Raw genomic sequence first — 143,858 nt, forward strand, 5'->3', positions numbered from 1 at the left:
GGCGGTAAAGTTTACGGCAGGTTCGGGCCGTCTATTCGCCGGAGTTCAAAATCACGTAGAATGGGGCTAGTTGGTGATGCTCCATATTGAATTGCGCTACGTATACAGACACAGGACGCTAACAGAACTGGGACGAGGCGCAAACTGGACACTGTTTATTAAAGGGACCCTGCAGCACTTTTTTCGAATTTTTTTTTAAATCTTAAATGCTTGCAGAACGTAGTCACCCAACACATCCAGTACTTACATCAGGGGGTTGCAAAGCACCTCAGTCAAGAATTACTCAGTCAAGAATTACATCAGATAACTTAATAGTCTTTCTTGGGCTACTTAAACCCAGAAATCTTGGTCTGTCTGTCTGTCTGTCTGTCTGTCTGTCTGTCTGTCTGTCTGTATGTCTGTCTGTCTGTCTGTCTGTGACTCGAATCAGCCACCCGGCCAAAGTAAAATTGATATTGCGCAATAGTCTTATACTATACTCACAGCCAAATGTAAACGTCTAAGCCCGGTTTATATGTTCATACTCGTCAACTTTGTTGAACAAGAACAAGACATTACGCAAATATAATTCAGGAAATTAGTATACAAGGGATATTTACAGTGTTCCTTTAATAAAAAGTTCATGGATGCTTGGTCTTTCGATAGGTAATCATATTCTACATCTAGTTCAGAAAACCGCCGCCTCCTGGCGGCATATGAAAAATCACGCGGAAACAGCAACGAAAGGTTCCACTAGCTAGGTTCCACGTTCTGCTTGGAACGCACGTGGAGCACGTCCACGCGGTTCTATAAACCTTGTAGTCGGCTGCCTCTATTCACGCGCATCTCCGCCGTACAGCAGCGCTGGCATCGAGCAACCCGGCCTGTAGCAGTGGAACGCGGTAAATTCAAATCGCCTTGTGAAAACCTTTAGTGTGTTTACCTTGGGATGAGCGCGACGGTACAGGAACAGCATGAGAGGTGAGCGGGAAAGCAAAGGGGGTCATTTCATTGACAGATGTTTACAAAGACTATCACCTTTTGACGACATTTGCAACGAAAGGAGCAGATACGCGGCCAATTTTTTTATCTTGATGTCTTCGATGGCTCGGATTACGTCACTAAGGCCATGTGACGACTGTCGGCCGGTTTTCCTTCAGTTGCAGCAATGAACACGTTTCGATTGCAACTAAAAAAAACCACAAAAAAGCAGAAATGGAAGGCGTATCTGGTGCGACGAGCAAATCACGCACTGCCGCTCCGTGCTGGCGATAACTACAGCTTTCGCAGTGGTTCCAGACGCGAAGGAAAGAGCGAAAGCGCTTATCGAAAGTGTTGCAGGGTCCCTTTAAAGACGACCGATACGGGGGACACCTAAATATGCTCACAAGAGTGACACTCTGCGCTTGCGCGGTAATAGTAAGTAAGTAATAGTAATAGTTTATTTTTCATAAACTGTACAAGGTTATGGGGAAAGAAAGGGAAAAAGTTGCACATAAGCAACTTGACTGGCCCTTACAACCCGTAAAACCAATAAAACCTAAAACCATAACATGAAGGTGTAGAAACAGATCTACTCAGACGACAACAGTGCGCGAGAACACTGGCAGAAAAGTGTGGGCATCACTGCTTGCAATACGTTATCTTCCTCATCATGGTGGCTCTCTCTGTGTGTATTTTCGTTCCTCACCAGTAAGCAGGATTGACGGAGTGCTAACGTACCGTTCCGCTTAAGTGATTATAGGATATGCTTCTGTGGCACCTATATTTTAGTGTCCCCCGTTTCTGTCGTCGTTTTTAATAAACAGTTGTCAGTTTGCGCCTCGTCCCAGTCCTGTTAGCGTCACATCTGTCCGTATACGTAGATCAATTCAATGTGAATATTCACTGGAGGCCCGCAATTTTTCAAATCTTCGAAACTTTCCGCTTTCGTACCGTTCGCTCTCACCACGTGCTGAACTTAGTCAGCTGGTAACCGATCCGCATTCCTGAATGGCGCTTACGTCAAAAAAAGCGGGAAGGGTGCAGACAGGAAGGTATCAAACCGTGTTATATAAAATGAAATGAACAGAAATAAAATTTTCTCGTGTAGAGGCAAAACCTCCCATCTCCGGAGACAGCCCGCCTATCAACATCTTCCCCTCCTGTTATCTCGTAACTTCATTGACAGGCGTCACCTCAAGGTGGTGAGATTTCGTTAATCTGAGCCTGCAACAGCAGATAGATTCCTGTTGCTTGTCCGACGGTAACAACACAGTTCGGAGGCTTTCTGCTCATCTAGGAGGTGCGCTGTGGCGTACGCAGCTTGTTCGAGGGGCAACAGGAGGGCGTCGCTTGGCTCCGAGGAAACAGCTGTGCTCGCAAACTTGGGAGGTCTGTTCAGGGAGGACGTCACGGCTACGTCACGAGACACTTTTCTGAGCAGCTGTCGAGGGGAATGCATGGTGCGGGCGTCTCCTTTTTATCTCCCACGTCGCGCGCGTTGGAGAAGTTCTGCAAACAGCTGTTTCTCGCGTGAACGCGAGAGCAGAAGGCATTTTCTTCGTCGGGTGGAATGAATCAGGGCGCCGGGAGCATAGATCTGCGTCCAAAGACGTCGAGCGTCATATTTTTTGGCCGCGGCCTACGAATAGAACGATTCGTCTGACGCCAGGTTCAAACTTTCGTCGCGGCTGTCGTAGCGTTTTTAAACAATGGTCGCAGTTGACGCCTAGGCTAACCAGATTTCGGGAATCTCTGTTTCTTGCGCCTCCAGCTTAAAAGATAGGTCTGTTCCGGGAGTGGAAGGAACGTGCCATTGTGCGTTTTAGGACGAAAGCCCTGTTACTTCTGGTACAAACCCAAAAAGCACCTCGTTCCTCGTAGCGTCAGCTTGACCTTCAAGCTCGGCCAGGGTCAAGCCAGCGTCTCGTGCGGTTGCGCAGTGAAAGTGTGTAATCGCTCATTCATCCCAAAGGAAGAATTGAGAGGAGGGGTATGGGGAAAAGAGCAAGGACGCGTGCTTATAAAATGATACAAGAAGGAACTGGCGGCATCCAAGTGCACCGTGCGTTCGCACCGACAGCGCCGAACAGCATCTGGGTTTTCTTTTGCGGTGCAATTGGGCGCGCGTACACTCGGCGCGAAAACAGAGTTATCGCCCGACTAGCTTAGCTTAACCGCGTTCAACCGCGGCAATTTTTTCAAGCGAAGCTTTCAATGTCTCGCTGCAGGCGCATGTCGCGTCCATAACACAATGCAGGAAAATCAACTGTCTGTGTCGATGATTACGAATGATCGTAGGTGAAGTGAAAGAAAAACGCGCTCCTCGCGTTATGAACCCGAGGTCGTTCTGATAGCGCCATTACGGCGTGGTCGAAGCAGCTCGGATTTGGAGGGGGGTGCATGGACGTGCACAATTGGGCAGGAACACCATGAACCCCTCTAACGACGACGATGGTTGAACGCGAAGCTTTGTTCTGCGGAATCAAATGGCGAACCGTCAAAGCCGCTGCGATCAAAAGTCTAAGCCATACTCGGAGGACAACCAAGAAATTCCTCATCAAAAAGCTTTGCGTGCAACCGTCGCGTTCGCTAAACGGAGGGGTGCATCATTTATTCTATATATGCCCACACTTTGAAGATACGCTTCACGTGCGCATGAAGTCTATCAATGAAAGATCGCTGTCATAGGAAAGTGAATATGCCAGTACTTCCAGTCGTCGACAAGCGTTGGCGGCAGCCAACAAAAGAGCGGTACCAGGCAACGTCGTTAAGTCTGAGTGGGAAGATTCTCAATCAATAACAGCGGTACTGTTGACAGTCAGCTCGCTTTGGGCGTCACTGTAAACTGTACGTACTGTTCTTAGCATTCCATGCGTGCCAAGCAACTTTTAAGATCGCCCGCCTCTTCTGAAAGTTGGTTTCTGACCGCACTGAAAATGAGATGTAATACCAAGAAAATGGGCTGACACAGAGAAAAAAAGAGACGAACTTAACAATCCCTTCCCAGAGAACGTTTAGAGAACCGCGAAATCATTCTGGCACAAAAGCTTCATCGGCAGTGCGTCTAAACATTCGCTAAAAGTGCGTCCAATCGATCGTCAAACCTACGACGATCCAAATCGCGAACGGAGGACGAACCCATGCGACGATTTTTCGCGCACTAAGTAAACGCATCAACGAACGACCTAAATGTGTACCGATGCATAATTTAGGAGATAAAGGTAAACTACCGTGCTCCTTCTTCTTCCTCGATGCGTATGTTGTTCCTTTTCCGCGCGATTTTCAAGTAACCGTTTTGACGCAATGGAGGCCCGGTTCACGCATGCGCCGTGTGTCCAGAGATCTTATCGGAGCTTTTCGGTCGACCAACTGGTCTATGGGGAAATGCCTTAGTTTTTTGACGGGACGCCATCAGCCCCGCCAAGAAAGCTTTCGCTTTAAAAAAATATTTTGCGCATAAAGCTTACATGCATGAACCACAATTTTAGATTGATTGATTGATTGATTGATTGATTGATTGATTGATTGATTGATTGATTGATTGATTGATTGATTGATTGATTGATTGATTGTGGGGTTTAACGCGCCGACGCAACGCAGGCATTGTGGCGCGCCGTAGTGGAGGGCTCCGGATTAATTTTGACCACCTGGGGATCTTTATCGTGCGCCGAAATCTCGTACAAACGGGCGTTTTTGCTTTTCGCCTCCATCAGAAAAGCGGCCGCCGCGGCCGGGAATCGAACCGACGACCTCGTGCTCAGCAGCGCAACGCCTTAGCCACTGAGCCACCGCGGTTGGTGAATTTGAATTTTCACACCCGGCGAAATGAAGCCGCTTCGTTTCGGCACTCTGCGGACGTCGCGTGGGCAGGCCGCAAACCACTTTAAGAGGCTCAAGTACGGCAGCGCTCTGGGATCGATAACCACTAGGGAGCGCGTCGTAGGCCGCAACCTATTTTTGGGCACTGCGGTAATTTTAGGATCAAGGGGCTGTCATGCTGTTCCCAGCGGTGCTCGCCAGTGAAGCGACCTGTAGCATGGTTTATGAAACTGTGCGCTGCAACGGTAGAGAGTAGTTACTCTAGCTGTAACGGGGTTGCTCACTTTCCCACCAGGGCGCAGCATGTGCTTTAAGGACTGCCTGAGACAGCTGTTCCGTTAAACGTGTTGTATTTGGGCTCTTTGGCAAAAATTAGAGCGCGATTTAACAAGGACGACAGAAAGAATACAAACAGAAGCGCTCACTCGCAACTAGCTTTATTGGAGGCATCGTCTCATAGATATACACAATAATTCCCCGGAGCATTCGCACAAGAACACCGAAAAAAAAAAGACTCTAGGAATAAGGGAAAACACAATGGCCAGGGAGCTTTTAGAAGCCTTTGATATCAAGAAGAAAGGGGACCAGTGCATCAGTGAGACATCGGTGTTACAGCGTGCGAGTGAATTTCATTTTTCGGAAGGTGCTCTCTGATTGCAGCTATCTGACCAGTGTTTTTTTTTTTTTTGTGGTGTCTTATGTGTACATGCTCCGGGGAATTTTTGTGTAGATATATGAGACGATGCCTCCAATAAAACTAGTTGCGAGTGAGTGCTTGTGTTTGTCTTCTTTCTGTCGTCCTTGTGAAATCGCGCTGTATATAAGTTTTACGAAATATACACCAACTTGCGCAACCGTCTGTTCTACTGAAGTATTAGAGCTTGTATTGGTAAATGACACTGTATTTTTGATTGAATTTGGCAGTACAATAGACTCGTAATATTTGAAACTGGAAGGGAGGACCCCAGTATTTTGTTTGAATTACAGAAGTTGTCGTTATATGACTCTGGGAACATATCAACTCGTGCTGGAATAAAACATTCAGATATATTTAATAATGCAACCTTCACACACAATACTGCAGTGCTGTTCACACTTTGAAAAAAGAATTCCCGAAGGAATGACTGCTTTGTCCTGGCATGAGAGTTGAAAAAAAAAGGTTGTCGATGCCAGAAAAAAGCAGCCAGCTTATTACGAGAGTTTTCCGCACTGTTCAAGAACTTGCGGGTCCCAGAAATATGCTGAAAGGATCCAAATGTGGAGCTAGAAGTTGCAAATGGAGCAGATATGTTCCGGGAAGAACAAACAAAAAGTACGAGTTAACCGAATTTACGCAATTTAGCAGGTTGAATTACACGGCTTTAAAATACATTGAAAACATAGCGAGCTAACCAAAATTTTGAAGCTTGTTTGAATTACCCGAATGTTTGAATTATCCGAGTTTGAATTATCGCGAGTTTACATTATTTTATTTGCATCAAATTATCCACGAAATATGTACTAAGCTCGTTTTTCTCAGATAGGGCTGGGTACCAAAAGATAGTTATCTCTCATGCTACCTTAAGATACTGCTTGAATATTTTTTATTCGCATCAAAGGTTCATGAAAGGGATATTTGGCCGTTAGGCTAGCTTGCATATTACTCCTCAACATAATTTCTATACCGAAATAACTACAAGGAATACTTTTACAAACACGAGACACCTCAAAAAATTATACTGAAATTAGCCGCTAGTACCGCTCTAAATTACGTCGAGTTTCGTTTACTCGTCTCAATAAGTTATTTCGAAGTGGAGTTGTAAATGTTTAAGAATCCCGATATGCTATCAAGGTATGTCCACTTACCGAGGGGGTATCGCTACAGAAAACCGCCGTAACTATATTGTTTAATCGAAACTATCCCGAAAGAAATACTACGCCAATTAGCCGCTACGATTTCTGTAACGTCAGGCCTAATTCCACCTACTTTTCATGATTACGTAGTTCACAGCGAGGTTGTACATATTGTGCAGTTCCGGCCTGCACCAATACAGTTTCGTTGGTCTTCCATATCCACAGTAGCGGAAAGGCTGTAATTGCGTAGGTTGAGTAGTTTCGCCTAGCTCCTGGATAGCCGTGCTGCGCATGCGCGAGGAGCAGTGACGTCATGCGGCGCACAGAACGTTGCTCGCTGCCCGGCGTCTCTCACACACCCCACGCGCCCAGCGTCTTCGCCAACCTCCGTTCCCAACGTGGCGGCCCGGTCCATTTCATGATCATGCGAGGGGTGGCCGGGTGTGCAACCGATGGCTCGTGCGTCGCAGCAACGCCGGCGTGCGCCTGTGGAACCGGCTTAGCTTTGGGGCGATTGGTGACGCTGCGCCAGAGCCGCTTGATAAATATACAATAGTCTCATAATGCGTATACCGTGTGTGTGTCATTGAAGCAGCAGTAAGCATGGTAATCAAGCTAATTCTAGACAACTAGGAAAGCTAAGAATAGCCAGCTGAACTTTAACACACGCTACGTATATCCTGACATAGCCAAGCTCAGCCACTGCTAATTTTTTTTCTCGCATTTCGCAAATATCATAACGCCATCGCTCTCACTTTTTCGTGCATCAAGGACGTAATCCACCAAATGTACCAATAGACTGAGCATCGTGCACTTCTGAGTGGGTCCCTCGCCAAACTTGCTTTGAGATAGATATGCGGATAGCCATTCATTGCGACTGTGCTCACTTTCAAACGCTAAAGCGAGAGAAAAACACGTACGGCTTCGGCGAGGCCGACGCTGTGACGATAGCTCCAACCACTGAAACGCACCGAAAAGCGTTTCTGATCCCCTTTAAGCTCGCGGTGAAAGGTCACACTTCATTTTCGTGGTCCCTGTATGCCTATTTTTAAAGCGAACATCCGTTTTGACGCGTTGCCTCATAAATTATATATTCTATCCTCATCGGGTAACTAAACATATCCCATATTTTTAAACTTTACGTTACAGAGGTGACATATTTCGCTTTTGTTCTCACCCACGTGGACGTCATATGGTAATGAGCGCTGATAAAAAGTTTCTGCACGTCCGCTGATATTCCGGCATAAAGAGCTACAACGAACCAGCACATGTGCAGATAAAAATGCCCGTACACAGGCAGACCGCCATTGATATCGTATCAGCAAGCAACACAGCGCCTCGTTAAAATTCCAGCATGTGAAAACCCCAGAGCGATATGTCGTACTAGTTGCTTTGACGTATGAATTTAAACTGCAGCATTCCTGCGTGTCGTGTTTCTTTTTTTTTTTCTGTAGTGATACATTCGCGAGTTCTCAAAAGTTGAATTCGTTGTTCGTTCATGTTTGTGAAGCTCTCTTCCTATTAACTCGCTTGCGAACGTGAAGGATACGCCAAATACCATTGACATGTGTGGTTTTAAAGCGAAGCTTTACTGTTCGTACTGATGGCATCTGTAACGCAAAAACGCCCTACAGGAAAGCCAACTATTTGACGATGATGATGAATGACCGTGGGTAAGTGAAAAACAAAAAAATGGGCCCATCTCCCCGCGTGGGGGACTCGAGTAAATGCGTCGCATAGGGGGTGGGTGTATTGCGTTAACGTTTAGTGTTGGGGGGTTGGTGCTATCTCGTGTAGACCACGCAGCTATCACGCCGCTAGCACGCCGCTGAGTCGCCAAAGCACGCCACTGACGACGTAGTTTGAATGAGTCAAGGATATAAGGCGCGTTCGTAGCCTTTCATTCTGTGTCGGTTTTGTGGCGCAGTGGGAAGAACACCATGTACCTCGCGTTCCGCCCACAGGTAGTGAATGCGTTGTATCAGCAGCTTCTTGACGTAGTTTGAATGAGTCAAGGATATAAGGCGCGTTCGTAGCCTTTCATTCTGTGTCGGCTTTGTGGCGCAGTGGGTAGAGCACCATGTACTTTGCGTTCCGCCCGCAGGGTCGTGGGATCGAAACCAGGCGCCGGTAACTGTTATTTCTTTTTATAGTGTAGGGGGGGGGGGGGGGGGGGGGGCTGGCTGCTGCGGACGCCGACGCACGGGTGACATCGTGAGTTATACAAATGCTCTGCATTTAAAAAAACGCTTGCCGTAGCCGGAGTCGAACCTGGGTTTCCCGCGTTCTGAAGCCGTCGTCTGTCCGATTGATCCATTTTTTTAATTGATTCATTTTGACATTGTCGAAGTGGTTCGGAACTCTGACGACAACTAAGGAATCCCTCACCATCAAGTTTCCCGTTCAACTATCGTCGTCGTTAGACGGAGTGCTTCATGATTTTTTCTCCTGCCAAAGAGCAGATAAGTACGCGTCTTATGTCATTTAATCTTTTAAAATATAATAAGCCGGGGATTTACTTGCTGAACTATGACGCGGGCTGTGGTGGAGGTCTACGAAATCATTTAAATCACCTGAGGATCTTTAAGGATCCCCGAAATGTCAACATTTGGATGTTTTAAATGCAGAGCATTTCTTTAACTCACGATGTCACCCGTTCTTGGCGTCCGTAGTTGTCCGCATCGCTCGCCTCGACATGCCCGGCTCAGACGTTTCGCTATCGGCCCGATCAACATTCGATAGCGCGCCCAGGCACGTTTCAAGGACACTCTCTCCCCTCTCTTGGACTCAACGTGCGCCGAGGCTGCCAATTTTGCTGCTGACGAGCGCTCTCTCGTTAGCAGTTGCCACAAGTGCAACAACATTAACGTAACGCAAACTAGTTAACGTCGTGCGCCCCCGGAAATGCTCTGCATTTGATCGTGCCCCTCGCGAGGGGGATGTTTCACTGCGTCGCCATGCGAACAGTTTGCCACGCTTTAGTTTCAGGTCCGTATCTCCCCGCCGCGGCCGTGGAGGGAAGGCGGCCGGCCGCGACTCTCACCACCGCGGCGCTGCGGTTGCGAGTTGCGCTAGGAAAGCGAGCGTCGTCTGCTAGCGGGGAGCGGAACGCGTTCCGCTCGGCATCTCAGTTTGTAATTAATGTCCCTCCCGCGCACGCTTTCTCTGTCGCTGCCTGTTTTTTTCTTGTTTTGTTTTGTTTTGTTTCTCGCCTCCATCAGAAAAATGGCCGCCGGAATCGAACCTGCGTCCTCGTGCTCATCTTCACAACACCCCAGCCACTGAACCAACCCGCTAATCTTATTTTGAAGCAAAGCTTTCTCGGTATCATTTATGATGGTGTCGCTAGCAAAACTCACTGCAGGAAAGCCAACTTTACATAACGGAAGGGCACGTTATCACGATGATGATGATGAAACAAGAAAACGAAATGTTTTTTGCATGGTCGGAGTGGAACGCAGTGTCCCTCGCGTTATGAGGCCTACGTCTATCAGACTGCGCCATTCCGACAATCAATCAATCAATCAATCAAACAGCTTTATTTCCTTTGAAAAGGAGGAGTACAGGACTAAAAGCTCGAGCAGCTTGACGAGGTCCCGACCCCATTACAAGTCAGCAAACAGCAGCATGATGATCAAACAGGAACAATGAATGCAAATAAATTGACAAGTGTTACATAACATCGAGTAATACAAAACTTTTGTGACATAACGCAACAGCAGTACAGAAAAGTTCATAGGCATAGTCATGAAGTGACGTGAACACTAAAAGCAGCAATCTAAAAGAAAAGGGAATAAAGTTCAAGGCATGTACTATTCCCGGGATGAAATGAGCTGGGCGAAGCGTTTGATGAGATAGTTTGGATTATATGACGGACCAAAGTCTTCACGGTTTAATAAATTTAGCAAGGAAGGTAGTTTGTAAGACAGAGATTGTTCATCATAAGTTGTTCTATGTGTGGATACAGCAAACATTTCTTTGTGCCTTGTTATGCGAACACTTGTGTTGCCTTTTAGCTTAGATTTTGGCCTTTAGCTTGTGTTGCCTTTAGCTTAGAAGCTTGGATTTTGTAAGCATCTACTCAAATCAATTGCAAACGCCCACTTACTTAACTTCGCGCAGACTAAGCTTCGCATTTCAACCATCTTTCTTGTTAGATTGAAGGGGCTTTGATTCCTATTGTAAGCGTGATACGGAGAGGCACAAACATTGCGTAAAGGGAAAAAAGAGATACGTGACACTCAAGCTTAGAACGTATAATTTGTTGAGAAAACCGTGCTGAGGCGAGATAACCCAGGATCCACGAAATGACGTTTTATGTCTACAGATGTCCGCTTAAATTAACATCAACAAAAATTAAAATGTAACACAAAGTTGAGGGCCCATCATGTCCTACAGAAGTGAATAGCCAGCGATCTTTTTTGGTAATAACACCATTTGGTAATAATACGCTATTCACACATCAACAACGTTAAACAGCACGCACGAGTCTTGGCAACTAACACTTAGAGCTGGTCCACGAACCCCCATGAAATTTGCCCGTCATGGCAGATGACGGCCCGAGTGACCGGACTAGGGGTACCCAGTTGCTCTCTATATACCCTCTATATACCCTCGATGTACACGTGGTCTTCTCCCGGCTAGCCAGTGGAGACGCGCCCGCTTTTACCTTGAGCTGCACGTGAGCGGCTGTTTATTGTTCATTCTCTTCTTGTCTTGTTCTTCTTTTGTGCGTGTTTTCTTGCTCTCCGGGGGCGCGCGATGTCACTCTCCTCTTGGCTTTTCTTTTTGTTTGCTTGCTCTTCGCGTTTCGGCTCGCTTCTACCTTCCTTCTACTTTAGCCTTCTCCCCGCACACGGACGCCATGATATATCCTATAAACAACAAGAGGCTTACGGCTTCTCTGTAAAAAAAAATACACCAAATATGAAGAGCCCGTACTAGGAACCCTCCGGCCGCTTTTACGACGATCTGGCGTAATTTATGCAGGCGAATCACGCGAGTATTATAAAAAGAAGCGGCATAAACCGAACCTAGACCAAATATCTGCTCCGAAGTTGAACGTAAAAGAGTACGATTAGATCGTTTTTTTTTGACGGGGGCGATGTTTACGGAACTGCCCAAATACATGTTATGAGGGCATCCTTTATCCAAGCGCTCTTTCGTAGCTTAAACAACTGCACTGCACGCGTTATTGGTTACTTCCTAGTGGATGCATTAAGCTAGAGCCACAGTTCACCTCGTTTGACAAGCGCTGAGCGCCTCGAAAATGTCACGGAATGACAGTAAAAGCGACTGGGCTCCTAACAGCTTGCAAATTAACTTCCCGTGCCTCTCAGTTCGGATCGGCTTGATTCCCGGTCGTCTTTTTTATGTCAACAGTCGCATTAGAGCTGCCCCGCAAATTTTTGCGTGAGCGTTGCCACGTCTTGGTAAAACGCCCTAATTACGTACAACTATCTCGCTAAACCGCAAACAAGTTTGTTGCCTATCCACAGAAAATGAACCACGTGATATTGCCGACGCCAACGACTCAAACTTCGCCTGGCCAGCTCGCTGAAATCGTACAATTTGTTCCAGCATGATTTGCTGTTTGGATGCAGAAATACAGCAGCCCCAAGTTGCTGGATTAATACCCATCACTTGCTCTAGTTTCACCAAGCATAATCACAGCGGGAAGCCTTGACATTGCTGTATCAGGGCGACCATAAGCATAGGCGCCAGCGGCAAGTACGTAAGACTACAGTCTGAACAATTGGACAAAATGCCAGTGCCAATGTATACATCTGACTTTTTTGTCGGCTCATGTACACCGCAGGCCCTGCTGTACCCTCCCAAGAGTGGGCAGAAAGTCGTGCGATAGTTGTACTTGCTCTCGGCACCTCAAGCAATTTTGATACGAAATGTTTATATATCTGACGCTCGAAAAAACTGTGGTTGATTCCCGTGTCGTAGGAATCGGTAAAACACGAAAGTGAAATCTGCAGTGAAATCTGCATCTGAGCATGATTTGCGGGTCGGCGGCTGTCTTGTGGGTGTGCTTGGCAAGCGGCGGCCTGCTGGCGGGTCGCTTCGGCAAAGGTGTACCAGTCATTTCCGTGATGGATATGACGTCAGTGATATCTTGGGGTATCCCGGCATAAAACACTTTCGTTTTAACATATATAAAGTATAACGTACTCTTTTGTACTGATGGCTGCTTCCCCGCAACAAGACCCTACGTGCAGGGGTGCACCCTTTACAGGCCGCTTTCTTTGTTGTACTGGCGTCATTTCCGTGACGGATATGACGTCAGTGATATCTTTGTGTGTCCGGGAAAATTCTCGCAGAGAGCATCGCGTGGGGCGCGGACGTGAAGGCACGTGAGTAGGACATGCGCACACCAGCTACGGATAACGCTGATCCTGGGGAGGGAGTTGCATAAAAAGAAAGCGCTGGCGTTGGCAAGGCACGTAATAGAATAAAACAGCAACAAATATTGGCGCACTCCAGTCTGGTTATGTATGGCCGGGAGAAGCCATACTGCTTTCGCATTCGAAGCGCGTAAGCATACGCAATTGCTCCAAGAATTATCGGATGTCGCGATTTGCGTTGGCGAAGTGAACAGCGTTCTGCATTTGAGCGAGATGTGCTTTACGTAATGGGGACGAAATGAATAGATCCGTGCAATAGATCCATAGCGAAGAAAGGAATAATCTTGAAATTCGCATTGTTATGCGCTGTATAGCAGCTGCAGCAACAGCTGACATCTAACAAAGGCTGTCATAGATCATCGCATACAGCACGGTTTGTTCATGTGAAATGCAATGCAGTTCCCGTTAAGAGCGAGTTTTTGCTGCATTTTTTTTCCGTAAGGGAAAAAAACGAAATGTCGTGGCAACAGTTAAGAAAATGAAGTGTGGAGGGTAGTGGTATGATGGGGAATTCGGATGGCTGTTTTTAAGTGCGAATGCACTTCTTAAGCGAGCCTGAAGCGTCCGCCGCCGTCCTCATAGCAACAGCTGCGGGTGCGCGCGCTCCTCGTCTTCCTTGGCAACGGGGGGAGATGAGCGCGCGCTGCCTGGCCGCTGACATGACACATACCCACGTGGGGGATTGGCCAGGAATCTCCTCGTCTTCCTTGGCAACGGGGGGAGATGGGCGCGCGCTGCCTGGCCGCTGACATGGCACATACCCACGTGGGGGATTGGCCAAGAATCGGGCGTGAGAAGGGCTAATGCACCTGCTTAAAGGAGTACTGACACGAAATTTCAAAGCTGAGATTCGCTCTAGCAATCAAGTACAACGACAACACAAATAGGTGTCTGTGAATAAATGCATCTTTCTTTCTTTGTAGTTGTGTGTGTGTGTGTGATCTCTCTTTCGCGAACATTACCGAACCGCGCAGATTCAACTCGTGCATTCGCACTTTCACATTCTTCCCCTCGGGGAAATGCGGGGAATTTTTAAAAAAAAAGGCGCGAAGGGGAAACAAAGACAAGAGATAACATTTTTGTGACCCGCTAAAGGGAACAACACCGACAGCGCTCAGCCCTTGGCCGAATCAAGCAGGGAACGTATTAAGGCTACCGCGCACATTTTGACTAGCTTCGCAGACTGCATTATACTTCCGAGTCGACGATAGGCCTAAAACCACGACATCGTACTCACTGGAAGTATTCTCGTTGCAGGATCACTATGCGTGTTGCTGCGACACTGCCCACGGAAGCTGCAAGCCAATAGAGACTTCGGGCGAGATTTCCGACGCAGGCGGTTCTTAAGCAAGTTCACTCAATTACAGCTAATTTGAAATTTTAATCGACAAGTTACCTTTTGGTGAACAATAGAGAGCGAGTCAATCAAACAAGTTTAATTGACTTCGTGGTTCGTAGCACTCATGTTTAGCCGTCGCTCAGATTTTTTGCTCACGTGACCCAGATTCTACGCGCATGCGCGGGTTAGGTTGCAGGCGGAAGTTAACAAAGATGAGCTGGATGTCAGTATATATCTAAGGCTTTCATCCACACATGCACTCGAGCACACACGCACGCACACACAGACATACACATACACATACACACATATACATACACACATACAGATACATACACATATACACATACACGCATACACACATACACATACACACACATACACATACGTACACACACATACACACACATACACATACACGCACATACAAATACACATACACACACATACATACACACACATACAGGTACATACGCATGCACATACACACATACATACACACACATACACACATAGACATACACACATACAAATACACACATACACATGCACACATACACATACACACATACACACATACATACACACATACAGATACATGCACACATAGGCATACACACATACACATACACACATACACACACATACACATACATACACACACATACACATACACACACACACTCACAAACAAAAGAAAAGAATTTCTACTCCAAGTCTCCTTGGGCCCCATTTGCTTGCAATCTGTTGCTCCGCTGCTCCTTTTCTTGCCACCCCTTCAGTCGCCTCTCAGCTTGGAGATCACGCGGGGACAAACGGATAAACCTCGTTTTCTCGTCGTGTTTTCTTCCTATAGGCACCGCGCATCGCGCGAGGCGGGCGTTCTGTTCTCGCTCTCGATGACATAGTTGAAGAGATCCAGCGGAAACTTGGCTCTTCCTCTCTCTTCCTTTTTTCCTCCTTCCTCCGTTTTGATCCGCTTTCTCTTATCTCGTGCTGGGACTCCTCAGAGCCAGACGACACGAAAACCGTTTCTGCCGAGAGCGCTGAATGGAAGGCAGGGGGGGGGGGGGGGGGAGATGCTTAAACATTCAAGAAGCTGCGTGGTGAAAGTTTTCTTTCAAACCCCTGCGTGCTTCACTGGAAAGAAAAGGGATTTCGGAGAAAAACACAATTTTATCAAGGCGATCAACGCTGTCGGGATGGCGAAAAGGTCACATTGCGTGTGTGTGTGTGTTCAGAGCGCTTCCCCGGGAGAGACGAGATGCCTACTTTTGGAGTTGTGTGTAACTTCCCTGTGAAGATCTCGTTGTGTACGCGTGGCTATTTGTGGGTATTCGCTTTTGGAGCGTACCCGGCCCTCTGTTGTCTCTCCTTATTTTATTGCGACGCGAAGGCGTTCTATCCTGCGTCAATGTTGTCTTATGTCTTTCCTCTCTCGAGTCGCGGCCTCTTGTGTTGACGTCTACTAGTTCGCTGCCTGTCTAGCGGGTGGAACCGGAGCGTGCTACCTAATCCCAACTGAACAACGAAATAAAGACGATGCGTTGTCTTTTTGAGATAACTGGCAGAGCGTATGATTTTGTACTTACGTGTTTACTGCGTATCTATTCGACGACAAAATAAGCAAGATACGTTATCGTAGTTAAGATAACTGGCAGACCAGAAGTTTTCACGCGTAAATATTTACATACTTTGTGTTTAGTTGACAACAAAATAAAAAAGGTACGTTGTCTTATTTGAGATAACTGCAGAGGGTGTGATTTCATTGGTAGGTAGATATTTAGTTAAGTGTTTACTTTTTACCAATTTGAGGACAAAATAAAAAGGATACGTTATCTTATTTGAGATAACCGGCAGACGGGAGTTGTTCACGCGCAGATATTTACGTACATTTTTGATGCTTAGTTGACAACAAAATAAAAAAGGATACGTTATCTTATTTGAGATAACTAGCAGGCTCTATGATTTTATACGTAGATATTTACTTACGCATTTACTTGGTATCCATTTGAAAAAAAAAACATACGTTATCTCATTTGAGATAACTAGCGGACAGGAGGTTTTCACGCCTACATGTTTGCATACTTACTTGGTGTTCATTTCACAACAAAATAAAAATGTAATGTTATCTAATTTGAGTCAACTGGCAGAGCGGATAATATCATATGTCATTTTTTTCTATTTACGTGTGTATTAGGCAACGTGAACGTCCTTGGTACTTACCTTTAACAACTGGAATTTGTTGCTAAGAATATTGTTTGTTCTGTGCTTACATCGTTCTTTACTTCCTTCGTTGTTCCTTTTTTGGCCTCAATTGTTCGTTTCTTTTCTTTAGTTTGTGTCTCTACTCGCGCGTTGTCTGTTTTTCGCTATCTTAAAAACCGCAGCGCTGAATTCGACGGCGACGGGGACACAAAAGTCACAACAAGCGCTGACTCGCAACTGGTTTTTTTTACCGCAGAGCTGTTTAAGCTTTTAGTTCCGTCGTCGAGCGTTGCCAGAGAAAAATACCAACAAAAAATACCGAGCGCGCGTGAGCGTGCGCCCCGTAAGGGGCGCCCGGCGTCGTCCAGGCTTGCGCGTCGGCTTGCGCGACATTAGGAGCTTGCCAAAAACACAAAGAAAAAATACCGAGTGCACGTGAGCTTGCGTCTCGTGAGGAACGCCCGGCGGCCGCCAGCTCGACCTTCGAGAACACTCGTGTCGTGATCTCTCGCGTGCTGTTCTCCTCGCCTGTTCACGTGCGTTCTCGCCTGAAGTGGGGAGCACAGACGCCGAGTTCGCGAAGCCGGTTGCCGCGGGTTCTAGCGCGTGCTAACGCGGTCCACTTTCGGAGAGTTGTGAGAGCCTGCGGGCAAGACGATCCGGGCCTGCCAGTCATGGAGAACTTTTAGCGGCAAGTTCGGAAATCCATGTGGGGTGCAACAGCCGGGTCTCCGACGACGGAAGAGAAGCCGGCAGCTCTGCTGTTTCTCCAGCCTTCCGCCACAAGTGTAAGCTGGGTCAATTTTGTTTTATTAAACGTGTAAAAAGTATAAATTCTTCACCGCCGAATCGACACGCCTTACATACGGCACAATTTTCGGTGCATTCGTCTTTCTTTGCTTCTTCCTTCTACTTTTCTGACCTGTTTTTTTTTTTTCTTTATTGCCTTCTATATCTGTTGAACATGTATACCGTATCTACTCGATTCTAAGCACCTCCGTTTTTCCAAGATCGTGATGCCCGAAGTCTTATATTCTAAAAATCAAACCCCCCATCTCCTGCCTCGCCGCCCCGCATACAAACACTTTTCGTGGCAGTAGCTGGATGAGACAGGAGCAAGGAATAATGTTTTACACAGCAAACATTAAAAATAGGTGGGCAAAGACAGGGAATTGACCGCTTCCGTCTGATACTCAGTCACTCATTACCACTCGAGTGTGCAGCACCGATTGAGCCACTGCACTCAGTATATCACAGCAGGTGGTCTTATGTTCCGTCAAACATTTCTTTTAAATGACTGAAGTGCAGAAAAAGGCTCAAGAACAGGGCGAGAAAGCGCGTTTGGCGCCCTGGGCCGTGTTAAATCTATTGCTTGGGCAAGGCCCGCTTCCTCTCAGAAAGTGGGGAAGGGGGGGCTTAGATTTGCATGGAAACATTTTTTTCAACTTTTTTTCTGAAAGTACGGGGGGGGGGGTGCTTAGAATCGGGGGCGATGCTTAGAATCACGAAAATACGCTATATCTGTAGAACATAGACCGACGGATGGACGGGCGGGCTGATGTATTCATTAGGCGTTCGTTCTCTTTTAGTTGCCTTGCTTCCGGCGCAGAGGGCAGAACTCTACTTTTTTGGGCAATTTAACCTACCTACGCTCCTGTACTCTTCGCTGTGGCTGTTACACAGTATACCTCCCGAAAACTCTCTACGCATTCTGTCTACGGGTACTATCCTAACTATACCGTGCACGCGGGAACGGCTGGAAGGACATGAGAGATGCCTTTGTCCTGCAATGGACGGGACGCAAGCGAGATGATGATGATCATGAAGGTGGTGGTGGTGGGGATTATGATGATGAGTTACACTTTCGAGGAAACCCGAGAGCGCGTGGCCTATAAGCTCTTCAGAACGAACTTCTGAAATTGGCGCGTTGGTGAGCAGAATACCCAAGGCCAAACATGTCTCCATTATCCTAACATTCGCTTCCGGGCGTAGAAATCATTGTGCTGGCTTCATCTCCCGTGTTCCGTATAATTTAAATTGGAAATTCCAGCCCACCTATGAAGTCTAAGTCAGTTCAGAGAGGCTCTAGTTTTAAAGGTCTCGTTGTGAAAAAGACGACTTCGTTTTATGTGAAAGAACTAGCCTTCGGTAACTCACTCAAATCCCGAAGTATACGTTGCTCTCACCAAGGTTATCAGATGTGCTAAAATCATTTAAATTTCCCGCCGCTCGCCGTCAGCAGTGACATATCAGGAGCAGTAGAAGTAGAACTTTTACTTGAAAAATAGGGTCACTGGTCACTATGGAAGAATGAGATGCGGAGGGAAAAATACCAAGAACAATGTTATCAGTATGTTGACACCCTGTTAGCCTCCAAGAGGTACAGTATCCTCTGATATCTTTGGTTACGGTAGAACGAAACTAAACGCACTACTACAACCGTACAGGCACGTTTATGGGCGCTGGTGTCGGTCGGCGGCCGTTACTGTAGAAAACAAGTAGCTATGACGTCATAAGGGCTAGAAGATGAAGTGGTTGGTGTATCGCCACTACTTCGTCTCTTTTCCTTGTTATCTGGATTACGTTTTGAAGTTTATGTTACACTTGGAATCACTGCGATTGGGACGAAGCAGTCTTTCGAATGAATAGAATTTTATGTTCTTGTTGTGTTCCCTTTAGGTAATTTGTCGTAAAAGTTACTAAATTGGTTCTTCAGTGTTTCCGTCGTCGGTGGGTCAGTCCATCGGTCGTTCAGTAGGAAAAACGAAATTTATATCCCTCTCTCAGTGGTACAACATAACGAAGTAGAAACGGGGTTTGATCGCTGAGGCAATAAATTTCCGCAGCTAATTACAAAACAGCCATCGACGGTTGAGCAAAAAAAATTTTGCAGACATCACGACATGTTGTTTGCGATCTCAACACAGATGTTGGAGCACAGATTGAGCTCCGCTTAAATTGGCTGCCAAAAGCGTGCAGAGCATGAAACTTTCTGGCAGTACCTAGTAGCTTTGATGAGAAAAACGCACGAGCTGCTTTATTGGCTTTGCCTAGAAGTATGCATACGAATTTTGTTGAACCAAAGAGAATTACATATGCCTGACAAATATACACAGTCGGGTACAGTCATGCACAAATGAAATGGGAACACAAAAATATGAACCGGAACACGCAAAATCAAACAATATGGATAGGGGAGAGGAACTAATGACTCGCTAGTGGTATGTTTAGAAGGAGACATGTTCACTCTTTGTTACTGCAGTAAAGCCACCACGCGAAAATTTGATTTTCAAGGAAAGAAATCGCGCTACTGGTGTGTTTGTATTCATATTTTCGGGTTCGCGTTTCGTTTTTTTCCTTTACATGCTTTGGGTCCAAGGAGGGTGTAATTATTGTGAATGCATTACTGACATGGAGGGCGTTGTTGACGGGGACACGAGGTCTATGAAAGTTTTCTAGCGTGTAGTAGGCGTGTGTAGGCGCTTGGGTAATTGTATTGCCATCTTGTTTTACACGGAACGGTGTTCTTTTGCCCGAAAATTGTGCTGTTTTTATTTTTTTGTACAAAGAATTTAGTGCTTAAGACATCGATGGAGAAATCGCAGGACGCACCTAGGTTGTTGCTCCAAGGTTATAGACCTGCGTGTTCGAAACGTGCATCGGCGTCGGCAGGGGGGTGCAAAAGAAGCAATTGTCCCCCCCCCCCCCAATCCAAGCCACCCCTGAACAATTGCCCGGCCCCCTCACCCTCTCCCTCTTTTCCCTCAATAAAATGGGTTTTCTCCCCTCAAGACAACATCCTGCCAATGCCCATGATACCGTGTCATCGCTCGAGCTGCGCCGTGATCTTTTGGTGCTCTTAGACCCCACCAAAAGGTGGGCCCGTGAAAGACTAAGGCTCGCACTCGTTCATTATAAAAGCCTGACTGTGCGCCCTTGTTCTAATCTCACCCCAGAACACGTAATGGTAGTGTGAGAGTGGGTGCACTCTGAAGTGCACTGCAGAAGACTATACGGCATCAGCAAAGAAGGTGCAGCTGTGCCGCTGATCGCAGTTACTTCAGTTGTGATTGCTCGGGAGTTAGTATTCCGTGAAGTGGAAAGCACATTTGCTCTGCCGGTAGTTAAGGTGAAATCGTGTTTTGTGCGAAGTTTCAAATTTACCAAGTTTCTGCCTGGGGCCCGAGCCAGGGAATTGGAATTGAATTGAATTTTATTGATCAAGCGTGAACGTGAAACGTGAATGGGTACAGATGCACACTGGGAGGTCCCAAGGTAATAACCGCAGGCGGGATCTCCCATGTTGATTGTAAAAAAAAGAAAAAAAAAGAGAGTAATCATCAAGCAAAACTATAATACAATGTCAGCAAATAAACACTCAGCATAAAACAGACAACGATGAATACAAAAACCAAACAAAAAATATTGCAGAAGGAGGAACACTAAAAAACAAAACAAACAAAAAACTATTAGTTTTAACTCAATGGGCAGTAGCTTTTGACGAAGAATAACATAAACTGCGGAAAGTTCTGCAGAGTTGTTTTACACTGTTCATGTTCAAATTGGCTCCTTTCTCCGTGAAAAGTATCACTTTTCTGCAATGTTCTCGCCAGGTTACTGAGCGGTCGGCGTTTTGAGAAAACACTGGTGATGGAAGTGTAGGTTTACGGTAGTTCACGCTTACGTCTGTATGTGTTAAGCGGTCTCAAAGACATAATATAAAATTGGTTCATTAAAAAGACTACTCTGCGCCAATAACAATCGTACCGATTTGGTCGAAAACTTCGAACAAGCAACAGAGATATTAGAAGAAATATATGAAGCTGCGGCGACTCCCACGCCACTTTACGGCGAACTATTTATGACGTCACAAGATCTTTCTTGTGTGATTGGCGGCTGCTGGCCTAAGCCACCACTAAGAAAAATGATTGGACGATTGTAGCGGGGCCTTCAAAACCTGCTTGATCGTATCTTACGTGCAGTTAAGCCGCTGATAACGGTGATTTTTGTGCGGGCCCGTAGCACGTCACTGTGCCGCGAAATGATCAAGTGTCTCTTTATAAATTTTGTTTGGGATGAAAGAATGGGAACTAGTATTGACAAAGCACTTTGAAATGATTGCGTGAAAAACAGATGCAGACGAAAGTTGTAGTTATTTGTGTAATGTGTCTCTACGTTTAGAAAATCAGTAGTCATTAGAAGCAAATTTTTAATTATAGTGAAGATATATCGATGGTTAAAGCACTCTGCTAGTTCGGGAAAAGTTTGATGTACGTTTTACAAACAACTTCATCATGGGTTAGAAGGAATAGCGTTACTGTTACAATCAATGGGTTTTCGTTAGAATATTTATTCTGAAGCCGCCAGATTATTTATCCTAAATTTTGGTTTGGAATATTCATTTAGCCTAAAAGCCATGTTGCATCCCTCCAAGTACGAAGGAAACATTTCTGCCCATCTCCTTAACCAACTTCCTAATAACCAACTTACCCTTGATAGCACATAGTATTTATCACCACATATACATTATTTATTTATAGTATTTATGACGTTGGCGACGCCCTATCACCATGCCCTAAACCCCAATCTTAGTAGACAACACAGGTTTAATTTGTCGTTCTTTCAGCACAGAATATTCAGATAGTATGTCTCTTTTGTTATGATGAGGATTGTTTTGCTTCACTTTATACCGTCTCCTTTTTCTTGGATTAATTTGGTTTGCGACAAATTGACTCCTGTAGAACATTTGAGGTATTTTTGAAAGAGATGCACTAAAACCTTCATCGCTGTACGCGCACTCAATCAGTTCGGAGCGAAAACCACACAGGTCACCTCCCACGCCTTCCGCTATCAGAGATTACAACGACATGTTCGAGCGCTCTGATTTTTACTTTCTCAATTTTTCACCCAGTGCGACCTTTTCTTATCCTAGTCGCACTCCTTTTTTCGTCCACCCCAGAAAAAAAAAACGCGGGAGTAAGAAACGAAACAGAACCCAAAAGCGACCCCTCCTGCGACGCGATAAGAAACGCAAAACAAAAAGGGAAAACTACGCGCGCGTTACCCGTCGGCGAAAACCCCGCTCGGAGCCCCGGGCTCAACGTAGTCTGCCAGGTGGTCGCTGACGTCATCCCGTCCCCGCGCTCTCATTGGCTGCGAGGTTGCTCCGGGGGCGCCGCCGGGGCGCGGGGAGCCCGGGTTCCGACGCCGCTCGCCCGCTCCGTCCGAACTCTCCGTGCGTGTGTTGGCAGCTGCCGGTGCTTGCGGAGTCGTGCGTTCCGGGTCGCGAACCGCGGCCCACGGCGCTTTCGTTTCGGTGATTTCGACAACGGAAAGTGAGGAAAACGTGGGAGAAAGAGACGAACGGAGCAAAGGTGAAAAGAAAAAAAGCCAAGCAGCCGGGAATCGGCGCCGAGACCGTCGGGCGAAACAAAACGTCAACGTCGCCGTCGTGGATCCCCGGCTAACTCGAGCCAGCTAATCCACTATCGGCAGCGACGCACGTCCGGTGAGCTCGAAACCCCTTCCGCGTCAATCCGTTTTCTTAGCCGCTACTACCTACGTTGGCAGCATCCGGCGTGGCTGTTGTCTGTCTCGTCACCGATAGCTGATAATGTTTGTTTCAACACACTTTTTGCTTAGTTAAAGAGGAGGGAAAAAGCGGCATGTTGTGGTAAACGGGCGGCAAGCTAGATCTGTCAGAAAATACCGACGGAATGCCGATCAGAAAGAACTCAGTCACTCGTCAAAACAAACCGTCGTCCACCACCACTGGACACTTCTAATTAGTTGTCTCCTTTACTACACTAATCTTATCCCCCCATTCTGCTCGTATCTTTGCATGGTTATCAGCGCCGAGTCGTAGTGTAGCTGTTTTGCGGACGCGTCGGTCACCTGCCACGTTACACGCCTAGCCGCTCGGGCGACCGCAAAAGTAGCGGTCAACGCTTCGGAGGAGTTGTTTTCGCTCTTCTAAAATAAACGAACTTTTCGACTAGATTTCTTTGCTCCGGAGTTATTCGTTTTCCCTGTTGCTCGCTCGTCGCTTCGATAATTTTTAAGACGATACATATTCGGTTATTCATTGATGCGCATAAATGTAAAACCGTAAGTTGTTAGCGCTTTATCTTTCGCGCTTTTGTGACTGCTTCCCGAGAGTATACGGCCGCGGTCGTGCCAGTTTAATCCTTCCGGGGTTTCGAGCGCTGGGACGGAAATTGACACCTGTTGCTCGCGCGACGTTTTCTTGCTCTTGGGCTCCGCTGCTCGCTGCGCCAGTGGCCTCAGAGCGTACGACAGGCTCTCATGCATCATCTGACATGTACGATCTATTTTTCTACTTAGAGTTTTGGAATCGATCAGCCTGAAACATCTCGACAGCCTGTCTTGAATCGTTCTTGAAGTATCGAGACTGTTCAATGTGTCAGAGCGTCGACGTGGGCTAGTTGGTTCCGGCTAGTTGCTGTTGGTTCCACTACTTAGCGCAGAGAGAACAGGAACGGAATAGCAACACATGACAAGCTCTAGTCCTGTGTTCAGGTCTAGCGCTTGCCCTGTGTTCTTCCGTCCTGTTCTCTCGCGCTCCAAGTAATAATGGTCAATGTGTATTCGTGTAGTTATGCGAACAGCACGCCAGCCTTCAATTCAGTGTTTTCAAATCTCCCGCCTGACAGTCACTGTACAAACATTACGCACAGACGCTCGCACCGATCTTAGTTGCTACAGCGGTCATTACGCACGCACCTGTTGAAACTTCCGGGCCTGTTTGCAAACTTGCGCTCTCCAAGTCGCTTATCAGTTTCGTTTCGCAATGCGGTCATCAGACATTGCGCCTATGTTGACATTTTGTGTCAATCGCGACGTGTTTTCAATGTCGTTCAACTCGTACGACCTACGCCCTTCATTCACTGACGCCGGAATTCGAAGCACCTGTTGATGCCGCCGCTAGACGCTATCTTCACCCTCTAGCAAGTATTCCTGTTGCGGCAGGAGAGGGTTCAACATTTTAGGGGCTAGCTTTTGAAAAGTTTTCTTTTTTCTTGCAGAACAGTGGCGGCTATTGTATCTGCTCGCGCGATCAAAAATAGCAACAAAAGATCCGAAACTTGTGTAGCATCAGGAGTGTCTTAGAAGAAAGTATAAAGGGGCCGCAAATACAAGATATGTCTTCGTTCTACTTCAAAGAGCTACCCTTCGTAACTCCATCAGCTCCATTTCAGCCACAAAATAATTTTTAAGCTAAAAAACAGAAGAGATATTAACATCTTTAAAGTTTTCCGCTGCAGTGACGTATATCTGCATGAAAAACGTAGTATGAACCAACACTGATAACAGAGCTATCAGTTTGTTAAAGGGACCCTGCAACACTTTTTTCAACTTCTTTTGGAACCTTAAGTGCTTGCAGACCATAGTCACACAACACACCCAGAACTTATATTAGGGGATCGCAAAGTACCGCAGCCAAAAATTACTGCTCTATGCCCATCAGATTACATGTAAACTCGCTCAAAACACTTTCTCCGTCTTTGCCGGTCTTCACGTCTTCGACGGCTTGGATTACGTCACTAAGGCCATGTAGCGGCCGTTGGCCGGTTTTCCTTCAGTTGCAGCAATGAACGCTTTTCGATAGCAATTTAAGAAATAAAGCCACTAATACAAAGCAGAAATGGAAGGCGCATCTGGTGCGACGAGCCAATCACGCAGTGACGCTCCGTGCTGGCGATAACTGTAGCTTTCGCAGTGCTTCCAGACGCGAAGAAAAGAGTGAAAGCGCTTATCGAAAGTGTAACAGGTTCCCTTTAACGGCACGCTAGCATTCGAGTGATACGATAAAACAGCACCACTACAACCGTCCAGTCATATTCCTTGGAAGTGGCATTGGTCGACGGCCTCCAATCGCGCGAGCCAAATTCTGTGACGTCATCGATAAAGTGCCGATAAGTGGCTGCGAAGCCGCCAGTGCTTTGTTTGTTTTCCTCAATATTTAGCATCGTTGATTTAGGCTCGTGATAATATTGGTATCATCGTTATCGCGGCAAAGCTGCCTTTTAAGGAACCCAACTTGTATTAGTGGAGAAGCCCCTTATGGGCTGGGGCTGTTGGCGTCTCCTGTCATCGTCGTAATCGTTGTTAGTCTCATGTAGTCACGGTACTAAAACACCGGGACACTCGTTTACGCCTCGCGCTGGAGAGCTTCGTGCTCCCAAGACAGGAGACTTTTGCAGCAAAGCTGTATACCTCTACTCCCCAACGGTTTTATCTCCGCTGGCAAAAAAAAAAAAAACGCCAAGGCGCCAAGAATACACTTTTACACTGCATGCTTCGCCCCTCCCCAGGTTGCACGTTAGGGGAGATGGCCCGGGATTTTTTTGTCTTCATGGCCCTTTTAACTGTTACTCGAATTTCATAACATTTCAGGGTTCATAACGCCCTTAAATGTGCGTCTTTTGGTGATAACGATAGACTCCCAGCAGATGTACTGCAGCATGGTATGTTTGCGCTTCGAACTCGGTCGTATAAAACAATCTCTTACACGACCGTCGCTTCACCAACGTTCCCTCACATCATTTTAATGACTGTCTGTTTCGATTGCCAGCGGATTCTAGTACGTCATGTGTGCGCCGACCCTTGAATTACGGCACGTCCATTCTCTTTTGTTCTTTTTGTTCGACATGTCATCGATGAACCGCAATTGATGCTTTTAAAAGCTTCCTGCGCAATAGAATATTCCAAGCTCTCCTTTGCGTGCTCGCTTACGGGTGTTAAACGATGGTTATTTGTTTATTACAACAACAACCTGGAGCGCTCGAAAAAAAGACGAGTGGGCGCCATGATTATTAATGATATGCTCCGGTCGTAAAAAGGCGTAATTGCGGCTTGTTTATTTTACGATTCGTTTACCGACAACAATTTTAAGGCAGTGAAAAAAAGAAAGACGGGTCATTGTAACGATCAGAAAAGACGTACAGAAAATGTAAAGTGTAGCCGTCAACAACTGTGACACATTGTTCTGTTTATCTCATCGCACAACTACAGAGAAGCCAGACGATGGAATGCTATCGCGGCGCTAGTGTTCCTCTGACTCTCCAGTAATAACGGCATTTTATAAAGCACTGAGGGCAGTTGTCAACCTTGGTTGATTACGTAACGAGGGAAAATTAGAGGACGGCGCGTATATTTTAGGCTCCCTGCTTGTCAGACCTATTGGCACACTCTTCTTTTTCACCAGAAAAATAGCATCCAGAAATTGCTTTCCTTCGCGCCATCCTCCTCGCCTTTTTGGTGACGTCAGCTGTGATGGCACATTAGCAAGACTGCGGCATTAAAGAGGCCATGAAGACAAAAGATCCCGCCATCTCCACGAAGTGAATGCTGATGAGAGGGGCGAAGCTAAAATTCTTATCGGTAACACCGTGAAACATTCGCCCAAACATTATATAAAGACTCGACACGTCAAGCTTTCCACCGCTCCGTTTAACAAGCCAGTCGACGACGTCGATGTTTGTGGTGATTATGTAGGGCTTGTTTGGGACGATGAGAATCTCCATGGGTAAGTTGGTGAATTCGGTGTGTGACATTTTAGCCACCTTGGCCGTCGCCTTCTGCAGAGCGTCTTGTGTCGCGTACCCCCGGTACGTGTCTTGAGCTCGCAGGCGACGAACGACAACCTCTCCTTCTTCGTCTTCTCCTTGTTGGGTAGCAACGAACGCGTTGAACGTTTTGTCCTCTTCGGCCAATCTTTGGTTGGCCAATCCCTAGGGGGATCCTGCCACAATCATCATCAATGTGCCGTGTACGGCCGGGACAGGGCCCGAGCAAGAGGAGCTTCGCCCCTGAATATTCCCGGGCCACCTCCACTAACGGGATACCTGGGGAAGGGCGAAGCATGCAGTGTGTAAGTGTATTCTTGGCGCCTTGCGTTTTTGCAAATGGAGATGAAACCGTTGGGGGTAGAGGTGTACAGCTTTGCTGTAAAAGTCCCTGGTCTTTGAAGCACGAAGCTCTCAAGCGCGAGGCCTAAACGAGCTTCGAGGTGTTTTTTTAGTGCGCGTTACGAAGCGCTCCACCGCGAGGCGTAAACGAGTGTCCCGGTGTGTTTGTTAGTACGCATTACGTTCTAGCGCGAGGCGTTTTAGTACCGTGACTACATGAGGCGACGATTACGACGATGACAGGAGATGCCAACAGCAGCAGGTGTCGCCCCTGATACAAGTTTGTTTCATTAAAAATACTGCTTTGTCCCAATAACAACGCTACCAATTTAATCCCAAACTTCAAACAAATAACGGAAATATTTTAAAAAAATCACTTTACTCAGTGGGGACTAACAAACCACTTTCGGGCGATTTGTCCGTGACGTCACCGGATCTTGTTTGTCCGATTAGCGGTCTTCGCCAAAAAAACAATGAACGGCTGATGGAGGTTGGGTCTGTTGTTCTATTTGATTGTATCACTTGAGCGCTAACGGGCAGTTACACAGTGAGTCTATTCGATTTACAGTCCCGGACGCACTGGGGACTCCTCGAGAAGCAGTCGAGCATCCTTGTCTCCCATACATTCCTATGGCGTGTTGAATCCTGGAACTACCCGCAGACTATCCGCGGTTAGTTCGGGTCTGAGAATGGAATAGCCCCACTGGGAACTATGTTTTCAGTGCTGCCCCGTAATGTCACTCCCTTCCATATGACGTCACTGTAGCGCGAAATTTGAAAGCTTTTCACTATTTCTTGCTATAGGCGAAGAACCTTAAGAGGTGGGGTTGCTGGGGTGTACTGCCGTCGTCGTCGTCGTCGTCGTAATCCTCGTCTCATGTAGTCACGGTGCTAAAACACCGGGAAACTCGTTTACGCCTCACGCTAGAACTTAAAGCGTACTGAAGAAAAAACACTGGGACACTCGTGTACGTTTCGCGATGGAGCGCTTCGTAGGGTGCACTAAGAAAAGACCGGGACACTCGTTTCCGCCGCGCGCTAGACAGCTTCGTGTTTCAATTCAAAGACAAGAGACTTTTACAGCAAAGCTGTATACCTCTAACCCCCAGCGGTTTCGTCTCCGTTGGCAATAATGCCAAGGCGCCAAGAATACACTTATTCACTGCATGCTTCGCCCCTCACCAGGTTTAAACAGTAGTGGCAATGGCCCGGGATTTTTTTCTTCGTTTAAAAGACGTCTTTTAGTGCTGGTGTGGAGCTTAGTGAGCTATGAAAGGCTGGTTCTGAAAAATCGAACAAAGTATTATTTTCTCTTCGGGACCCTTTTGAGCATGTAAATGCCCATACGGCAAGTGAAAGCTTTAGGGCTCTCAAGCGAATGCGAAAAGTCCCGTACTGCCTCTACCCTTTGTATAGCGCTATCACATTCACATCACAGCCCATGATTTTTCGTGCGGAGACGTGGAGTTATAAAAAAAGTTTCATGACGGGTTTGTCGTTACGAGCGTGGTCCGTTTAATCCCAACTCATCACGGGAGGCGGAAGAACCCTATTCAGGGCAAAAAAATAATTTTTTTTTCTGCGACGTGTAGTCGTTCACGTCGTCCGTATTTGGAGACAAAAGCTCATACGAGCAAAAATCAGCAGTCACTTAATTTACCGGCCGTCTCTATAACGGAACATTTAAAAAAATCAAATCGGACTCGCTTCTACGAAATTAATTGTTTTGTTATTTGAAGCGTTTTTGATGCGTATTTTAGATTTTATTCAACCGTGTCCTGCAAAGCGGGGAGATCGCGATCGCTGCGAGCTTTTTACTCTTTGTTTTTACATGGGTTAAAAACCCGTGCTCTGTTTTTGGTTCCCGGTGACGCCCACGTACACGTTAATACAAAAGCAAGGATTCGCCGGTAATGAGAATACGGTGAGATGCGTCCATACATGAGCAGGCCTTTCTTCTTGTTCATTCAGAGTTCTCCATCGAGAACAACGATTTGAGATTGCGAGAGCATCGTCGATCCGGGTATACCTAAACCGCAAAATGGTACTAGTGTTAGAACTATGACGTAAAACGAAGCTACCGATCTTCCGTGCGTTAGCGCCTATGGAAGCATGGTTAGCCCTAAAACCCTATGTATCAAGCGGATCAATCGCCGCGCAGTTGATATACGCCGCAGACGGCAGCAGCACTAGCTCCAGCCGCTCTCTAAAGCTGCCTCCTGCTGAACTTCTGTGGAAGCTTCAGAAAGATTGCCCGCGTATCTGCTCGCTTCGTTGCAGATAAATACAATAGTCTTCTTCCACTCCTGCCACGTAACTGCCTCTCCTCCTCCACCTCATCCTCAAAGGCCTCTCCCATATATCTCCAAATGTGCCGGTCCTGGGCTAACTACAAGCAATTTATCCCCGTAAACTTCTTGATCTCATCCGCCCACCTATCCTTCTGCCGCCCTCTACCACGATTGCCTTCTCTACGGATCCTGTCTGTTACCCTTTATGACCAACGGTTATCTTGCCTTCGCATTACATGCCCTGCTTGCCCACGTCCATTTCTTCTTCTTAATTTCCACTAATACGTCCTTAACACGCGTCTGTTCCCTGACCCACTCCGCTCTCTTCTTGTCCCTTAACGTGACACCTACCATCTTCCGTTCCATTTCTCGCTGAGTCATCCTCTATTTAAGTTGAACCCTCTTAGTGAGCCTCCAAGTTTCTCCCCCGTAGTTTGGCGTCGTAAGACCTCAAACCTCAACGTTAGGCCTAAGGTCCGACGCATTCCCGATGGTTGCTGCTAGTAATTTAAGAAAGTGCTCTATGCCCACGAGCTATACAGATACGCGCAATCGTATATGGCACAACGCTCCGCACGGAGGAATAAACGCTGCTTCAGCGCGATTTTTCATTGTTGGCCCAGCCAAACCGTCTGTACATCATAAGATCATAACCTTAAGTGCCTCACTCTCCGAAAAAGCGTAGATGTTGCTGTTGTCTAGTAAAGAAAATGGCCGCCGCCGCGAAGAGTAAAACATTAAATTCATGGTTTGATAAAATGGGATTTGAGCCTGGATCTCCACAGTAGCAGCCCGATATCAGCTCGGATCTTCACAGTAGCAGCCCGATTCGCAACAGGTTAAAATGGGATTTGAGCCTGGATCTCCACAGTAGCAGCCCGAAGCGCTACCACTCCTATCTCCTTTTTTTGTCTACCGCGTGGTATTTATTGCACTGTCGGTCAATGTAGGGAACGATGTTTACAACACATGTTGTCACGTAGCCAAAGACGACGCAGCTGTCTTGAAGGAAAGGCAAGTTTATTTGAGCGAATTTGTGCTCCTCGAACTACGCAACTAATACACAGGCGGTGAAGCAGCAGTCAACAAAGTGGCGTGCGCAGGCGAGTGTCGGTGAATCGAATGCCGCGGCGTCTGCTCTGCGGCATTTATCTTTCGCCGCACGGGTGTTTCTCTAACCGTCGAATTGCATCAAACACTGTAGATAAAAGAAGACTATTCTTGGCTATTGGCGTTAGGGCGAAACATTCTCCCTATCAAATGAGATAATCCGTGCGGCATAAGAAATAGAGAATGGAACATGCGTTTCAGTCGGGACATAGATAACACAGCCCGACGAAGCCGGGTGGTAAAAGCAAAAACATAAATAAACAAACCTAATGCATGGTTCGCGGCAATATTTACAACTATGCATACATTCACATGAGTTGAATACAAGACGAAAAACAAAACTAACCACAATAAACAATTAGGTACATTTGGCTTAAAACGGGGGCAACAGTGAACAACTAATAAGCAGGGTATACCAATCAGGGCGAGAATTTCGTTTTGATCGTAGACATCTACACGTTCCAGGTGGACGAACAAAAGTTGTCGTCGCTTCTTCCTTCGTGGCACATATGCACTGAGGAGTTCGGCCATGAGTCTGGATCTCTGAGAGGTTATTAGACCCGCCTCGCAAAATTCACGAAACTACATATTGAACACATAAAAGTTGTAGAAAAGTGCGTGCTACGTGATACCTTTCGGAGCGTGATGGCACGTGAGTATACGACAGGTGCACACCAGCCGCGCCGAACCGTGATTGTAGGGAAGCTGTGGTATTTACCAGACTGCTTGCTGACGTATTTCGCGCCATAAGAGAAAAGAACCCTGTAGCAAAAAAAAAAAAAAAATGAAGGAAGCTCACGCTAACGCGTAAGACTTGAAGGTAGCGAAGCTGCACGCAACCTTCACGACCATCACGACGGTTTAAGTTAACGATTGCAGCCGATTTGCTTCTTCTTCGCTGTCTCAACGACCTTTACTCCATCATTGGTGCTATAAGTGTGAGCTTTCATCATTTTTTGGAATTGATTGCATATCACCTTGGAAGATCGTACGCTACGACGTGTCTTTCTCGTTCCGAGCAAGTGTTGCCACGATTACGGCGAACGCTGGAGGTTGTTTTTTTTTTTTTTTGCCAATCTTGGCCATTCCCCCAAAGTGTGGATGCTTGGCTTGACAAACGCGCGCCGTGGACGCTGGGCGGTCGCCGCGAAGCACGCACACCCACCCGAGCGCTCAGCATTTTCTTAATTTTTAACTGCCGGGTGGTCGCCGCAATCTTGGCCAATCTCTCTAATTGGATACGCCTGGCTTGACAAAAGTGCGCAGGGGACGCTGGGTGGTCGTCGTGAGGCACGCGCACACGAGTGCTCGGCATCTTCTTCGTTTTTTTTTAACTGCCGGGTGGTCACTGCGAGGCACGCCATCATGTGCGCGCGCTCACGTGCGCTCGGCATTTTCTTTTACTATTTTTAAGTGCGGACACGAAAAATAACGATGCGCTAAACAGCTTCGCTGTTAAAGTAGCCCGATCGGAGTAATTCGTTCCAAAAGACTTAAAAACGACAGCGAAGAAAGAGACGCAAATATGATGCATTAGAAAAGAAGTGGGATGATTGGAGCCATAACAACACTGCCGCGTAATTGTTAATAAGTATCATCAGTCTTTCGCCTTCAGAGCTCGTAGGCCGACTTTGGCGTCCCGAGGAATTTTCGCCGAGGAATATGTCTTTTATCCGCAGCAGAGGTAACTTTTAGCTCGCATGTGTGAATGACCTCGGCGGCGAGTTTCGCGTCGCAGCTGCGCGTAGAGTAAAACGTTTTATAGTTCTGAGCTAAATGTCGTCTGAGTTCGCCGAGCTCCGCCATTTCCGCGATGCAGCTGATTTTCCCCCCTTTAACCTGTATAGCGGTGATTTTACGAGTCGCAGAAAAAGAAATGACAGACGGTTTGGCTGCGACGAACCGTATCGTTGAAAAGCGGCGCACGTTTCTCCTTATAACGAGACGTTTGAAGCACCGCTGAGGGTACGGGCTGCCCTGTGCGTGTACAACAGTTTGCTAGCCATCAGAGAACACACACATGATTCAGATTCAGAATAGGGTTGACCCTCGTAGTGATTTATTTATTTATTTATTTATTTATTTATTTATTTATTTATTTATTTATTTATTTAATTAACTTCTTGTCTGACTGAAAATATTCACTTGATTAACCGTTTCACATAGCATTGTCCGTCCGGTACGCCTTCGCCGGTATGTGCCACTGTCGGCGGGCTTGACTTGAGTTTGAGAGGACATCTGCGTTGCTCAAGATGTGGGCGCGAAAGCGTCATCGTCACAATTTTTTGCGTCTTTTCGTCCGTCGCTCCTTCACTAAGACTAAGAGGACTGGTCAACCGCCCAGGAGGGGCCTATGGTTAGGCTTGACACTTGGCAGCCATAGGGTTAAGCTTGACAGCCTGCCAAAGCAGCGCCGAGAAACTCGTTTATTTTTCCTCCTCCCATTGTCAAACCAGCAAGTACACTTTGACGGCGTTAGACCATAGAGTTTCATACTAATATATACTAGAGGGAAATCTGGCGCCACTGTCTAGGAGAGCCCCGCTTCCGCGAGCGTGCCGTCATGTACCGAGCAGGCACGTTCCACTTGTCCTTGGCATGGCTCACGAACAGGCTGAAAAGTTGGCTTTGGCTGCAAAAATGCAACAATATTGCTACAGAAAGTTAATCGAATTTGTTCTATTATTATAAAATTAAAGCTCCAGAAAGATTTATTTGTCAGGGATTATTTAGAAGCTTCATGGAAGATGAACAAAAAAACAATGTTACCCCTTTTGGCTTCAAGACGAGAAAAAAGCCATGTGGCTAACCAAGCCAAGGAGGCGAGGAACGTCGCTAGCTGCAATGGCGCCGCCCACGGCGGCCCGCGAATGCAGCGCCAGATTTCCCTCTAGTATATATTAGTATGAAACTCTATGCGTTAGACCTCAAAGTTAGGCCTAACGTTAGGCCTAAAGTTAGGCCTGACGTCAGGACTGAAATTAGGCATAAGATCAGGCTGTTGAGTGGTGGAAAAACTTTATTTTGAGCCTGGTGATGTGGGAGTGGTTCCTCAGTCCAGGAGACCATGGGACGACCGTGCTGTCTCAGCCGCGGACACCAGGAGTTGCTGCGCATCCAAGCCGGCGCTGGTCGTCCGGTCCTCCCACAGCTCAGGGAGGGGAAGGGAAGTGGGTAAAGGTGGGAGGGTGGAGTTATGTGCGCACCCCAACCTCATGCCTACCCGCGTCTCCAGCAGTTTGGCTGGCACCTTAGCTCCTGTTGCGCCGTCTCTAAGGCTTCATCTTACACGTGCTTGTAACGGAAAGCCACAATGTCTGCGGCAGCGGCGTGTCGTCGGCCAACGAGCGCGCTCACCCGTAGGAGGGTTCGCGCGCCCCTGGAATTAGTAGAGTCAGACCACGCTGCGTTCGTAGATAAACCGGCTTCAGAAATAAGCGCCCCCATGGCGTGCGCTCTACATGCTAAATCAAGAAAGGTTGTCTAGGAAAAGGGCGTTTTCGCTATAAAGTATCAAGAAAGTTAAAAATGTGTCCTACTAATAAGGTCAGATGAATGAATTCCTGTTTTGTAGAAAGTCGCGTGCAAACCTTTCTATCAAGTGGGCTGTATAAGAGCAGCGTTAAGTAGAAAAGTTTTGGTAAAGCTTCCAAGGAAAAGTTTTGATTTTATTTTCTTCGACGCCGGATATTCAAGTCCTGCATGGCTGCTGGTTCGCACTAGGACATTGATGTCGACAGCTAAGTTGAGCTTACGTCGCTCGCTGCTAGAACTGATCGACAAGCATTCAGTTGAAATCATGGCTCGAAAGAAGTTCGTTTACACCGCCGGCAGAAAAAAAATGATCGATCGAATTTCTTGCGCGTTCTTCGCCAAGTATTATTTTTTTGTTATCAATATCTGAGGTGGTTTTTTTTTTTTTTTTGGTAATAGCAAAGGTCAGCATAGTAGATGAAAAGTTCGCGCTATCTGTTGGAGATGAATTAATGCGTTATTTCACCCGGCAGCACTACTTTAGTGAATGCACGTGGGTGTGCTTCAACATAGGTTGTGAATCGCTGACGTTTTACCCAATGTCAGTCCAACTGCACCCCTGACCTAAAACAACAAGTCATAAATCTGAGCTGAACCCATCCGGTAGGCCGTTACGAGCTATTGTTTTTTTTTTTTTGTTTTTTTTTTTCACTGGCGTCTACGCTCTTTCCAAAGCAAACGCGTCCTTCTAACCCTACACTCATCGTTATCTTCTCGAAGTCCAACAGCAGCGCAGACAAATTGTCAACATTTCCAAGCCCAGCCAAGCGAATCCAAGCCCAGCTTTTGTCAAATGTCAAGCCGTTCCAAACAACGACATTTGGCATTAACGCTGCTTTCAAATTCCTTCTCAGGCATCTGGGGGGGAAAAAAGTCTCGGCTATTGAACTCATCGCCCACCGAGAGTAAAGCGCAAGAGAGACGACAACCTTGCTTCGATCCGGCCATTTTGTTTCCCCGTTATTCTTGTATTATTGTCTGAATATTTTGTGCAGCCGTCTAGCTCGTCCGTCGGGAGTTACGCAACGTCTGAAACTAGCACCCAATTGCTAGTTTACGCAACTTAACACCATGTATTCGCAGTGGTAGCCTAAAATAGCCTGCTTGGACTGGATTCAGACGGATAGCGCTGGAAGGGAAAAAAGAGCGCGAGAGCGCGACAGACTGTTCACTGATTAATCGAGAGAAGCGCGGCAATTTTGGAAATTCTGGAGCAAGACGACAGCGTACTAGCGGAATGTCACGCACTGCTGAGGGATATAGGTGTTGGGATCTATTGTACGAAAACCATTTTTAACTAAGTCCAAATTGCACGCGACGTGCCATTATGATGCCAAATCAATCGTGGACCGTGGCGTGCTTACAACGCGCACACGACACGCGGACAGGAGAAGTTTGCATTGTTCAGCCCGCTGGTAATTGATTACGTATGCTATACTCTATGCGAACTCCTGCTGTTGGCTCAGAAACGCTGCTGTGTTTTATGTGCGTGTGTCTGTGTGCACGCATGAATGTGCAAGCGCCGTCTGCCTGGCTATGGATGCGTGCGTGTACCTGCTTGCGCGCGACTGCTTCTTTAATTTTTTTTAAATATATTCACAATCGCTGTTATTCAAAACTATTTAAAGAAGTAGGCCCTGCAGCGACCTTTGCGGAGCTTTTTGGCTCCAGTAAAACAGCTACAATGCAGTGCAAATGTGCTAAAAAAAGGACGAGAATTTGAACAGCGATCGTGCGACGTCATGCGAAATGTCAGTGCAGCTAAGATAGCATTTAGACATTAAGTACGAGACAAAGGTGCCGCTATCTCAGATGTATTTCTAGGCCGGCCCTTTCTCCCACGCGAATTTAAACACGCACTACGCCACGCGCCTTCCGTAAACGCTCCGCGCCGGCTGAGAGCAGCGAGCGCTGGGGCCGAAGTGACGTCAGTGGGTCACGTGAACAGCGCTTGTAGCTCAGCCACGCTGTGGCCGCGCCTCCTCAAAAAGTGTTATTTTCAGGCGCAGGTCAGATAAAAGTACTACCAGTTCTGAATCGTATGCATCTTCGGACGTTGCTGGATTTTCTGTAACCTTGGCTTTAACAAAAATAGCTTTTGCGAAAGATGACACTCTTTCCACTGACATCCTCGTAATACCGCAGTTGCACCTGCTCTGAAACAGAGTTTCCTCTCATTTCGCGCGTTTTTAGAGCGACAGCTTTTGAGGGCATGGTCTTACGAAATCCTGTCTCGTCCGCGGACAACTCGTGGTCTCTTACTAGCGTCCCTGTAAAGTGTGCACCACTTGACAAACAACCTTACTGTGGGGAAGCAAGCTTTACAGCGACGGCTCTTCGTGGCTTAGCCGCTGAAACCGTGAATGGGAATTTAAAGCGTTGGCTGTAATTAGGAGAAAGAAAAAAATGATAATCTTTTGGGGCAAGGTTATGCTCGGATATTGGACGAAGGTGATAATGATACCGATGATGACTGTTATGATTGTTTTCGTAAAAGAAATACGGGAGATCAGGCACTTGTTGTACAGACTTTTCCTGATTACGGACCTCAACGATGCTTCCACTGGCATGAAGGATTTCAATTGACCATTGCGACATGACTTTTGTAGTGAGCTAAGCAACTGCGCGCTGCCTACGAAACAGCTTTCACAAAGTCTGTAACAGGCGTTTTGTTATATTTCTGGTTACTCTCTATTTCGTGCTTAGTCTTGTTACTCTTAACAGTTTGCCTTACGACAACATGACACAGTGTTTATTTTTTGGAAAGCTGGAATGAGCACAATCTCATTGGATCTTTTAATGGTGGTGTCATTGCAAGTTTATAGTAATGCAAGTTTATAATCAACCTTTTTTGTAATGGTCATCGTTTTTTCTCTCTGTGGTTTGACGTTCATATAAGACATAAATCCTAACTTTTATTCGGCTGCAAGAGCTTGGTTTTTATTTAAATAAAAAACATCGGGTCCCTGTAACAATACAGGTCATGGTAGGTACGTCAAAGCACAGGCGAAAACTATCGTGATAACCACTAAACTTACTGAAAAAAAAAGCAAATTAAAACGAAGAAAGACGTAACAGCTGTTACATGTTCACGGCACTCTGTTTTCTTGATTTCAAAACTTCTTATGTAATAGCATCGAGAATTTTTCACTTGAAAGACTCTGAAGGTATTAACTTACAACTTCGTGTATCATCAACAACAGCTACCAACAATTTGCAATAAACTGCGAGGTTGCGAGGATAATAGCGAATGTGCCATATAATTTCCACACGCCTGAATTCTTCAAGGAGTTTAAAATAATTAAAGTTAGCAATTACTGCGAATACCGGTTGGCCCAGTCATAACTTGCAGCTATAAAAAATAACCACCGCTTTTACGAGGGCCTAGCGAAGTTAAAGAAAAATATTATAGCATACAACACACGCAGTCCAGACATATGGTATACTCCTACACCCCACAACAACTACGACCGTCAATCCTTAACTTTCACATTACCCAGACTGCTGAATAACTTTACAAGTAACTCAATTGAGATCGGTAAACTCTCTAAATCGGCTTTGAAAGAATATTTCTTGTAACGCGTGTTATATATCTGTTGTATTTTTGTTGTTATAAATACGTGTGACATGCACCTGTTGAATTCATTTTGCTGTTTCTGTTGCCCTGCTAACCATGACTGTTAAGCACATTTTGTTACGCTTTACTTGACACGTGTTTTCATTTTTTTCTCTCTTTTTTTATTTCCTCCGCTGTATCTTTTTATCTGTCCGACCCATTGCTGTCAATCACATGGCGGGCAGCCGGCTCGTCAAGCTGCTCTGTGCAGCTTTTTGTGGCTGCTCCTTCCCCTGTACCCATCTGTAAGGCAAATAAAGTTGATTTGATCCATTGATTTGATTGATTGATTATAATTGAGGACATTATTTGTCTTGTTAAGAGAAAACCTCGCCGTCCTCACAAACCCATTGCAGGGAAATGGCACGTAAATTCTTATTGGCTGTGACGCTGCTTGCTGCTCCGTCGGGCGCTACTTGCTGCGCCACTCACTAGATGGCGCAAGCTGCCCTAAGGCGCGTAGTTTGAACATGGCGTATTGGAACGCTTGTCATGATACGATTGCCGTTATTTTCGTCGGCGCACTACACTGAGCAACATAACTCAGCCACACACTCAGCGACATGTAGTGCCCTCGCATTTACACATCATAAGAATTGCTTTTGTGCGCCTGTAGTGTTTGTACAGAACTCTTAAAGGAGCCATGAAGAGAAAATACAACGTCGTTTAATATGAAAGAACTAAGATTCAGTATCTCACTCAGCTCCATTACAGCCGCAAAAAATGTTTTGAACGAAAAAAAGCGAGAAGTATTTAAAAACTTCCAAATTTTGCGCCACAGTCACGTGTTATGAGCAAGAATGACGTCATACGGGCCAACAAAAAACATCATTTTCAGTGCGTTAACTGCACGTTAGCATTCAAGTGATGCGGTCAAATAAAACTAGAGGCCCCATTACAGACGTCCAGTCATGTGTCGTCGCGACAGCTCAGTTAGGCGGCCGCAAATCGCACAAACGAGGTTCCGTGACGTCATAGAAAAGTTGCGGGAAATTGGCTACGGGGTCGCGACTGCTTCACACGTTTTCTTCAATATCTCCGTTATTTGTTCGAAGATTGCGATGATATTGGTATCACTGTTATCGGGACTAAGCAGTATTTCTAATAAACCCAACTTGTATTTTGTCTTCATGGCTCCTTTTAAGGGCACACAACTCGAGACCTTCATTTTTGAACGTTGAAGTTCTCGCTGTGACGCCTATTTTCCACAAGCCACAACCCTCAAATATTGGCGTAACGCCACACATCGGTTACGTAATTGGCGTTATCCGCTCGGCTGCACTCAAATGCTGGAACGATCACGCGAAGTTTGAAGTAGCTCCATCACTCTTCCTATTAAAAAGGTTCAATGCTCCGAGGTCAGTGTAAGATTTGTAGAAAATTTTTGCGGCATTTTCACTCTCGTGTCCAGGAAAAAAAGCATCAACGACTAAACCTTAATTATTGTTCTTTCATTCGTTAAATATTAGTGTTTTATTAGACAGGCAATAATTTTTATTTCTAGTATCTGCGGTGTGCTCTCGCTGAGACTAGTTTTCACCGGAAGCCTTAAAGTTAGAAGCAAGACAAGGCATTTTACACATGCCTTTTGTCTTTTGTCCGCTCTGCCCATGACTGCATTTTTTTTTGTCAGCGACCTCAAAGAGCGCTTGTCAATTACCCGCCGCGTGACATTAAACGGCACGCCGAGGGCCGCGTTACTTTAGCGCACAAGTAAATTCTTTATGCTCTGCCATTCCCGTTGAATCCCCCTGACGCACGCCGTGGCATAAAAAGAATTTTTTTTCCTGGAAATAAACGCCGCTTGAGAGCATACGGCGCTTTTTTTTTCTGCACGTTCTTCACTAAGCCCCAAGGGTCTTCTTCGTCAGCCGCGTTTCTAAGGTTCAGTTCAAAGGTAGGCCTCTTGATACTACGCCGACGCGATGATCGCGCGAAAAGGCGAAAATGGCATGACAGAGTCTTCGAGTAAATAAAAGTGAGGGAAAAAGAGTGACTCAAAATATACGCTAGTTTCCTTTAAGAGTCTGGGGAATCGGAAGTGCTGGCGGTGCGCTTGCTTCTTGCGTTCTTACTGTTGTTTTTTACTATGTATCAATACTTTAAGCCTTCTCAGGCTCTTACAGGAGCCTGTTGGTACGGCCTGTACTGCCGGAAGGCGCATGCCGGGGCGAATAACCAAAGCGCGCCTTGCGAGTGTGGGCTGTTGAAAAATGAACTGAGTGGGTATCAGACTAGCCAGCTGCCAATATGATTCTGACAGAGGTATGAATTGAAAATTTAACTCGTCTATCGCGCAGTCAGTCTTCCGGTTCGTGTAATCAATCAATCAATCAATCAATCAATCAATCAATCAATCAATCAATCAATCAATCAATCAATCAATCAATCAATCAATCAATCAATCAATCAATCAATGGCTACATTGTGCTCCGCGCAAGCACTAATGATGAGAAAGCGAACTAACTATATAAACAGAAAACGGCAGCCTGTGTTATATCTGCAGTTTGGGTTCGTGTCCAATTAAATTTCGGTGTGTGAGGACATCTTTACCCATACTACGGCGGCGGTATGGCTAGCCGCAACTGCGGTCAACTGTGAGACTCCTTGTACAGGTCCTCCGCTTAAAATAACGTTTTCGAGAACGCTCGCTGTCTGTCATGGTGTCGATGTTTTAGAATGCCCCTTCTTTTTTAGCAACCTCTGGTCAGCCGAGTCAGCTAAGGAGCTTCATCATGGGCCCGCTCGTGCCCATTTCGTAACTCAAGTTTGGGCTCATCATCATCATCATCATCATCGTCGTCGTCGTCGTCGTCGTCACATTCACCATCGGCGTCATCATAACGGTCATCACCATCGTCTCCGCACCATCGCCATCGACTTCTTCCCCATCATCAGCCTGTTTGTGTGAGCTGGAGGACGAACGCTAAAGGAGCCATGAAGACAAAACAAAAGTTCGGTTTATTAGAAAGACCGCTTTGTCCTTATAAAAATGACATCAATTTTATCACAAACTTCGAACTAGTAATGGAGATATTAAAGAAAACATGTCAAGCACTGGCGACTCCCCACTCACTTTCCGGCAACTTTTCTATAATGTCACAGAATCCTCCGGCAACTTTTCTACGACGTCACAGAATCCTCCGGCAACTTTTCTATGACGTCACAGAATCCTCCGGCAACTTTTCTATGACGTCACAGAATCCTCCGGCAACTTTTCTACGACGTCACAGAACCTAAACCATCGCTAAAACGCATGACTGGACGATTGTAGCGAGGCCTCAAGTTCCCTTTAATCGCATCTCTTGAATGCCAAAGTACAGTGAACACACTGAGAATTATGTGCTGACCCATATGGCATCACACCTGCCCGTAACACGTCACTGTAGCGCGAAATTTGAAAGTTTTTCAATACTGCTGTTTTTTCGGTTAGAATGGAGCTGAGGGAGGTACTAAAGCCTAGTTCTTCTTAATTAAATCACGTTATATTTTGTCTTCACGGCTCTTTTGATATCGGGTCGAACTCCACACATATTCAAGTTCAGCAGAACTGTTTAGAACCCTTTTTTCCCACGCACGCCTACAACAGACCTTCCCAACAAACTACTCATGAACTGCAACCAACGCGGCATATTCCAGCTACGCGTCGCGTCGGTGTTAAGTGCGCGCGCAACGACCGATTAATTCGCTTTCTTTCAGTGCTCCGCCGCGCCGCGACACAATTTGTTGTTGTCGTGTCAACTTGCGAGAGCGTTGGTGAGTGGCGTCGCCAAATGCGACAATGTCGACCTCTCAAAAGACGGATTTATTTAGCTCGTGCGTCACTACTCCCGTCGCCCGCGCGTATGCGCTGGGGAGTCGAAGCTGGCGCTCGTTTTGCATCGAAGCGTGCACTGTTACGAACGGGAATTACGGACGCTTGAAGCGACGCTGTCAGAAGCCCGCGTGTTGCCCGCGCGGGCGGGAAACACCTAAAGCGCTTGCAATAATTCCTGCTTTAGACGCTTCGTGCGAGCTGTGGGACATTCATTATATTCAATGCGGACACTAGCGAGTGCAGACTCGTTCGCCATTTTTTAAAGCGAAGCTTTGTATGACTGGGCGAAAGGAAAATCGGGCGGTCCCGTGTACGCAGAAAACTCCAACGGTGCAATCTCATGCGCATGGGAGAAAAAACAGGTTGAAGATGAGTTGCGGGTAAGTGGGGAGATATTGGCTGGGTTAATAGATGAGCACAGGACCGGGATAATTGGAGATTAATGGGAGAGGCCTTTGCCCTGCAGGAGGCATAGATAGGATGATGATGGTGATGATGATTATGACGGTGACAGATGACGTAGGTACACTTTGCACTTCTACGGACACTGGGGAGAGGTGACGGCACATTGGAGGGTACAGCAGAGCGCGCCCGCAGCAAGCTACTGCATGAAGAACAGCTCAAGCGACAACGGCGGGGGCGGAGCGTATGGAGCCGCACGTTGCAGCTTCGCTGGTTAACCGTCTGTACAAAGTGCATGGGCGCATTTCTTGCTTTCCCTCTTTCTTGTCTATCTCCTTCTTTAGTTGATCTACTTTAACATGACGTAAGCGGGCACTTTCGAACTATTAGGTCCCCGTCAAAGGCTATACCTACTCACAACATTGCTTAAGTAGCGAAGCTTCTCGACAGCCGTTGCGAAACCCTCCTCGCACGATTCTCCGCGACGACAGTTGTGACAGGTCTCCTGCAGTCGTGTCTCCCGAACACACACGCGCGCGCAGAGACGTAACGCGGCTTTAAGCTCTTGAGGTTCTCCGAATCCACGAACGGGCGAGCACACCCATAAAGGCTTAGCACGCGTGAGGGCGTCAGTTTTCATTCGCATCGCGTGCGCCTCACGGATTTCGCACCGACGCTTATGAGCAGCTGGTTGTGGAGAGAAGGGGCGGCGTTCATATGTCTCTACCGGAAGGACCCGAGAGCGGCACTTGTTGCGTGCTTCGCGAACGCCAGGAACGCACGCACCGGCACTCGAGTGTATTCCCTAGGCCCCGGGAAGAGTGGAAGTGGTTAAGGGGGGAGGGCTAGGGAAAATGGGGGAAGACGTGATGTTTAGGGATGATTCGAAGCTCGAGGGAGTGGAAACACCTCCTAGATAATAGCAGGTTCATTTACTGTTTTCTCGGACCAGGGGAGATAATTCAAGGTTGACAGGAAGGGCTAGTGAAAAGAAGGGATAAGCTGAGGTATCGAGATGGTTCTACACCTCTTAGATAATAGTAGGCCTCTTCACTGTTTTCTCGAAGCACTGGGTAGCAGTCGAGGTCAAAAGGGAGGGCTAGAGAAAAGAAGGGATGAGCTTACCTTCGGGGATGATTCGACGCTCCAGGTTGTGTAAACACCTCCTCGGTAATAGTACGCCCCTCTACTGCCTCCTGTCTACTTTCCTCCTAGTTGTTGTTTCGTAACCCGTCCATGCCTTCTCCATTTCCAACGTTAGTCAAACACGGCGTAACAGAGACCTCTTCGTCGATCTTTGAGTGGTGCTAGCAGACAGGAGCCCTTACCTTTTCAAAGCTGTCGGCTAGGGGCAGATGTCACGCCCAACGCTATAAATTGTCTTTGTTGTCGCAGTCGACCGTGTCGTTTCATCGTTTCATTCACGCGGTCGGGGACGACGAACGTGGGCCATTGTGTGTTGTCAGTTGTGAGCGTCGTCCCCATTGGGCGTTGGAGCACTAGCCTATATGGGCTGCCTTTTTCAGCGGTTCAAGCGGTGACGACGAATGAAAGGACCATTAGAGAGGGGGAAGGGTGATATACAGTTGAATGCGGTGTGTCAAACAACGTCAGCTTGTGGTTAAACCTGTGTATTAGAGGGTCTCGCGAGTGAGCTACATATTGAGCGAGATTTTAAAGCGAAAGCTTTCTTAATGGAACCGATGGCGTACTGTCGAAAAACTAATGCATTTCCTCATAGACCATTTGGTAGACCGAAAAGATGTGATAAGATCTCTGGGCACATGGCGCGTGCGTGAAAACAGACATCCATCGTGGCAAAAAGAATACTCGAAAATCGCAAAAAAATAAACGGTTCTAGATAAGATAATATACACGTATCGATCATAAAGAAAGAGTAAAATAGTATACCTTCATCTCATAAATCACGTACTATCGGTATCATTTACATCGTTCGTAGATGTGTTTACTTAATGCGTGAAAAGTAGTTGCATTGGTTCGTTCTTCGTTTACTATTTGGGTCTTTCGAGGTTTGACGATCGACTGGCCGCGCTTTCAGCGAAGCTTGGACGAACTTAAGCGAAGGTTTTGACGCCCTTTTGATGTGAGAAAGCTCCTGCGCTTCTCTCAACTTCCTTTAGGAAGCGGTGGTAATTTTTGGTTGCCGACGAAAGTGAACAAAGGCTAAGCGTCACGCCTGTTATGTTCGAGTGCCCGCTCCGTTCAGTGTACCCTTGACGTGATTCGGAGCCTTCTCCCTTCTTATCTAATCTTAACTGTCCTACATTTCTTATCAGCGGTGCGTCCTCTGTTAGTAATACCTTAGCGATGTGCGTAATTTGGAGCGCCCCAGTGAACCGAAGCTGAACTATGGGTGCTTCGTTATTCCAAGCGGCAAGCCTGCAGGGCAGCAACCTCCGTACCGTTTCCCACGGGTTCCGCTTACCGAGGGTTTTTTTTTTTTTTTTCGCTGGAGAGATCTTTTCTTTAATGTGTAATTTTTTTCGGTTGCTTTCGGGGCGTTTAATGAGAAATTTTGTTTGTAAAAGAAAGTTTGTAAATCCTCCATCTGTCTGGTCGACGAATGAATGAATGAACAAACGAATGAATTAAGTTATTAAAAGAATTATTTTATTTCATTATTTCATTATATTTCACTAACCCTTAAGTAATACGCGTTAAATACCCTGAGCGAAAGAAGGAAGACAAAATAACACCCGCGACAACCGCTAAACGCTGTTCTTAGTATTGCCAGTGTTTTTATTATTTTTTTACTTTACTTAACGTGTTTAGCTAGCCTCGTTCCGACTCCCGAAGCAAGGTATAGTTTGTATTCACTGGCGAGGCGCGCATGCCGACAACCTTGTGTCTGCGCCTTCACTGATTACGTCGGGCTCCGCGGGATGGCGGTACTTGTCCGTGATATGGGTTGGTCGTCCCAAGCGTTAACCCACCGAACTAAATGTAATGCCTCGACTCCAATGTGAATGCGATTAATAACATCTCTGTTGACACCACCGTTGAGAATTGGGTTAAAACGGAGCAGACTACGCACGCCGGTGTTGTTTGTTATTGTTGTTGTTGTTTTTCGGAATGCGGACGCAGCGGCACAAGCTCCGCAATGTCCGTGGCATAGATTTTCTTAAAGTATACACTAGAGAGGAATCTGGCGCTAGCGTCTATGCGGCTCACATCAAGGTCGTCTGTGCCGTCATGGGCCGCCATTATACATCGCGCTCGCCTTAGTTTCATCATTGGCTTGGATTGAAAATTTTTAGTGACCGCAAACTTAAAGAAAGTGCCATAAAAACGCGAAGAATAGTGTGCAATTATGCAAGTGGAAAATAAAAAGAGGCTGTTTTAGAACTAAGAAAAAAAGAAGTAAAGCGTATTTCTGCCGGAACGGTTGTGCTTGCTATTCCGCAGGCCAAAGTTGTAGTTACGAACAATGTTAATATTTGGGGGGTAACTGATTAGAGACTGTTATTTTATTAATTTTACCATTATTTCAAATAATAACTTGTTTGAAGAGTGTCGAAAGCTTTTTGAGCGTGCCTACGAAAACTTTGCCTTCGTGGTGGACCGGTGCACCCCGACCACCAGCTAGTTTAACATGAAAAATGAAAACGTGGTGTTAAGCAGTCGTGGACGATGACAAGATAGGACGCATGCAAGCGCCCGTATCTGCCGTATCTTGTCTTCGTCAAAGTACGTTTTGTTTCTTCTTTTCGTCGGCTACAAATTTCGCGGCGGCATATTACCCGCTCAGTCATACGTCCTTCGACTGCGGCATGAGCAACGTCAGGTGCGATCACGCATTGCCTACTGTTTCACCGAACACGGCTACCGCAGAAACGGGAAGATTTCGGCTTCCTTGTAGGTGGTAAATGTGTTAATGCATAGTGAAGAAAGCAAATACCAAAAACTGCTTAAGAATCCAATTGTCATGCCAAGCCCAAGGCAAAAAGGGGGTCTTCCCATGAACCCCCAAGACGACATGGCTTCCGAGGCGCAGTTTCCTCTCTAGTTTACTTACTAAGAAACTCTATGGTCCGTGGCGCTTCGGTCATGTCCGTGGCCGTTTCCAGTGTTGCCAAGCGAAGAAATTGCCAGCTAAACTTTTCAGTGAATACCATCTATACTGGGGCTTTGCATGAGAAACACGCGTTTATTTATGAATAACAATTTACGTTTGCTTTTCTGCATTTAAGATGCACCACTTTTGATTGCGTGGTCTAGCTTTCAAGCTAATGTTATAAGCCGAGTTTTCTCTCTTTGCTTTATTTAATTTAGTTGTCTGCAATGACAATGAAGCACTATAGCAATGGCAAAGATTGCAAAATACGTCAGCCCCAATGGCTACACAGAATAAAAAAATCATGGTTTATAGTTACTATGCCCTTTCAACCTAACGTTTAGGCTAGCTGCACTTTCGGTCACGACAGACTTCCGTAACCGTCACGCACCGACTGCCTCTGACGTCAGAAAAAGACGTAGCAGCTGTCGCGGCTTCAAACTGTTGTACTATTTGTGTTTCCATCGGATATCAGGGGTCACGTTGTAGGCATTAAACTCTCCCTTGCTTCTTGTTTAAGTGAGACAGCATTATATGTTTAACTAGGGGGTATTATAGCTAGGGACCTTATAGACCCAAATGCTAACACTTTTAAGGCCGTCACGCTCGTGCACCACACATTTTAATTGACATCTTCATGTGAAGACCACAAATAAGTTGGTTTGGTGCTATTTGGCGTGGGATGCCGTTGCACCAATAAACATGGGCGTACTACTGCTGCTGTTCCATGCGTCGAAAAACCCGATATTGTTAAGTGTCCAAAGCTGATGGTATCAAAAAGCCTCGCGGAGCGCAGTGCGTGAAGGGAACACGTGACGCAACGTGAAGAAAATAAAAGCACCCCATTAATAAGGAAACGCTGATTACGGGGCACGGGGGTGTGGCTCGTTTATATAGCATTACATTATAAAAATAATCAAATAATTTCTCGCGCACTTAAGTCTGCTTAGGTATCTCCGGGAAAAGCCATCATGCTTTCGTATTCAAAGCACGTAAACAGACTTCAGTGCCCCAAAGAGAAAGGACTATCTCGGGGCACTCGTATCTCTGGTCTTCTGACGTGCTTTCAATGCGAAAGAATGATGGCTTTCCCCGGAGACATGTTAGCAGACTTAAGTGTACCGATATAGTTCTTTCTAGGTGTGGCACTCAAGTCTGCGTGCGTGCTTTCGATGCGAAAGCATTCTGGCTTTCCCCGGAGATACGAAAATATACTTGCATGCCCTCAAATAGTTATTTCTCCTCAGAGCACTCAAGTCTGTATACGTGTTTTGAATGCGAAAGCATATGGCTACCCCCAAGCCCCATTTCTTGCTACAATGCGCTTCACGGCGGCCGAGAGGAGCTTGTCTTTCATGCTGTAATGACAGTTTCTAAATTTGAAGAACGTGCTATAAACACTGCCTTTTTTATCCCGTCGATGACGGCAAACCTGTTGCACGCATCCGACAGCTGCCGTTGACGGAGTGGCCGGCAATGGCCTTTTCCGGGCCGCGTTTAGAATGCGTCCGGCGATTGCGGCGTTTGTTTTTGAGCTCTAGAACTTGAACTTCGGCCAGGGATGCGCTCTTTCGCGACGCAGCAGCAGCGAACTGTTTGGTCGCTGAACTTGACATCAATGCAAAAGGCGTTCCGCTCGCGTCGAGCGCAGGTGTGAGCTGCGATCGCACTGGCATAACGCGTCGCGAGTTTTTGAAGACCCCCGGGCGATGCTCTATGATCGAGAACTTTATTTACGACACCACTGCGGACAGTTTGCGGTGTTGCGAAACTGCTCGTTTTTGTTTTGTGGCGTGAGCTACACTGGCCGAGGTTGAGCAGTTTCGCGTCACTCTTGGAGAGCCGTGGTGCGAATGCGCGAGGAGCAGTGACGTCACACGTTTTTTAAGACCCCCGGGGGATGTTATGATTGAGAAGTTTATTTACAACACCGTTACCGACAGTGTGCGGTGTTGCAAAACTGCTCGTTTTTGTTTTTTAAATTGCTTGGCTGATTTCACAACTCAACGACTAAATTGAGAAGCCGTAAGGGATTATCAAAGGTGAAAAAACGTTTTTTTTTATTTGCGGCAAGTGTGTGTAAAAATCGGAAGGCATTTCAAGACTGCAACTCCGCCAAACAAAGTATTACGTAACAAAAAAAAAAGAACCTTCGCTTTTTAATTAGGAATTTCTCGGTAACAATGTTTAAATTCTGTATCAAGACGACACGATTGCCATGCGATCATCAAAACTTCCACAGGGTGTTTATCGGGACGTTGTTGTTGTTGGGACACGTTATTGTTTTGAGGTTGTTAATTTGGGGTTGTTTATGTTTGGGGCACGAAACTGCATATGTAATCAAGCGATGAACTGAAGAACTGGATCACAGAAGGTTTAAGGTATTTTGTCATCTACGAGCAGTACCAAAAATGTTGGAAACTCTCTTCATTCAACGCGACAGAGCCCTTTCTTCGTTTGCGCCGGCGTGGCAGCTATTCAACGTGGCGAATGACCATTTTCCTTTAGGTGGGCCCAAGATTTACGACGCAATACTCGACGTTAAGTTACTGCCTTCACTCAAACAAAAAAAAATCCAGATCTCTTAGAAACTGGGAAAAATTGTTTTTCGTCCTGAAACTGAATTGTAATTCTGAAAGTATGTCAATACCTTTCAGAAATAATTGGAAATTTAATTTAAATACTTTTGAGCCGTTTTGGGAAGAGTGATTAATTCTGTAATTTATTTTGTTTTTAAGGATAATTTTGCCACCTAATGGCTCGGAGCACTACCCTGAAAGAATTCTGGCGCTCCGTCTGTAAAGCTGGCTTTGCCGTTGACGTGGTTGCGCAAGAGGAAAGCAGCTTGCCGGAGGTTGACGACCTGCTGTGCCCGCTCACTTATTTGAGGGGAGAGAGTGTCGGATTAAGTTGCGAATGAAACAAGGAGGCAGGGGAGAGTGAACGGGAACGTTATAAGAAGGGCTTACATTCAACGATATATTCACACAGGGCACTGGAAAATCGAAACGCAGACGGCACGCAATCGCGATGACGGGAATAAAAACCGAGTCGCGTTCTCCGAACTCGGCGTCAGTGTCATCGAAAGGATGATCGCACGTTATCGATTTTGAAAGGTGAAACGGTCGCAACGGCAGCCGTTGGGCACTATGTTGGAATTATTATTGCATGGCTAGCCTTGTTATCGTTCAAATCGATATTTTTTACGCGTGAAGCACCTTAGGACCTCGCACTGTCCGGGCCTTGGCGTCCGTGTACGCAGTGTTGCGCATGCGCGAGGAGCATTGGATTGAATTGGATTGAAATAGACTGGAATTGGATTTGGATTAAAATGGATTGGATTGGATTGTATCTTATTGGATTGCATTGGAATTGTATATACTCTACACACGCGTTGTCACTCATTTACATGCGCGAGTGGGCAATGCCACGGGTGATTTACGGTAAGAACGAACCCCAGTGCTTCGCCCACTCGTCATGATTCACTTCGTGGAGATGCGTGAATTTTTTTAGGAAGGGCGTCTTCTTAAAGTTCCCATGAAGACAAAGTAATTTGAAATAATTTTGTTTAATTTGAAAGAGCTAGGCTTCAGTTTTTTACTCAGCTCCACTGTAGCCCCGAAAAACTTTTTTTTTAACAGAGAAGACTCAAGAAGTATTGAAGGAATTTCAAATTTCGCGCTACATTATTGCGTGTTTGGGGAGGAGTGACGTCATATAGGCTAGTGATAAAACACGATTTTCATCGTGTTAACTGCACGCTATCGTTAACGTGACGCGATCAAACGGAACAGCAAGTTCCACTGAAATCGTCCAGTCATGTATCTTAGTGATGTGTTAGTTTGGTGGTCGCCAGTGACACAAACAAGATTCTGTGACGTCATAAAATGTTGTTGGGAAGTGGCTAGGGTGTTGCCACTGGTTCAGCTGCTTTCCTCATATCTCGGCTAGTTTTTCGAAGTTTTTTTTTGAAATGGGTATCAGTGTTATCGGGACAAAGCAGTTTTTCTAATGAACCAAACGTATTTCGTCTTCATGGCCAGATTAAACGGTAAATGATTGTAAATGTATAATTTTCGCTGCTTTCAAATGTAATAGTGTTTGATATCTTTCATGGGAGGTCCCCCGGACAGTTCCTTTAACTTTGGGACCTCCTCCTGTATTGCGTTTGAACGATAAACAGTAATGCTTCACATGCAGTAAAGTTTTTTTTATGCGACGCTTATGTAGCCCAGGTTCTGTGTGATATCCGTGTCCAAGAACGAAAACTCCCGAGACTCCACGTGTCTTTGAAGCGCGAGGTGTTGGAAAATGAACGTCCCGGCGTGTGCTATTAACAGGCGGTCATCACCACAGTCGCAAGCCGTCCAGAACGGTTCAAAACATAATTTCGACCTCAAGCTGATTCAGTCGCAAGCCGTTCAAAACATGATTTCGACCTCAAGCTGATTCAGTCGCGAGCCGTTCCAAACATAATTTTGACCTCAAACTTATCCAGTCACAAGCCGTTCAAAACATTATTTCTACCTCGAGCTTACTCAGTCGCAAGCCGCTCGAAATATGATCTCTGCCTAAAGCTTATTCAGTCGCAAGCCGTTCAAAACATGATTTCGACCTCAAGCTTATTACGACCTTAAGCTTATTCAGTCGAAAGCCGTTCAAAACAGTTGAAGACAGTTAAAAACAAGATTTCGACCTCACGCTTATTCAGTCGCTAGCCGTTCGAAACAGTCCAACACATGATTTCGACCCCAAGCTTACTCTGTCGCAAGCTGCTCAAAACAGTTCAAAACACGATTTCGACCTCAAGCTTATTCCTCTCCTCACTTATATAATACCCTTTTTGAGTAGATTAGTTATCAATAGCGTGATTTCAAAATCCGTGCAGTGGAAATATGCGTGTGAGCAATATGAAAGGGAACACGGGAACGCGTGGCAAACAGCCTCGAAACAGACTCGCAGCGATACGCGGATGGCGCTGTGAAAATCAAAGTGGGAAAGGAGAGCGCTCTTCCACTAACTGTTGGCACTCCCACCACGCTGGGATTTTTACAAAGCAGCAGCTTACGTCATTTATTCGATAATATGGTATCTTCCGAAAGCCGACAACACGCACGGAGGGAATGGGAACAGTTGTTAGAACAGCGTCCCCATTTACACTTTGTTTCCGACGGCGGCCGCTGCGTATCACTCATATCTGGGTCCAAGGATGTTTTCTACGCGTTCCCGTGTTCCCTTTCATATTGCTCATAATAGTACGTGTCTTAGGGATGACCATCCATGACTTTGGTGATGAACAAAGCACCATCGAATCGAAAGCTCAAGAAAACTAAAATTCGCTCATAAATTTCACCTTGTTCCGTGTCGCATCTATGTCGTGCTCTACAAAGCTTCCCTGGTCATCCACCCTTCCACAGCGGGAGGGCTGATGGTTTTTAACAGCCAAGCTTTCTATGTCTCATTGATGGCTTATGTGGCGTCGAAAACGCATCGCAGGAAAGGCAACTTTCTCGGGTGATGATGATGATGATGATGAATGTCGTAGGTGAAGTGAAAAAAAATTACGCCCATCTTCCCGCGAGGGAACCCTGGTGTGATGCGACGCATCGGGGGGGGGGGGGGGGGGGGGGGTTCAATTGGTGTTTCCGTTGGGTTGATTCTCTAAATCGGGGGAAACGTGTTGCGACGCGAAGTCGAACGAGAGCGAGCGCTGGCTGAACCGCCGCAGTGCGCTACCCACTTTATATTCACAGCGCCTGGAGGAGAGGAGACAGCGGAGGAGAGTCGCGCATGCGCGCACTTGCGCCACGGGAGCGGAGCGAAGCGAGCGAAGCGCGCGCACGCAGCTGTTGTTTATGATAATGAGACGGAGTGAGAGTGTTGCGCACAGCTGTCGGAGAGAAGAGCGGAGGAGAGTCGCGCATGTGCAGGTGGCGTGCGGATGCCGCCAACGCCGACGCCGACGCAGGAGGGACATGCCTCAGAGCAAAAGATGCGTCGCATCTAAAAAGACGCGTCCCGTAGTCGGAGTGGAACCTCGGTCCCTCGCGTTCGGAAGCCGCCGTCTGTCCGATTGCGACAATCCAACACAGCCAAAGAAGCGTAGATTTGGAGAGGGGTGCATGGACGTGCAAAAATTAAAGAAAAAAATCATTCACCCGTCCGTCTAACGACGACGATGGTTGAACGCAAAACTTTCTTCGTGCGAAATCAAATGACGACGGGTCAAAAAGCCGCTACTATCAAAAGTGCAAATTGCGTGCTATTTCAACTTAAAGGAGCCATGAAGAGAAAATATAACTTGGTTTAATTTGAAAGAACTAGGATTTGGTATCTCACTCAGCTCCATTACAGCCTCAAAAGATGTTTTTTAACGAAAAAAGCAAGAAGTATCTAAACATTCAAATTTTGCGCCACAGTGACGTGTTATGAGCCAGAATGACGTCATACGGGCCAACAATGAAACACTTTTCAGTGCGTTAACTGCATGTTAGCATTCAAGTGATGCGGTCAAATGGAACTACAGGCCCCATTACAGATGTCCGGTCATGTGTAGTCGCGACAGGTCAGTTAGGCTGCCGCCATTCGCTCAAACAAAGTTCCGTGACGTCATAGAAAAGTTGCGGGAAATTGGCTAGGGAGTCGTGACTGCTTCACATGTTTTCTTTTACATCTCCGTTATTTGTTCGAAGATTGCTATGATATTGGTATCATTGTTATCGGGACTAAGCCGTCTTTCTAATAAACTCAAATTGTATTTTGTCTTTATGGTTCCTTTAAAGTACAACGCGTCAAAGTCCAAACCGTCTGTGAGTCAAAGTCCAATCTCGGGCGACAACCAAGGAATCCCTCAAAAGAAAGCTTGGCGTTCGTCCATAGTCATCGGTAGACGGAAAGGTGCATGACTTTTCATCAGGGTGTTTGGCGTTTCTCGTAAAGAGATCGAGAACCAATCGATATCAGAAGTGGATTTCGGCAATGAAAGGCTTTCTTGGGGGTAGTCTAACTTCAAAATTGGTTAAGAAGGGGCACGTAAAAAGCAGATAAAAATTAAGAGAAGGTGATATCTGCCGGCAAAATACGAGCAGTGTCAATGGCCCAACGTTAGAATTATAAAAGGAAACTCTATGAATGAGCCGTACAGGCTCACATAAATAATCGTTAGGTCTAAAGTTGAACCAGAGCATCCAGGACAGCTTTTAAGGGAAAGTTCGACTGAAACCCGCGTTAAATCACCAGGCGCAAAACTGGAAGAGTATGAGAGAACACGAGTTCTCGATTGCCTCCGGCGAATTCAAGACGCATCGTCTTTCCCTCCTTTCATCGTGATGAACTATACAGAGCCGCTTAAGCAAAAAAAAAACGATGAATGGAAAGAGGGAAGGAGAGAAACGCCCGTACCCTTGTTTGCTAAAGCTGGCTCGTTTGCCCGCCATTTTTTTTTTTTTTTTTTTGCAGCCTCCCTTTCTCTAATCCTTGGCGGCGACTTCAGCGCGAGACGACGTGGGGGAGATTTTCCGCCTACTCTCCTTTTTTGAGTTCGTCATCTACCCACCAAAACGCAATTAACACTCCCGCCAACTCTTCGGCAGCAGTCATTCTCTTCTCACTCTCCCTCTCTTCCCCTACTCTCTCTCTGCACACGCTACTTCTATTCCTCATCTGAACCGCTCTCTCCCCCCTCCCCCTCCCCCCCGCACCCCCGGCATTATCTTTTCTTCCTCCTACATCAAGATCGCCCCCGCCCCATATTCTGGATTGCTTTTCCGAAATGACCGGCTCCCCTCTATAGCCCCTGCCAGTCCAGCCAGCCACGCGCATGCACAGCCAACTTTGCGAGTGCTTCGTTAATTGATTGATCACGCGGCCGGCTCTGACCTGTAGCCCGCACCGGGCCTGAGATGGGGCCACGCTCGGGCAATGCGGAGAAGCGCCTGCGCTGCGCGAAGGTGAGTTAACGTGATTAAAACCGCCCCCGCTCCTCGACTTCTCTCCCCGTGCATATCTATTCCAGCATCTTCCTCGTCTATGTTAATGCCGTACATCTTTCTCCCCTCCCACTCATCCCGCGCTTCCTTTTTTTTTCCGCTTTTGATTTTTTTTTTTTTTTTGCTCTAATCCACTAAGCTCGGATTTCTCATCACGTCGAGGGGGAAGGGGGAAGGGGGGGGGGACCCGCACTTTTTCCGAAATCAGTGTCGCAGGATGTCAGCACTTCCGCGTACAGGAAGAACGGATGGGGGAAAAAAGGAGATAGAACGGGAAGTAAGGGCGCTGAAACACTGGCGTTGACTGGGAAGGGGGGATGGGCGGCGAGCTGCGTTCATGAATCACCGTAATTAAGTGCGGTGGTTCAACTTCCTCTTGTCTTGTAGGAAAAGATGTGTGCGTGATTTATTCATCGTCTTCCGTGTAGCGAGTGGTTCAAGCGAATCTTAATAGTGTGTATCCATCTTTCCGGAAGTCACTTGACGCGCCGTTTCCCTTTTTTTCGACCTGCTCGCTCTTGGAGGTCTCGGAGCGCTCAGTTCTCTGTGATGTCCTGGTCCTATTCGTCATCTTTGCCGTAATTATTGTTACTTTATTTTTATTCTTTTACTGTTATTGTTTTTGTTGTTGTTGTTGTTTTGGTGTTGTTTTTTACTGTTACCGCCATCATCATAAGCAACAACAGTGCCAGAAACAACTGTTGATTGTACATGCGAAACCAGTTTCTTTCCATCATCTGGGTTCCGCTCATCAATTGAATGCACGCTAGCCGTGGGGTATTATCATTCTTTGGGTTTTCTTTTTTTTGCGTCGTGTAGCTTCTGTTCCTGTCTCACCGTATGTCCGTATATAACTGCTTTGCAAATACAGCTGCAGTTTAACCTGGATTTTACCCGCCGCGGTGGCTCGGTGGCTAAGGCATTGTGCTGCTGAGCACGAGGACGCCGGTTCGATTCCCTGCTGCGGCGGCCGCTTTTCTGATGGAGGTGAAAAGCAAAAACGCCCGTGTGTACGAGATTTCGGCGCACGTTAAAGGTCCCCAGGCGGTCAAAATTAATCCGGAGCTCTCCACTACGGCGCGCCCAATCGCCTGCGTTGCGTCGGCGCGTTAAACCCCACAATTAATCAATCCAACCTGGATTTTACGAAAACTGAAGCTCACGTGGCTATGCTGTAACCTTTTGTGAGGTCTGCGCCTGTGTTCTAGCATCACGGTCAAAATTGCTTTAAAGCGAATCTTCGCAGTTTTTCATCGATCCATAGAAAATAGTTAATGGACAAATTACCTTAATTTGACAAAATAGACCTTCATTAAGAAACGCTGTTTATCTCTCCAGCGTAACTTTACATTGTCGGAAGAATTTGTTTTAAATATGGGGCATCTTCTCGTTACGAGCTGTAATATCTTAACGCGTGCTTACCTTACGGCAAGCAAACAGCCCTTATATCGAGAGCCTTTATAAATGCTCGTCTAGGAAAAAATGTCAACCAATTCTAATATGTACAGGGAAATAAATTGAAACTTGATTCACGTTTAATTGAATATCGTGTTTCGACAGAAAAAGAAGGACCCGCGCTTATTTCCCGAAGTTCCGGAGTCGCTCAAAGCAAAGCTCTGTTTTTAGCTGCAACATATCCTGGGCCCTGTTATCTCCCGGCTGTCAGACAACCACGGAATTGAATTCCGAGTCGCTCGGCGATAAAAAAAGACACGAGCGAACTGTTCTTGTCTAGACACTGACGATGTTCTGTCAAGCGTAGCCGCACAACTGCAAAGCGTACGCCGTTTAGAGCGCATAGATACTTTCCGACAACGTGTTGGTTACGCTGTGTTGTGAAGTCCATGTGGCCATTCTTACAGTTGTAGGAAAAGCTGAACGAGGGGCACCGTGTTCCAAACAACCGAATCGCATGCTTTATAATGAAGAACGACTTCGCAGCGAACGCATTGGGGTTTAAATTGGTAATTTATATGTAAGCAAAGCACGTTGCTCGTTCAACCCATCCTCAAAACGTCGTGACGTTTACTCCCCATTACGACTGACCACATCCGACCGCTAGCAGGTATGTAGCGTACTGCTTCTGTCCTAATTCGTGGTTTATTTTAGCGTGGTCTGACAACATCCGTTACTGTCGCGCTCTTCGGATCTATATGCATTTACTTACGCAAGGGAAATATTCGGTCCTGTTGAAGATAATAAGTGCCTCCTAAACAGATAGGTTTACTTATATCTATATTTGTGTAACCTGTAACCACATACGTAGTCGTAGAAGACAAACACAACAACACACACATACACATATGTATATATATATATATATATATATATATATATATATATATATATATATATATATATATATATATATATATATATATATATATTAGTGTGTGTATAAATACTTAAGGTCATAAAGTCTCCTTTCTGAAACACTGGGAGTAAATTTCATTTGTTGAATGCTTTTCACATTTGTCTGTGTCTTTACACACATTGTGTTTTCGCCATCTTTGTGAGTTTTATTTGTTCCAGAACTATATATAAAGCTACACACACACACACACACACACACACACACACACATATATATATATATATATATATATATATATATATATATACGTGTGTGTGTGTCTGTCTGTGTGTGTGTCGTTTACATGTAACAAACGGGCATGGTTTATTATCCCTGCTTAGCGTTTAATTAGATGTTTCCTAAGAAAAAAGAGAAGCAGTTGCTAAACCAGAGGGACCCAACGTTTCCCCGTCAACCCCCGCTAATTAAACGAAAATAATTCTCTTCTCCACAGGGGGTGTCGCCGCCGCACACGGCACAAGTTTTCGGGGGTCGGAATCGGCCGTCGCACTCACTACGAACCTAATTAGCACGCCTAAGAAGGAAAAAAAAAACACGAAGCAAACGGAGAGAACAAACAAAACACGCAAGATTTTGGCAGCATCGCCTTTTGGTCTTCGGCCAATTCGCGTCTATGCGGGAGTACCCGCTTCGTGTAGTTAAAACGGAGTTACACAAATTACGCGCATGCTAAAGGCGCGTAGACTTTGCTCGCCTTAGGGAATGTCTACGCTTTTTTTGCGAATTAACAGTCGTAGCATTTTTGTGTCCCCTTTTTCGTTCTCACCCAAGCCCTTACTGCTCTCTCTGTGCGTACTTGTTCTTAAACTTGGGCGTGAATATTCTCTCCCTCCGCCTTAGCTAAAAGCTCTTGGGTTCTTCAGGCGTTAGCGATGCCTATAGTTCCGCGCGGACATGCCTGTCTCGCCCGAGGGTCTAACAGCTTCGCCCTTTTTCTGCTTCTTTCACCATTTTTTTTTTCTCTCTTTCTCTCTCTCTTTGCTTCGTTTGCTTCGTGTGTCCATCCTTTTTCATTTCCTCTCGCTACGCAACGCCAGCCCTAATCCGTTGTGCAAATCACTTCGATTGGCTCCGCGCGCATGCGCGGAAGAGGAGGAGGGAGGAATGGATGAGGATGAGAGGCCTAACGGGCCGCCATCCTCATTTCTCCTGTCCGCTCCCCAATTGCAGTTGCTCCTCGGGGTCACCCGGCTTCGACTTCGTTTATTGCTTCGCCAAGCGAGGCCGCCCCGCGTTATGCATAGTGTACACAATCATCACCCCCCGCGCTTAACGCTGACGAAAGTGACCACCGTTTGGATCCCTCGTCGTCGTCCTGCTGTGTGTGCCCTGCGTGGGCGCTTTCCCCCGTGCCATCCTTCGTGCCATCCTTCGTGCTGGTAGTCCGTAGGGACGCGAAATTGGCGCACCTAAGGCGCCCTGTTTATCTTAACTCAAGAAAGCTGGCGTGGCGCTCCCTTTTGTGACGTATGTGTGACGTAAAAAGCGCGCGGGATGTCGATTACCACTGAACGATCGAAGTAAAACTTTTGGCTGCAATGCGTGCATAATATTTTCCGCGACAAAAGTGCGTGACATCATCGCGTCCTCGATTGTGGTGATGATGATGATTGTTAGTGGTATCCTCTGTGTAGCGGTGTGATGACGTGTCATCTTACAAAAAAAACTAAAAAGACAATGTTTTATATTCCTCGTTTAATACTGGCGCTGCTCTTAGGGCAGGCACAAAAAACTTATTACGCACCAAATACTTAATTTTTCTGTTACAGGTGGTAGCTATCCTAGGCAATATTCCCCTCTCTGGTTTTCGCCAACCAACATTATAATCTGTTCGTCGCCTCGACAACCTTGAAGCTAACTCCGTCTGTGCTACCCTTAAATCCTAATATTTCTTAAAGCCGAATATTTCCCCCAAGTAGATTTGGATGGATACATTCGCATTCTAACACTATGTGCGACATAGTTTCTGTTTCTTTCCCACCGACCACGCAAACCCCATAATTCTGTATTTACTTCCCCACAAAGCTGTTAGTTCGCAAGCAGCCTGCTCAAGCCTCGAAAAGCAAAACACTGGCCTTGCAATTATCGTAGAAATTTTCCTTTCCGATGTCCAACTTCTCAGCCCTGTACATCTATAACGACGTTTTAGCTTCCGTTTTTTCTCTCCATTTATTCGTTTCTATCTGCCTTGCCTCTTGTTTCGTTACCTTGGCTGTATCGGATTCTCCACTGTTCTTTCCGTATTTCATCGTTAGCCTTATAGTCTTCCTTAGCCACTGCGTGTCCACGCTTTTCATGTACAGGTACCTAAAAACCTTAGCTGTCCACCTACGTTGTTCCATTGCTCTCAGCCTCTTCTCAAAACGTATTTTACTCTTCGCTTCCCCAACTTCAAACTTCCTCCTCACGCGACGGCAGCGCCACCAACGGAGCTAACGCTGGGGGCATTTTTTTAATCAGAACTGGTGCAGGTTAGTGCAGTGTCGTGCAGAACAGTGTCGAGTGCTACTGGGGTTATCAATTAGTAAAAAATAAACATACGCTGCACTGTTTGCACTAGTTCAGGTTAAAAAAAAAAATGCCTCTGCTGTTCGCCGCCAGAGCGACGCTTTCTCCTCTTGAGATGGTGACGTCACGTCCTGTTGATGCGATCACAGCGCCACCACAGTCACCGGCTCGTAAAATGGTAGCGTGGGTGGTAGTTGCGATCAGTCAATCGATCGTTCAAGTTCAACCGATCAAGAAATGTAAATACGCGAATTTCCGCGAAAACCTGAAAGGTCGAACTTATTTATTTATTTATTCGTCGAATGCGCGGTGACGATGCGCCTCTGCAGTGGTGCTGCAGGGCTTTCACAATTCCCGTCCCGTCTAAATTAGGCATTGAGCACAATTCGAACAGAGAACTACAGTTTGAATGACATATTCAGGCCGCGCGTCGCTCCGCGTTCGGCACGGCCGAGCGAGTGCTGATTGCCTTCATTACGGCGGCGACAGAGGCGACGTAATTGCCGGAATCCCGCTAGGGAACCGCCGGACAGAGGCATCAGCGTCGACTGTCCCCCGCTCCCGTATTCGGTCTAGTCCTATAGAACTCGTGCGCTGTCGGGGTTCGGGCGAAGCTGTATAGGTTGCTCCGGATCGGCTTACGTTGGTAATGCGCGGAACTCCGTTGCTTCGAAGAACGCGGCTCGCGAGGAATTAAAACGTCCGCGCCGCTCTGAACGCGTTGCGGTCGCCAACGTTCAAAACACGGTTGTCGAGTCCGTGCGCACTCTTTGCAGAATTCTTCGACAAAAGTTTGGAATTGCAGTTTCCCGGGCATTTCCGGTGTTGCGCTATGTTGTGGGGAAAACACGATTGCATACCACGACGTCCGGTGTAGCGCAGTTACTGCCGATACGGGAATTGCGTATTGGTATTGCGTATAAACATGGGGGATTGAGTGAAAAAATTATCCTTCATTCCGTTCTGTGAAGGCGGTTTACCGGCGGGCTGTTTAGCGCCCGCCATGGAGGAGCACCGAATTTTGAACAAAGCTACGAACTCGGTTACTGTAAAATAGGTCGCGGTTTCGATTCCCGGCCGCGGCGGCCGCTTTTCTGGTTGAGGCGAAAAGCAAAAAACGCCCGTGTGTACGAGATTTCAGCGCACAATAAAGATCCCCAGGTGGTCAGAATTAATCCGGAGTGTACCACGTGCAGTACTGCACGTGGTAAAAACAGAAAAGGAAAAAAAAAACAAAGCAGAAAAAAAAGGGAAAGGTAAAGACAACGCTTAGTAGAGGTATACCCAGCGTCAACATATTTTAGACGTTAGCGTTCATTGAGTGTTCTTAAGCCTTTTATGTTACAGTCGTTTAGTGAGGGTAATCTTAGTTGGATCGGGTGTGTAAGGCGTCGTAGTGGATCGAAGTGCTGTATCGACACTTTGTTCGATTTCATTGTCAATTGTCGTGAAGATGGGCTCCATAGTGTCACGGATCTGTAGGCGGCGCCTGGAGTTTGAGATATTGACCGGCGTATCGAGCGGTTTCTCGACAGCATCCTTTCAACGTTGTAAGCAGGATGCTTCATTCTGTCGGCAGCTGTTGTCACGAATCGGGACTTGTGCGTCCTGTTGCAACAACAGAACAAAGAAGTTGTCTCTCTTGTGTACGAACGTAGTTTTCATCCGATACAATCATTTCAGGATAATATCCATGCCTACTCGTCTTTTTCAATGCATAATAGATTACGTCGTCAAATCGGTTAATTTACGAATCATTAGGTGTTTCCGAAAAATGTTATATTGTCATTAATAGTTGCTATCAGGGCAAACTAAACTTGGATTTTCAAAAATTTCGTCGAAATTATGATATAATGGCGTGTTGTTAAATAAGCGCGAATATCGCTATACATAGCGTCTCCTGTCCTCGTCGTAATCGTCGTCTCATGTAGTAACGGCACTAAAACACTAGGACACTCGTTTACGCCTCGCGCTAAGCAGCTTCGTGCTTCAAAGACAAGAGACTTTTACAGCAAAGTGGTATGCCTCTACCCCCAACGGTTTCATCTCCGTGGGCAAAGTCGCCAAGGCGCCAAGAATACTATTTTCACTGCATGCTTCGCCCTTCACCAGGTTTCACGTTAGTGGAGATGGCCCGGGATTTTTTTTCTACCTGCCAGAACCTGCACCATCTTTTAATCTCCAGAAACCAAGGTCCTCAGTCTTCGGCATAGAAGACTCCCCAGAAAGTCATCGGAAATTTCACGGTGTTTAAACATACCCGTCTGCGATTGGTCGGTGGAGGACTGCATGCGAAGGTGATCGCAGAATAAAGGACGTGCTTTGAGGCGAGTCATGAGAGACCCGATAGCGGACCGTCCTAAGTGATATTAAACCCGCCGCGGTGGCTCAGTGGCCAAGGCATTATGCTGCTGAGCACAAGGACGCGGGTTTGATTTCCGGCCGCGGCGGCAGCGTTTCTGATGGATGCGAAAAGCGAAAACGCCCGTGTGCTCGAGATTTCGGCGCTCGTCAAAGATTCCCAATGGTCGAAATTAATCCGGAGCCCTCCACTACAGCGCGCCTCATCGCGCGTGTGGCGTCGGCGCGTTAAACAATGAAATCAATCAATATTTTCTTCTTAATATTACGATTGTTATTTTAGAGGCGGGGAGACCCTTAGGGGCTCGGGCTGTCTTCGTCTCCTGTCTTCGTCGTCGCTTCATGTAGTCACGGTACTAAAACACCGGGACACTTGTTTTCCTACGCCTCGCGTTAGAACGCTTTCTGCTTCAAAGCCACGAGACCTTTACAGCAAAGTTGTATACCTATACCCCCCCACCTCACCCCGAACGGTTTCATCTCCGTGGGCAAAAACGCCAAGGCGCCAAGAATACGCTTATACACTGCAGCTGCGGCAGCGTTTCTGATGGATGCGAAAAGCGAAAACGCCCGTGTGCTCGAGATTTCGGCGCACGTCAAACATCCCCAGTGGTCAAAATTAATCCGGAGCCCTCCACTACGGCGCGCCTCATCGCCTGTGTAACGTCGGCGCGTAAAACCTCACTGTCAATCGGTCAGATCAATATAATTGATATTTGTTACAGAATTGTATCTTGCGCCTGTATAGGTTGAAATTCTGTCTGGTAAGCCTCTCGTGTCCTGTCCTGTCTTGTCTTGCCTTGCCTTGCCTTGTCTTGTCTTCTCTGTTGCTGGAATTATGCGTATCTCGCGAATTTATTTCAGCGTGTGTCAGGGCTTTTAAATCTTCCCGCCTGCAACGATAACTAATGGGGAATTCGCTGGTCGTATCCTTCTGGCCAGGCTTCCTGGGCTTTCCTTTTCCTCACATTTGAAATGCATCACGGGAGATGCGCGCTTTCCTGGTTAAGAACAGCGCAACACGTGCGTGTTCGTGTCACTGAAAAGGGCGGCAAATACAACCTCCGCAAGTGCGTATCACCACCCACCCCCCTCCTTTCCCTAAGCGATATTGCATCGCGATGTGCCATGTTGTATACGCTGCCTGCGATAGGTAGGGAGACAGGAACTTAATTGAACACGGGATGGTTATTGAGCACGGTCCTTCTTCTGCGCGCTGCGCCAATATTGCAGGGTCCCATTGCGCTTCCATCAGGAATGCTCGCAGCCAATCGATTGGCGTTCAGGCCACAACACCTGGCCCTACCGGTAGGATCCCGCTCTATACGGATCAACCGAACGACGATGGGCACCCGCATCACGAAATGAGGGCTCGACGGGCGGTCCGGCGTTACGAACCCGGGGTGGACTCCCGTGGGCTGGCAAAGTTCAACGAACTCTGGTCGGCTGGAACTTCTTCAAAGCAACACGCACCTCCTGTAGGACTAGTTTGGGTGGAATGCACGCTGACAGACTTTGGAAAAACAAATATAAGTGCGTCCTTCTTCTACGCTGGACAGTTTTCCTGGATAAGCTTTTTTTCGATTTTCAAAAACAATTTTGAAGGTTTCCGCGCGCCGAAGCTATACACGTAGGTTATACGCGCTGAGCCGTAGTCGAGATTAATTTCAACCACCCGGGGATCTTTGACGTGCGGTCAAGTCTCAACACAATGCGTTTTCACTTTTCCTCCCCGTCTTAAAAACCGCCATCACTGCCGGGATCGAAACCGCGTCCCTTGGGCTAAGCAGGACAACGCCTCGGCCACTGAGCCACCGCGGCGGGTTTTCTTCAATTCCCAAGTTGCCGGTCATAAATCTTTAACAGCGAAGCTGTGTAGCAAATCATAATTTTTCGTGTCCTCAGTTAAAAATACCCTGAAATTGCCGAGTGCGCGCACGCGAGCGAGGGCCTCGCGAGACGACCGCGCCAGGCAGTTAACAAAACCAATAAAATGCCGAGCGCTGCTGTGCGCGTGCCTCGAAACGACCGCCCAGCGTCCCCTGCGCACGTTTGTCAAGCCAAGCATACCCACTTAGGGAGCTTAGCCAAGATTGGCCAAAAAACAAACAAACAAAAACAAGCACTCCAGCATTCGCCGTAATCGTGGCAATATTTGCTTGGAACGCGAGAAAGACACGTCATAGCGTACGCCCCTCCGAAGTGGTGTCCAATGATTAAATGACTTTCAATAAAATGATGTAAGCTCACACTTATAATAGCATCAGTAATGGAGTTAAGGTCGTTGCGGCAGCGAAGAAGCAAATCGGCTGCAATTGTGGACTTCGCGGGCTTAAACCTTCGTGATAGTCGTGAATGTTGCCCACAGCTTTGCAACCTTCAAGTCTTACGCGTTCGTGTGAGCTTCCTTTTTTTCAAACTTGGCTTGAGTCTTCCTAAAATTAGCGAGCTTTTTTTTTTTTTTTTTTTTGTCGTCCAAAGTTTCAGTGCTACCAGACGTCATCGATCGCGTTTCTCGACAGAGCACTTGCTTTGGCATTGCTTAGGCCCATTTTCGGTGGATACGAGACAAGTATGAAACAAAGTCGTGTTGGGTAACCTCACCGGTTCCCGTGATTCGTATAACGCTCCGAATAAAATTCGCTCATAACTTTTCTTTCGAAGCTAGGGATCCTTCCCGGACACACTTTGTGTTGTTCCTTTTAACGGAAGTAATCAAATGACGCATATTCTGCTTGACAAGCTGCTTTTAAAGCCAGACATATTACCACGATACGCTAATTGGCCTAAAACACGTCTTCGTAAACACATAGCTCGCGTTAGACGCACACCTGCGCGTCATTTTAGACGCACGGGCCCTCTCGTTTGAACTAGAGCTTCCACTACAGCTGTTTTTACGGCGCAGTTACAAATGAGGTCGAAGCGCATGGGATAAAGGCTGGAAGCCGGTTTACAAGCTTCTGGGGATGACATGTTCCTGCAGCAATGTATTAGCGCTCCGTTCCATTCTATGCACTGCAACTAAATCGTGTCACGGGTAAACTATACAGATGCCTACCAAACGGGTCAATGGTGTGAAATAATGTGTCAATGCGAGCTAGTTCGTATGTCAACAATGAATAAGGTTTAAGCGCCAAGCACAACTTTGTGGTTATTTTTGTGGGTATTGTTGTTGTTGTTGTTGTTGTTGTTGTTTTTCTTTTTGATGTTTGTTGTTGTTGTTGTTGTTGTTGTTGTTGTTGTTGTTGTTGTTGTTGTTGCCTCATTTTCTGTCAAGTATGAATTGTGGTTAGTGTAACCATTGCACGACAGCTCTCAGTTTCCCTGACAAATCAATGAAGAGAGATAGCGCTGCTCCAGATTTTCCACTTTTGCGGTCGACTTCCGGAAGCTGGGAGAAAAAGACATCTTTATTTGCCATTTTGTTGTCGCCAAACGTGAACCGCCCCGGGTAATACAATTGCCATTGTTCATGACGTCGCTATTTGTTTTTGACCTCACCGCTGTCGTCGTCGTTGTCGTCTTCGTTTCAGGATCTTTATAGCCTGAAAAGGAGCGTCGAATTGAAGCGGAATAAAAAGTAAATTGACTCGGCGATTACGCTCGACCGAAAAGGGAAACATTGGTTTTTCAGCCGGCATTCGTGAGCATTTGTTGACAGAGAACGCGGAAAAGTCGGCGCTGCTACTTGGGACGTTGTTTCCCCCGGTTTACGCCGTATCCCTTCGTTTGTTTCCGTTGACAAGCTTAGTACTTTTTTTTTCTTCGCGCAACGAAGAAACCCCTGCGAAGGTGTATACGTCAGTTTCGGAGGCCTCGTGGGAATTTCCTAGCGGGAATTCTTCCTCAGTGGGACGTTTTGCAGACCGGAGGAAAATTCAATTCCGGAAACGAAGATGGGCGTCCACGTGCCCCGAATTGTTCCCTCTATTAGATGCTTATTCGCAGAAAGGAAGCCAAGCATTGCGCTGTTGAGCTGGAAGGGAAAAAATAGGAACCGCTCTAGTAACCGTTTCAGACTCTCTCTCTCTCTCTCTCTCTCTCTCTCTCTCTCTCTCTCTCTCTCTCTCTCTCCTCTCTCTCTCTCTCTCTCTCTCTCTCTCTCTCTCTCTCTCTCTCTCTCTCTCTCTCTCTCTCTCTCTCTCTCTGTGACGTTTATACTATGGTTCACGCAAAGGTACTGGCACCTCCATAAATGGTCTTGTTTTCTGTGGGATAAGGTCAAGATCTCGAGAATGAAGACCGGAAAACGAACGCACTTAGATCGATAGAAGCTTCAGGACATCACACCCCCAGTATTCTCGCTCAAACTTCCGACCTCTCAGGAAGCTAGTAAAGCCATGGCAGGAAGGCGATATTTTGGAGTCGACTTCGACATGAAAACTCGAAGATACTTTTCAGGACTGTGAATATTTTCTTGTGTAATTCGTTGTCAATATTTACTCCCCGTCCCCGTCCATTTCAACAGGATGGATTCTATAGTCCTGGAGCTCGATCACGTAACTCGAGAGTAATCGCTACTGAAAGAACTGCGATGAACCGGAAAGCTGAATCGAGTTGAAAAAAAAAACTCTGGTTGATTCCTCTGTCATAGTAATCGGTAAAACACGAAAGTGAAATGTGCAGCGAAATCTACCGCTGAGCATGGTTTGTGAATCGGCGGCTGTCTTCTTGTGGGTGTGTTTGGCGAGTGACGTCCTGCTGGCGGGGTCGCTTCGGCAAAGGTGTACTGAATTCATTTCCGTGACGGATATGACGCCAGTGAAATCTTGGTGTATCCCGGCATAAAACACTTTCGTGTTAAAAATGACGAATGCGTGATTTTTATTATTCACTTTCAAAACCTCGAAGTACATTGCGCTTCAAACATGGGGTTGTGTTTTCTATTTGTTTGTTTTCTTTTGTCTTGTCTTTTTGTGGTGAGGGGGTGAGTAGCGAAAGAGACACTTTTGTGGATAGTGGCCGTACTAATGTGTTCTCGTTTTTTGTTTGTGGTGGTGGGGAGGGGTGGGAAGGGGGGAGACAGTGGGCAGAGGGAAACTGGAGCTGTGCTGATGGACAGAAATTTTTATATCAAATTTGGCTTTTACGCGCCCAGGCAACACCTGGGCTATAAAGCGCGTTCTGCGCTTTCACTTTGCCGCCTCCCAAACAAAGAAGCATCCGCTATTGCCGAGAATTCAACCGTTATGAATAAATGGACTTCCGTGCGTCCGCGGACATTTTTAGGTGGGCGCTATGCAGTAAAAAATGTGTGGTCACCAATCGTCGGGTTCTTCTCTATTTAAGGCACTTGTCAGTTTATTTTTGTCTAGCCATTAGTTTGGATAAATAGAGCAACGGTAACCAACCAACGCCAACAAAAAATAATGGTGCCTGGCAGAAAAAAAAGAGGAAGAAAAAACGAGGTCTTTCCAGATACCGAAAATAAATCGGTCGAGAAAACGAACGGCTATATCTCGCCATGAAAAACTCAAAATTGAATATCCCTGGTTTAAGTCAATTATCGTCTCGGGACCTCGATTAATCGTGTTACCCGGGGTCAAAATGAGGGCAACAGGGTGACATTTTTTTCTGCTTTTTCCTTGAACATTGCCTCCGGGCTTCGCTGTGACGTCAAATTGGCAGAACGAAACATTTTACAACCACGTCGGATTTTCTTTCTGAGGTACAACATAGTGGAAACGTTGCGTGTTCGCTCAAAATATCTCACGGTTTTTTTTTCTCCTTTCTCATTTTTGTAGCGTTACGCCGTTAAAATATGCATGCCTTTAAAGCATGGCTAGTAATATTGTAACAGATAAGACAACATCTCGCGCTTTTATTTTCTTCCTAATATTAGTATTTTCTTCCTAATATTTCTATTAGTTGCGAAGCCCCTTAGGAGCTGGGGCTGTTGGCGTCTCCTGTCGTCGTCGTAATCGTCGTCAAATGTTGTCACGGTACTAAAACACGAGGAAACTCCTTTACACCTTGCGCTAGAACGTAACAAGCACTAAAAAAACACCGGGACACTGGTTTCCGCCTCGCGCTCGAGAGCTTCGTGCTTCAAAGACACGAGACTTTTACAGCAAAGCTGCATACATCTTCCCCCAACGGTTTCATCTCCGTTGGCAAAAACGCCGAGGTGACAAGAATACACTTGTACACTGCATGTTTCGCCCCTCCCCAGGTTTCACGTTAGTGGAGATGGCCCGGGATTTTTTAAGAGCTCGGGCTGTCGGCGTCTCCTGTCGTCGTTTCATGTAGTCATGGTACTAAAACACCGGGACACTTGTTTTCCAAAGCCTCGCGCTATAACGGTTCGTGCTTCAAAGACACGAGACTTTTAGGGTGAAGCTGTATACCTCTACCCTCAACGGTTCATCTCCGTGGGCAAAAACGCTAAAGCGCCAAGAATACACTTATACACTGCATGCTTCGCCCCTCCCCAGGTTTCACGTTAGTGGAGATGGCCCGGTTTTTTTATTATAATTGTAACGTTTCAATTAGCGCACAAAATTGGTCGAGTGTCGGGTCAACCTGCTGTGGGCTACAACGCTTGGAACAGGATTTATCTATATTAATAATGCAAAACGGGAGCCGTCAGATGTCTGAACTAGCGAATAAAAATAGGTCAAGTGCCGTGTCAATCTGCTACGGGTTACAAACAATTGAAACAGGCTTGTAGAAGGAAAGATGAGCAAGTCGGATGTTAAGCGGTGCACTTGGTAAGCATACAACAAACAAAAAGGAAATATTGTCAGAGAAACAGTAATATGGTTTGTTATTATTACAAAAAAATGAGAAGAAAAAGCAACAGCTATAATCAAACGAAGGGTACTCCGTTCTTTTATTTTATTGTCCTGTCTCCACAAAAGGTTATTTTCGTACTTTTATGTATACTTGACAGTTCAGCTGCAGCCGATTTCAGGCAGACGAAATTCTCGTCTTTCTGATTGGCAGCGTGGAATTCTGCGAACGCCGCTCAAGCGCTCATCGATCGCTGAAAGCGGACAGAGCGCAAAAGCAACATAAAAAGGGGCCTCAGAGCAGAGTGACGACAAACCTTGACGAACGCCGGCGACAAGCGGGGTTTGTTTCCCAAGTGTCTGCCAAAAACTCGAGCCTGTCATTCCAACGATATCGGTATCTGAGAACAACAGCAACGGCAACAACGAAACAACACGGTTAGAAGCGACGGACTCTCCTTATAGGCCAAGAGTTGTCAAGGCAAATCGGAGGCGCTGCGGCAGCCTAAGGTCAACATACCGAAAAGTCCTCTCTCTCCTTCTCAGAGCCTCCGCGTTACGCACCCGTCGCATTCCTACCGAAACGCGGCTTTGCGATAGGCGCCCGGTTCTCTAGTTGTAATGCCAGTGAGATTTCCTGCGGAAACTTCACGCTTAAACAGGTTAGAAGGTTTCGCCCTATTTTCTTCTGGCTGTGCCACCTCCACGCCGGAGAACCAGCCTCGCGATTGGTCCACTTGTGATGACGTAGTCAACCCACCGTGGTGACATAGTCATGACGTCGCTATCCCGCGCGTAAACTCGTCACGTGGTGAAGGTTCGATCTGCTTGCAACATCTGCTTGCAAGAGTTCTGCCCCTTTCAGGCCATGAACCAGCGTCGTGAGTGGCCCATCTGTGATGACGTAGATGCACGAGATGGTGACGTGATGATGACGTCACTCTGGCGCGAGTAAACGCGTTACGGTGAAGGTTAACGTTACACGCATTTGTTTGTGAAACCTCGTGACCTGGTTCCAGGTTCGTGATTGGCGAGCCGCTAGTGACGTAGCAACCGACCGTGGCGGCGTAGTGACTACGTCAATAGAGAGTTTTAGCATAGCGTGATCCGTCCGCTAACGCTACGGCGGCGGGTAGCGGGGCGCGACTGGGGAGAGCAAATTCGTCACGGTGGGGTGGATTAGTTCCGCGCGGCCTGCCTTCGCCATGCCCGCTCTTTCCCTCCCCTGAGGAGCAACCTCCTCGCACTTCCCGCGCCCGCATGCGCAGTCCGGTCCCGCTACCCGCTAACCTTAGCGTAGCGTACGGGGGCCGCTATGCTAAAACTCTCCAATATTTTGCCGCGGATTCGGCTCCCAGGTGCGTTGAGTGTGATGGTGCTGACACACGAAAACACCCGTGCGTGCGAGAATTGGGCGTACGTTAAACGTTGTTGGTATAAACTGGTTTCCTGGCAGTTGGTATAAATTGGTTCCCAGCACCCGCTACCGGACACCTTGTTCAATCGCGCGCCAGGTTTTCTTTTTTATTTTTCCTGGGTTCGTTTATCCTTATTTCCCTCTTGCAAAGTGAAATCTTGAATATGAGTTTTTCGTTTTTTTCTTTTTTGCTTTAATCGCCAACTTAAATGGAAATGTTTGTCAAGATATCAAGTATCACAAATATTCCTGGAATTTCATTTATGCGTGGACATTTGTTGGCAAAATGGCTTAGAAAGAGCTTCCACGCGATGGCAACTTTGACCTATTTTGTTTTTTTATGGCAGCTTGATTTTATTTTATTGGTTCTGTTAGGTTGGGTGATGTTTCACTCGAACACATGTCCGTTCTTGGTTTTTTAGAACCTTTGCAGTCCGTTGAAGGAAAGGCGAAGTACCTTTCTCGCCCGCGTTTTAAAGCCGACGGGAAAGGTTTTTTTTTCAAAAATCAAGCGATTTGAGGGGCAGACATGTCGGGAAGGTTACTGGCGTCTCTCCACCGGGCGTCTAATGGCCGTCGTTGCCAACCGGAGACGTGTCCCGTCTTGCCGACCCTTCGAGAAAACCGGGCGCAGGGTTTAAGGCCCGGCTAATCTGTTCCTCTGCTCCGGCAACGACCGCTCGCGCCCAACCATTTTCCGATCTCCGCCGGGCATTGTTTCGGCGGGTTCGTCCAACAATGTTTACAGCTTAACGTCGCCCGAGACGTCTGTACTTCCACGATTTGACTAAATGTAGCTACGAGTTCCTTCAGAAAACGCGCGAGCAGATTTCGAAATTCGTGAGCGCCGAAGCGCCTTAATCCGCCACTTGTTTCAGACTTTCGAGTACTGGGCAGTTCATGAATGCCGTGTTTCGCGAAACAGGACAGGCGACGGGGTGCGGGTTTAGCTACGACGTGATCGACAGTACTAGTGAGGTTTTAAAACTCCAGAGGGAAAAAATTCAGTATTCCACGCTTTATAAAGAGCCCAGCCTGACTTAAAGGGGTCATGAAGACAAAATACAACGTCAAAGTTCTGACAGTTGTAATTGAACTGAATTGTATTGAAAGTTATTTGAAAGTTCTAGCCATTGGTAACTCACGTAGCTAAATTTCAGCGCTGGAAAACGCTTTCTTAAGCAAAAAAAAAAAAAAAAAACGGGCCAATTTACCCTATGAAGGTGGTTGGAATGCGAAGCTGTAAACGACACCTACAATGATTACCGATGCGACGTCACTGAAATTCACACACGTGGCTCTACAAAGAGTGAAACCAGAGACAAGTGAAATAGACTTAACCACACCCTTCATTACTTCTAAGAGATATTCTTTGCTAAGGTTAAATCAAGTCATGATCCATAAGTGGTTGTTGGTAGAGTTGTATTGATGAAGCACATGAGTGGAAACTTTTTTATATAAATTTAAAGGGAGCTCAAACGCGATGTTACGCGATCTCGCTTCCCCTCCGTCTCTGCTGCCGGGGACGGAGGCGACGAGATCAGCGGCAGAGACAGAGAAGAAGTGAGATGCCATGCGTTGGTGTGAGGTTCCTTTAATTTTTACTAACTCCTAGCGCATACACCAGGCGCGCATTCGGTCGTTACACGTGCCGTGGGCGGAACGCACAGCGGTGCGAGAGGTCGCGTGACGCTTTCACATGGCTTTCCGCGAACATGGGGGGATAAACCGGCAGATGTGCTCGGTGAGTGCACCGTTTGTCTCCCCCGTCTCGGCGTGGATTCGTAGCTCAATCGGTAAGACAACAGGCTCTCACTCCGTTTGTCTATTTGTAACTGCTTTTATTTGTTCGCGGGAGTTTTTCGTTGACACAAATGGTCGTGAAAGAACCTTTGGGGATAGAGCTACAAAGCTTCGCTTTAAAACGCAAGTGACGTATTGTGGGCTAGCACTAAAAACATTTTTATCGGTGCTTTAACAGGATATGTCCGCATTCAAGTCACACGATCAAACGAAACTAGAGAGCCCTCTACCATTGCTCAGTAGTGTTTTTTTTTTGGCGCTGGCTGATGTCGGCGGTCGCCAGTCGCATAAGCAAGATTTTGTGACGTGATTGAATTGAATTTTGTGACGTCATTGCTGTGGAATCACTGTATCCGCGAAAACGTCCCGCGGCCGCGAACACCGCTAATGTCTAGATGTTGAACAAAAGTGACACACAACATTTTCGGCTTGACGGGTAGCAGATTCGAAGAACAGGAGAGCGGGGAGATGCCGTCTTTTTTGTGCGGCAACTCGACAAGCTTTGACGGGTCTGAAGCCGGCGAGTTCAACCAGCGCCTTGCCGCTGCGAGCATGAAGCCGGTGAGGGGACCCAAAGCTCGGAAGCATTGTGAACGAAGTGCTGCAGTCTTCGACTCTGACAGCAACGCATGGTTCGATGCCTTTAGCGACGATGGGTGAACAAAATAAACGCGAGTCGTCTATTCTTGTGTCGATGCTGTTGCTTATTTCTCCTTTCCACACTTGACCCGAAAGTTCGCCCATCTCGTATATTTCACTTGATATCTCCGCAGTTTTGGTTGGCGGTGCGGTAACTTTTTCTGTAGTTTTTCGCACCTGACCCGAAAGTTCGCTCATCCCGCATTTCTCACTTGATATATCTGTGCTCTGGGTGGGCCTTCTTTGGGAACTTTACGGTAGTCTTTTTTTCTTCCTCGGTGTTAATAAAACTGTGCCCTCATTTTACCTACGGTCTTATCAAATGTCCTTATACCCAAGACGCGTGTACCATACGGGCTGAAAGCATACCGACTGAACTCCCCCTGCCTTACTCCCCTATTCCGTTTGGCTGCTGAATATCCTTCTCATTAAAGTTTGCCGCCACCACACTTAGCCGAACGCATAATTGGGTCAACGTCAACAATCCCTCTTGGTAGCGCTATTCGCTTTTTAAGGAAATCACAGCAGACGCCGTTCCGGTGCATAGCGTTACTGCAAACGCTATCGCGGCTGTTTTATCTTATCTGTTTCCTAGAGCTGAGTCTCAACTATGAAAGCTGCTACCGGGAAACCTGCAGTAACACCAGTGACGTCACATCAGAAGCACGGTGGCAAAGCATCTTCGTGCACATATGCCTATTCCCTCCCCTGACGACGATAACTGCAAACGCTATCGGGGCTGTTTTATCTTATCTGCTTCCCAGGACTGAGTCTCGGATATGAAAGCTGCTACCGGGAAACCGGCAGTAACATCAGTGACGTCACATGCGAACGACGGGGACAATGCATCTTCGTGCACATATGCCTATTTCCTCCCCTGACGGCGATAACTGCGGCTGTTTTTATACACAGCGTAGAAGAGAGCCCTGTTCCCATCCCCAACTTGATCTCGCTTTTAAAACAATCGAGGAGGCTGATGAACTTTTCGCTTGGACCATCTGCATGAACGGCGGTCGCGCTGTCGGCCACGCGTTCGCGTGCTGGAACATGCAGAAAAGGCAGGATCATTCGCGGAGTGCGCCCGGCTGGAAGACGAGGACGAGACACACACCTCGGAGGAAAGAAGGCCCTTACACATATGCGTCGTTCTGGGCAGCCTAATCGCTGAAACCTTCTTGGAGGTTCTCGACAAGTACACGACGACGATCAGGGTGCACATAGCGAGTGATCTGAAGTGTGGTCACAGGGAAAGTTGAGTGGCACAAGAAGCGGAGGCCTTCTAATCTCGGTGGGGTCGGCGAGTGGTCGGAGTGATTAATAGCGCAGCAGCGTACGGTTTTTCTGCGGGTCCGTCTCGCAGCGAAAACACGGAGCCGCGTGCGCTTGCGCTACGGCCTGTGCAGAGAAGGGCCGGCCGTCGCTGTCGTGGCTTACGTGAGAGCTCGCGGCGTCTGGACTACGCAGAGTGGTTTGGACGCTCAGCCCGACGACTACACGGCGTCACCCTCGGGAGCGAAGCAGGCCTGCGAGGCCATACCGCACGTCCCTGTCGAGGAGTCGTCGGGGAGCCCTCAAGGCTCCGCGCTGTCGCCATCGCTCTTCATTGGTGGTTTCTTAGTAAGACGCGATCTGCTGATCCGCCGTAAACTCGCTGACGCGTGTTTTGTGAGGTCTGTTTTTCTGTCTTTTTTTTTTTTAATTCTCGAAAGGGAAGGATGCGAGTAGACGAGCGTGCGGTTTCCAAGCTGAGAGCTATCCATTTGCGCTTTAGACGCGGCCTGCCCCTGCTGCTGCCGCTTCTATTCATTACGCCATTATGCGAGCACCGGTGAGCCGCAGCTGCCGGCTGTGATAGCCTCGACCCCGAGGAACACGATTCCTGCGTCGCCGTAGCCACTCGCGCTTGCAGGGAGGAACGTTAAAATAAAAACAAAAAACAGAGAGGCGTGGGCCGTAATTAATGCAGCGAGGGACAGTGAAATATTACCCCACAAGGTTTTTAAACCGGTCATTTTATTCCTCATCAAGTTTCCGTGAGATGGTTGTTGTGGTATTTTAAATGAAGCCGATTTATTTGCGGAGTTCGCGCTATTTCCTGGATAGGCCTGGATAGGCGTTACTTACAACCACAACGAACGCTGTCATTTGGCTTCTTTTTTGGGGGGGCGAAGCACCCTAAGGCGGAGGCTTGTCCGGCGTCCGTGTCACGGCACAGCACCGTGTAAATCGAAACATCTGTGAACAAAAGGTTCACAAAAGGTTAGCAAGAACGAAATAAAAGGTTGAAACGCACAGAACCGTGTAAATCGAAACATCTGTGAACAAAAGGTTCACAAAAGGTTAGAGAGAGAAGGAGTGAGAGAGGGAGAGAGAAAAACAGAGAGAGTGCTCCTGGAGAGCAGTGCTGCGCATGCGCGAGGAGCATCGGATTGAATTGGATTTGGATTGGATTGGATTGGATTGGAAATCGTTTTAGCAGCAGTAAGCACTCTCACGGGTGATTTACGGTTAGAGCGATTCCCAGTGCTTCGCCCACTCGTCATGATTCGCTTCGTGGAGATGCGTGAATATTTTTTTCTCTTCTGAACGCGTCTCGCTTCGCAGTTGAGGTACGTGTCATAATCATTACCAGCGATCGTTTACGGCTTCAGTCAGCGCTACATGCGTAACAAAGGCATTGGAACACAGTAATTAAGAAACCAAGAAGTACGTCCGTCCGAGCAGCCTTGAGTCCACGCCCCCACCGTGTGTCGAGTCACTTTGCGCACGATACAGCATGTACCATTTCGCGCCTTTCTTGTTCGTTATGCGGTACTCTCAATTTCGAACTCCAGAGCTTAATACCTTTTTATTTACCTCCAACTGCATCTGTCGTAACTCACGTTAAGAGAAAGATGTAGTTGGGCTGGACACGTAATGCGACCAATTGCAAGCGGTGGGCCACATATAGGGTGACAGAGTGTATACCGAGAGACGAAAACAGAAGAATACCGATAGCTCATTGGAGGGATAAGTGAATTTGATTGATTGTAGGGTTTAACGCGCCGACGCAACGCACGCGATGAGGCGCGCCGTAGTGGAGGGCTCCGGATTAATTTTACCCACCTGGGGATCTTTAACGCGCGCCTAAATCTCGTACACACGGGTGTTTTCGATTTTCGCCTCCATCAGAAAAGCGGCCGCCGTGGCCGGGAATCGAACCCGCGTCCTCGTGCTCAGCAGCACGACCCCTTAGCCACTAAGTCACCGCGGCGGGGGATAAGGGAATTTGGTGGCAAAGATTGGAACAGGATAGGAGCCTGCAGTGGACGTAAATATGATGATGATGATGTCGTTGTTGTTGTTGTTGATGATGATGGTGATGATTATGGGGGGTGGTGGTAGTGCTGATTATGGTTATGATGTTGTTGTCGATGAGGAGGATGATGGTTATGATGGGGATGATGATGATGATGGCGGTAGCGATGCCTGTCCTGTATAAACGAAGCTAAGCAGTCTTTAATGCTCTCGGTGACGAACGGCTGTCCGCGGCCTCCGCGCCTCAGCCTGGTCCCGCTCGTCGGTTCGTGATTTGAAACTGCAAGTGGGATGAGCGGTAGGGAGTCATTTGGTGACGTATACTAACGGGGACGTTTGCAGGACGTGGATTGACTACCAAGTTTGTCTGCCCCTCTCCGCAACCGTCGAGCGTCTACCACGTGCTTGATGGGGGCGCTGTTAGGCGTGGTTCAGTCACTTGGGAGCGTTTTACTGCTGGCCGACAACGGGGAAATCTAATTTCGTAGCTGGAACCGCGTAACGCTTACTTGTGTCTCCGGTTTAGATTGCATATTTTCGCTTACTGAGATGCGTATATGACATTCTGTTCTAAACCGTAAGCGTTTTTTGTTTCGTAATGAACAGCGTTTGTTTGGTAGTGAATCCCATCGCGACAACTAGCGTTACAGTGATGTGTTATTCTGATCGAGGCGAAAAGTGAAAACGCCCGTGTGTTCGGAATTTCGGCCCAGGTGGTCAAAATTAATCCGGAGCCCTCCACTACGGCGCGCCTCATCACCTGTGTAACCTCAGTGCGTTAAACCTCACAGTCAATCAATAAAAATGGTGTGTAAACGCATTGCTTGGCACAATCCCAGAGAGCCTTGTTTCCTGGGAGTGTGGGGAATATATGTCAAGTGCCACAGTGTGATGAGGGTCTGTGGATGTCGCGCCCTCAGACACGGCTCAAACGCTTTGACATCCCTTCCTAAAAAAAGTTGAAAGAAGCACAAAAGCTTTCTGAGATCAAAACTGCGCCAAAAGTGCGTCAGGACCTTCGCTAAAAGTGCATTCAATCGATCGTCAAACCTTCAAATAACCAAACCGCAAGCGAAGAACGAACCCATGCGACGATTTTTCACGCATCTACGAACGATCTAAATGTATGCCGATACGTGTTTTATTCAATAAAGTATACTATAATATTCTGTCTTCGTGATCGATGCGCGTGTATTTCCTAGAACCTTTCCCTTTTCGCGATATTCAAGTAACCGCTCTGACACGATGGAAGCCCGGTGGCACGCAGGCGCTGTATGTCCAGAGATCTTATCAAAGCTTTTCGGTCGACCAACTGGTCTATGGAGAACTGCATCAGTTTTTTGACAGGACACCTTTGTTCCCACTAAGAAAGCTGTCGCTTTAATAAAGGCCTGGGGTAAAGGCCTGCAACCCATGGTTGGTTGCAGAGAGTACGTCTCCCGGTGTGAGGCCGTAAGACGTATCAGAAATACTGTCGGTCGATTATACGAACGGATAATGTTAAGAACGGCGACGGGTGATGCTGCTATGCGGTGACGTGGCTGCTGCGTTGGTACGACATTGGTACTAAGTCGATGCCACTTTAGTCTATGGCTGTGGTATGACCGCTACACCATACGAGTTTTTCTGGGCTTATGTTCACTCCTCAACAGTGTACTTTTTTAAGGGTCCACCGGAACTCATCATACAGTGATCCCAGTCTGCGATTTTATTATAACTACAACCTCTTTTAGGTCTAACTTTAGGCCTAAATTTAAGCCTAATTGTCTGAACCTGCGGCCTGTATCTCCGTCGCCACGGCAACGACGTTTTCACTCGCTGTCGTGGCGAAGCTGCGCGCTTTCCTAGTTCCCAAGGCAACGGCGCTCGATAGAGGGGAACCGGACACGATCTGGCGAGGTTTAGCAACAACAGCTTGACGCGTTGCAGATGCTTTACGAAGCCGGTTCTGCCGATGTACTTTTGATCGGTACCGAAAATTTCTCGCGCTGCTGGCACCCACGCTGAGACACGGCAAGAGGTACCACGACGGGGCTAGATACGGAAATTCTGGCTGCACTGATTGCGGGAACTTAAGAATAGACAATGCTATCTACGCAGTTTGCAAACGGCGAAAGAGAGAGAGAGAGAGAGAGAGAGAGAGAGAGAGAGAGAGAGAGAGAGAGAGAGAGAGAGAGAGAGAGAGAGAGAGAGAGAGAGAGAGAGAGAGAGAGTAAAGGAAACGAAGGACTGTTAACCAGCCTACGGCCTAGTATGCTATCCTACGCGGAGGAAAGGGGAACATTGACGAAACAGAGTAAAACAGGAATGGGAGGGGAAAGGTAGACAAAAGTGGTGTGGCCAGCGGTAGGACACTATTGACAAAACATTTCAATGAATTCATAGAGGGTAGTCTTTTGTGCTACAGCCTTCTGTGCAATTCCGTCGTTTTTAGAAAACACAGGAGCGCTTTTTTTCGCCTTTTCCGTAGATGACGTAGAAGGCTAGTATCCCAGGATTTTCTCCTCAGAGAACGGGCGCCGAGAGTCTAGCTTCCGTAGAGTCGAAGAGAGTTGGCTTCTTCTTTCCGATGAAAAAACGTGGACACTCGCATAGGACATGTCGTATGGTCTCTGGCGTGTCACATACTTCGCACGGGCCTACACAAAAAGTGTAGGTGCTATGTAGTCTTCTTCAGCCGCCTTCCCGAATTACTCTTGGCCTCCGGAACTTGCAACAGCGGCGCTAATTTCTACCCCACGACGCTAAGCCCGCGCCTCGTCTTCTCCTGTTGCTAACGAACCCTTCGGCAAAGGCTGGTTCGCGCCTCCACTGGCACGCGCGGAAACTTACCATTATATTTTTTTTGCCGTTCTTTCCGCGCTATCTCAACTCCGATCGTCTCGGATCGAAGCGTGCAGGCGACGTTTCCGAGGCTTCGCCAGGCGGGGACGTGTAAGTGAAAATTGATACGGCTCGCGCGAGCTCTTCGGGGATTAATGACGAGGAAAGCCGCGCGCTGGGTGGAAGCGCTCGCGTGCGAACTAGACCGCCACCACCCAGTATCAACAAGGTGCGTAGATAAACACCTTGGTTAGACGCCGTACTGCTGCCGTACGTTAGCTTTCTGGTTGGTGTGAATTAGACAAAGCGCCAACGCTCCTGTGGAGTCGACAGCACCGTATATGGGAAGAAAGGAAGTGGTAAAGTTCAAAGGCCTTGTGCTAGGTGGTAGGTGTTGGCTCGAGTCATCTTTTTTTTTCTTTGGTTTCCCACGCGGTTATTAAGTATCCAAGCGGCTTTGGCGGCATAAATTAAGGCTTGCGCTGGGCTGTCACGAGGAGACTCTTCCTCGGCCAAATCTGATTGACCGAGTTCAGCGGACGTCATCTTTGATTTTCCGGCGAGCTAGGCGTTAAGAAGGGGAGCTGGTGTGGAAGAAGTCGTCGTCCCACGTTTTGAGTCTGTTTTACGTAGGAGAGTAAATCTCGAAGACAATTTTGAATCATAACGCAACGCATCGGGCGGGTTTATATCGCGCTAACGGCGTGTGTGAAGCGAGCTCGCCAAACATTTTGTGCCACAGGAGAGTACCCTCATTACGTGGTGGGGACAAAAAGCCGAAACTTTTCTGAAGACGAAAAAATCTTTTTTAACAGCGAAGCTGTTTAGCAAGTCCTAATTTTTCGTGTCCGTGGTTAAAAATACCGAGAAATCGCCGAGCGCATGCGCGTGAGTGCCGGCCTCGCGGCGACCGCGGCCCGGCAGTTGACAAAACCAAGAAAATGCCGAGCGCTCGTGTGTGCGCGCCTGGCGCCGACCGCCCAGCGTCCCCGGCGCACGTTTCTCAAGCCAAGCATACCCACTTAGAGAGATTGGTCAAGATATTCCAAAAAGAAAGCACCAGCGTTCGCAGTAATCGTGGCAGCACTTGCTTGGAAGGAAAAAGACACGTCATAGCGTACGCTTCTCCAAGGTAATGTTCAATGATTGTCACTTCGAATAAAAATGAAGCAAGCTCACACTTGCAGCAACATTGATGCAGTAAACGTCGTTGCGGCAGCGAAGAAGAAGCAAATGGGCTGCAACAGTGGACTTAAACCTTCGTGATGGCCGTAAAGGCTGAGTACAGCTTCGCTATACTTTCAAGTCTTACGTGTTACTGTGAGATTCCTTCATTTTTTTTTGTATGCTCAAACGCGAGAATTCTGATCCATGACTCTATTTTATTAGGTGCAAAGGAAACTTGAGATGCACATTGAGGTCAAATGTGAGCGCATATAGCTGAGAGTACTGGCATTTTGTTTTATTAAGAATACATGTCGAATTGTTTTTTACGACAGTGAATGAAAAACTACGCGTTAAAAATGATGTCGAAGGCAAGAAAGATGAAAGCAAACGAGAAAAAATTTCGGCAAGTGGCGTCCCAGGAACAAAAAACAGGGCAAAGAAAAAAACAGGCGTGACGCGCCAACAGATGGCGTGCGAACAGTGGGAGCGCGCCATGTTTTGGGTTTAGAACGCCGGGAGAGGGGGTGAGGGGATAGGGAGAAAGCAAATATACAATGTGTGTTCGGGTTAGGGTGGATAACTTGAATAAAACACGTAAGTCGGTTGTTGACAACCGACATCTCGGTACAAAAGAATATTCTCTAATCATCATCATCATATCGGGGAAGCTTCAATATAGTTTTCGATATAAAGCATTGCTTTCGGCGGCTTAAATACGGCGAATAACCTGACCTTCTTTGTACGCCACGTTGAATTCGTTTGCTCTCTGTGCTTTCTTTTTCGCGTACGGGCACGTGCCATCGACCGCAGGTCTGTGCAAAGCTCGCAAATTCCGGCATGTCGTTCACTCGTTCAAGTGCGGAAAACAGCTGGTTCCGTCGACGAGATGCGTTGTACGATGTCGCACGACAGCGTACAACGATGTAGTCCCCGTGGGGTAATGACGCGTGATTCCTGCGCGCATATAATGAAGTCATTTCGGTCAAGTGTGCAAGCTGCGCTGTGTGTGTGTCATGTATGTATGTATGTATGTATGCAGGTATGTATGTATGTATTCATGTATGTATGTATGTATATACGTATACATGTACGTATGTGTGTGTATGTATGTATGTATGTATGTATGTATTCATGTATGCATGTATATACGTATACATGTACGTATGTATGTGTGTATGTATGTATGTATGTATGCATGTATGTATTCATGTATGTATGTATATACGTATACATGTACGTATGTATGTGTGTATGTATGTATGTATGTATGCGTGTATGTATGTATTCATGTATGTATGTATATACGTATACATGTACGTATGTATGTGTGTATGTATGTATGTATGTATGCGTGTATGTATGTGGGTATGTATGCAGGTATGTATGTATGTAAGCATGTATGTATGTATGTACGTATACATGTATGTATGTATGTATGTATGTATGTATTTATGTGTGTATGTACGCAGGTATGTATGTATGCATGTAGGCATGTAGGTATGTATGCATGAATGCATGTATGTATGTATGTATGTATGCCTATGCGTGTATGTATGCCCATTTGTGTGTGGGTGTGTGTGTCAGGTTAATCCCCATAGTTGCGACTCGAAGCCCTGAGATAAAAACTGCATTTAGATCCAATAACAGTGTCAGAAATGCACGTTTGGATCCCGCAGAGGCCTGTCTAATGGGTTTCGTTCGTTACCTTAGCAAACTGACTTGCTTGCATATTTCGCACGCTGCGTGTGGAAAGCGAAAGAAATGTTGATTTATTGTAACCTCTGGAATCAATAGAAGGAAAGCGCTTTACTGCCACTTTACTAACAATAAAAAAGGACACGGTTAGAACAGTATTACAAAATACGCACACAGCCCGCAAACTAATGGATACGAACTCGACAACAGCATTAGCCTAAGCTAGGAGCATAAACAGGCTATGGTCATATATGTACTTCAGAGACTAAGGTATCCAAGCCCATCATGGGTACATCAGTCGGCGAGCTGACTGAGGTACCACGAGCAGAACCCATGTGTAAAAGAGAATCTGGTGATAAGATGTTACTACCGGGCTCTATAAATACGGCCAATGCTGGACCAACTTCTATCATTTTTTAACAGGGAAGCTGTTTAACAAATTGTTTTTTTTTTGTTCGCGTCCGCAAGATAATGTCTTAATATACGCACTTAGGGAGATTTGCCAAAAATGCCGAGCATGCCTACTAAGGGAGATTGGCCAAGATTGGCCAAAAACAACAAATTCAGCGTTAGCCGTAATCGTGCAACACTTGCTCGGAACGACAAAGACCCGTCATAGCGCACGCCCCTCCAAGATGACGTCCAATGATTATCCCTTCCGCAATTAGCACAGGACTGGGGTAATTGGAGAATAATGGAAGAGGCCTTTGCCCTGCAGTGGGCGTAGATAGGCTGGTGATGATGATGATGATGATGATTATCCCTTCAAAAAAAATCAAGGAAGCTCACACTTATGGCGATAATGATGGAGTAAAGGTCGTTGCGGCAGCGAAGAAGAAGCAAATCGGCTGCAGTCGTGGACTTAAACCTTCGTGATGGTCGTGGAGGTTGCATACAGCTTAGCTACTACCTTCAAGTCTTAGGCGTTAGTGTGAGCTTCCATCATTATTTTATCTTTTTTAGAGCAAAAGCCTTAAGTGGACCATCTGCGAAAAACCATGGTTGTTGTTTTTGTCCGTTCAAAAAAGATGGCCGCTACTGTCAGCAGTAAATGAATGGAAAATACATTGGTGACCCGAATGACGTGAATCCCGGTCTCCATAGTAGCAGGCCATCAATCCCTCCGCACGCTGCCAGCCGAAAAACAAGACTTGCTGTGAGAGAGAGAATAACTTTAATGAAAACCAGCGATGCTGTCGTGATTTTTCTTCCCTTCTTCGTGACACGTACATGTCCACTTGGAGGACTGGCTAGAGGGATTGGCCAGGGACCGGGAGGTTTAAGGCGCTATAATGTGCCAGCTTCACAAAATTCACAAAACTGTGGACTGGAAACGTAAAAGTTGTAGAATAGTGCGTGCTGTGTGACACCTGAACGTGATGGCAGGTGACAAGAACAGGTGCACATCAGCCCCGCAGAACTCCGATTCTAGGGAAGCTGTGGCATGTGTTTATCGGCTTGCTGACGTAATTCGTGCCATTAGACGCAGAAACGAAAGCGAAAAAAAAAAATGGCCGCGTATCTGCTCACCTAGCTGCAAATGTCGACGAAAGACGATAGTCTTCCGTCACCCCTGCCACTTAAATGCGCCTCTCTTTTTTCCCGTCAACCGCTGTTCCCCTCCCGTATAGCTCCTCCCACAATAAACACGGTGGAGCTTTGCTCATGTCAATTCAATTTTGCCGCCTTTTACTGCTCGCGCCATCTACTGAACCTTCTTTTTGTTGTTGTTGAATTTGGAACACTGCCACGAGATCCAGGCCCGCGCGAGCTCTTTTTGTATTTTGAGGTAAAAACTCTTTTTTTCGAGGCGTATTCTTTTATTTGCCATCGCAAAAATAAAGCAGTCATGTATTTTAATTAAAAGAACAATGCAAATGTCACTTATGCAGTGATGTTTTGTCTCAAATATACCTAATGTTTCCTTTTTGTTCAACAGTGTTGACAAGTAGGAGCATTGCCACCAGATTTAGTGTCTTGTAACTATTTTACCTATATAAACGTGTCGTTCAAGAATTATTTAAACGTTTGGCTAATCAGCTAAATCGAGAGACAGATAGAGAGACCGACATACAGACAAACCGAAATTGTCGCGTTTAAGTAGCCCTAGAAAGACTATTGTCTTTAAAAGATGCAAACAGGGAGTAGCAGAAAGGAAATTGTTAATAGGTATTGCCAGACTTTCCCCTTCACCGCACGTAAGCAGACCTCACTACCACGTGGAATTTTATTCATGCCTGTGTTTTTTTTTTTTTCTTATCTTGTGCAGCCACGCATTCCGAGTGAGCCACAACACGCGGCGACATCTGCCGGGCGCGCCAGGCCCTGCGCAAGATACTCGATTGAAATGGCCTCGTGACGTCACCACCCATTGCTAGGTAAGATGACTCATTTCCCTTCCGTTCTGGCAATGTGCCTGTTGTTATTGTTAGTAGGAATGTTTTTGAAGCAACACTTTCTCAGATTCTGCACCGAAATGTACTCTCATTGCTGCCTTCTTTGCGCTGTGCGTAGTATCTCAAGCTGGGGGGCTCTCGGTCACCGTGTTTAAATCTCCGTTTTGCGGCTTCCTGAGACAGACAGACAGACAGACAGACAGACGGACGGACGGACGGACGGACGGACGGACAGACAGACAGACAGACAGACAGACACAGACAGACAGACAGACAGACAGACAGACAGACAGACAGACAGACGGACGGACGGACGGACGGACGGACGGACGGACGGACACGTATTTACGTACATACATACCTACACAGTGCAGCAAGTCATACAGACACGAACACGATGAGCACAGCGCCCAACTTTGTTACTTGGAACATTCAGGTTATAAAAACAGCCTACATTCACAAAAGAAACGAAAAACTGCGCCGTGTGGCGCTGGTGGTTTAATTGCCAGCATTAACTATATTTCAAGGAATAAAGGGGCCATGGAGACAAAATACACCCTTGTTGAGCTTGGAGAAAGTAGTCCTTGGGAACTCACTAACTTCCATTACGGCTATGAAGGCCGTTTCTTTAAGATTGCTAACGTGCCGCTAACCTTAGGGGCTCGGGCTTTCGGGGTCCCATGTCGTCGTCATCGTAACCATCGTCTCATGTTGTCACGGTACTGAAACACCGGGAAACTCGTTTACACCTCGCGCTACAACGTTACGCGTCCTAAAAAACACCGGGACACTCGTTTACGCCTCGCGCTGGAGCGCTTTCGTAACCCGTATTAAAAAAACACCGGGACACTCGTTCACGCCTCGCACTAGCGAGCTTTGTGCTTCAAAGACAAGAGACTTTACAGCAAAGCTGCATACCTCTACCCCCCAACGATTTCATCTCCGTTGGCACGAGCGCCAAGGCGCCGAAAATACACTTATACACTGCATGCTTCGCCCTTCACCAAGTTTCACGTTAACGGAAATGGCCTGGGATTCTTCGGCTCTCTGTTTGCCGACACAACTGTCCGTGTGCCTTTATATTCGCGCGGAAATTGATTGCTGTTGCGAATTTAACATTTCACGTGATTTAATTCGGTACAACACGCATGGCCGCGCAATCGAAATCTACAAGGTGCTGTCATTGCCCGGTTGTAGGGATACGCGCCCACAAAATCATTTGTAAGTAGCGATAGTCGCCTGTAATATCTCTAGTAAGCAGCGACATCTGTCCTTAATATCGATGGTCTGTTGCGATAGTCGCCTGTCACAGAGATAGTCGCCTGTAACATCGCTAATAAGAAGCGATATCCGGCTATAATATCGGTGGTGTGTAGCGATAGTCGCCTATAATTGCGCTCGTAAGTAGCCGTATTTGCCTGTAATAACGCTCTTAAATAGCGATATCACCCATAATATAGTTTGGAAGTAGCGATAGTCTCCTATAATGTCGCTCGTAAAGTGCGATAGCAGCAGTATGCCCCACCCCCGAGATATGCCTTATCGCCGCCTTAGCCAACATCTTTGGTCCTGGTAAGCTGTCACAAAAAAAAAATTAAGCCATTCCACTCAATGTGAAAGTTGTCAGAAGTGCAGAACAGTGATTCGCCATAATGGACTGTAGGGCCGTTATACGCTCACTGCTATTACCCAATGCAATTCAGATTTCCCGCCTTCGCAGTTCTCGCGCGTCCCCTGCCTGAAACTGCGCCAGCGGATCGAGTTCTGTTCTTTTAAATGCAGAGCATTTCAGTAACTCACGATGTCACCCGCGTTGACGTCCGTAGTCGTAGTCCGCACCCCTCCCCCTACACTATATAAAAAAAAAATACTATCCGGCGCCTGGTTTCGACCCTCGACCCTGCGGGCGGAACGTAATGTACATGGTGCTCTACCCACTGCGCCACAAAGCCGACACAGAATGGGAGGCTACGATAGCGCCTTATATCCTTGACTCATTCAAACTACGTCAAGAAGCTGCTGATACAACGCATTCACTACCACCAACTCTTCAAACACTAAACATTAACGCAATACACCCACCCCCTATGCAACGCATTTACTCGAGTCCCCCTCGCGGGGAGATAGGCCCAATTTTTAGTGCTTGCTTTTCCTCCCGCACGTGCCGGCGTTACACTGCCATTTTTTTTCGCTTACTATCGTAAAAACCAACCCTACGAGTGTTCCCAACTACAGATGAACGCGGGCGCTGCCGATTAATTTTGTATACTCTGCCTCAAATGTACTTGCAGTTTTCTTTGCGCTAAACAACGGGGTGATATATGACAAGTGCCAGCGGTTCACGAGTTTCGAACGCTTGTGAATATATAACCCGCTTGGCTTTCGAAGCTTCTGGGTTACGCCGCGACTTCTAAACGTCATGTGGCTTTACTTGAGTCCAGCCAGCGAGCTACGACGATAGGGCGAGCCGCTAAAGAGCTCTGCACATAAAAGTTCCGCCAATACCGCGGCAACTATATCAATTTACGTTTAATCCCCAGCGCTCGAGTGATTGTGGCGAACTAAGCAAGCCACACTCTGCATTTCTATTCAGCAGCTGTGCGAAATGTGTCGACGTAGGCCGAACCAACACGCAGAGTTTTAACAAACCTGGTAATCTTGACGGCAGTTTATATTTTAGGCTGGTTACTTACTCCTGCTGCGATGTCGGTGAACAGCGCAAACACGTCAAGGAAATAATGAACAATGGAAGTGCTGACTACAAGCTGGTGTTGGGCTGCTGAGCACGACGACGCGGGTTCGTTTCCCGGCCTCGCCGGCCGCTTTTCTGATGGAGGCGAAAATCAAAAACGCCTGTGTGTTCGAGATTTCGGCGCACGTTAGATATCCCCAGGTGGTCAAAATTAATCCGGAGCCCTCCACTATGGCGCGCCTCATCGCCTGCGTTGCGTCGGCGCATTAATCCCTACCTTCAATTAATGAATGAATGAATCAATCAATCGGCTACAAACTGAGACGCTACTGTGTTTGTTCATAGAGCAAACTAAGATCACGGCGTCGACAGAATATGTGATTTATTTCAGCTGGACGAACAAAACGAACACAGTATTGAAGTCGGGAAAAAGCAGTTCTTAGGCATTAGTCGTTTTGCTCCGATTGTTCTTATTTCGGTTTCATATCAGGCGCGCTTTTTTATGAATGCGCGTGGAAATATATAGCCTCCTGTTGCTGGTCGTCCCTTGCATTGTCCCTTCTTTCGTCGTCGTGTCAGCGCTGGTCACTGACACGTCGGTCAAATAATTTCCTGCGAGCCAAGAGGTAGAGAAAGGCAGCAGATGTGTACTTTAAAGCAATGAATTCCTGTTGTGTTGAGCTTTACGAGTGAAAAAAATTTCTTCAGCTGTTCTGAATTTTTCGTTCGCTCTTTGACAGTCTTTAAAGTTTTGGATTGTGTTCAAATACTTTCTTCGGTGGTTACGGAAATTTTCAGCTCAACTTTGCCGCGTTGCATGGTTGTGGTATGTAGATCAGCAAATTTTTTTTAATAGAAGTGTGGCTGCCTCGTTGCGCCTATTGCTACGGCTTTTCGTGAAAGGGGTCAACATATGTGGGAGAAATTTTCCAGGAGAGCACCGTGGGATTTCAGGCTGACCCCAGACAAGGTTTTTTTTTTAAATTCCGTAATGTCGTGGGCCGTAAACACTCCTGCTTAACTGCACGTCGAACGGAGGAGGAACTGTGAATTAGAAAAGTTGCTACTGGTTCATTCTGTTCAAATAGGTACATTCATGAGCAAACGAAACGCGAACGCGAAAATATTATCCAGAACGCAGATATAGCGCGATTTATCTTCATGCAAATGGAAATGACACATGGGAAATTTACAGAAACAAAGTTGGGAAATGGAGCTTTCCAAATATAGCCATGGCGCGCAATTATTGGGCCTTAGCGAACAGTATTTTTAAATTTTGCGTGTCCTGGTTCATATTTTCGTGTTCGCGTTTCATTTGCGCGTGATTGTACAAGACGATTTTGTTTTCTTCTATTTGCTTGTAAACTGCGCTCTGTGTGACCTTTAAATTTATATATATATATATATATATATATATATATATATATATATATATATATATATATATATATATATATATTGTAAGGAGACGGAAGACCCGGCACCAGTACCAGCGGACTAGGTTTAATGAGACCGTCGGTGACTCAACGGAATCAGCCACTCGAGACGATGATTATGTACAGATGATGATGATAATGGGTATGCACAGATGAGGGATTGGTCCTACCGAATGACGGCGATTGGCCACAGCACGTAAGTGTCCCAGAGCGCAATAATTGTCCTGTAATTTTGACTGCGCTTACACACGCTCACAATATATATATATATATATATATATATATATATATATATATATATATATATATATATATATATATATATATATATATGCAGTAGAAGAAACTTCTCGAGGAGCCAGAAGAAATAGTTTAGTTTAGAAAATGGTTGACTCACGATTAAAAACAAAAACAGTGGTTTACTGACGTTTCGAAGTCGAAACGTGAGTAAACCACTGTTTTTGTTTTTAATCGTGAGTCAACCATTTTCTCAACTATATATATATATATATATATATATATATATATATATATAGTCGTGAAGTCGAGTCCTTAGTTGCTGCAGGAATACGCACAAAGTAGAAGTACGCTCTTCGGAGACTTTATTTCCAACGTTTCCTCTCTCAGGTCGAAACGTTGGAAATAAAGTCTCCGAAGAGCGTACTTCTACTTTGTGTATATATATATATATATATATATATATATATATATATATATAGGTAGCAATAACTGGTAGAGATTACAAGACAACAAAACTTCGAACAAGGTAGTGACCACGATTGTTGCCAGCGTTTCAGCAAAAAGGTTTGCCTTCGTCAGGGCAACTCCCTGCCCTGACGAAGGCAAGTCTCTTTGCTGAAACGTTGGCAACAATCGCGGTCGGTATTTTGTTCCAAGTTTTCTTTTCTTATGTAATGGCGAGAATAGTGAACGCCATAAAAGGAAGTGGGAAATTGTTTAGCGCGCACACGCTCGTATAACCCTGCTCCTTAGATGGATCATGTTTACCAAGCTTCTTGTTGCTGCTGGTGCACCTGTCCATGTCGACCGGCGCAGGCGTGCTCGACCCCGTTTTCGATTATGTCGTCTTCCCCATTCGCGCGCATCGATTGCTCCACCACGGCAGGCGCGGGTCAGAACGCGCTGGTCAGTCCCTGCGGACTGAAGCTAACGTGTCTTCCGGGGCCTGCCTGCTGCTGGCCGCGCGCATAATAGCCTCGCGCCCCGTGGCTGCAACAGCGTGGTGGACGGCAGACAAGCCCCCGTAACTTACGCGCCGCTTCATCCATCACGTCCCGGTTTGCGCGCCGCGCCGTGTTTGCGCAGCGCTTTGGTATGTCGGCCGGCCAGGCTGACCGCCGCCGCGCGTGGATGCCTTTTTTGCTCTGCTCGCGAGTAGCGACGCGATGGCGGAGTGGGGCTGCAAACACGGGTGCTGACCACCGCGCCGTTGTTCGACCTGCTTATGCGTGCGTGTCCGAACGGCCAATTCGACGTGCCGGGTCGTCGAGGGGGGAGCTGACGTTGACAACTACGCCGTCGCGCTGAAGAGACGGCCTAGGAAAGCATAGTGGGAAAGCCACGTCACTGGACGCCTTGTTACTTTTGCTCTAATCATCTATCTATCTATCTATCTATCTATCTATCTATCTATCTATCTATCTATCTATCTATCTATCTATCTATCTATCTATCTATCTATCTATCTATCTATCTATCTATCTATCTATCTATCTATCTATCTATCTATCTGTCTGTCTGTCTGTCTGTCTGTCTGTCTGTCTGTCTGTCTGTATGTATGTATGTATGTATGTCTCTCTCTCTATGTCTATCTATCTATCTATCTATCTATCTATCTATCTATCTATCTATCTATCTATCTATCTATCTATCTATCTATCTATCTATCTATCTGTCTGTCTGTCTGTCTGTCTGTCTGTCTGTCTGTCTGTCTGTCTGTCTGTCTGTCTGTCTGTCTTATTAAAGTGTCCTGGCAGCCGGCGACCCATTGTTCTGAAAAAAAAGGACGAAGAAAACCACAAAGTGAACATAGATAACGTATACACTACACACAATGAAGCAGTAATCAAACCATCACGGCACAACAAAAAAAATAATTTCATAGTATAGGTCAACTAGAACATGTGCTTACTTTCATTAACCGCGCACAAGACAACATATACAACAGGCCAAACACTACGATATAAAAGCAGATTCCGTCTCACAAAACTATGAATAAATATACCATAGTGTTTCATTCTAAAAAAGAGAGGCCCAAGAACAGGGCCTTGAGGTATACCAATGTACTCATTTTGACAACACTCAGGGTGGCAGGTGTTCCGTCACGAAAACCGTTTTGTTCTTGAAATGGTGTGATTTTAATGATGCATTAAAGTAATATGTGCAGCAAAAGTTCGCAAAGCTAAAATTAAAGAAAAAAATCTCAGCAGACGTTTTTTTTTTTGAGTGCGTGCGTGAAACCCGAAACTTAACAATCCTAAATGCGCAAGTAAATGAAGAGTCCTACATTTCAGGTGAGCGGCGCGCAGCTCCCTTTCAATCTTAGCCAATACCCCGCTCCGTCAATCTTAACCAATCTCCCACTCCTCGAGAACACCCATCGAACATGTTATCTATATCGGTCGAAGGTAATAATATCTACTTTTTGGTGGACACTTGGGTAAACATTACCAATATTTTCGCTGACCTGTCTATAAGAGACTGTGAAAGGTGAAAACACCTTGTGATGGCCATTTATTGCTCGGTGCGAATGACACGCCATTTCACCTCAGAAACGACGTTTGTGGTGACCGTTTATTCGGGAACTCTGTCGGAGAAACGACCCAAGTGGTGATTATGCTTTGCAAGGGGATGGTGAAGACTGAGGTTATTGGCACAAGCACTGAGAATAGCGTACCGACTATGATAACGCGGCAGTAAGACAATTTCGAGTGCGAGGCCGAACAAGCTCATATATATATATATATATATATATATATATATATATATATATATATATATATATATATATATATATATATATATATATATATATATATATATATATATATATAGCAGAACAGAAAGATACGGGACGAGGGACTCGGTAAAGATACATATCAAGGTTGCAGTCGTCATTGCCAGTGCTATTCGGCTTTTTTCGAAATATTTAATAGGGCCGAATGACGTGTGTCTATCACGTTTCTTTGATACATTGATAAATAAGCGAAAATATAAGTCGAGAAAAAATCCGCCGTTTTTCCGGGAGCAGGGCTCGAGCCCACATCTCCGCATAACCGGTGCGGTGCGTTCGCCATTACGATATCCCGCAGCGGCTTCTCTCTCGACTTTAAAGCGGGGGTTTATATTTACAAGAGCTCTGAGGCCGGACAACTAGCGCCGCCCCTCGACTACCGCGGGAGACGTAGAACGTCTTCTTTCCCAGCGGCCGCCACGTAGACCGTGGTCGGAGGTCGGGGTTAGCGATTGGCATATCCGAACTGCTGGAGCCAGTGCCTCGTAATGCATGTAGCAGAACAGAAAGATACGGGACGAGGGACTCGGTAAAGATACATATCACGGTTGCAGTCGTCATTGCCAGTGCTATTCGGCTTTTTTCGAAATATTTAATAGGGCCGAATGACGTGTGTCTATCACGTTTCTTTGATACATTGATAAATAAGCGAAAATATAAGTCGAGAAAAAATCCGCCGTTTTTCCGGGAGCAGGACTCGAACCCACATCTCCGCATAACCGCATAACCAAGAAAGAAAGAAAGAAAGTGGAGAAAAAATGCCCGCCAGGTGGGATCCGAACCCACGACCTCCACTTTCTCCACTTTCTTTCTTTCTTTCCAAATTCTTTATCTGTTTCAATGACCTACCAGAACCTCCCCTTTGCTTTCCGAGGTTTTCTTGACTGCCAGTTCTTATTTCTGTGTTATTTTCAACGAGCCCCTGATTTTCTATTCTGATTCGCTACATGCATAGCGAGGGCCTCTGTTCTGGCAGTCTTGGTGCCGTAGGAAGCTTAAGAGGGTTTAACGCTGGTCGACCACTCTCGACATGTCGTAGACACTCGAGTCACGGCCCGGGGGTTAAACAGAAGGTCCCCTTTACCCCGAGTAGTCCGAGTGGCGCTGGCTAACACCCCCAAGCACAGGAAACAAAAATACCTAAACATAAATACCCCAGAAAGTGGAGGGGAAAATCGCCCCGCCGGTAGCGTAGTTGTTATCGCACCAGACCGGTATTCTGGAGGTCGTGGCTTCGGATGCCACCTGGCGGGCATTTTTTCTCCACTTTCTTTCTTTCTTTCTTACCAAATTCTTTATCTGTTTCAATGACCTACCACAACCTCCCCTTTGCTTTCGAAGGTTTTCTTGACTTCCAACTCTTATTTCTGTATATATATATATATATATATATATATATATGGTAAGTAAAGGCAAAGACACGAAAAAAACATTAAACAATAAAAGTTTGCTGACGCTTCAGGAGGAGAACTGCCTTTCTTCAGGGTACACAAGTCGTACTCTGAAGAAAGGAAGTCGTCTTCCTTGCCTGAAACGTCAGTAAACTTTTATTTTGAAATGTTTTTCTCATGTGTCTTTGTCTTTGCTTAACATTATTTTTCACGCTCCTTGTGTGTGGTTTTTTTTGTTTCTTCTTGCGTGGCGAAAAAATAGGAGAGGTTTCAACACTATATATATATATATATATATATATATATATATATATATATATATATATATATATATATATATATATATATAACGGCCTTTAGATTACTCCATTATTTTATATCACCAACAACCATTGTGATCACTAAATGTCTCTATATTCATCACTTCTCTGTTATTCAATATATTCTCTCTGGGTTCTAAATTACCCAGCATATGGCGTTGCAGGGTTATCCACCGGTGTAAGGCGCGAATATTCGCACGCGGAACTTCGTGCGTAGCGGCGTATTCTGCTTCCTTAGGCCCTCGCAGTAGAGTTTTTAGACGATGAATTCGTCCGCACTGAACACGTAATTCGTTCATTGGCCCCCTGGTCTCCTCGCGGCCTGGCATAAATCGCCCGCGGAGTTCAATTACCTATCCTGCCAGGCGACTCCGGCGTCCGCCCTGAAGACGGGGGTAAGCAGACGACTAAGTAGTTAGCTCGGTCTAGCAGACGACATGTAACGATGGCAACTCTATCCGTGAGCGGCGCCGAGCGCTCTTCTTGATTGGCGAAGGCGCTATAACCAGTCGGCCGTGATCGATGGCCGCGTCTGCTTCGTGCGTCGTCTGGCCTCCTACGGGCTACATTTCTTTTTCCAAGCGGTAGGTAATCACTCTCAATCGGGGGCTATAAAGCTCCCCACGCGCACGGGTTCCCCGGCGGCTTCGATCATCCGGCAACGTTGCCTGGACGGCGCGTTCTGTGATGAAATAATGTTGAAAACTGTTCGCGCGCGTCTGGTGCGCTAGTAACGGGGATAAAATTTCGCGGGGTTTAGCGTTCGGAAATTGGTACTCCGGTCCTCTGCGGAAGGATAAACGTTGTGCATCGGGATGGCGAGTTGGTTTGATATGCATGATCCGGCGTTGAAACGGCGCAACGGAAAGACGGGCGGGCGGACGGGCGGCGACCTTTGAAGTGGGCGGTTGGTCAGCTCTTTCAGGCGTAGTGCAAATCCCAGTGGAGTGAATGAATTTTCAAGTGCCTAAATATTTCTATGCGGACTCAACGAGCAAATCTGCCTGCCTGGGGTACACGAAAAGGATATTAATAGGAAGCGCTAGTTCCTCCACAGTTTGATACCAGACTGCTACGTTCGCCTCTGAAAAATTACTTCCCAGCAACGCACTTGTGTATAGTGGTGAATAATATTCTAAAGGGGCTTGGTGTTCGTAAGGATGGGGCTTTATTAGGGTATTTAAAATGAGGCCCTAAGACTGCGCCAAAGAGATGTCTTCTCAAATAAGCTTTCGTTTGGGGTATCAAAGCCGAGTTCGAAGGGCCTCATTTCGTAGCGTTTTGCATGAATAGATGGTGTCCTCTGGAGGTATTTACTAAAAATGCCCTATCGCGTTCCTAATTTGTCACCAGACAGCCTATTTGGCTCAAAAGAATTGTCTTTTCAGAAGTGCATGTGGGTATAGCTTCAAAGCCAACTTTAAAGAGGCTCGGCGGATACCGAGTAAACTTACTATACAGTTCCCATTCCGGAGTTGCTGCAATTCTTTTTAAGAAAAACCTTGTTAAAGCGAAAGCTTTCTTAGTGGGACGAATGGCGTCCTGCCAAAGAACTAATGTATTTCCCCATAGACTGGTTGGTAGACCAAAAACTCTGATAAGATCTCTGGACACGCGGCGCATGCGCAAAACCGGGTTTCCATTCTGTCAAAACGGTTACTTGAACGTCGCGAAAAAGGTCGGTTTTGGATAAAACAACAAACGTATCCACCATGAAGGAGGAGTGCAAAAAGTATACCGTTATCTCATAAACCACGTGTCGGTATAGGTTTAGGTCGTTCGTAGGTGCGCTTACTTAGTGCGCGAGAAACCGTCGCATGGGTTCGTTTTTCGTTTGCGATTGGGATTTTCGAAGGTTTGACCATCGATGGGACGCACGTTTGATGTGGGAAAGCTTCCGCGCCTCTCTATACTTTCTTTACGATGGGATGGTAAAGTTTTTACTGGCAAAAAGAGGGGTGTAGACAGTGGCGGGAAGTACCGTATTTTCGCGCGTATAACCCGCACCAAATATGCGACAATTTCAGTGGCAAAGTAGGGGTGCGGATAGTACGCGTTTTTTTTTTTTTTCTTTAGTGCAACTTCATGGCAATGCGCGTTGTGTCGTGAAGCTCCTGCGCAGTAACACTGACTAAGACTTCCATGGCAGCGATTGCACGCTAATATACGCTTTTTCTGTATCCAGAGTGTGTGATGTGTTGCTTGAGCAGTAGCTTCGGTGCAGGCTTTCCTGTATCAAATGTGCGGGAAATGCGCGAGGATTTTTTCTTTTCTTTTGCGGCGGGCTGATGGTAGTGGTGCGGATTATGTGCAGGTGCGGGTTATACGTGCGCAAATACGGTACGTCATTGTCGACAACAAGGAGCCAGGAGTTACGCGTCGTCGTCGTCGAAGATTCGGATATGCGAATAGGAGTTAAGCTTGTTGACTGCCCGAGATGAAGACGCTTCAGGGGCAAACGTGACGGTCGGCTGTGTGGCAAGTACAGTGAAGATGCGGCAACACGGAGGGCCATCGGCCGTCACATTTTTTTTTTTTCAGACGCCTTATTTCTTAAAGGTTTTGGCTTAGACTGCTCGGCGTTAATCGCTGGATGGAGGTCAGGTTTGGGAGGTTGGATACAGCAGGTCTTCATTAAACCGTGGCCTAGGTTCCGTGAAAAGGGCTTTGCATGGTCGCGTGGCTGACACCGTCTATTTAGCACCGTCTCGGACGAACAGGGTGGGACAATATGGCAGTCGCCTTCACGTCTCGCGACGTTGATTCCAGACGGATTGGCGCTTCTTTGTGGGCTGTTTAAATTGCACATTTTAATGCGCCTCTTTCGCACTAGCAGGCAGTCCTTGTGATTCTCAGCATAAAATTAACCGTCCCTTCACATACGCAAGCTATATGTTTGATGAAAGCCTGTGCTAACCAGGGTTCCTTGTATGCCCTGAACTCGGGAGAGTGACTTATGTTAAGTAGGCAAGACTAAGGTCACTGACATTTAGCGACACTTTTAAGGCGTAGTTTGCAGACTTTGTTTTAAGTAAGGAGCCTAAGCTCCTTAGTTTCAACGTGTACCAGTTGCTCCTTTCATCACCAAACTGCGCGTCTAGGCATCGCGCTTGCTAAACGTCGGCTAAATCGTACGCGTCCCATACATATACACCTTTAAGTGGCAGAGAACCTCCCAAATGTATGCATGCGGGTGCGGATATTAGCGGACCCTCCGCCATAGTTTTGTGGAATACCATTAGATCATATCCATATGCAGGATGAAGGTCGCTCCCAATCTCTTCCATCTGCTTCTATCCTACGCTGTACGCGAAAATTCTTTTCCACCAAATTCCATTGCCTCCTCCCTCCATCGATATTTTTTGTCCTGTACTTCTCATTCTCATCATCATCAGCACCAGCAGCCTGCTGAAGTCTACTGCAGGACGAAGGCCTCTACTGTTGACTTCCAATCGCTCCTGTCCTGCATTGCTCGAGGCCACAGTTTACCCCCGAATTTCCTTATTAGGGGCTGGGGATGTTGGAGTCTCCTGTCGTCGTCGTAATCGTTGTCTCGTGTAGTCACGGTGCTAAAACACCGGGACACTCGTTTACGCCTCGTGCTTCAAAGACACGATACTTTTACAGCAAAGCTGTATACCTCTACCCCCCCGATGGTTTCATCTCCGTTGGAAAAAAACGCCAAGGCGCCAAGAATACACTTATACACTGCATGCGTCGCCCCTCCCCAGGTTTAACGTTAGTGGAGATGGCCCGGGATTTTTTTCATCCCTCCATCGTGTTATTGGTCTTCCCCTTCTTCTAGACCCATCTATTGGTGTCCACTCTGTTACCTTAATGTCCACCGGTTGTCGGTTCGTCTCGCCACTTGGCCAGCTCAAGTCCATTTCTTTTTATTTACTTGAACTATGATATCATCTACTCGAATTTGTCCTGTGATCCAGGCAGCTTGCATTTGTAAGGATAAAATCTGCGGGCCCCGCGTGATATGAACTCCACACGCTGTCGTACTCGAGTCGGGACGAGTCAGAGATAACCTTAAAGGACGCTGCTGGCATATACGAAGGGGCCACCTGACACTTACGTTCCCCGTCTATTCACGATCGCCACGGACGAATTCATCACGGTCACCGGCGTATTTTTATAGGAGTCGTACTTTGTTGCCCCTGTGTCCAACATGTGGTGGTCTTGGGGATGTCAGACGTTTTTTTAGATGCGACTGCATCTCATTCACTCGCCTTGTCCCTCCATACGGCGTTGTTGTCCGTCCACACCCCTCCCCCATTCTCCTCGCCGCGCGAGCTGCGCTCTCCGCCGCCCACCCCCTCTCCTCTCCGATAGCGAACACTCTCTCGCGAGGGGCATTGGATTGGATTGGATTCGATTGGATTGGCTTGGTTTGGCTTGACTTGGCTTGGTTTGGATTTGGATTGTATCAAAGTGGATCGTGTTGGATTGTGTTGCGTCATAGCCGCGCCACGTTGCGTCATAGCCGCGGCAGGGGGTTCACGGCACGTTTCACGCGATGGGGGAATCAACCTAACGGAAACAACAACAGAACCCCCTATGCGTCGCATCTACACAGGGGTTCCCGCGAGGGGAGGTGGGAGTAGTTTTTTCGTTGAATGTTCAGTGCAGGCGATAAAGCGCTCATCTTTAATTAAAGAACTTAGAAGAAGAGTGACCCCTATTCCTCTTTCGCTGATATCCTATTCCTACTGGACACTGGATCCCTAGGCGAGACACCTTACGTCTTGTCCTGACCTTCTTGAAGGATACGAACCTTGGGGACTCTTGCTGGTTTGTTGCGAATGGTCTGAAACGTCGCTACGCTGATGGATTGATAGATTGATTCAAACCTTTATTGGAGGAAAGAGGAGGCCCAGAGGCCGTGCATGGGGTAATGGGAGGTGAAAGGATGGGGGTTTAGCGAAGGTCTTCGTCACACAATCGAATGTCCGTTATTTGGTCACTCATTTTGCTTCCATGATGTTAATCAAGCTGCAATAGCCGGCACGCCTTGCAAAGCTTGATCAGCCCGTTCACTAACAATTGCTCACTCACTCGTGAGCATTTTCTGCATTCTGCTTCCGAGGGGGAAAATGTGATGTTCTGCTTTTGCGAGGATGAAGTACGAAAGCTCCCATCGGTAACAATGCCAGGCAGGCGATATACACACAGGCATGCATTCTGCCTGACTTTTGCGCGCGGCCTCGTCGTCATTGTTTTTACAACTGCTAGATCCAAGGACAAAGACAAGGGCACTTTGCTTCGTTGTACTTCGTTAGTGAAGATAGCGCAGAAAAACAAGAGCGTCGGTTAACCCGCAATCTCACTACCTGTGTGCAATGCATCGCTTTCGGCGCTCGTAACGTTGCGTGATTCGATTTCGTGACGTAAACAAAGTCATGTCAGTAGAACGGGCGGGCATTCCTTAGTCGACAGCCGTGGCCTCCACGCAGCCGCACTTCGCGTACACTAGCACATTTCGACTATTTGCGAGCGTCACGAAAGCTGACGACTCGACTCACTGGGCTTGCATGCAAGCGGCCGCGACTGTCGCGACACCAACTGCGCGTGCGCGGAAATTAACGTGATCAGAAATGGAGTCATAGTACCGGAGTCACGCCCACTTGGAATTTTCGGCACCCCCCGCCAAATGATGGTAAGCCATGCGGGGAAGGGGGAGGCGAACAGCATGCGAAAGCGTGCTCCATTAAGAAACACCCAAAGAGTAAGAATTGAAGCATTTGATTTTTATTGTGGGGTTTAACGCGCCGACGCAACGCAGGCGATGAGGCGCGCCGTAGTGGAAGGCTCCGGATAAATTTTGACCACCCGGGGATCTTTAACGTGCGCCGAAATCTCGTACACACGGGCGTTTTTGCTTTTCGCCTCCATCGGCCGCCGCGGCCGGGAATCGAACACGCGACCTCGTTCTCAGCAGCGCAACGCCTTAGCCTCTGAGCCACCGCGGCGGGTGGTATTGCTTGAAGTAGAGTTAACTTTTACGTAGTTCACTTGAGGTTAACTTGAAGTAGAGTGAAGTAGAACTGGATAACGCTACACTGTACTTGCAGTGCGCTTTGGCCGCCGGAGTGCGCTTGAGCTCAACCCTAACGTTCTCAATGTCAACTTGTTTCCTTGTTTCGTCGTCTGTTCTCTGCCTATTACGTACTCGATTGTAACGTTTATTTGCGCTCTTCATGCGCTTGTCGGCTAGCCATGTCGGCTTCTTCACCCATTTTCTCTTCACCCACTCTTCACCCATTTTCTGTACCTGTTTTTCATGAAATAAACATATTTCTGATTCTAAAAAAATGCTTTCTCGAGGTTAACAGCCATTTTCTTTAGTTTAATCAGCTGTTTCATAGATATCATTACGTTTAACCTTCCACGCATCCTTCATGTGGCCGACACGAAAGTTTTGTTTTGATACACACCAGTTGTCCGGAGTCTTAGCAAAAGAAAACTTTTTTCCTCATTTTTATTAGGATTACGACCTCTGTGTGCTGCTGCCGCCTGTCGCTTGGCTGAGATATTAGATTTTAGGCAAACAATTGACTGAAGCAGCGCAGGAAAGGGGCGGTTGGAGGTCAGTGGAAGATACCTTCGTACACTGTACCTTCGTCCTGCAGTGGACCTGAGTAGGCTGTTGTTATTGTTGATGATGATGATACTGAGGAGGAGGAGGAGGAGGAGGAGGAGGATAGCCTAAAATGCATGCAAGGTGCCTGGCACAGCACTGACAGTATGCGTACGGTCACGCGCGAAACTTTTCGAACTAGGAGAGCGGTCATTTGAGGAAAGCTGCAGATTGTTCATATGGCTAGCGTGTGGATTTGGGGGGGTAATCTAATGGTTAAACAGCTACTAAAGTGGACCTAGACATTCGTTAGCCGCAACAGCGAAAGTTTTATTTATTTATTTATTTATTTATTTATTTATTTATTTATTTATTTATTTATTTATTTATTTATTTATTTATTTATTTATTTATTTATTTATTTATTTATTTATTTTAGAAATCGCAAGTGTCGATGCGGTGCGTAAACTTTTGCTCTTAACTGTACATGTCTAGCCCCACATCTATGACCGCAGGTGAACAGCCGCAACAAAAATAATTTTCTACAGCACGAATGGAACGAGAATACAAAGAAAAAAGCAGATGCAGGAACGGTTGCTTTCAAATTTAGGCAAAAGTTTCCGGAAAGCAGAAATATTAGCGAGTTTGTTAAATGTTCGTCAAACACAGAAATACCGTCGCTTGCCTTGCTTGGGCGCCGTACCGTGATAAAATAAGTTTTTACTGCAAGTTTTCATTTATTGAACCGGATATCTTGCTGCATAACTTAAGCCGTGAATGTCACCGGTCCTCGAACCAGTCGAACCTAATTTGTATTTCCCGCCTCTTTTTTTTCCCCGCTGTGCCGCAGTGCTTGTGGGAACCGTTCCATGTGGCCGCAGGAGGACATGGTGAGGTCCCGAGGCGAAGACACGGCGGCTCACGAAGAGGACCCGCTGGGCGCCGAGGACTGGCCTGACGAAGCGCGCCAGCCCGACCGCAAGAGGCCACGGCCCGACTCCAGGTGACCGCGGAGTTACACAACCCACCTCCCCCCAACACCCTCCAGCCCTCCCCCCGAACATTCTACACCCCCCAAAATCGAAGTTCTGGATAAACCCCTGGAGGTGACCGGGCGCGGAAGTCCCTGCCGTAGCCTCACCCCTCGCAGGCTTATTACTTACCATTGATATTCGCTTTTAAAGGGGCCCTGTACCACTTTTCTCAACTTTTCTTGAAGTCTTAAATGCTTGCAGCGCGTATTCAACCAACACATTCAGTACTCAGATTAGGGGTCGCAAGTGCATAAGCCAAAAATTACTGTTCTCTGTCCATTAGAAAACTTGAAAAGAGAGAGAGAGAGAGAGAAATAATGATTTATTGGCGAGTTTAGTTCCAACCCAAACAGGAGGTGGCTACTCCAAACATTGTGTATACAAAAGGTACAATACTTGTCCTAAGGAACCACAAAGATTTCTCCCCCTTTCCCGGTCTTGGCGTTCTTCGACCGCTCGAATGACGTCATTACGGTGCTGTAGCGGCTATTGGCTGGCTTTCCTTCAGTTGTACAAATGAACGCATTCGATGTGCACTGTAAAAGGAAATCCGCAGAAGCAAAGCAGAAACGAAAGGCGTATCTGCTGTGACATGCAAATCACGCAGTGCCGCTCCGGGCTGGCGAAATTGTAGCTTTCGCAATGATTCCAGGCACGAAGGAAAGATGAAAGCATTTATCGAAAGTGTTTCAGAGTATCTTTAAATTGCTGACTTATTACGGGAGCAGAAACAATTATTAAAAGGCTACATTGTACGCAGTATACAACAGCAAACTAAAGTTACGTCCGGATTTATTCCTGCAATCACCCAAACGAGTGCCACCCCGCATCAGTCATCCGTATGTTGTTTTCCCTTATGCTCCAGACGATGGTGTATGCAGGCATTCCTTTCTTGTGAAAACTTTTGTGGACTGAAGTAACCTCAGCCCGCGAGTTTTTGTCGAACATAATACCACTGAGGAGAAGGAGGAGGCAAACGGAGATGAAACTGTTGGGGGGTAGAGCTATAGAGCTTTGCTGTGAAAGTCTCGTGTCTTTGAAGTACTCTAGCGCGAGACGTAAACGAGCGTCCCCGTGCTCGTTACGAAGCTTTCCAGTGCGAGGCGTAAATGAGTGCCCCGGTGTTTTAGTGCCGTCACTACATGAGACGACGATTACGACGACGACAGGAGACGCCAACAGCCCGAGCCACTAAGGGGCTTCGCCCCTAACATCTGGGTCATTTTTTTTTCTAGTGGTGGTAACTTCCTCCGCTCTGTGCCGTTTCCCCAAGGAGAACACCACCAAATCCGGCACCACTCCGCACATACACCGGTCTTTAGCCACTAAGCTTCGAGCTGCCGGTTGCTGATTTTTGCCGCTCTGTTACCTACTACAGGCGATTATTTCGATATCTTAAACGTCGTACTGATAGCCGCTTCCGACGCACCGCTCCCAGGGCGTCCAGCAGCCTGGCGCAGGACATCTCCGATGGTGCGCGGTCCGACTCTTCCTCATCCGGCAGCGGGAGGGCCGGCGGAACGAGCGACTCGCCCCCGCCACCGCAGCTAGCACCGACAGATGGCGCCAGGCGCCGACCGCCCCCCAGCTCCGCCGCCGGTGCTGCCCCCACCGGTGGAAGGCGGCGGCGCAGTGCGCTCTCGGCCAGGGAACGCAACCTGCGGCGCCTCGAGAGCAACGAGCGAGAGCGCATGCGCATGCATTCGCTCAACGACGCCTTTCAGGTGCGCAGCCTCGTTGGAGAACATCGTAGAGTTGCAGCTCAGAGGAAACGCCTTGTGGTCAGACGTTGTCACATGTCGGTACTTGTATTGCAGGGCTCGCTAAGCCGGAAAACGTTAACCACGAACGGTGTGCTAAAATGTGTTCGGGCCGCTAAGTCACGGTAATTAACCACGGCATTTCGCTAAATTAACGGTAACCGTTAACGTTAGCACTGTAACGGTATGCTCAAACCCTCTTGCGCAACTGGGCCGGCGCTAAATGCCTGGATCTAGTTATGCCAGAACTGGTTATACCAGGACCAGTTTTTTTGGAGGAGGCGGGGGGGGGGGGGCAGTTTTCTTTGGGTGGAGGGGGGGCTCAAATTCTTCAACGAGGCAGTAGTTTTGGCGCAATACCCGCATTTTTAGTGCGAAAGGATGGTTAATCCAACTGGGCTGATTTCGCGGGTGACGCCTGTTTCTTAGATCCGTATTTGTGAAGCCTTACCTGTTTTCCGCTTTATAAGTCGCTTGCGCGAAAGTTGGTGCGCAGAAGAAGAGTGTGCGAATGTTCAACGTTAAGCCTAATATCATGCTTTCAGGTCTTACGTCGTCAACCGGTGCGCGCAGCTCTACCTACAATGAATGTGAAGTTGCTTGGCATGCAATGTTAGGCTCACGTCAAACGTTAAGCCTAAACGTACAGCGTTAGGCCTTACGTCAACCTTCGAGATCCAACGTGTAAAGCGATACACACTGTAGAAAGCGCTGCAATAAATATCGTCAGAAATTACGCGTAACGTTAGGCCTAAACCCTGGCACATAAACGTTAGGCCCAAACATTAGGCCTAACATTGGGAACGTTAGGTTTACACAAAGCGCGTACCCGACAGTTGCTGCAATTAGTCTCAGAAGTGTTACATACCTACAAGAGTTACGTAGTCGGTTTGTGTATTGGTAAAAGTTCTACAAAGAAGAATATGGGCTACTTTTGCGTGATATTCCGTGGTTGTCGCTGCCAAACCGTTCTTAATTTCTTTAGGGTGTCCAGAGTTCCAGTTTACAACGATTAACCTATGTTGAGCTCATCTCTGACGGTCTGTACAATATTTTTGTGTATTCGTTCGTGGTCTGTTCAGGCACTGCGAGAGGTGATACCGCACGTGGCCATGGAGCGAAAGCTGTCCAAAATCGAGACGCTAACGCTGGCCAAGAACTACATCATGGCACTCACGAACGTCATCTGCGACATTCGCGGCGACCCAAAGCCGTACCAATTCTGTCCCGCCGAGCTGCCGCTGCACGACGAAGACGAAGACGACCTCGACGAAGACGACCTCAAGGAGGACGACCTGTCGGTCAGCGACGGAGGCGCCCCCTGAACGCCGACGCCGCGGGCCACCAGTCATCGCGGCGCCGGAGCCGCACCCTGACACCTCCACGTCATGATACGTCACGCCGCCGCTGCTGTCACCGACTCTGCGACCGCCAAGACCGGGCCAGACGGCGGCTGTGCGAACAGTGTAACTCTAGCAGGCAAAACTTGCTATGCATCATTCTCCGTTGTGCAGCAGCCGCCGCCAAAAACGGCGAGAAACGAGACGCTCGCAGCGCCATCTAGTTTACCTGACGGCATACTCTGGAAACACCCCCAACTTTCATTCAATCTACGCGCCGCTCAGTGGCCGCACCATTTCTATTTAAGCTTGCGGAACCGCGACGATGTACACAGCCGAGACTGTTTCACACTTTGGTGATGTCATGATGAACCTCCCACCTCCCAATCACACGTTAGGGGTCACCACTGACGGGCAGACTGAGATCTTTGATGGCCCCTTCCAAGCGGCCCTCTTGTCTGCTGGGCCGCGTAGCACCTTTTGGGAGGAAAATTTCCTGTTAATTGTTTTTTAAAGCAACGTATTCACGGCACTGACGCAAGCAGTGCAGAATGTTATTGCTGGTGTGGAGTCAGTAATTTTTCTTTTTTGTTTTTTCGTCAACGGCTCACTCGTGCACTTTTTAATGGCTGGGCAGTAGGGAACTAGCTTGACTGAATGCGCAAGGGGTCCAGCGTTTGTTATTGCTATATTTATTGCTCCGTCGCCTGTTGTCCAGTGTGGTATGCTTGGTGCAATGCCGACACGTTGGTTGTCCAGATTAACGGCCATTTACCTGTACGAAACAACAAAAGAGAGCTTTTAAAAACAAACCTTCCTCCTTTTTTAAATGGTTTATTTTAAGAAAGAAATCTGCTTTTTGAGTTACTCATTTTATCCCTAGATTGTTTCAGTTGTTCACTGCACCAGGAGCAAGCTATTTGCATTCGCGCTCTCCGCTAAAAGAGCAGCAGCTATTAGAAAGGTCTAGAAGGTCGGTAGCATGCTGGTGTACTTGTTGAAAGACCAGGCTTGGAAACATTGTAAGCCTCATCTTGCTGGTGAGCTAACTGTGTCGGCATCACGCCAATATCAGGGTAATAACGTTAAGCTGCTTGGGGAGGCCGGGTTTCTTGTTATGTATATATCTACGATGTGTAGCTCGCTGATACGCAAACATTGGGTTGATGTTGCGAGTGGATCCGATTGTCAGAAAGACATATACGCACATTGCATTCCAGTTATTATAGATCTTTTTTGGTTTTTTGTGTTTTTCTTCTCCTCAATATTCGTTTCGCCGCATTTAGGTTGTATATTACTGCTGAAGTAAGGCGAAATGTCGCGTAACGTTTCCCTTTCTTTTGTTGTTGTTGTTGTTGCTGATATTTTAACCGACGCCACGAATGCGCCTACTTGTTTTTATTTCCCGATATCCTGCCCGAACAATCAAACGACGGAACTGTGTGTACAATCCCCGGAGCTTGGGTCCAAAAGTAGCCGTGCGTTTAGAAGCTTAACGTAGCGTTGCATGTTTCAGTGCGATTCCCAGTGTGGCCTTCGGCCCAGGATTGCTGACAGCTTTTCTGCTTCCGCGATGTAAAGACCGGTCCTTTGGGAGCACCGAGCGGCACTGTGTGCAAAAAAAAGAAACATGCTACGATCTTCCGTGACATTCGTGAGAGAGAAAGATATTTTATTTTTCTACTGCGTAGGCACATTGTACAGTTAGATTGTGTTGTGCTACACCGCAAGGTGCAAACGCGCCATCATATCGCAGTCAGCGTTAAAGAGAAGCGGCGCGCCTTTGTTTTTTCCTTTTGTTGTTTGTTGCTGTTGTTGTTAGAGCAAGGAGCGCCGGACATCAATAGTCACATTACGGGAGTTTGTTTTTCGCTGTATCAAACTTGTAGCACACGGCGATTCAGTTGTGGCGGAACTGGGATTGAAAGTCGTCTGTTGCGTACCGTTGTTGGCTTCAGAGTCTTTCGCGGGGTGTTTCCAGAGGCCGAAAACGGAGCAGAAAAAAAAGAGCGCGCAGTGCAGATGCCTTTCGCGTGTTGTGTGCAATTATTTGCCCTCACTCAGGATCGCTAACGAAAGCGTATGCAACTGCAGAAGGCTCAGGGCTCCCTTTCAGCTATCTGAAAAGCAAGGCAACGTGACACATGTACGGAAGAGAGATCCGGCTCCGACGCGGCTAACCGGCCCGGCGACCGCTCCGCGCAGCCGTTTGCGGCACGCGACGTCATCAATGACGTTCCCGCGCCCCGTGCTGCCGCCGGCCCGCGCGGCAAACGCAAGTGGCGAGGGCGGAATATCAAGCGCGTTCGACGCGCGCGGAGAGCCCCATCGGGAGGCCTGGCGGCTGCCGTACCGGTTGCCGGATCCGGAAAACGTGCTCTCAAACGCGTCGTTTGCCGCGCATGTGTTTCGACCTTCATTTTCGTAAATGTTATACCCGCTAGCAGCGTTGGCGTGTCGTCGCCGGTTCGTGTAGCAACGGGTGCTACAATGTTGCTCACACGAGTACCACTGAGCTCGTTGTGTAACGCGTAAGGAGCAAGGAATGGGAGCTGGATTGCGGAAGTTTGTCAGTGCTTGCATCTGCACTGCGCGCTCGGTGTCGCTTTTGTTGGCGCTTCGCTTCAGTGCTCACGGCGTGGTTCGTTGTCGGCGCCGGAGCATCGTCACTGCGGCGCATCCGACGTCACCACTCTCCTCTTCGGCGCCAGTTCTCTTTTTTTTCTATCGTCTGCGAGCGAAGCGAAAAAAGTACCACGGGCTGACGACAATCGGCTTCTCCGCCACTTCGGGGATGGATCGCTGGCCATGCTCCGCCGGATCTTCCCACCAGAAGTGGTGTCTGCGAAGAACTGAGTGCGTAGTTAGTTCCTGTGGTCTCGCAAAGCTTTCAGTTTCGGTTTTGCTTGTTTCTCACGTTTTCTTGCCCGCTCGCGTGAGCGCGGTTTATATTGCTGGTGTGTGGTGAGTGTCTCTCAGATGCGTGCCGTGTGTATACGTGCATGTTGTTGTGTACATCGTGTGAAAGCTGTGACTATGCAAGTTTTAGCTTTGGCGCCTCTCCTCCCACCTCTCTCTCGCCGTTCAGCTTGCCGGCATTCAGTCAGTCGTCCATGCTGTAGCTTGTGCATAGATTTCGCGTCCAGAGGCTGAATCCACTGTAACTCGCCCTCTGCTAGCCCTGGCCCTGTCTTCTTCAGTAGACCCCCAAGTAGCGTTTCATTCCTTTTAATTTCGCGAACAGTAGTTGGCAACCTACATACTTGACTCCCAGTTGCGGAGGTACGACCTAGAGTGTGGAGCTCCGACGACTTTCCCGACTTTATCCGGTCGACTTTTCAGTCTACGACAACACACAGTCACTCAAGGCGTTCTATTACGATCGTTGGCCCTTACCAGGTGCGAGCCATAATCTACAACGTGTTGTTTCGCTTACAAGATGCATCGACAACGTTCTTTGTGTGACACAGTATACCTCTTAGGCCACCGTGACAGCCGCTTAGCCCTAATTTTACCTCGATTGCTTCGAGCCTAGACTAGGGCTAAAGCACTCCTAACAGTATTGCTCCCGACCCCCAAAACAACAGTCTGCTTCCTGGCGTCGATGGCATGCGTATCTTCCAGTCGTAAGTCTCACCAGCCTAAGCTGGACGGAACGGTTTCAAAGCTCGCTCCCACCTCCCCGCCACACCCTTGGTTACTGCCTGATGAACGTACCTGCTAAGCCTAATTGCCTGTACAATAATCCCGCCAGGAGGAGCATATGCGCTGAAGAGCACCTTGTGTACCGTGTTCTAGTTGTGCTGCTGTGTGTGTAGCCGTCGTTTCAAGTCTCGGAGTCGACCTTGCTCAGTATCGCCGTTGTATCCGCTCCAAATTTCCGCTCGTGTCGTACCGTCTCGCCCGACCGCTAAACTGTGTCGGAAGAAAGTTAATGACTGCTTGTGTAGCGCCTTCTTGAACCCGGGATAGACAGCGGCAGGGAAACCCTAGGTGAAATCTCCTGGCCGCTTCCGGTAGTCGGGAGTCTCGATGATGAGTATGGCGGGGAGAACTTCACCGGCGACCTGGAAGGTTGCCCTACCCTCGTTTATCACCAGTGGTAATGTCCATAAGTGAATGTTGAGAAATTCGGGAAGGAAGTCTTTAGAGCAAAATGAGCGCATGGTTCTTCACCTTGGTACGGACACTTCCATGCGTTCCAGAGTTCCCTGTCGTGTTTCACCGTGATACCCTGTGGAACGCAGTACACACACAGGTAGACCTTGTACCTCTAAGACGGAAATGTGCGTTTGTAGAGTCAATCTCATAGAACGATGCTCGTGGTTCTTCAAACTTCCTTATTTCAATGCAGTTTCCGTGGAACTGCGCGGTCTTGTTGAATAAAAATTTTGTTATTGGATTAGATGGCGGTAATGGTTCTTGAGACAGTAGTGCAGTTTTACGCTCATCGGATGGGCTGGATACGCTTGACAATGGTAGCCGGGCTATTTATTACTCCAGGTGATGATTTCCGTCATTGGTTGTTTCGAAACGTTGGGCTCTTTTTTTGTTGTTGTTGTTGTTGTTTGCTTGTTCGGGATAAGCTCTGTCGTGGGGATGCCTTCACCCGAGGAATAGCGATGAGAAATAGGACGAGTTACACATGCGTTTACCATTTCATTAAGACGAAGAGCTCTTAACAGTAAAGTGAGGGCGGCTTTGGCTGCTGCCATGATAAGCCATTCGAGAGAGAAAGATAGAGACACCGTCTACTGAGATTTAGGTGCAGGCGTCGATCCTTATTCCAGGGAGCCATGTGTCAGCCGGTCTTCGCAGCCCGGGATACCAGAAATGACTGGTCCTCCAGGCGAAGTCTTGTCATCAGTGTAACGGGTGATCATTGTAGGCGCCGGTAGAAAGCTTGAAGGATTACAGATGCGTGCAGATTTTACACTGCGCTCTCCCTGGCAATGATTGGTTAAACACACTAGTAAGTGATTGGCAGTAACAGCAAGAAGCGGGAATCGGACGATGTGTTGCGGTGGCAACGTGTCCAGGGTTTTGAGAGCCTGTCTTCCGACTCGGGTGTTAGTTACAGGCCGATAGGTAGTTCTTGCTGGCGTGGCACCGCGTGAAAGCCAATCTGCCACAACCTAACCATTACAACATTCGAGCAAAATGCAAAACCGTTTTCAGTGTACGGCGTATCTGAACCGCTTCCCGTACACGTGTAATCGCCTAGGACCTCTTTAAAGACTAAGTTATAGAAGTGTCATACTGGAACTGGTTATTCCGGCTAGAAGAGTTTGTTGCTTTACTTCAATTCTTCCCTTCTCCCTCTCTCCCCCGTCACTAACATTCTCGTCCTTTTCGTCAGCCGAAGATTCGCAAACTCAACCTTTGTTCGCAATAGGGAAAGGAGAACATTTGGAGAATATGGAGAATATTTAAGGCATGGTCAAGACCTAACCAATCTGTCTTTATTATCAATACCCATTTCCCTGTTTCTGTGCTGTCCGGGCCGACAGCGTCAATTTCGATCGGACAACGTTGAGATCCCGCTGGTTTTCATTTTCCTAAAAGTACTCGCGTCATTACAGCTCCGTCTGAAATAGTCCGCGCGCTGCACATCTCCGGCTTATTGAACGCAGCGTGTTCACCCCTCCTCTCAGAGAGAGAGGCGTATGCGGGAAACGTTCCGTGAATGCAAGAGCAATGCAATTTTCAGCGAGACAGGTTTGAGTAAAGAGAATGGATGTCTGTGTAGACTCGATCGACAACGAAGAGGGCACGGAGGACGCACGAGAGAGAGACGATAGAGCCGCGTTGTTCCGGCGAACGCGGCACTGACAAAACAGGGCGTGAGAGATCAACGAAGACCGTTTTTTCTTGTTCCACACATACACACACACAAAAAAATGTAGGCAGCCAGAGGCAGTCGGAGACTTCCAAGTACCAATCGTTCTTCGGCCTACCATCAAACGAATGGCGCTGGAGACAGTTTCGCGGCATTAGCGCGTTGAATTATTGAGCGCTGTGGTCAGGCGTTCGATAGGGAGTAGAAGTTGACGGGTCGTTTGTTGCGGAGGAGCGGACGTGCGGAAACGATTGACTGCCCCGCGAAACGGATCGTTCCTGTAATAATTGCGGAGGCGTTGAAGGAGCGGTTCTGGAGCACAACTCGTGACGCGAATGCATTATCGTTCCCGCTTGGCATTTGTCATGTCGGGCTCCTCTCGAGATCTGAAGAAGGGTTTTGTGAGCAGTTGGGAAGGTGGACCCCGCTTTGAATGCGCGTTTTGGTGCGCAAGGAACGCCCTGACGGAGGGAAATCTATACGTGTCTGAATCGGAGAGCCAAAACCTGTGGTCTACGCTTGGCTGTTGTTTCTGGAATTTTATTTTTTGACTGCGTCCCGTACTTCTCAACGCAGCATGTCAATCACACGCGTGTATTCGTATCATTTTTGGGAATGAAGGCAATCGTATCTCTCTATCTCGTTGTCGGGACCACAGATTATATGCGTTACAAATTATAAGTAGACCAGCCTGACTTCGGTATAACCGCAAGGCGATAGTTTTTTCATGACCCTTGTGCAGAAAAGTAGCGAAACTTTCTTGGCAGAGAGAGTAGATTTAGGATGATGTGCCAAGGGTTGAACCTCGATTTTACGAAAACCCCATTTTACGATGTCCCGAATGAACGAACAAAGATGAAGTCCCCGCCCGCAGTTGTCCGTAAGCTCAAGTTTTGTTACTTTCCCAATTTCACGAAGTTCCAGATTTAACGAAATTATTTGCAGGCCCTGGTGAGTTCGTTCAGTCAAGGTTCAACTGGATAGCTGTCAATCGAATAACCAATCGTATTTCTTGGCGTACTCGACCGCTTTGTCGGTTTGCGCCTGGGTGACTCCCGGCACTTAATGTTGAACTGTATAACCGTTGATCGAATGACCAATCACGACCAATCATGACCAATCAGCTTTTCTGGCGTTCCTAAATCGCTTTGCCGGTTTCCGTCTGGCTCGCCTGAATAGCACAAACGTGTGCACAATTTTTCAGCCGTAGTCCGCGCATGCTCCCAGCGTCAGTCAATCCACTGCTTATTTGGATAATCCCGTGCAGAGTGAACACGCAGCTAAATTAATGCGAAATTAACCATATATTTATATTTTTACTACGCATGCCTGTCTGCATGTCCGTCGTCCGCTATTGGGTTCACCACTCCTGCCGCTTATTGAACAGCCTGATCGATTAGGGAACTGGTATGATATTTGGTGCTGGTGTTGCCACAGTAGCTACTTTAAAGAAGCATTGTGCCCATTTCTAGCTAGGTACAGCGAGTTCTATCGTCAGTCTGGGGCAAAAATTTGTCGAAAGAGATAGAGAGAATAAACTTTATTTCGAGCATCGTAATGTGGTAATCTGCCGAGTCGTTCTTTGAAACAAACCGGTCGTGGAATGCCATCTGGTGTCGAACTAGAGCACCGTCCAGACCCTCGAATAAGACTCCATTGTGTACAGTCATGAACAAATGAAACGCCAACAAGAAATTATGAACCACGACGCACAAATAGCGAGAGAGAGAGAGAGCTTAGACCAAACTCAAGATCATACTCGCTGCCGACCCTAAGAAGGCATTTGCTTGCGTGGACCACGACGCCACATTAGAGGAGTTAGCCGCCAGAAACTGTGCACCAAGCGTGTACAACTAAGTCGGGTATTTCTTACGAGGACGATCTATCGTAGTTTTCATAGGTGAACATGAGACATCACCGTTCTCCCACGCAACGAGGCATACCACAGGGGGCAGTTCTATCTGCCACCCTGTTCAACCGTTAAGATTCGCAGGGCTCTAAAACAGGTGGAAGACGTACATCACTTCATGTACTCAGATGACATCTCCATATGGACCAATACGGGCTCCGTGTAGGTAAACTTGCCGCGTGGCTTTATTACACTAACAAAGTTTGGAAATGTATATTTCCGAATACACCACTAGCGAGCCGTTATTTGACCTCCACAATTGATATTCTGCGTGTTCTGGTTCATGCTTTGGTGTTCGCGTTTCATTTCTCCATGACTGTACATTTGAAAATTCGCGAAAGCATTTGGCGTCTAAAACCATACACGAAATAAATAATCTACTTCGCTTATGAATTAAGCATCAATTTTTTTACGAGCTTAGTGAACATATCGCAGCTCCAATTTCGATCTCGAAGTTTTCTGTGAATTTGACTATATTCGTGAATCTCGCCTCTGGCACGTCTGAGATAGAGGTCGAAGGAAAAATGGAACCCTCAAAGCTTGTTAGGCTGAAATATCCGCGGTGGCGACCGCTTTTCGGTCCTCCTCATCGGTCTCTACAGGGGGTATTTCGGGGACTTGAGCGAAGTTCTGGCTAACACCCTGTTGTGTAACTTTGAACTGCGTGGTTTAGTATATCACATAAGGGGCGAATTCTCAGAAAATGACTTACCGATATCTTTTCGCAGCATATCATTCAGTGGAGAGGAAGATAGGGTCCACACGTCTTCTTGTGCCGTTGTACTATTCTTGGGATTAGTTATTGTTTCAGTCGACCAGTCTAGCGCGCATTTTGTCAGAGTCACCAACTTTTTGCGACAAGCGGTTGTCCGGCGCTAAACACTTCCGTGCACAAGGACCTGTAAGATTAGTCTTGATGACCACCTTCCGACGTACCGTGGTTTCTTAGTGTAGTAAGGTGGAGACTTGGTGATCGAAAGGGCACAAATTACCTACAAAAGTCCCTTTCGAGACTGCAAGACATCAATCTATTCGTGAGTGCCAAAAGATATCTGTATATACTTGCTTCTTTCATACTTCCATCCTCACACTACGCCTAAGGAAGGATTGACGTTGAACTGTGTGTTGTGCAAAGCCCTCGAAGTCCCGGTGGACTCGAAGACATATCTATTGAGACAGAGCTATCATAAGGATTTATGCACGAACTTTTTCGGTAGAAACAATCTCGAGCAAATGAAACCGGCCCTCCGGTAATTACACCCATGTATGGTTGTAGACACAAGGTTTGCTGAAGACAGGAATCTCTTGCTGAGTGACCTTAGCATTTACAGGACGGAATCAGAGCATTGAAGAAGCTGGGGCGGCAGCTTACGAATTACCAGGGGGCAAATTTCAGACTGTCCGTATCAGCATCGAGGGGCAGTGATTGCTGTGTCGGCGCTGACGTAAGCCCTTTAAGAAGGTATGAACGCAGAAACTGTCTTTACGCGTCGTAAACGTGCTGTATAGCCCGCGCTCGTTAAAACGACGTCAACGTGTGCGTGTTCAGTGACGTCACGTCTTCTTGTGCATAGCCTCTAACTACCCTCGTTCGCATGCACCTCTCTGTCACACTGTTTTTGTTATGGCTCAAACCTGATAACGTGCATCATTAGGCTCACGCTGATGTTGTGTAACAGTTTTAAACTACGCGCTTCGTCATTGACGTCACCGGGTAGTTGTCGTGATGGAGCGGTACTTTGTGTGTCGTCAGGTGTCGACGTTCGGGTTACGTAATGTGTCGTTACGCTGGATTCAAACGCAGTGTCTGCTTGTCGGCGCTTGGGTAAATGAACTGCTTTGCGTAGAGTAAACGTACATATTCAGGTCTGTTATGGTGCTCCGAGCTTCGGTTTTTCGTGTGCAGCAACAATGCCGTTAGTAGAGTTGCGGCATCCCGTTTGAAATTGTCTTTTCCGGCATTCATAGTTGTTACGCGTCGCTGTTTGGAGGTTTTTCCTGCAGGCAAGGGCGGCTGTTTTCACGGAGCAAAATGTCAAAATTTACGCGCAGTCATTGAATACATTTTACTCAACTCATCCGTGGATCGATATTCAAAGTGTTTCATGTCAAAACTTGTTAAAAAACCTGTAAGAACTTCTGTTTTCGAAGAATTTGACGTTTGTATTACACCAATATTTGTCTGCCATCCTTTTCCTCGGTAGCAATCAACGAAACAAACATAGATGACAACACTAATAGCATCGGGAGCAGTGTTGCACCCTGGGGGATTCCGGCTGTGGTCTTTGCGTACAAGACAAAAGAAATGTTCCGTATTAAGCTTTCACTCGTGTGCTCACTCGACACCGCTATAGCCTACAAAAAAATACCAGCGCTACATAACCGATATGCTACGTCATGCCACTTCTTCACGTGCAAAGCATTGTCTCAGATTCACGTCCGCAGCGGCTCGACTCAAGTTTCTCATAGAACAATGAAAGGTTTCTTTGCTCTGAAAGCTATACAATGCGTTTTTTTTCCTCTCTGGCTGCGTGAACTTGGGCGTTTTATGGTTTCCATTCCAACGCTTTCCCAACTTTCGTTGTGATGTTTATCGGCGGGTGTACGCTCGTACGTTTTGGCCAGCTGGGTGGGAACGGGGGGGGGAAGGGGGGGTACATCTTTGCAGTTTTTTTAATTAAATGCAATGCATTCTCTAAAAGAAGCAGTGTTGTTCGCTATAAAGCTGAACATCCAAAACGTCATTTCCACGATGAAAGCTGCTACTTCGCTCGAATTTAGCTTCCCGTACCGCGTAGTTGCCGCTAAATGAAACTTGAAGCAAAAAGCTGTGCTTGCATAATACTTCATTGTGGACGCATGCATGTCCGGGGTCATGTTAATTTTCTGATGGCTAATTGCTGCATTTAACTGCCGTTCAGAAAAAAATGTGCGTCTGAATTTCGCGCCGAACGGTTTTGTGCAATTCTCCCATCTCCATGCTCTCCTGTTGCGACGAAACCCGGGCTCTTGACTCGCTGTGTCGAAACTCGTTCCATCACCAGTTTACTTGGAATGTTCAGTCGGCCGATTTCTTTTCCTTAAGGATCTCGGGGCTGGTCAACAAGCAAAACGTGCCAAAAGCTGAAAAATTATTGAAGCTATCGAACTGCGATGTTTATTGGCAGCGCTTTTTTAACGACAGTTCACTGATGTCTCCCACGTCATCAGTGGTGTGACTCAAGCTCAATCTCTCTACTAGGCGGTTTTCTTAACTTTCTTGATTTATTAAGAGTCTATTTTTTTCAAAATCCGGCAGTTTTATACAACCTGTTTCCCTCTGCAAGATGTCCGCCCATATCCACGCTCTATTTGCAATGCGTTCAGCGAACGTGACCAAATGTTTGGCTAAAATCAGCTAGCCCCAATTCACCCAAACTGGTCGGTGGGCTAACCAAATCCTTGTGTTGTCTGTTCTAGCTAGGTTAGATGACGCCGTCAGCTTGATGCAGTACACTGCGGCTTCGCAGGGGAGAATCTTTGAACCGTACTCCCCGGTATGTTAATGTCGGAGAGGATCACTTTTTGCCGTGTTCTTTCTTTGGAGGCACTCTTATAGCGGAAACACCTGCGCGCCCTTGTTCGTTCCAACGGAATGTTAGGTTAAGCGGGAGGAGGGTTTTTGTTCGCGATGGGACACATGTGTTTTCTGTCATTTGTGTCTGACGAGTAGAATGAGGCGGGCGGCGTTCGCTCCAAGCGCAAAGGTTCATTGACTCCTGTCTGTGCCGTTTTATTCGTTTTGTTCTTTCTCAGACACGTCTGCATCACCGCGACATTGGCTTGATCTTCACGGTTTTTTTTTATAGTTTTATTTTTTCCGGTGCTACAATTACTGTCCCTCGTTTTTCCGTTTTTTCGTGATTGTACAACTGCGCAACACGTCGCTTTTATTTATATTATCTGTTTGAACTATGAATTGGGAAGTGTCACTAGGAGGAATTTTTATTTTAGCTCGTGCTTTGTATGGCTATTTAACATAGAAGAAAATTTACGTGGTTTGGAAATTTTACCGACATTTCGAAACACCGCACTTGAGTATGTAACATGCCTCGTTTCTTAGCCTTATTATAGACTGGTGCACATTCGTTTTACTTTTTTTTTTACTGAGAAAATGGTCAAACTAAGAAATTTCAGTGATGCCTTTTTTAGCTTTAGTGGATTCCTTATTCATTTCATGCTTAAAGGAGCCATGAAGAGAAAATACAAGTTGGGTTTATTAGAAAGACTGCTTAGTCCCGATAACAATGATACCAATATCATCGCAATCTTCGAAAAAATAACGGAGATATTAACGAAAACGTGTGAAGCCGTGGCGACCCCCTAGCCAATTTCCCGCAACTTTTCTATGACGTCACGGAACCTTGTTTGTGCAATTGGCGCCCCCCTAACCGACCTGTCGCGACGACACATGACTGGACGTCTGTAATGGGGCCTCTAGTTCCATTTTACCGCATCACTTGAATGCTAACGTGCAGTTAACGGACTGAAAATTATGTTTTATTGTTGGCCCGTATGACGTCAGTCTCGCTCATAACACGTCACTGTGGCGCAAAATTTGAAAGTTATTAAATACTTCTTGCTTTTTTTTCGTTAAAAACGCATCTTTTGGGGCTGCAATGGAGCTGAGTGAGATACTGTATCCTAGTTCTTTCAAATTAAACGAAGTTGTATTTTCTCTTCATGGCTCCTTTAATTCGAAACGTTGCACTTTTTTTACTGAAGTAGTATTTTGTGAATGTTATTCCCGCTAGGTTACTTTGGAAGGAAATCTGGAAATGTTTCCTTTTTCTATTGCGCATAATGGAGTAACGCCACATTTCATCGTGCTCTGTCGTTTAGTACCTCGTTACCCCTCCCGCATGTCTTACTTAGCTTGGAAGGGTGCGCTCCGCTGCGATACTATTTGACCGGTTCGCATTCTCGCGATTTAAAACCGCGTCCTTTGTGCCAAAAGCTCGCCGTGGAGTAAATTTCCCAGCGTTTCCCAGTCTTTTCCAGTGGTTCCCAGTGCAGGTTTATCTTTGGAAGTTGTGTCCAGCGTGGAGTACCGAAATTTCCCTCTCAGAATCGTCAACGATGTGCCATATTTGTTATCTTACCCTACAATAAAACGATTTAGCTGCTGTTTTTCTTCCTTTGCTTCGGACAATCCGCTATTCACAAATCCGGTGAGGACCGCGTATCTTCGTGAAAGAAGAAACACAACTGCAGAAACGCCACGATTGGGGCGTGACAACAGCATTTTCACGGGCTCACAGCAGCCGATAACAACGCTCACTACATGTCCATTCTTAGAACCACAACCGGACCACGGTCTGCGGTATATTTCCCGCAAGATTCTTTGATAGTTCCTGCACTGTCTTCGACGAATCAGATGACAAATCCAAAGGTCACAGAAATTTTAAACCTGCCGATGGAACGCCGTCTGGTGTGGTCCGCCGGCACCTTGCTCCGTGTATACTCGAAGCCAGTTCTTATAGTTACGTCAAGCGCAGTTAATCCGCTGGACTTCCCGACCGCGGCCTACGACTTCCAAAATGGAGGAAGCTGGTGTATAGCTGTATTTTAGCCCGGCTGGTTTCAGAAAACTGAGTCTCGCTGAATAACCCCAATCATCATTACCGCTTTTTCTTTTGTGTCAGAGGGGAAACAAATTATACTCTGCTGCAAGAAGTTGTCGTCTGAAAATTTTGTATGCATCGTCTGCGTGCGTAGTCTGAGAGGGGTGAAGTGCGTTGAGTGCGGCAGCGTCACTTGAGCGTAGTCCCGGCCTGTGATGATAGAGAACTAGGCCTAACGCAGACGTGTTTAGCACTGTGCACACGCACACGCAAAAAGAAAGTGGCTTTCAACAACAATCGAACAACGCATTCGCTGCACTTGTAGCCGCGCGGAAAAATTGAGCGTCTTTTTTCCATTGTGTTTATGCGCTCGACGTTGTCGTTGGTTTGTTTCAGCCAGTTCCGAGTATGGAAAGACAGATGCGCAGTGCACTGCTCGGGCCACATGTGAATTGTATCTGTGTGCGCATTAAGGTTGCCGGAGACTCTTGTGTTGCTCTGTACGTGGCAAAGAAGCTTGCCTAAACTTTCAGTCGAGGACGCGACCTAAAAAAAAGGTTATTCGTGGATAAACCGTAGCCAAAACTATGACCGCAAACGACACTTTTGTTCGCTAGTTGCGGACGCTCCCATCAGATGGCGCCCCTTACCTGCCCAGCCCCCTAAACAGCGCCTGTTTCTGTACATGTCAGAGGAGGTGCGAGCTTTTGAGGAAGCAAGAAATGTCTGCCGTCTTGGTCTTCTCGATTCCTTTGGCCTTAAACGAGAATCTGTGTACAAGTTGATGTGTTGTTATCTCTCTTCGTTCTCGTGTACGGGTGTGCTTTACGGTGCGTGTGTGTGGATGTGCTTTTTTCGTGTTGTTTTTCTCTTGTTTGTTTTTATACATATGCATTTTATTACGCGTTCACAAAAGAAATGAACACATGTCACCCCTGTTTTACTCACTTCACAAAGCGACAGTAGAAACGAGATACGAAAAGAAAAAAACACGAAAAAAAACCAACAAAATACTTGAAACGACTAGAAACACGAGACAACGTCGTTGGCACGACGCAACCGCAGAGAGTAATATATAATATATATTTTCTATGGGTCTGTCCCATTTGTTGACATATATTTCTATAGTGGTGAGACGGCGTTCGTTCCACATCGTACCGGTATAGTGTATATTATATATATAAATATATATATATATATACATATATCTATACATGGATATATATATATATACATCTACTATATACAGATGCCGCATATGAACATGCAGAAAGACGTGTTGTTCCAATTTCTTGGAAAATATTCGCTGTTGTCAAATAAAAATGTTTCGAAGCTCAAACTGTGCTTTGTCTTGGAAGCATTAAAAGAAGTCGATGGTTTCATATAGCCCCTCGCGTACGCTTAAAAACAAGCGTTTCTTGTGCATTAAACCATCGTTATACCGGATTCGTCAGGGTATAAAGCTGACTTCGTTATAAGCAATACTTCGTTGAAAGCGGGATTAATTACTTATCATGCCTGGGGATGGAACCACAAAAAATTTGAAGTATAGCGAAAACTCGAATAAAGAGATTTCGTTATAAGACGGTGCTGTGCAGTATATATTCAACCTTTCACCGCTTTCATCCCTACGTATCGTCACACCACCTTCCCTTTAGGAATACTATAGTAGGTGTAAACGCAAACACATCACATTACGCAAGCACGAATAACTGCTTTCTTTCATTGCATCCAAAGGTAAGTTTTAATCATGTTAGCAGTCACACACATAAGCATGAATAACTGCATTCGTTCATTGCATCCCATGCAAGTTTCAATCGCGTTAGCAGTCACGCATATGTGCACATTTTTACGCTATGTCATCCCCAACCATATGCCAGTACGGGCCACGGGTGCAAAAGGTAAGGAAGGCACGTGTCCAGCTATGATGATGAAGGTAAGAAGATATCAATGTAAATTAAAAGTTTTGCCCAAAGTATCGTATATATAGAAATGATTATTTTTAGAAACAGTTCCGTGAGATGAAGTAGCTAAAACTGGTGTAAAAAGCCAGTGTCTCTGAAAAATTCAAAAACGTTAGTCAAAGGTACCATTGGTTCATCACCAAGTAAAAGCATTGGGTGTAAGGGTATACAAAAGGTGTATAAAGCTCTAAAATGTCTAATGCGGGCCGCTTCTAGGTATTGACAACTTATTAGGATATGTAGTACAGTAAGAGGTTCTCCGCAGTGCTCGCAAATAGGTTCCTGTTCTTTTTTCAACAGGAAGACGTGTCCAGCTATGGATGAGTGGAAGTATGCGTTTAAATTTCGCGCCAAACGGTTTCACTCAATGCCCCGAAAGTTAAACCCTTCCGCTGCGGCAAAACGTGAGTCAAAGCATTTTCACGGCGATTAAAAAGGACGAGACATTTACGCTTGTGTGGTCTAAGATGCGTCAGCGAGTGCGTGCGGCTACGGAGCGTTGCTGAGTTGGTGCGGGAGGTGCGAGAGCGCAAGGGTGCAAGTTTCAGTGTGTCAAAGCGCCGCGCTTGGCCGCCTGGCGCCCCCCATTGTTTCACAGATGAAGCTGGCAGCGGTGACCGAGCCGCGCGAAACTCGAAAGGTAATCTGAAACTGTGTAATTACACGCTATTTCGTCAGTATAATATCTAATAATGACACATTTTAGTTTGTTTCTGTTGATATTATACGCCTTCTTTGGTTATCGGAAACCCAGCGTAAATTTTGCTGGTTTTTATACTCGGGTATAGAAGAACGGCAACGGAAGTTGCCGCTGTGCCTCATCACCGCAGCTGGATATTAATACGCGCGGCAAAAGTAGTGCCTTACTGAGGATATTTTGATCATGGCAGGAGCCGTTGTCGTGATTTTTTGGGCTTAATATGCTTATAAACTACTGCAGCGACGACAAACAAACTACGTGAGAAAGTGCAGACGATGTCACGCATTCAAAACAATCTCCTTTCAAAACGCGCGCGCGCGTTGACATCCGGGTACATCCCTTCAGAAGAGGGATTCCGTACATGAGCCCGAGTATAGTGAGGTGTCCCAATGCCGGCGCCGGCATTAATCACGGTGGTAAAGGCCTATTGCTATGATGACGTTATTTGAGGACACGCCTAATACGGCTGGCGACCGTGTCCGCAGTTGTCGCTGCGTGACACGCCAGGGTACGGAGCGACGAATCCTAAATTACGTTAACCCTTTAGGCCCAGGTGGTGTCGATTGACGCCCTCACTTAAGAGTTCCTCTAGCGCATAAACAACGAAACCAAAACTGCTAGTTTTCGGGGGATTGTTCTTCAATGATGCCTATTGTGATAGACGTCACCATTGTTGCGCTTAATGGGAGCAGGACTCTACAAAGAAGAAGAAGCTCCAGTGAAGACACATTTCCGACGTTCACGCTAAAAAATTGAGGCCCTAGTTTTATTACCAAGCTTGTAAATCTATAAATACGTGCACCGAGAATCCCATATTTTGTGTGTAGGATAATGTGGTCATAACGTCTAGGAAAACAGGCAAAGCAAACGTTTCTGCTCAACGTAAAATTTTTAATTCTCACATTTTTTAATTAATTGACTCGTTACTAAATCAGCCAATACTTGGACTACCAGCGCTACTTTTTGTTTGTGAGCTTATGGGAACCTAAAATTTAGGGACAAAACAGAAAACATACTTTTTCTCGAAATAAAGAAATCATGGCTGAAAGGATTAATTCCTCAAGATGCGTCGCATCGATGGAGCGTGGTATCATCAAAGCTTCATGTAAAGGACGTAGCGATGTCAGGGGTGGAAAAGAACTTTTACAATACAGGCGAATAAGCACTCTGGGGTAAGAAAGGGGTAATCCAAGTTGCTCCAGTGTCTCTTATTTGGGATCACGGAGTGCGGCACCTGTGCCAAGCTTCGAATGGTTTAGCCTAATACGTGGCCATTCTCCGCAGCCTTCTTAGCGTGAGCTTTATTTGCTACCTTGTGTGAATGCGGTGTTATATGACATCAGGGCCGTGCTGTCGCGCTTATTAATGCAAAAACATTACATCACACGGTAAGTCGAATACCCGGCGATGGGGCAAACAAAATGGCAGATTGATGGCACACAAAATGGCGTACGGCTCGAAAAACTAAAATCCTGTCAAAAAATACTTGAGCACGAAGGATATATGAGCACGACCGTTCCAAACTAGTTGAGAAGCTGGCATTTCTCGTACGTGTCAGTATTGTTCAGCGCAAAGGAGCTTTCTTAAGCATGTTTGAGGCAAAACGTAAGTACCCTGTGGTAAATCCTGTTTGAATCTCCCGTGGAAATGTCACGTGGTTCCGATGAGCCACGCAAGGAAGAGGACGACGAAATACCGACGTATATGCAGCACGCAGCGCGTGCTGGGATTTTTGTACTTTGAGAACTTGAAAGAACAAGACGCTAGCTTTCATGGTGCCAGGTTTTGCCATAGTTTCAGACTAATATATATTAGAATGAAAATTGGCGCTGCAATCGCGGGCCGTCTTAGGGGCCGCCATTGCAGCTTGCGACGTTCCTCGCCGACTTGGCTTGGCTAGCCACATAACTTCTTTTTTGTATCGAAGCCAAAATTCACAAAAAAGGTTGACATTTCTCTCTTGTTTATATCTTGCATGAAGCTCGTAAATAGTCACTGACAACGAAATCTTTTTGGAGCTTCAATTTTATAATAACAAAACAAATTTGAATAATGTTTTACAGAGATATTGTTTTTTTGTTTTTTTGTTTTTTTTTTGCATCCAGAGGCAACTTTCCAGCCTGTTCATGAGCCATGCCAAAAACAAGTGGAACGTGTCCGCCCGGTACATGACGGAACGCTCTCTGAAGCGCGGCTCCCCTAGACAGTCGCGCCGGATTTCCCTATTATACTCGGTTACAACTCAAAAACGGCACCACCTCATGTAGTGTATCACTCCGCCAAAGCGCCGGACCCGTGACGTCAGTGCGCGCGCGTTTTGAAAGGGGTTTGCTATGAATGCGTTATATCGTCTGCCTTGTCTCGCGCAGTTTGTTTGTCGTCACTGGAGTCGTTTATAAGCATATTAAGCCCAAAAAATCACGGCAACGGCTCACGCCATGTTAAAAATATTCCAAGTAACGCCCTACTTGCGCAGCGCGGAGAAACATCCGGCTACGGTGATAAGGCACAGCGGCAACTCCCGGTGCCGTTCTTAAGTTGTCACCGAGTATAGTATGAAACTCTATGGTTTTTTTCGTGTCCCTCCTCGGGCGCCACTAGAAGCCGAGGCGCGGTTTTCCCACATACTCAAACGAGGGCACCAGCGTTGTTATGATAAAAACACACTTTGAATATGTTTTCGCGACTGCAAATGCAAAAGAACAATCTGGACGCACGGTCCCCAATACCGGCCCCTCCTCGACTTCATTGTGGAGACGGGACTGCTGGACTACATCTAGTTTATGCCAAAGGGCGTACTTGCGTAATAAAAAAAAGAGGAGCCTGTGAAAGAGGCTGGATAAAAGCAAACCCAAAACTAAGGTCGACTCGAGCTGCTCCAAGCGCAACAAAACCAAATCCAGAAAAGACATTCAGTCCCAACAGATGGCGCGAGACGAACGCGGGAAAATTGAATTAAATAAACCTTGTTTCAAAAAGTTCCCCGCATTTCCCCGAGGGGAAGAATGTGAAAGTGTGAATGCAGGAGTTGAATTTGCGCGGTTCGGTAATGTTCGCGAAAGAGAGATCACACACACACACACAACTACAAAGAAAGAAAGATGCATTTATTCACAGACACCTATTTGTGTTGTCGTTGTACTTGATTGCTAGAGCGGATCTCAGCTTTGAAATTTCGTGTCAGTACTCCTTTAAGCGGGTGCATTAGCCCTTCTCACACCCGATTCCTGGCCAATCCCCCACGTGGGTATGTGCCATGCACAGACACCTATTTGTGTTGTCGTTGTACTTGATTGCTAGAGCGGATCTCAGCTTTTAAATTTCGTGTCAGTACTCCTTTAAGCGGGTGCATTAGCCCTTCTCACGCCCGATTCCTGGCCAATCCCCCACGTGGGTATGTGCCATGTCAGCGGCCAGGCAGCGCGCGCCCATCTCCCCCCGTTGCCAAGGAAGACGAGGAGATTCCTGGCCAATCCCCCACGTGGGTATGTGCCATGTCAGCGGCCAGGCAGCGCGCGCCCATCTCCCCCCGTTGCCAAGGAAGACGAGGAGCGCGCGCACCCGCAGCTGTTGCTATGCGGACGGCGGCGGAATGCGGACGGCGGCGGACGCGTCAGGCTCGCTTAAGAAGTGCATTCGCACTTAAAACGGATTGCCTAACTGGGGAACAGGAACAGTGGATTAGGAGGATGTCTACGCCTGGAAGAAGAGGAAGCGAAAATTTTATGATGATTACCATCATCATAACCAGTTTTTATTTCCCAAAACGCAGTGGCTATTCTGTGAACCAGTGGAGGATGATGACCGCGAACACAGGATAATGTGCAGCATTATTCTGTGGACCAGACCACAGGGAAATGTTCAGGTTTATTCTGTGGACCGTACTACGGTATAGTTGGTTCTTATTCACCCAAAGTGATCTAGAAGAAACCAATCCACACTTATTTAGATAAGTAATGCATAGAATTGACTTAAGAGAAAAGGTTACAACAAAAAAGAAAAAAAAGCTACATAACTGCTGCGACTCCAACCAAGGTCGTTCGCATTCTTGTTTTGCAGTTGTCCTATCTTCAAACTGCGTCCGTTATACCTGTTGGAGAGGCGTATTCTTCGATTTTGTCTTGGCCTTCCCCGGTTCGTTTCGAACCGAGTTCTGTACTTAGAGTCACGCGTTCCTGAACTTAGGGTCCGTTTTCTCTTGCTGACGGTGCAAACTTACCTCCGCATGTACGAAGCCCCCTCTGGGACTGCCAAGCCTGTATTTATTTGTGAGCCGAGTATATTTTTTACATCTCCGTGGCCTAAACGTATCTCCCCCCAAGTGCTATTCGTTCAATCATGCCTGGATTGTATTTCTGTTAAGCTATATGAGGTCATTCCGGTATCCACAATCGAGCGAGAAACTGAGTTTTACTTTCAAAACCCCTTCCCTTCCGCTGCAAAACTTTTACCACGCTCGCTATTAGCCGCTATTTTAAATGAATATTTATCCAAGTATCCTGCTTCGTCTGTGATTTATACTGATGCATCTCAAAATGGCGAGAAAGCTGGAAATGGTATTTTTTCACAATCTTTAGACTGGAGTTATTCGCTGCGAATCCCGGATTTCACACCCATTTTTATGGCCGAATTTTTAGCAATAGCTCTCGCTCTGTGCAAAGTACCGCAGCATGTATCAAAAATCATCATATTATCTGATTCGATGGCAGTTATATCGGCGTTAACTTCCTCTTCGGAATCTCCATTGTACCGCACACTATTATTTTTTGTTCCCAGGCACGTGAAGGAGGTACGCTTGTCCTGGGTCCCTGGCCATACGGACATCAGGGGCAACGAGCAAGCGGACCATTTAGCTAATCTCGCCGTCACAGCTCCCATTTAATTCGGAATTCCTAATATGGCTCTATTTTCATCTGCGAGACTAAGACGATATTGGCATTTAGGCGCCACCCGTTCCGATTCACTTTTATCATTTGAAGAGTTCCAACATTTAAAGTTCGGGTGGAATGTTCATTTTTGTGGCTCTCAGCAATGTGAGGTGACCTTCACCGAGCTGCGCTGCAGGGTTCCAAGGCTTAATTTCTATCTGTTCAGATCAGAACTTTCACCTACAGAACTATGTGTGCGGTGCCAAGTCCCCGAAACAATCGATCATTTTTTTCTCGACTGTCGCCGTTTCTCAACAGCTAGACAACTGTTTTTGAAGGCGCCGATTGAGCGATTGGGGTTGACTTTATCGATAACACTTATATTATCTATTGGCGCATCAAAGCTGGGGTTTGCAAGAAGGGATATATATAATTGCATTCAAAATTTTCTTTCTGCCTCAGGTCGTTTGAATTGCTAAACGGTGCTGATTAATGGGTAATTCGGGTTTCATTCACAACTAAGTTTCCTTTTACAGCCTCTTTCCGGAAATAAGTATTTTGAAGTCCCCACGTTTTTAACCGGTTTAGCCCTGGCCAATCACCCTTGTGGGTACGTGCCAAAATATTTGAGGACATCATCATCATCATCATTTTTTTCTTTATTGCCTTCTTTGACAGGATGATAAACAAAACACATGTAAATGATGATGTGTACACTCAATACGAACACCTAAAAACGGCAGCCCTTCTTGATCCAGCGGGTATATTTCAGTATTTCTTCGTTACCAACAATGCTTGAATTGCGGGCAGCCACTCTGGTTCGGGGGACTGAAGTTCTTGTATTTGTACAAAAGCACCTTTTGACTCTTTGAAGTACTGTCGGATGGGTTTCACATCTGGGTCGCAGTAGCGTACCGCTGTCCTGTTTCTCCAGATGCTATGCAGTCCGCACAGCATTATTGTGTCAAACGGCACACCGTCCTCGTTTTCGACATTCAGAAACTTAATATCATAAGCATCCACACGCAAATTCTTTTTGAGTGTTGGTTGGAGGAGGTTCCAAAAGAACGCCCCTCCCCAGCAGTCCAAGAACACATGCTCTATTGTTTATGGCTTTCGAAACACGAAAGAGTGCGCACCCCATGGCACAAACCAGGCCCTTTTCTCCGTCCACGTCTTTATTTCCAGTGTTCCAGTATGGAACTTAAAAACGAAATATTTCACTACACCCTGGACCGGCATTATTTTAACTCGCTTAAGTCCATCTCTCTCAGGCCTTAGATTATACCCTCTGCGGTATATAGGCACTGGAAAGACATTCTCAACGATATCTTTGTACAGTTTCTTCCAACGCACACCACTTAAATACTCCAAAGAAAAACGCACTGAAAGAAAACGATGTGACCACACGACCTCCTTAAAAAAATCAATGTTCAGAACCCCTCATGTACTCAGAGCTCACAACAAATTCCGGGAAAAGTCTTTCCAGTCGCAGCCGACCAACTGTCCGAAGAAACGCGTCTTCAACATCACGAAGAAACAGAATCTATTGACCACTTGCCTCAAAACCAAATGCGATAAACCAATAGTGTCAAAACCCAATGCTCCACCTCCGCGCCACGGAAGCCAAGGAGCAGTGCCCTTTCAGCAGTAGCTCAAGACAAAACATAACCCTGTGGTCTGGATGACAGAATAAAGCTGAACATTATTCTCTTGTCTGGTCCACAGAATAGGCACTGCGTTTCCAGAAACTGGTGTGTTGTCGCGGGTAACAAACTATATGGCGGGTAATGCTGCCTTCGCAACTTCACAAACCCCCAGTGATGGTGATAGTGAAAGGACATAGTTGGCAATTGGACGCTGAGGTTTTGCGCATTCACAACGTCACAAAGAGTGCTTATATTACCTTGAAAGGAGTCTGGTAACATCAGCTAGCGCTGAGAAAAGCAATTAACATAAAACAAGTGGACTATTTACGTCAGCCTGCATACCCAAAAGTACACTCAGAGGACTCAGAGGACTTCCTCTGTGCGACCTTTGCGGGTGTGTGTGAGAGAGAGAGAGGGAGCGATCTTTAATGAAGTCTGGCGATGTTAGCTGGGCTAAAATGCCTAACTTGCTACACCAGTTAATGACGTGATGAAGGTGGTGGCGATGATGTTCAAGAACTTGATGCGCACAGAGACGGCGAGATATTCACAGCGACTGGTCTAGACCTGTGTGTTGCAGGTACTCTATCAGAGCTGTGGAAGCCCGTAAAGCACGTTTGGGACAAGCCCATGGTCCTAAAACGTCCTTTAGCTGCATGTCCACGGAAAGCGGCAGTCCCAAAGCCACTGCGAGGGACATTCTTTGAGCACTGAATCGAGCACATTCACAGAGCAGGTGCTGCAGGGTTTCTCGCACGTCACAGTGTGGGCAGAGTGGCGACGTAGCCTGTTTTATCTTAAAGACGAAATTGCGCGTGTATGCGACATTCGACCGCATGCGATGTAGAATTGCTTCTACCCGCTCGGAGAGTCCTGGTGACATTTTGAATTTGCAGTTGGGATCGATGAAAGATAGCGGCGCGTAATGACGTGATACGTCATCCCAGGCTGCACGCTGGATGTTCCATGCCACGCTGGATGCAAGTACAGATGCATCTTTCCTGGAAAATGATATAGCTATTGCCGATGCACGATGTTTATGCGCAACGGATGCAGCAATGACCGCCTTCAGATTGCTAGTTATCCCACAATGGGCTGGAATCCACTGAACTGCAATGTGATGGTGCGCTTGTAGAGCTTGAAGATGTAAAGCGTGTATGCCATACACAAGCTGGTCTTTTGGAAAAGACGCTAGACATTGAAGGGCGGCCCTTGAGTCTGTGAAGATGGCCCACTCTCGTGCTGGTTGCTTGACGATATGAGCGAAAGCCATCCTCAGAGCTGCAGGTTCGGTAGCCTTAGTTGACGTTCTGTGACTGAGAATCGCACTGATGGTGGTACGTGATGATGGTATCCACACCCCGATAGCGGATGATGCTGATGACACCGACCCGTCAGTGTACACATGAGTGTGGTCTCTGTCTATCCGCGAAATGTAGTCCAGGGCAAAGAACTTGAGCGCGGGAGCCGGAATATGCTCCTTCCCCGTGATACCGGGCACAGTAGTTGTGAACGGTATGGGCAGGAACATCCAGTGCGGGTGCTCAGGAGGAGCAGGCTCTTGATGGACCTTCGTCAGAAATTCACGCACTTCTTTGGCCAAGCTTGTCGCTAGAGGATGCCCCGCTGTCTTGCCACAATCCGCAGATGCGCACGAAGCAACACCTGCGTGCTTAGAGCGAGTAGTTAGAGCTGCCTGCATTCTGTCAGCGTTCTGATGGTAGAGGTTGTCTTTGGAACGCCAATGCAGACCCGCACAACTGGTGCTTGCATGCTCTCTAGCGCATTGACACTTCCTTTTGATAGATGGATGAAAGCAGGGATGCTGTAACTCATCATGTCAACGCAAAGCGCTTTTTATACCCGTAGAAGAGAATTGACTGAACAACCGCCAGTGTTGGTGTAGAGCAAGCGGAATATTCGGGCGAACGAAGTAATCTTGTCCTTGAGGTGGCGAACATGAAGCGAACAGGTGAGATTACTATCAAATGTTACTCCCAATAATTTGTGAGTCGGGACGTATGGAATTGCGGTCCCTCCAACAGTGAGGCCGTAGCACGTAAGGTCGCGCTTTGTAAAGGCTATCGCAGCACATTTGTTCCCTGAAATCACTAATCCTCTAGTTGCCAGAAATGCCGCAATGGAGTCAATTGCTCGCTGCAGTCTTGACCGTAACACTCGCCTATTGCGGCCAGAACTCCATATCGTCGGCGTACACAGAGATTTCTACCGACTGTGGCACGCATTTCTCCAGACCAACTATGGCAATGTTGGAGAGTGTAGGGCTCAGCACCCCACCCTGGGCAACACCTCGGGTCACGTGATGTAGCGATGAGTCGCCCATGTCGGTAGACATGTACGCATGCCTATCGGAGAGGTAGTCCGATAGCTATGCGTACGTGCGGCCCCTGATGCCTAAAGACTTCAGCGCCGAGCGGATGGCTTCGTGCTCGACGCAGTCATAGGAACACGGCAACAGTAGTGTTCCGCCGACACTTTGCTTCTCTTATGCTATTTGCAAGGGCAATGACGTTGTCGAAGCTGCTACGACCCTTGCGGAAACCAGACATCTGTGCCGGGTGTATATCTCGGATGGTCAAATCCCAGTCCAAGCGAAGCAGCACCATCTTTTCCATCAGTTTCCCGACACAACTGATTGATTGATTGATTGATTGATTGATTGATTGATTGATTGATTGATTGATTGATTGATTGATTGATTGATCGATTGATTGGTTGGTTGATTGATTGATTGATTGATTGATTGATTGATTGATTGATTGATTGATTGATTGATTGATTGATTGATTGATTGATTGATTGATTGATTGATTGATTGATTGATTGATTGATTGATTGTAGGGTTTAACGCGCCGACGCAACGCAGGGGATGAGGCGCGCCGTAGTGGAGGGCTACGGATTAATTTTGGCCACCTGGGGATCTTTAACGTGCGCCGAAATCGCGTACACACGGGCGTTTTTGCTTCTCGCCTCCATCAGAAAAGCGGCCGCCGGGGCCGGGAATCCAGCCCACGACCTTGTGGTCAGCAGCGCAGCGCCTTAGCCACTGAGCCACCGCAGCAGGTTTCCCGATACAACTCAGGAGCGTTATATGGGTCGGTAAGACTCGATGGCGGTGGGAACTTTACCCATGGCTTTAGGACTGGGACAAGGCGAACGTGTTTCCACCTTGGCTCTAGACGACCAGTTTCCCACGAAAGATTGAAGGCATGCAGGAGGCAACTTATTCCCTTTTCACCTAGATGCAAGAGGGTTGTGTAGGTGATGTCATCCGGGCCTGGGCAGCTGGATTTCTTGACAGAAGCCAGTGCAGCGAGCAACTCTGCCATAGAGAATGGCTCGTCCATTAGGTACACCGGGCCTGAGCATCCCTCGTTGGTGGGAGAGTGTGGCGGAAGAAGAGCTGTTGGCGCGGCAGTAATTCTCCTGCAGAAGGCGTCAGCGACTTGGAGGTCACTGGTGTTCGTGCTCAGCGAGATGGATTTGAACGGGTGCAGTTGAATCTGCGGGGTCCGCAAACTTCGGAGCAAGAGTCATATTCTGAAGAGCGGCTTCCGGGGGCCCAGCTTGGAGCAGAAGGATTCCCACTCCCGTTTGGCGAGCTTATTCATATGCCTCCGAATCACCTTCTGGGCTCGTCTTGGCGCACGGATATCTTCAGGCGCTTGTGTCCGGCGCGCTCGTCTTTCTTCTCTTCGATACCGCGCGAAGCCTCTCATACTCCGAGTCGGCGGTGGTGTATCTATGCGTAAGCCTCAGTACTTTCCTGCTTCACTTTCGAGCTCTTGACATCGTGTCCACGAAGGCTTCATATGAGCTCACCGAGTTCACGGCTTCCTCCCCCACAGTTCTAAATGCCTTCCAGTCAGAGGAACGAATCACACGCTGTGTACGAGAGCCCGAGAGACCATCCACTGCAATGTAAGTCGGCGCATGATCGCTGCCATGCAGTTCAATGTCCACTGCCCAGCTCGTTCTAGGGAGGAGTTGTGACGAAACAAAAGTGACGTCGAGGGCGCTTGACATCTTTCCCCGATAGAAGGTGTGCTCTCCAGCATTTACAACGCACGCACCCTGCCGGTGGGCAATGTCCAGAAGGTGCCTCCCTCTAGCCGTCGTTCTCCTACTGCCCCAGATGGGATGATGGGCGTTGAAGTCACCGGTCAAGATGTGCGAGGCTGGTGTAGTACTGATGATACCTTATAAGCGATTTAAGTCCAGCGCTACACGAGGTGGAATATAGGCGGCGATTATAGTGAAGGACAACCCAGCACCGCGAACTGTGGCTGCCACGTATTCATTCCGTGCATCCGGTGAAAGTCCATGCATGCTCTATTATTGTGAGGTCATTTCTCGCGGCCATTAAAACTCTTGGCATTTCTACGCCAGTCAGCGACCGCAGAACTGTGTATCCAGAAAGGCGTATGTCTTCCCTCAACCATGATTCAGAAATAGCGATCACCGGAAAACGATGTTTTCGTGTAAATTGGCGTAAGTCCGAAAGGCGCTGCTTGAGTCCGCAGGCGTTCCACTGTAAGATTGTAGCTTTATCTCGAATTTCTTGTACTCTGGGAACTGTGATTGCACCAGCAGTTGCAGCTAACGCCATTGCATAAGGAGAGGTGAAACATAGTCCTAGAGTGTCGGGATAGCCACGGCTACCGGTGATGAAAGGGGGGGGGGGCGAGGAAGAAGCGCACCGCCTCTAGCTGATATCACGGAATGCAAACCCCCGGAGCTCTGGTGATCCTTTGGCTCACGGTGCTCTCGCAGAGATGTTCGACGAGCGGGCTTCAAAGTTCGTACAGCTGGAGTCGGAGTCTCGTCTGATGGCCGAGCAGGCGCGGCTGTCAATGCAGGCGTGGCGGCATCTTCTGAGGGGGAGTCAACCGTTGCTGCGGTAGTTCGTACTGGCAGAGCTGCTGTAGGGGGGTTCTTCTGCTGCGATTCACGATGGAGGACTGGTAGAGCTGGGAAATCCTCCTCATTGTTGATGAACCCGAGAACCGCAGATGTGTACTCTTGCCTTCTCCCGTGTTCCTTATGCCCAGCCTTACGGCGTTCCAGTAGAGCGTATTTCGCTGACTTGTAGTCAGTGTTGTTTCTATAGCCTTTATTTTGAAAATAGCCTTCTCATCACGGCCGACAGAACAATCAACAAACGTCGATTCATCCTTTTCGCTGCAGTTTTGTCATTTAGGATCATCAACTGAAGAGTATTCTCGGTCATTAGTGCCTCCGCACCTTCAACACCGGAGCGGGAGCTTGCACATGTTCGCCATGTGCCCGAATCGCTGGCAGTTTTTGTATTGTATCGGTGTCTCTACATAATCATACACGCGATAGCGCGTGTAACCGATGACTACATGCTCTGGTACAGCTTCTGTGGCGAACACAATCTGCACACACTCTAATCATTTTCCCAGTCTCCGGGCGGATTTGACAGGCGGTCTGACTCGTAACGCACTAAGGATTTCAGGGTCGGAGAGCTCCTTAGCTACTCCCCTGATCACGCCCACTCCGCAATTGCTCGGTGGTGGTTCATAGGCCTGGACTTTCATGCCAGCAATGGAGGAGATTTTCAGGAGACGCTCGGTGGCATCAGAGTTGCGAGTGTCAATGGCGAGCAGGTTGAGGCGATAATTTGGACGTACTTGTAGCACGCCATCTGGAGCCAGAGTCTCTAATCCTTCCTTGACAGCAATGGGGTTGTCGCGAGTGATATCCTTCGAGGAGTCCACATGATCACCACAACGACGCCATGCCTCAGGGGACTTGCGATTGTGCTGACATCAAGTGGCCTGTAGACACGCTTAGAGCCACGGTAGCGCTTTGCAGGAATCACAGGCTCAAATGTCTTTGACTTCTCAGGTGAGAGAACGGTTTCATTTCCGTATATGACTGTTGCAGATGATGAGTCGAAAATATCAGACATGTCGTCTGCGTCATCTGGCAGAGGTTGATCGCATTGTATCAGCATCGGACTCACTTGACCCGGCGGAAGCGACGACCCGGAAGACGGTAGCTTGCGATGGGCCTGACGAGGCTACGAAGAGCGGGGCGGCCGGAGGTTCCGGCTCCATGACAGGACCTGGTGGTTGATCAGGCGGTTGACCGATGCACGGCGTGGAGGGCGGCAAGCCCGAGGCCGCGGCCGTCGCGGGGAGCATCTCTGACGCTCAAAACACTAGATAACCAGAGATCTGATTTAACTGAAACCCAGCAAGAAGAAAATTAACACAATAAGAGACGATCGAGGTGAGCCAGGCGTTGGCTCTTCGTCTTCCGCTGGTCTTCTCTCGGTGCTATGGGATTGCACGAAAAGAAACGTTTCAGTCACCTTTTGGGTCTCTAGGGCAGACGCAGACTTGTTGCACATAAAGTCCACTTATAGCACCGTAATACGACGCCAAAGTACCATATTACTTCGGCGTCGTGCACTTGGCGCTGAAGCAGCCCACTTCTCGTCGTACGAAAGCCCACAGGGAAAGCAGTATCCAGCCTCACTACTAATAGCCTCTCCCCGTCCTTCAACACTCACTCACTCACTCACTCACTCACTCACTCACTCACTCACTCACCCGCCGCGGTGGCTCACTGGCTAAGGCGTTGTGCTGCTGAGCACAAGGACGCGGGTTCGATTCCCGGCCGCGGCGGCCGCTTTTCTCGTTTAGGCGAAAAGCAGAAACGCCGCGTCTACGAGATTTCGGCGCTTGTGAAAGATCCCCAGGTGGTCAAACGAATCCGGAGCCCTCCACCACGGAGCGCCTCATCGCCTGCATTGCGCCGGCGCGTTAAACCCTAAATCATTGATTGAGTGAGTGAGTGAGTGAGTGAGTAAAAGTGGTATCCCCTTTGAAACGGGGTGATGACGTGTCATCTTACCAAGAAAAAACTAATATATTTGTTTTATATACTAGCGCTGCTCTGAGGGCAGGCACAAAATACTTTTTTTCTGTTGCAGGTGGTAGCTTCCTCACTTACTCACTCACTCGCTTACCCACTCACTCACTCACTCACTCACTCACTCACTCACTCACTCACTCACTCACTCACTCACTCACTCACTCACTCACTCACTCACTCACTCACTCACTCACTCACTCACTCACTCACTCACGGCCAACCCAGCAGATCAATTTACACTCTCTTAGATGGCTGTATTTCTATCGGCAAAACGGTCTTCTCCCCCTTCTTTCGGGGATTTTTTGTCCCTTTATAAATTATATGCCCAGAAAGCCTCTTCCGGGCCGGAGCGAGTATAGCGGTACAAAAACGCAGGAGGAGCGGCCGAAGCTCGGCAGTAAAAGGTCAGTCGAAGGGTGCGTGTTATTATTAACGCTCCATGACACGTCGAGCGACCGGCAGCAGCGAGCGGTTCCTGGTCACCGCGCGTTCCTGCGTGTTTGTGCGTGCGTAAGTGGCTTAGTGCGCGCGGCGGGGCCTCTCGAACGCGCCTTCCATTCTCGCCGCGGCTTGAAGCAGCCAGCAGTGCTCGAGCTTTTCGGCCGCGGCCGACGCCAGTGGCCACTTCTGTGAAGAGGGTTTCTTTTACGAGATGGCGAGGGCGCTGCGTAGTGGTAGCGTGGGCTGCGCGCTCGGGTAATGAAAGGAGCCAGGCAGGAGGCGCGTTCTTTGCTCGCCCGGTTTGTTTGTGTCCGCCTGTTTGCTTGTTCTTCCACTTTTCCGTGTCGCTGGCCTGCCTGCCTGCTGTTTGTTTCGTCGGGAACCTCGAGCTCTTTTGCGATGCCTGTTTCCGTTTGCGTTTCTCTTCCCTGTGCATCACTATCATCACCCGGTAGGCATCTTTTTGGTTGCCTTCCTTTTTTTTCATGTTCACGTTGCTTTTTTTTATTCCCCGCCGCGGCGGCCGCTTTTCTGATGGAGGCGAAAAGCAAAAACGCCCGTGTGTACGAGATTTCGGCGCACGATAAAGATCCCCAGGTGGTCAAAATTAATCCGGAGCCCTCCACTACGGCGCGCCTCATCGCCTGCGTTGCGTCGGCGCGTTAAACCCCACAATCAATCAATCAATCAACCTTGGTTTTTTTTTTTCAGGATGGTGTTTTTATCTTTTTGTTGGATCTTATCTGCTTGTTTATTCCGCCATAGCGCTCGCCTACGTTTGCCAGCTTTTCATTCAGCTCATTTCCTCCTGTATTTTCTTTCATTCCTACCGGATTCTCTGTTTTTTTTTTTCTGCTCGCTCTCCGGCGAATAACTAATACTGCCAGCTTCCTTTTACCATCTCTAACTTCCCGTCTTTTTTTAGTGAATTTTAACTCCTTACGCTGTCATTAAGCACGCAGCAAGCGATGCACAATATTGGAGATTGAGCCGAAGCCTTGGGTTCTCGTCATGTTACATTAAACAGGGAATGCTGCGCCAGCGTCAGTACGATTTTTTTAAAACTTGGCTTCAGAACTGACGAAAAGATGGATAGGGTAGTTTTGCATTTTTCTAATAAAAAGGTTTTGCTCCGAAGGAAACAGTTTTAAAGCCAATCTTTACTTTCCTCTCCTCCCGGATTTTCGGGCGATGCTGCTGGTGCTGCTGTTTCCTGGACGAATGCGCCGCTCGATGCCCGTCGGCATCAAGGAGGTTAAAAAAAATTGCAATTTTTTTAACCTCCTTGGTTGGCATAGAGTTATTACTACTGACTCCCCGTCGGCTCCTGCTCCGGTGGCGAGGAGGTACAACCGGGCGCCTTACCGCTGGTTTCTTACAAAACCACCAGATGTCGGGCGTCTCCCCGTATATCTATAGAGCTCCTGTATAGGGGAGCTATATACAGGAACTCTACGTATATCACAGAGGCCTTACGGATATCGGCCGCCGCCACCACGGAGCCTTTCACGGTTCGAACGTTGCTGTGCGCTTGAAGCTGGCTTCACAAGAGCGTGCTGGCCACGAAAGCACGCAGAAGGCGCACATAAACGCGCGTTAATAAAATAATTCCATAGCGTTCATTCAGCGTCCAAGACATGAAGACCGTAAGAAGCGTCACTCACAACAGGAACATCCTAAATACGCAGCGAAAACGTGGTGCAGGCCACGAATGTATGCTGGGTATTCTATCCCGAAAACGTTATAAACATCGTTGTAAACATCTATGAAAACATTCTTGAATGCTTCGCTTTTCTTCGATACCCACATATTCGTGGGATCCGCCAATTTCTTGCACCAAAGAAACGGGCGAAAAATGTCGTGTCACTTATAAGTTATCTACCAAAACCCATCGTCTATAACGTCGTCGTTGTAGATAATGATTAACACACGTCAACCAGGAATGACGACCACGACGGTCACTAGACACGCCCTATTCGTTACAGGGCAGCTTTTAAAATTACTTCGCATGTCTTGATTATTTCAGGATTTCAATGAAACTTTTCTGTATTCGCGTCTGCGTTAGCATACTCCATTGACTCAGACACGGCAAAAACACGCGAAAGGTTTCGGCAGAGCTTTTCATTAAGAAGCGAGAAAGAAATTGGCCGTGTAGCTGCTGCTTCGTCGCAAGTGACGTCGTAAGACAACAGCGTTGCAGGCAGCCGCTTCCACGACGTAACGACCCCTCATCTATGCAGGCCCATCTCCCTCCATATTGCTTGCTGTCCTCTCTCTCTCTCTCTCTCTCTCTATATATATATATATATATATATATATATATATATATATATATATATGCCATCGGTGACTCAATCCTACCTTCTCCGCTTCCCTTTTTTCCCCTTCCCATCTCATCTTCACCCCTCCAATACCCTCCCCTCCGTTCTCCGATCCTCATCCTTTGCATCTCCCTGCCTTACCTCCACCGTCTCCCGTCCCTTTTCCCCAACCCCGTCACTCACATACCTTTCCCCCTTCACAATCTCGCCCCTCCTCCAATCCTCTGCTCTCGACGTTTCTTGACCCTCATTCTCCCCTCGCCCTCAAATTCCCCTCACCCCTTTTCATTGTCCTTTCTCCTTTTATTGCCTACCTTCTTTCTCCTACTACTCCCGTGCCCTCCTCTTACCTCTCCCTCCCTTCACAGTCGTTAATTCTCCTTCCTGTCCTTCCTCCACTCCTCGTTGTTTCCATTTCCCCATTCAGTCTCCTCTATCTTCTCTTCATCCCCATTCCCCTCCCACTTCTGGCTTCCCTCACCCCTTGAACAAAACTTCTATTCTTTTATGCCTTCCTCCTCTCTTCCCTTCTCTCCCTATCCCGCTCTTCCTACCCTCGTTTTCCTCTCCATAGCCCAGCCCCCTTCCGCTCAAAACTCCTTCCCCTAATAGTGTTCCGGCCAAATGCAATTCCTTCTCTCCTCTCTTCACTTCCTTATTTCCCTCCCACTCCCCTTCTGCCCCACCCCGTTGGTCATTTACCCGCTCTCTTCTCTCTCATCTACCCTATAGCACTTGCTTCTCCCCTTCTCCCCCGTTCCCCACTGAACTGCTTTTCCGCCCACCAAACATTTACCAGTTCCCGCAGGGCAAGTAATCAACCAGTAAGCAGGCTCACTAGTAACATTTCTGGCTGGTTCGAGCGGCTGACAGACAGACAGACAGACAGACAGACAGACAGACAGACAGACAGACAGACAGACAGACAGACAGACAGACAGACAGACAGACAGACCAAAATGTTCGCGTTTCAGTAGATGCTACTTTCAGGGTTCCCGTAAATGCTTCCGGTGTAGTGCATTTATGCCACCGTATGGTTTGCACACGAAGGGTAAATTCCCGTCCGAGGACGTTTGTGAATATTTCACCCGCGCTGTCACTGTCTCCCATCCTAGGCGATATAAGTAAGCGATTGCAGTGGTCCTCTCACGAAGGAAGCTGGCAGTTGGTTTCATTGCAGGACTTGCCCGTCTAGTGGCGTAGCCCGCCGCTCGTGGCTGCAATAAACGAAACAACAAAAAACCAAAGCGTAGGACACCTAGGCGCTTCTAATGGCTTAGAATGCGAAGGCATGACTGCGCAGTTTAACGCATGTTGCTTGGTTGGTTGGAGCCATAACAAGAATGGCACGTCTCTGGGGGATTGGCCAAGTCTGATTGTGGTTTCATTGTTGAAGAAGCTTATGAATTCAAACTAAGGAAAAATAGAAGGGAGATAATAGCGGGTACAGTGATGCTATGAATTTGATAACAAAAAAAATTGATGCTGTAACAACAGGTATTTTAATAAACGATTAAAAATTCGTTGATATGATTGACTAACAAGGCAAGCGACCTGATTCGTCAATAAAAGAGTGAAGAGCGTGACAAACACCCCCCTTTGCACCAGCCAGGCCCCGCTTCCCCAAACGACTATAAATTAGGCACCGACAAGGCGAGACCCTCCGGAGTTTTTCTTTTTTTCAGCTTCCATTCACCTGTGCCTAATTTGTTGTCTGCGCTGCCTTTACCTGCCTTTCAACTGTTGCTATAGCCCGCTTTCCCCGATGACTTACCGTACTGTTTGGTCAGCTTTCTGGTCCTTCGTCTCTTCCGCGTGTCCCCACCCCTCATATTCAGGCACCTAAACACCGCAAAGAATGGCGAAGAATGCAAGCGCTAAGCAAACACGGACAGGCGAGACGCATATAAGGCGCTAACAGACCCAACAGGCCCAAACCGGCACTCTCGCGACTTAAACACTCTCGATGTCCGTTTTCCGTCCTCCATGTCTCCAAGTCTATCATCAAACTTTATCTTGCTATGCGCCCCCTTGCCTCAAAGGACGACCAGTCCATATCCCCCTGTAACCCATCGTGCGTAGTTTTGCTGCGGCCCCTAGGGCCAGTCTGCCTACCGCTCTCTGATTTACCTCCGTCCGTTTGGGTCTCTGGTTTGGTTTCATGCAAAGAACCCAATTTTCGGAAGTTAATCCTGGTGCCATGACCCTTTTCCAGACTCCCCTTATCACCTCGTATTTGTTGTAGCCCCACAGTGCTCTATGCTCTATTATAGCCGTGTTCCGTCTTCCTTTCGTCTTAAGGTGGGCCTCATGCGCCTGCGTGTAGTCTTCGCTGCCGTTAGTTAAGCCATACTCCTAAGTATTTAGGCTCTTTTACCAGTGGTATTTCTACTTGTTGCACTGGTACTGTTTTGTGCTCCGTGTCGTCGTTAAAGACCACGATTCCCGATTTTCCTCTGCTAAAAGATAGCCCTAAGTGCGTCGCTTCTTCACCACATATATCCAACAAGCCCTGCACATATATCCAGTTGTCCGCCATCAACAGTATATCTTCTGCCTACATAATCATGGAACCCGTTGTTCCACTGTAAAGATTTGGGAGACTTGGGCGCCCTCTTGCAGTGGTTTCGGCACCCTGCCGCTGCGTGACACCGCCGTACAGAAGGCAAGGATAGACCAATAACAGATCCGCTGTTAAAAAGCGTGGTCAGAAGCTGCCGGCGAATAGCGTTGCCGGAACCTGTCCGCAAAATTGCGTTACCGGAAGATGTCGAATATTCTGTCGGGCAGGTGATGCAAACCGATACCCCAAGGCTATTACAAAAAAGGACGAAGGGACTTATGTTCTGATATGAGGCTGCTTTAATATTACGAGAAAAAAAAATTGCTTCTGCACCATGCATTTGTGTAAAGCAGTGAAGCCAACTTTAAAAGACTGAATGAGTTTTAGTTTTTGTAAAGGTGGCTTTTCAACATAGAGTGTTGCAGTGAAGCCTACTCATAAAGCAGAATCGCGTTTCGCGTGTTTCAGTAACACTAGACTCAGCAGAACAAAACTCGTGCCAGAAGACACCGGACCTGCACCCAATCCCCAATCCCTCCGTACAACAGTGGACGGCGCGGTTGACCAGCAAGGACACTACGTTCCAGCTTGACTGGGTGCAAAGGGCCCGCGCAGCCAGCCGCAGCCAGGGGATCCCGGACTAGGGATCCCCTCCACCGGGCGGGTGCCCTAGCAACTGCACCTGTTGTTGTTAATAAAGATTTCTTTCATTCATTCGGCTGAAGTAAGCTGAGCGGGAAGGGATGCTCACGCGGCCCGCCATGTCTAGACGCGATGAGACGAAACGAGCGCGTGCGATGCGTACACGTGTTGCTATATGGGGGAGTGAATAAACCTTCGTTAACCCTTTCGGCCCTGGTGTCGCCATTTGACGACACCACACAAAATATTCTCGAGCGCCTTGAGAACGAAACCAAAACTGCTAGTATTTTTGGGTGCGGGTCCCTTAAAGATGCGTCTTGCAATAGACATCGCTATTGTCCCGTTTTCTTGGAGCTGGGCGCTATGAAAAAGAAGAAGCTCCAGCGAACACTGGGTATGATGACGGGGCGGGTACGAAAGATGAAATCCTGGTTCGTCATAATGTACACAAATCTGTAAATGTTTGCACTACCAGATTTATTTATTTTCTTTGCGCTCATGATTTTGTAGCTTATAGGAGAATAAGAAAAAAATATTTTCTTCTCGAGACAGACAGACAGACAGACAGACAGACAGACAGACAGACAGACAGACAGACAGACAGACAACGTACAGTGCGCGTCAGGCTTGTCTAGGGCAAACGAGCGCACGGCTCCGGAGCGTGCTGGCGACATCTGCTGATAGCCGCTGGGTTAGAGATAGCTTGCCATTGCGCGTGCGCGGATCTCGGGCAGGGTTGGGCCGGTCGTTGTTTCGTATAGGCCACTCTAATTTGCAGGAGCCACCCCCCACGAGGGGCGCTGATCTTCCAAAGTGCCAGCCGTGAGCGGTCACAGGCCTGATGGACGCGTCGTTTGACGGGGTGCTGTCACCGCGGGTAGTCACGTATCTTCTGAATCACACGCGTACCAAACGAAAATCACGCAACAAGAATGCACTGCAATGCTTTCCTTTTTGGGATTTCTGTGATTACGTGACTTCCTGGTGTGATAATGCCCAGCGTCAAGTTACGCGCTTATCTCCGGTGCCACAGCTTACGCCTGGCACTGCTGCACACAAGCGCACCTATCGGGGGAGGGCGTCTGCAAATTTGAGAGGCCCAAGATAAATGACGACCGGCCCGAGCCTGTCCGAGATCCACGCACGCGCAAAGGCAAGCTATCTCTAACCCAGCGGCTATCAGCAGACGTCGCCAGCATGCTCCGAAGCCGCGCGCTCGCTTGCCCTAGACAAGCCTGACGCGCACTGTACTTTATTGAAGGTCTTGAGGAGCACCGCCGCCGTTCAGGGCGACAGCGCTGCGGGCCGCTCCCACGTGGAGAGGGGGAGGCCGAGCCTCACCGCCGCGACGTGGGCCCTCTGGAAAGCCCTTAGCTGGTGTAGTAGATCGGGGCTCTCCAAGTCGGAGCGCCACTCTTCCTCGGGTATGCGTTGAGGGCCCCGAAGTGAGGGACACCGCCAGAGCATATGATCTAAATTGCTACGTTCGCCACAATCCGGGCAGTCCGGTTCAAAAGTGTCCGTGTAGAAGCTGAGAGTGGATAGACTAGGATAAGACCTTGTCGGCAACATTCGGAGCGTGGCTGCCTGCGGCCTGGAGAGTTTCTCGTGCGGAAGAGGAGAGTTTCTCGTGTCCAGCTTATAGTGTTGAATAATCTCGTTGAACGTGAATAAAGTGTCTCTGAAGACCTCCCAACCAATCCCCGAGGAACCGCCTCCTTCCGACTCGGCACGGTGGATTATCTCGCGCGCGCGGGTGTGCGCGACCTCGTTGAGGTTAGTTAAACAGGACAAGTGCGACCCTGGGTGAGCGGGAAACCAGGTGATGGTGTGTGAGGAAATGACCTTATTTCCTATGATGCGAGCTACCTCGGCCGAAACGGAACCTGATGCAAAGGCCCTAACGGCCGCGCGGGAATCGGTGTAAATTCGATGCCGGCTATCGTCAAGTAAAGCAAGAGCCACCGCGGCCTGCTCGGCTCTAGCCGGGTGGTGTTCCTGAAAGACGCAGAATTGAGAACTGTGCCGCTGTGATCCACCATAGCTACCGAGAAGTTTGCAGATCGGCCGTACTGCGCGGCGTCCACAAAGCACGCGGAGTGCCGGTCGTCACGAACTTGTTTTAGTAGGGCCTCGCCTCTGGCCCTTCGCCTGCCTGCATTGTGCTGCGGGTGCACGTTGCGGGGAAACGGAGAGATAGTTATAGCAGCTCTCTGCTCCTTAGTAAGGCCATCCTTGCACTCCTCCTCTAGGGATGGATTACAGCCCAGAACCGCCAGAATCTCCCTGCCAGCGGGCGAAGACGACAACCTGGCAGTCTGAGCCATGTGCTGCGCTTCGATGATTTCCTCTAATACCCCTGTCACACGGGCACTTTCAATCGCGATTGAAGTGAATCGCGATCGAGATTTCGAGCGCGCTCGACGCACTGCCGCTGCTACACGGCACGTTTCAATCGCGATCGAGAAGTTGCACTGGTTGCACTCGTGCACGCCAGATGGCCCTAACAATGTACTTGCGGTACAGCCCCTATATTTAAAGAGGCTTTAACTTGCGGCCGGCGTCTGGTAACTTCGCGCGGTCGTAGGTATACGTAACTATGTAAATGTTACCTCACACTTATTTGGGTCAAGTTATTTGACACAATTTGTGGCGTTAGTTGAAGTTGTCACCTTATGTGCCATTACTGATCGGGGACGAGAGTAGCGCCGCTTTCGTTCAGTCGCGCTTGGAAGCCTCGATCGCGCTTTAGAAACCAGGATTGAGTTCTAGCGGGATCGAGCTCGATCGCGATTGAAACTGTCGTGTAGCAGCGCCCGATCCGTATTGAGCTCGATCCGGATCGACTCAATCGCTATTGAAAGTGCCCGTGTGACAGGGGTATAAAGTGTTGTGCACCCCGAGCTGCATGGCCTCTCTGTGCTGGCATTCAGCGGGATACCCAGCACTCGCTTGATGCTTTTACGAATTAGTAAATTGAGCTTAGCCTTTTCGTGATTCTACCAGCAGTGCATGGCCGCCACGTACGTGATATGACTCATCAAGAATGCATGGAAGAGCTTCAAGAGATTGTCCTCCTTTATACGCCTCGAGATTCGCGATCGCTGCGCCGCCTGCCGCCGCTTCTCCGCGGCGTTAGCGGGATTAGCGCTGCGTGGCTGATAGGTGGCCATGCAGTGTTTTGGTTCTCTTTCGCTTCTCTTTGCCTTTCCGCGCACTAAACAACTTGTTATGGTGACGTCTGTAAGCTAACTGCATGTTTAGGGCACTTAAAAAAACAGCTGCGTCTTGGTAGAGCGCTCTAACGCCAACAAGAGCTACCCGGGGAGGCGGTTCTGCGCGCGTCTTGGCCGCTCTTGCGGGCGTCGGCGACGGCAGCAGCATATCACCGCTGTCACCTTCGAACACGTCAGCACAAGTGAATTCTATTTATTGTCGCCTCGTTTAGTCCTGATATTGGCACTGTAAGAGGTTGGTTTGTTTTGCAGCGCAGACAACAAATGCGGCTTTGCTTCGAATATGTACGTCGTAGAAAAATATGTTTCGGGGATGTAACCCAACAGCTGACAAAAACTTGTGCCTTTTATGGGAATATAAGCCACGCGAAAATGTTAAGTACACTCAAAGGCTGTGCATTGTAAAATATGTGCCCACTCATGCCTTATAGTAAGAACCAAGGTATATGTTAATGAAACCACGGGAAAATGAATGGTCGGCAAGTCAGGAATAAATATAATATCGTACGGGAATGAAAAAAAAAACCGAGTGCAGCTTCTGAAATGCTAAAGACGTTTGTTTGAGCAAGGTATACTCTTCACCAGACCAACTAGATGCGAAATAAATGCACTGATATTTCGCTATACATGGGGGGGGGAGGAGGACGCTCAACTATCCTTGTTTACAAATGCGGAGCGAAATCAACGACTGAACGTTTTAGTAATCACACACACAAGCTCCGTGTTCACTTTTCGTTTGTTTTTTGCCTTCAACGAACGGCTGATCACTCGGCGAACGCATTTTTTGAAAAATACAGGGTAGGCAGTTCACAAGCGATACGAGGCGTCGTTGGAAGAGTTGATTGATTGATTGCAGGGCTTAACGCGCTGACGCAATGGAGACGATGAGGCACGCCGTAGTGGAGGGCTCCGGATTAATTTTGACTACCTGGAGATCCTTAACGTGCGCCGAAATCTCGTACACACGTGCTCGTTGGAAGAGTGTCGTATCTGATAAGGGTCTCTGATTTCGGTTTATGCTAGATTCTGCAGTCTCCCTGTGTCATATGACGATGTTTCGAAGAAGAGTTTGGTCACGGACGCGGATTACTCTATAAGCCCATCTTCGCGCTTCTCGTGGAGGATAAATGTAACAGATGAATCTTTGCGAGCGCTCACATCGGGACAAAACGACCCATCATTAAATTTGTCGTCGTGTGCTGACTCCGGGTGTTATTTTGCATTATCCATCGTACTTCATTGGTACAGTGTTTGTGAACTTTACGCCGCATTGGCTTGTTCATGGTACTGATCAATATCTGATATGTGATATTGGCAGGCGTAACTTACGTGCTGTCAGGTATGAGTGCTCCGCTGGATTTTGTAAGTGCACAAAGTCGATTTACATCATAGTGTGTATACGGCCGCATACGGAGACACTGCCGCTAAATTTCAGGGCAGCGGAATTGCAATCAGCTGCATGCAAATGCTGGCTTCGGGACGCCGGCCTGTGACACACGCCCGGCGCTCATATAGATCTCACTATCGCGTCATAAACGTTTATACTCTCGTGAACACTCCACGCTTGCAAACAGAGTGCCTGCTCCACGTTATTCGGTATTTCGAACGCGGACAAACGGTAAATCGCTGTCTTGAACGAGCCAAAAAGCAACGGCGACAGGGCGGAACGGGCCGGGGACTCCCGCGCCTGCTTTCGAAACGGGCCGCTAGGGGGATTTCAGTGGCGCCCCTACAGGCCGCGCTCGAGGCGTATAGGCACCGGACACTGAAGTTTGCGCGCGACTGCAGCGCCATCTCTCGCCGCCGATTAGCAACTCTGGGTCGGTGGATTTCGCGACTGGCCGTTCAGCGCACGTAAAAACACGCGCGTTGCGTGAGGTTCGACGTTGTGTGGCGGAAGTTTTTTAAGAAACATAGTTATAATTGCAAGTTGCAGGGTCCGAAAGGATCAAAATGCTGCAGGAAAAAATTACTGCTCACGCCGCTACTGCTGCGTGAAGGACTGCCACAATCGCGAAAGGCAGCCTGCCATCGTTCTGTACAGGCTTCTCGG

The 143,858-nt window shown here is 47.4% G+C and overlaps 1 protein-coding gene across 1 annotated transcript; it reads left to right on the forward strand.

Moving 5' to 3' along the window:
- The first annotated feature begins 22,818 nt into the window (after positions 1-22,818).
- On the forward strand, positions 22,819-117,833 carry LOC144138217 (uncharacterized). The gene is made up of 5 exons (XM_077670403.1): positions 22,819-23,083; positions 83,424-83,532; positions 99,860-100,012; positions 101,482-101,767; positions 102,886-117,833. Exons 3-5 carry the CDS (start codon positions 99,879-99,881, stop codon positions 103,126-103,128), a joined length of 663 nt encoding a protein of 220 aa, XP_077526529.1. The 5' UTR covers positions 22,819-23,083; positions 83,424-83,532; positions 99,860-99,878; the 3' UTR covers positions 103,129-117,833.
- Positions 117,834-143,858: the final 26,025 nt, after the last annotated feature.

The sequence above is a fragment of the Haemaphysalis longicornis genome, unplaced genomic scaffold, assembly GCF_048455015.1.
Source record: "Haemaphysalis longicornis isolate Haplotype H1 unplaced genomic scaffold, Haemaphysalis longicornis Haplotype H1 scaffold_5, whole genome shotgun sequence".
Classification (NCBI taxonomy): Eukaryota; Metazoa; Arthropoda; class Arachnida; order Ixodida; family Ixodidae; genus Haemaphysalis; species Haemaphysalis longicornis.

Excerpts from the sequence above, each read along its gene's own strand:
- LOC144138217 (XM_077670403.1), top strand. The coding sequence starts at position 99,879 with ATGTGGCCGCAGGAGGACATGGTGAGGTCCCGAGGCGAAGACACGGCG. Across the intron at positions 100,013-101,481 it reads AGGCCACGGCCCGACTCCAG|GGCGTCCAGCAGCCTGGCGC; the intron begins GTGACCGCGGAG and ends CACCGCTCCCAG. Across the intron at positions 101,768-102,885 it reads CGCTCAACGACGCCTTTCAG|GCACTGCGAGAGGTGATACC; the intron begins GTGCGCAGCCTC and ends TGGTCTGTTCAG.